Source organism: Coptis chinensis, chromosome 6 (genome assembly GCF_015680905.1).
Source record: "Coptis chinensis isolate HL-2020 chromosome 6, ASM1568090v1, whole genome shotgun sequence".
NCBI lineage: Eukaryota > Viridiplantae > Streptophyta > Magnoliopsida > Ranunculales > Ranunculaceae > Coptis > Coptis chinensis.
This window is the reverse complement of record NC_141461.1, coordinates 20,000,430-20,125,826: the sequence shown is the minus strand read 5'-3', so window position 1 is coordinate 20,125,826 and position 125,397 is coordinate 20,000,430. Positions and strand designations below refer to the sequence as shown.

At 36.5% G+C, this 125,397-nt stretch overlaps 4 protein-coding genes and 1 long non-coding RNA gene across 8 annotated transcripts; 2 read left to right on the top strand and 3 right to left on the bottom strand.

The window, feature by feature from the left end:
* Positions 1 to 29,012: 29,012 nt before the first annotated feature.
* On the top strand, positions 29,013 to 33,170 carry LOC147492006 (uncharacterized). Of its 2 annotated transcripts, XR_015198569.1 has the most exons (8): positions 29,013 to 29,235; positions 29,435 to 29,503; positions 29,604 to 29,657; positions 31,061 to 31,117; positions 31,222 to 31,404; positions 31,634 to 31,696; positions 32,801 to 32,876; positions 32,983 to 33,170. It is a non-coding gene; the product is annotated as an uncharacterized LOC147492006 (long non-coding RNA). The 2 variants fall into 2 exon arrangements; XR_015198568.1 differs by lacking the exons at positions 31,634 to 31,696; positions 32,801 to 32,876; positions 32,983 to 33,170 and adding an exon at positions 31,505 to 31,521 and having other exon boundaries at positions 31,222 to 31,390.
* Positions 33,171 to 43,906: 10,736 nt separating this feature from the next.
* On the bottom strand, positions 43,907 to 46,390 carry LOC147492005 (protein CTR9 homolog). Of its 3 annotated transcripts, none has more exons than XM_086565982.1 (5): positions 45,599 to 46,390; positions 45,327 to 45,528; positions 45,115 to 45,252; positions 44,132 to 44,290; positions 43,907 to 44,042 (listed from the first exon to the last, which is right to left on the bottom strand). In XM_086565982.1, the coding sequence occupies exons 3-5, from the start codon at positions 45,196 to 45,198 to the stop codon at positions 43,953 to 43,955; spliced, it is 333 nt and encodes a 110-aa protein (XP_086422108.1). In that variant the 5' UTR covers positions 45,199 to 45,252; positions 45,327 to 45,528; positions 45,599 to 46,390; the 3' UTR covers positions 43,907 to 43,952. The 3 variants fall into 3 exon arrangements, with proteins under 3 accessions (XP_086422108.1, XP_086422109.1, XP_086422107.1); XM_086565983.1 differs by having other exon boundaries at positions 45,337 to 45,528; XM_086565981.1 differs by having other exon boundaries at positions 45,380 to 45,528; positions 45,599 to 46,387.
* A 19,688-nt stretch (positions 46,391 to 66,078) lies between these two features.
* Positions 66,079 to 67,068, top strand: LOC147492004 (ATP-dependent DNA helicase Q-like 3). Its single transcript, XM_086564966.1, has 5 exons — positions 66,079 to 66,150; positions 66,233 to 66,310; positions 66,454 to 66,594; positions 66,686 to 66,720; positions 66,949 to 67,068. The coding sequence occupies exons 2-5, from the start codon at positions 66,245 to 66,247 to the stop codon at positions 67,034 to 67,036; spliced, it is 330 nt and encodes a 109-aa protein (XP_086421092.1). The 5' UTR covers positions 66,079 to 66,150; positions 66,233 to 66,244; the 3' UTR covers positions 67,037 to 67,068.
* Positions 67,069 to 86,976: 19,908 nt separating this feature from the next.
* On the bottom strand, positions 86,977 to 88,981 carry LOC147492003 (uncharacterized). The gene is made up of 7 exons (XM_086565678.1): positions 88,733 to 88,981; positions 88,560 to 88,616; positions 88,320 to 88,451; positions 88,115 to 88,223; positions 87,981 to 88,022; positions 87,826 to 87,882; positions 86,977 to 87,737 (listed from the first exon to the last, which is right to left on the bottom strand). The coding sequence occupies exons 1-7, from the start codon at positions 88,873 to 88,875 to the stop codon at positions 87,165 to 87,167; spliced, it is 1,113 nt and encodes a 370-aa protein (XP_086421804.1). The 5' UTR covers positions 88,876 to 88,981; the 3' UTR covers positions 86,977 to 87,164.
* Positions 88,982 to 100,097: 11,116 nt separating this feature from the next.
* LOC147492002 (protein RER1A-like) lies at positions 100,098 to 102,726 on the bottom strand. The gene is made up of 3 exons (XM_086565289.1): positions 102,074 to 102,726; positions 100,651 to 100,831; positions 100,098 to 100,568 (listed from the first exon to the last, which is right to left on the bottom strand). The coding sequence occupies exons 1-3, from the start codon at positions 102,463 to 102,465 to the stop codon at positions 100,521 to 100,523; spliced, it is 621 nt and encodes a 206-aa protein (XP_086421415.1). The 5' UTR covers positions 102,466 to 102,726; the 3' UTR covers positions 100,098 to 100,520.
* Positions 102,727 to 125,397: the final 22,671 nt, after the last annotated feature.

The window sequence follows — 125,397 nt, the reverse complement described above, 5'->3', positions numbered from 1 at the left end:
TTTGTAATAGGGAATTACTTTCTACAAATCACCTATTTTTTAGCAATTTTTTTATTTGACCAAATATATAAAAATTTGAACACTAAAAGTGTTTGATTCGTAATAGAAAATTACCTTTTACAAATCACCTATTTTTTAGCAATTTTTTTTTATTTGATCAAATATATAAGAATTGGAAATACACTCAAACTCTCCAAATATAAGAATTAGAAATACACTCAAACTCACTAAAGAGGTTCCATGTACTTGGGATTGTAGGCTATATTAGAAAAGACTATATTTCATATTAGAGTGCAACATAGAAGAGAAAAAACTCTCATATTATAGTGCCACATAGGAGAGAGAAAATTCTCCATTAGAGGTCTCTGTTGTAGTATATAGACTAGATTTTGGACCCCAAGCATACGCCTAGGATATATTAAATATTTTGTGTGCTGAAAAGGCTTTACAAAATATCTCAAACAAATTTTCGAATCAGAATATATTTTTATTGAAAATAAATCGAAATACGTTAATGAACAGCGATTATAGTGTATAAATACTTGGAAACTAAGGGATCAAATTGAGATTGCCTTTTCACTTTGTGGTTTAGAATATTCATCCATAATTTTCAAATAAAATTATCTTAAACTCGGTGTAGCTTGTATAAAAGTTTTCTTAGATTTATTGTGATTTAGCGGCAAATTTTCGAATCAAAATTAATTTTTATTGAAAATAAACCGAAATACGTTAATGAGCAGTAATTATGGTGCATAAGTATTTGGAAACTAAGGGATCAAATTGAGATAGTCTCTTCATTTTGTGGTTTAGGATATTAATCTGTAATTTTCAAATAGAATTATCTTAAACTCGATCTAGCTTGTATAATAGTTTTCTTAGATTTATGGTGATTTAGCGGCAAATTTTTGAATCAGAATATATTTTTATTGAAAATAAACCGAAATACGTTAATGAGCAGCGATTATGGTGCATAAGTACTTGGAAACTAAGGGATCAAATTGAGATATTTTCTTCACTTTGTGGTTTAAGATATTAATCCGTAATTTTCAAATGGAATTATCTTAAACTCGAACTAGATTGTATAATAGTTTAATTAGATTTATGGTGATTTAGCGATAAATCATCACCGCTCAGCTTACGTACTGATGTGTACAAATCACTAAAACAGATTGTTTGTTTCCATATCCTCAAATAATACACTACTCCCACTTGAAAAGATTTATCATATGAATGTGTCCTACAACTGGGTGTCGTTAAATTAAATTGTTTTAAAAAATATTAGCAACTATGCATAGCTATGAGATATGAAAATTATATTAATTACTCATTTAAATTTCTTGCACCACTCTCTATAAAAAGGAAGCATCAAACCTTAATAAAACTCATCGATTTCTTTTTATTGTTAGGTTTAACAATTGAAGTTTGATTGAAGTTTTTGATAAGAATGTCCAAAGTGGTGAAGATAATATTGAAGCTATTTGAATAGCAAGACATTCCCAATCACAATAAAAGAATTATGATAAACATTACTTAAAATGAAAAACTATATTTGTTGAGATATTTATTCTCCCTACATATAATAAAAACATATTTTAAAGTTATTAGTTCAATGCATTTGCATCAAGTTTCTGATTTTCCATTAATTATTCTTTGAGGTTAGTGTAATATAGTACGTTACATCCAGTTTCCAAATTCTCATTGATTATTCTTTGAGGTTAGTTCAATGCAGTTGCATCAAGTTTCCGATTTCCCGTTAATTATTATGTGAGGTTAGTTAGGTGCAATTGCATCCACTTTATGATTTCCGGTTAGTTATTCATTAAGGTTAATTCAGTACAGTTGCATCCAGTTTTCAATGTTTCGTTAATTAGTATTTGAGATTAGTTCATTTCATTTGCATCCAGGTTCCAATCTCCGTTAATTACTCTTTGAGGTTAGTTCAATACATCTGCATCCAGTTTCTAATATCCCGTTAATTGTTTTTCTAGGTTTGTTCAATAGTTTACAATTTCTATACAGTTTGCATACATGTAAGAGTCTGTTTTTACAAACTCACTTTCCTTTTGGGTTCATAATTACTCGTAATTTCTCATGTGAGAAGGCTAAAAAAGCAAACATTTATGCTTTGAGGTCAGTGCGATGCAGTTACATCCGACTTCCGATTTCCAGTTAACTATTTTTTGAGGTTATTTCTTTACATTTGCATCCAATTTTCTGATTTCCCATTAGTTAATCTCTGATTTTAGTTTAATGTAGTTGCATCCAGTTTTTGGTTTTCCATTAATTATTATTTAAGGTTAGTTCAATATATTTGCATCCAATTTCCGATTTTATGTTAATTGTTCTTTGAGATTAGTTCAATGCATTTGAATCAAGTTTCCGATTTTCTGTTAATTATTTTTTGAGGTTAGTTTAATGCAGTTACATCAAATTTATAATTTCTTGTTAATTATTCATTTAGGTTAGTTAAGTGTAGTTTCATCCATTTTTCAATGTTTCATTAATTAGTCTTTAAGATTTGTTCATTGCATTTTGATCCAATTTCCAATTTTCAATTAATAACTCTTTAAGGTTGTTCAATACATCCATTATTTATGCTTTGAGGTTAGTACGATGCAATTATATCCGAATTCTGATTTCCCATTAATTATTCTTTGAGATTATTTTAATGCATTTGCATTTAGTTTCCGATTTCCCACTAATTATTCTATGATGTTAGTTCAATGTAGTTGCATTCGGTTTTTGATTTTCTGTTAATTATTTTTTGAGTTTAGTTCAATGCATTTGCATCCAATTTTCAGTTTCCCATTAATTATTATATGAGGTTTGTATTTGCATACCGTTTCCGATTTCCTGTTAAATATTTTTCAAGGATTTGCATCCAATTTCTAATTTTCCATTAGTTATTATCTGACATTAGTTTACTACAATTGCACCTGGTTTCCGATTTCTAGTTAATTACTTTTTGAGTTTAGTTTATTGCATTTGCATAAAGTTTCCGATTTTCCGTTAATTACTCTTTGAGCTCATTTATGTATTTGAATCCAATTTTCGATTTCCTTTTAATTATCCAATGTGGTGTGTAATACCAACTTCTATTGATCAATCTGTAGTGTCCTTGCAAACATGACATAAAAAGTAAATTATGATTGATTTACTATGTGGGATCATCGAAGATTATCCAGTTCCCGATTTTTCATTAATTATTCTTTAAATTATGCATGACTCAATATGTGGAATCTTCAAAAATTATCTACGAACGTGTGTTGTTATATTAATTATTCTGAAAAATATTTATAAATATACATAACTATTATATATTAGTATAATATTGATCACTTAACCAAATTTCTTATAACGTGAAAACCACACTCTACATTAAAAAAAAAAAAAAAAAACTCACCTTTGATAAAACCCTTCAACTTTATTTTGTTGTTTAATAATAGAAGTTTGATTGAAGTTTTGTGAGATTGCTTAATAAGGTGACGTTCATATATATTGAAGCTACTTGAATAGCAAGGAGTTCCCAATCATACGGAAAGAGATAAGATAAACATCATTTTAAATGCAAAACTATACTTATTGAGACATTCCACAACATATAACTCAACTATGTTTTGAGGTTAGTTTAATGCATTTGCATCCAGTTTCTAATTTTCCGCAATTTATATTTTGAGGTTAGTTCAATGCAGTTGCATTCAATTTCCAATTCCCGTTATTTATTTTTTGAGATCAGTTCAATGCAGTTGCATCCAGTTTCTAATTTCTTATTAATTATTCTTTTTGATTAGTTCAATACATTTGCATCCAATTTCCAATTTCTTGTTAATTGTTCTTTGAGGTTAGTTCAATACATTTGCATCCAGTTTTTGATTTCCAGTTAATTATTCTGTGAGATTAGTTTAATGCATTTGCATCCAATTTCTGATTTCTCGTTTATTAGTTGATAAAGTTGCATTTGCATCTAGTTTCCGATTTCCCGTTAATTATTGTTTGAGGTTAGTTCAATGAATTTGCATCCAGTTTCCGATTTCCCGTTAATTACTTCTTGAGGTTAGTTCAATTCATTTGCATCCAGTTTATTTTTTGAGATTAGTTTAGTGCAATTGCATCCGGTTTCGATTTCCTCTTTATTATTTTTTAAGATTAGCTCCACGTATTTGCATTATGTTTCCAATTTATAATTAATTTGTCTGAGGTTAGTTCAATGCAGTTGCATCCAGTTTCTGATTTCCCGTTAATTTAATCTTTGAGGGTTAGCTCAATGCATTTGCATCCAGTTTCCGATTTTCCAACAATTTTTTTTTTTATGTTAGTTTGATGTATTTTCATCCAAGTTTTGATTTTGTTAATTATTCTTTGAGGTTAGTTTAATGTAGTTGTATCCATATTCCAATTTTCTATTAATTATTTTTTAAGATTAGTTTAATGCTTGCATTTGCATCCAGTTTTTTATTTTTCGTTAAATATTATTTGAGGTTAGTTCGATGCATTTGCATCCAGTTTTCGGTTCTCCATTAATTATTTTTTGACGTTAGTTTCATTCAGTATTATATATTTTTTAAAATATTTGTCATTATTGCTTTGTCGTTATTTTTTTTTTTTCATTTTCTATTATATATTTTGTGATGTTATTTTTTGTATAATTGTTTTTAACTATGTTTTGAGGCCGTGTTAAGGATATATTCAAAATAAGTCGGTGCTTTATCATAGACACTAAAATTGTATGATTTGTAATATGGAATTAGTTTCTACAAATTGCCTATTTTTTACCATTTTTTTTTTATTTGATCAAATATATAAGAATTGGAACATTAAAAGTGTTTGATTCGTAATAGGAAATTACCTTTTACAAATCACCTATTTTTTAGCAAATTTTTTTATTTGATCAAATATATAAGAATTGGAAATACACTCAAACTCTCAAAATATAAGAATTGGAAATACACTCAAAGTCTCCTATTATAAAAGACTCTGTTTCATATTAGGGTACCACATAAAAAAAAAAAAAAAAAAAAACTAACTCTCATATTAGAATGCCACATAAGAGAGAGAAAATCCTCCATTATATGTCTCTGCTTATACTAACAAGGTTTTAGACCCGGCCATATGGCCGGAATCATTTATAAAATTCACATCCCCTAAATTTTTGGTGAGGAATTCAATGACTGATAATTATTAGCATTAGTTTTGGAATTGATTTAGCAATGTTTTTTTATTGGAGTCGTATAAAATTTCCTTGTGAGATGTTGATTGACTTATTAGATTTGTGTTGTATTAGGAAACTTCTTAAGATTAAGAGTTCATATTGTATTAGGAAACTTATTATGATTAATTAAGAGTGTCCACGTGGCATACGTCTCGAGAATGCCCCAACTAGAATAGAAATTGTCCACATAAGATGTACTCTGCTTTAATATAGAGAGAGGTGATAGTAGAAATAGATAGTAGACTAGTCATTATATATTGCACAAATACATAACTACATATCGATATAGTGTCACACTGTCACCCAAGATAGGGGACTCATCACTCCTTTCCACACACATCATAGTCTGTTCCCGAGCGAGAGAGATTAGAAATTGAAAGATCACTAGACGGTTTGTTTAAATACAAACAAGAATGCATACATTGGTCACGTATAGCCAGACAAGAAGGGGCATGGTCACTATTACTTGTTTAAAACTAGTATTTGCCCATGCCGCGGGGGGAATCTGTAGCGCCTTTGGCCCTCCGACGATGCATCCACCCCTCATGACGGCACAAATACGCCAAGCTTTTCGAAGCCCCGCACCAAGACGCAACAGTCTGTGACAAAAACCCAGCCCAAGTCCACCAACTTAAAAAGCCCAAAAAGTGTAAAAAGGCCTAACATAAAAGGCCCATCCCAAATAGTTATAGTGTCCATTCACAAAGTGTAAAGGGCCCAATGTTAAAAGCCCAGCCCATGTAGCCTTTGTTGACCAAATGGTTATGGAGTGACTTAACAAAGTTGCACACACCCCATCATCTTTTAGATCCTCCATGTCATAAAATTAATCCAAAGGTTAGGGGGAGGTGTGGTTGGTCCGACACCACCCTATTTTGTTATATAGATATAGTCTTGCTCTTATATATTTATATTATATAAAAGCCATTGAACCTAATTTGATACTAGATCAATTAACAAAACAAAATTATATCATATTGAGTTGGGCCAGCACGTAGTAGGTTCTTGTCATTGGCTAGTTGTCCATGATACATAATTACAGATAGAGTCCTGTTGAGGCAGTTGAGCTATGGTGGCACAGAAACTAGATTATATTAGATTATGTGCAAAAGTTTCTCCATGTATGTCCCCAAAACCCCTCAATATTATATTGCTAATGCGCTGCTGAACTCAAAGATTTAGTGTCTACGCGGTTGGGCACATCCAAGCTGATTATGTTGAAAAGAAAGAGCAGATTACAATTAGTCTGACGTTGAGTTCAAACTGAATGACGACATTTAAAATATACTAGCCTGTTTGTACGTGTCTCCGCCACGTTAATAATTTCTGATTTTATTTTATTTTTCATTAATTTCTAGATAAACTATTATTTTACCCCTGCAAAAGACAAAATAAAAAAATAAAACAAAAAAATAGCATGAGCTGTAATATTTGTGTTTGGAAAGGGGCAAAATTGGAAAAAAAATTAATAGCATGATGAATTCACTTAAATCCCTCGTTTTCTTTAAAGAAGTTAGATATGTCCCACCAAAACCCCTCAATATTATATTGCTAATGCGCTTCTGAACTCAAAGATTTAGTGTCTACGCGGTTGGGCACATGGGATTACATACAATTAGTCGGCGTTGAACTGAATGGCGACATTTAAAAGATATTTGTGACTAGGGTTTGCTATATTTGCCAAATTTTCCAATCATTATCCATAAACTCAATAATATCAATTGGGTCAGCTCAATAAGCCCAACCGGCCTCATATGCAAAAAGAACAGTACCAGGTCAAATTTGGAGGCCCAACAGTGTTTATAAGCCCAATAGTTTGTGGGCTAGCCTAGTGTTTATAAGTCCAGGTGCCCTGGTTACTTTTGAGTGATTTTTGGATGGATTTCACGGGCACTGATTTGTTTTAACTAAATTGCACAAACCTATAAATCACTTAGATTCGCCATGTCACAATTTGGGAAACGCTACAGGAACCGTTAGATAGGACCTCACACCGACACTGTTTCAAATTAGGCCCAAAAGAACCCCAACCAACTGAATGTACAGTCTACAAAGCAACCATTGTTGACCAAATCAACAATGATCTAGTACTCTTTCAAATCAACATTTTAAACTGCACAATTTATAACTTGTCATGTCATAATTTATAACTTGTGAGAAGGATTTGTAGCCGCCTAATGGGGCCCTGTGGCCCCACACTAAACCTTTTTATTAGATAGATAAATAATCGTAATAGTCTCATTGTTATTGTCTAATTTTATTTTTCAAAAGGCTTTAATTTATGAAAGCGTAGCAGTTTAAATGCATCTGGCATTTCTTGGAGATAGATTAGTAAAAAAAATTACATCTATCAAGTATTGCCGATTGACCAACGAATTATTGCAAGAAAGCAACAATAGAACTTGTTGCTTTCTCAAACTAAAAGTAAAATTGCAGTTAAGAACTAAAACATTTTAAGTTTGTACAAATATCTGATTGGATGTGCAGAAACCAATGGTGAAAAGGGTAACAAATCCATTAAAATCAAATGAATCCTGTGTATTTTTGTGTATTTTATTTATTTATTATTGTAAATAATGGTGAAAAGGGTTGATCCCAGGCATGAGCAAGTTTACAAAGAGGAAAGATGTAAAAACTAAATTGTACTGAAGAATTCACTCCTTGAAGCTTGATATTGTATTCCTCATTAAGAGTGGAATTTGAACCAAGTAGCTCGGGCTCGGCTCACTCGAAAGTTAAATGAGTCAAGCTTTAGTCTATATTATAGGTCGTGTAACAAATGAGCTAGATGAAGCTCAGCTCGATAAGCTCAAATAGCATCTTCGCAATGTAAAATAACCGAATTCAGCTCGAGCTTGTTCATATAATATATGAGCCAAACTTGAGCTTATTTCAAAGCTTGCTTAATGAACAAGTCGAGCTTGAGCATATAGTGAAGCTTGGCTTAATTAGCTCGAATTCCATCGTCCTCAACAATTCAACAATCACAGAGGAACACTTACATGTATTTGGACAAGTCCTTGAAATCTATAAACGATGTCACAGATCTCAGCTAGTATTGATATTGCCCCCACTTAACCACCTTGAACTGGATCAAAGTGTGGGTTTTTTTTTCTTCAAAAAAAGCATGGATGCTAGTTTCCATAGATCCACACTTTTTATACTTAGTGGTTGCTTTATCTCTTGGTGATATGGGATCACTATTGATGTCGGTCCACACACCCCAACAGTAAGATATTTGAGGAAAACATAAACTCTTACACCATAGAGAGCTAAACGATTTGGTTTCATCCAATTCTTTTACATTCAAAGCCAGTGTCACAATGAATTGTGTTAATATATAAGTGATTGGGTGACGTTGGTGCTGTGTTGAAAGTGAGATATTGGAGGAAACCAAAATCTCTTCTACCACCAGATGTTAAAAGGGTTTGGTTTCATCCAATTCTCACATTCAAACACCAACTTTGCTAATTAAAACGCAATTAACGAACATTAACACCAACATAAGAAACCATGCAATGGATGCTTCTCATCCCTTTATAAAAATTCCCAGCTCAACAATACATGCTAATACTGTGATGTGCGCGCCCTGAGAATAACATGTTCTACTGACATGCAATCTGTGTGAAATCCCTAAAAGGACATGAGAGTAGCTTGATCGATCTCTGGGGACACCATGTGTACTGTCCTGATATGTAAATTGGACAGAAAACTTTGATCATGAGACTTCTATTTTACAAAACCAGCCCAAGTTATAATCCAACTGTAGTAATTATATTCTGTCCCGAATGGGAAAAGTACGTGTAATGATATATATTACAATTTACAAACATGGTAAACGGTAAACCATAGATGATGAGGACAACAAAAATAGACATTACAGTAAAGAACTAGAACTGGATGACTATAGATCATCGTAAATCGTATAGCTGATGCTAATCATTCGTCTTCCTTCACTATTTCATTCACAAGCATGCTCTGTCTCGGGTTTTACATTGAAAAGTGTGTTACCCTGTTCGAAAATGCTTCATGCTAATTTCAGAGAGGCGGTTGATGGTTCAAATGTGTACAATGCAGGTTATGTATAGTGCATTAGTGATGCAAAAGAAAGGTGTCTGATCACCATTTGCTTATCAAGAAATTATTTTCTCTGTCCTACCCATATTCTCTTTTACTTTTCCTTCCGGATAATAGTGCTTGTGAACTCCCTTTATATCACAATATCAGGATAATTAGGCAGGGTCATGAGAACTTTCGTTTTAGCTATTAGAAAACTTGAAGTTAGGGTTGTGTTTATACTTCTCAGTTTCTCGTAATGGATTATTATTATTATTATTATTATTATTATTATTATTATTATATATATATCGGATACTGGATTTTCCAATTCGTCCCGATTTTAGGCCAAATTTTTTAATCCAAATGGTACTGGAAAGTTAGACAACTATTTTTTTTTTGCTCTTCATTGAAAGGGCAAATTGGTAAATTTACTATTCTATCGGGTTTTGAAAACTGCCTCGCCAAACAAACACACAGTTTTAGGCCTATTTTCCAAATTAAAAAGGGAAAAAAGAGTTACGGTCTTCTCCATTTCCGCGATTCTCCCACATCTGCAAGAGCTTCTCCCCTATTGCACATTGATTCACCATGGAATAGGTCACATTACTTTTAAGTTTTTCGTTAACTCATATTCGTCATAATTCATTCTACAATTTCGCATATTTTTGATAAATTTTTTGTTTTACTTTTAATTTGGATTTCGAATTACTATTCCTCTTTCTGCCTCCCCCTTCAATTTATTATTGTTAATGTTAATGTTAACCTTTCTTCTTAACATAATCATATCATAGCCTCGCAAAGTAGCAATGTGACTCACTCAGCACGAATTCTCACCTTTTGCCACTGAAGGTAATGATCTAACCTCAAACTATAACATTAACATTCTTTCTATATTTTTTTTTTTCATTTTTGTTGCCCACTCTATATTAGCATGAGATTCTCCCTTAAATTTTTTCAGAGAATTTTGATGGTATAATTGCACTCTCTTCCTAATTTTTCGTTTCGTGGAATTACGACTGAGCGTATACTGCACTTTTATTGTTAGTGAAATTGTTGAATCTAGTAAGTCTGATGTCTAAGTTCGCACTTCAACAATCCAGTTAGTGAAATTGTTGAATCCAGTAAGTCTCATTGATCATTCCAAAGGTGTAAAGGTAGATACATACATTCATATAGAAAAGACAAACTCATGATGTGATGACTGTTTGAGGTTACAAGCAACAGACAATTCAAAGTCTATTTTACTGGAATCATCAGTGGCAATTAAACCTAATGTAAATATGCACACAAAAGGTAAGAAAATCAAATTCGAAGCACTATGTACCATCTAGGCTTACCCAATTTCCTAATGATCTGCTTATCATAAACTATTCGGTAGTTAGTGTATCAGCACAAATAAATGATACTTGAACATTTTGTATGTGAAGGCTTATGTGTTGAAGTACGAACTCTTCTTCTACTTTTTCAGACTTTTGACATGTAAGTTATCAAGTTTGGCCCATTTTTTTCATATATTTTTTACTTTTAGTTTCATTGATACATGTTGATTGCTAGTGAGTAGTGATATATATATAATTGCTAAGCCTTTTTCAACTATTATTGTGATTGGTAATATGTGCGAACCTATTGTATCATAATCTATAAATTAGTTCAATATTGTACATTAGTTCCAACTTACAGTGTGCCCTTTTCAAGTTTCTAATGTGGTGTGGAATCCTTATTGTACATGCATTCTCTGGATATTGAATTTCTTTTTACAAAAGGTGTTCAATGATTTGGGGTATTGATGCTTTACTCTCTTCCTAAATCATGTTGTCATTACCGGAGACAGTCATTTATCAACAGTTTTGGTACCAATCAATTTTGAATAGTGGTTACCGTTATATGAACATCTTTTTCCAAGGTTTGACACAATTATGGTGACCCTATTATTGCTTCATATACTTGACTGTTTCATAATAACTCTTTCTTTAATTGTTTATTTTTTTGGTTTTTTTTGTCTTCTCCATTTTCTTGGTCAAGTGGAGATTCTTTATTGTATCTCACTACTTTTCTTTGTCGTTTTTATGTTTTTATTATTACTTTGTGAGTGAAATGGCTTTGTCATACACAAGCTGCTTAGGCAATGAAAACGTCCCGCTCGGTACCTGAGGCATGTTCGTTGTTACCCGAATGATGAAAAAATGATGACACATTTAAACAAATCCGGAGACAAAGAATGGGCAGAAATTTGGCAGAATATTATCTTTTAGCGCGATGCTAAGAAAATGCATTTCATTATAGAGGACGCCAGACCAACACATCCTGCTGGATGGTAAATTTGAGCATGCCATTGTATATATATCGAACTGTAAATAGTTATGTTTTGTGTGCTACTGTTTTTCTTTGTTTATTTTTGTATAATATATTAGGTTATCCAAACTTTGTGTTCCAGCAATCCAGCCCTAATTTTTCTCACGGTTCTCAGGTAATTTCTTTCTTTATCTATTGATACTTCGAGGACTAAGCATCATTCAGTTTGGGGGTGCTTTAAACCTGTAGTAAAAATTAGGCAACTTGTAGGTTTTATATAGTTTTTATTTTCTTGTTAATAAATATACTTAGTGACAAAGTCTTGTTCCCTTTCCAATGATGAAAATTGTCTAGAAGTCTCACATTAGCATTCATTTTTAAGAAACTTAAGATTATACTTACGCAATAGTTTTTACATCTTTTCATGAGTATTCATGCACTGAGTATCATTGATTGTACATAGCAGTAAGTTTATAGAACCCACTATTAGTTACTTAAACGATCAATCCTGTGAGAATCTAACCAAAAAACCTCGATATGTGTGATATGTGAGTAATGACATAGATGAGTAGTTTTTCCAAATAAACAAAATCACGCGTCTACTTACTTGATCACCATCCGAACCCTAGGCGAGAATTTAGGCCTTCTTTGGATTGATATAGCTAAAAATTCTTACCTGTTACAAATTTTACAGCTAGTCACTCCACTAAACCTTTCATTAAACCTTTCATTAAACCTTTCACTTTCACCAAAAATTCCTTACCCATCTATTAACCCTAAATAGAATAACCTACCTAAGTTATGAGTATGAGAAATAGGATGAAATGTAGAAAGGTAAAGGGAAAGACTTGACCCAAATAAAAGTTAGTTACTTGCTTCCAGAAAGGAAAATAGAATTATGTTTCTTAAGCATCTTGTTTCAAAAAAAAAAAAAAAAAAAAGTACAAAGGCTTAAGAGCAAAGTAAGAAAGTCAGGTAAAAGCAGGAAAAGAATACAAGGATTTCTCTAGTTTAAATATCTTGAAGACCCTATTATCTCATACTTGTCATTTTTTATTATCCATTTCCATTTTCTTCTACACCATCACCTAAGCCCCACAATACCTAATAAAGACTTCTAGCTCAATTAGGAGTAGGATGGTGTAATATTAAGTAGTAGTTGTGATCAATCGACCTCGGCTCCGCTGTTGTCATTGAGATGTGAGGAAAAGTGTGCCACTGCACACTGGAGTTAGAAAAGCCTTAGTGAAAAAATTATGAACAAATTTGTGTTTCAACACATACCTGTGAGAACCCATTTAGGGAAGCTCTCCAAAGGATCCAGAAACGGCCCTGCTTGTACATTTCAATGTAAAGTTCACTGTATGTATGTTCATATGCAGATGTTTTAATTATTGTATGCATATTAACTTGAGTTTCAAAGGAACTAATCTTTTCTCCCCGCTAAGGAGATGTATAGATATCTGAGATTAATTTATGAAACAAGCTTTTGTTACTAAGTCGTTGTAGTATAAATGAAGTTTGTGAGTATCTTCTCTAGAAAACTCTCACGAGGCTATAACTCGTCCACTAGGGAATTCCTAGTGGTTTAAGGCCTTGTTGCATATGGTCAATGCAACCGCACTCTGCGAAACGAGAATTAGTTAGGACTACACACTTTTGGCCACTTATCTTTTTTAATGTCTCTTCTTTGCTTGAGGACAAGCAAAGTGTTGTTTGGGGGTAGTGTGATAAGCACCCAAAACTGTGATATTATGCCCCATAGAGACATAGCAATTTGGTTAATTATGTGTTTAATAATCCGAAAATAATCGCATTTTCGTGCTTTTGCAGGTTATAGCAACTAACGTAAAAATGATGATAAAGCCAGCATTTAAGCACGAAATAGGGAGTATACAGAAGCTTTCCAATTAAGCCCACGTGAAGCCCAACAAAATCAGGACTAAAGCCCAAAGACTCAAACAGTACAGAATCCAGTCAGAAACTGGATTACGTACACAGGCGTCAAACTTCCGGAGCTCATATCTCTTGAACCAGGACTCCGAATGCGACGAGTGAGCTACCCCGATAATCAGTGCGACAAAATTTACACATAGGCGAGAAGTTGTAAAAATGCCAAAAGACCGGACCGCCACTGGACATTACACATGGACCCACTAGGCGGGCCCATAAGATTTGATGAGTCATCATACAAGTCAAGACAAAGGTGCAAATTTGACACCTTCTATGAAGTTAATGAGTTGGTTGGGTTTAGGTGATGATTATTTAAAAAAATGAAAGGTGTCAAATGGGGGTAAGTTGTGGATAAGAGAAAAATAAATAAGAGGAGAGTGGTTCACGTGGGAGAGGAGAAAAAGACTCTCTTATGTAAAAGGGGGCTGATTTTGGGAGTTTGCTAGCTTTTACTTCCTTGACTTTTACTTTTCATTTACTTCCATGTCTTTACTTTTGGTTTTTAGTTTTTAGTGTTAAGAAAAAAAAACTTGTAAATGGTTAATGGAGGACTACACTTTCTAGTTCTTGAATAAAATTTCTTTGATCCTTAGGTAAAATAGTTGGTACATTTTGTATTCCTTTCTTATTGCTCTCTCTCTTTTAGATATCTTCTTATAACTTTTATTTTAATTCCAAGGATCATGAGCTAAAACCCTCCATTTGTGGAGGGTTAGTGATGCTTATGTGAGGAATCCTTTTGTATTGTTTTCCTAGATAGTTGTTTTGGAAAAACAACTAGCTAGACTTACATCCTATCCCAAAATGGTAGTTGGTGTAAAGTCTAGTTAGGAATCAAGGTGATGATCTTACAGATAAATCATTGTTTAGGTTCTACATGCTAAAAATATGATATTAGAGATGAGTCATATTTTTAGGGATCAAAATAATCTTGTTAGGATTTTTCTTTGCGTTCTAGGAAGATTAAGTTGCAACAATCTAGAGTTAACAATAGAGATCATCTTCACATAAGGAGAACTAACTCTCCACACCTTTCCTAGAAATCAATTTTCATTTTATTTTAGTTTGCATGTTAAGTAAACTTAAAAGCTAGAAGAAAAGTAAGTAGTTAGTATTAATTCAATCATAGTTTAAAAATTTACTCACTAGTTTCTTAAAAGAGCATGATCAAGTTGTAGGTTGTCCTAGTATTTAGGTTGGTTCGAATCCCTACTCGAACAAAACGCGCGAACACATGAGTTAGGAATTGAGTCTACACCAAACAAAAATGAGATTCGTATCTTAAGACCGTAGAAGTGTAGAGATCATCTCTCTACCACTAAAGGGGGCTCAACAAAAGGAGTAATTGGTCTTACAGGTGGTTGTCACATCGGGTGCTTCTCCTCTAATGCACATATAGTCTCCGCCGTATTAGAGGCAACTCCTGATGATGACAATATTTTTACCGCTACAGCAAAATGTCCATCAGCAACTTTCTGCAATCATCGACGCACATTCTAAGTGGGGATAGATCTCTGGGGTGGCTGGATTGAAGGAGGCTCTAATACAGACTCTAAAAGATAAAACATCCCACTGGGCTCATTCCATGTCGTCAAAGCATGGAGAATCTGTTTCTGCTGAAGGTTTTTTCTAGTACCAGAATGACGTTCTTGACGATTTTGTGGTTGAAAAACTTGCAGAGTACAATGTGGCAGAAGAAGAAGATGAACCCAAGGCATAACTAAACCAGGATTAGCTGTAATATCCCAGAGAGAATATTTCAGTGCACTAGAAAAAGCCAAACGACAAGCCTGGGATATACTTTTCACAATACGAAAAGGTATACGGAATGCACTATCAAGTAACATCTTATCAAGATGTGAAACAACACCAAGCAGATTAGGGGTACCATCGTCACCCCTGTGTGTCTTGAGTGTAATATCTGTAGTGTTAGGCTTAGGGGCAGCTGTGGTATGCCCACAATGACACATGCGGGATCTCTACTCTCCATCAAAGTAGGCGGTTCTATGGTATCATCTAGATGACGACACGGTATACCAAGTGTGTGGATGCAAAAACAAATGCCACAAATCCATTTGTCTAATGACTTTAAGGAGTTATCTAGTGACAAATACAGTTCACGATCATCCTTAATTTCATCTCGTACCCTTTCAATACTCAACTGGCAATCCAAGTGTTGTTTATTGAAATGTGTGAAAATATAAGGAACAGTAAATCCATTACTGTTCACCCCATTAGTGCATCCATGACGATCCCGAAAAGGACAATGAACATGCTTCTTAGGGGGTGGGGCACATAACCCCAATGAAGTAACTGAAAGGGTGAGACCTTTCTTCCCCTCATAGCCAAATCCCATCGGCAACTCAACAAATCCCCAAACATACAAATCAAAAACCCGTAGAACAAAACACAAAACCCAATACAAACAAATCTCAAAACCCGTAAAAAAAAAGTTTTGGCTAATTATTCATTTTTTTGGGGTTTGTTTTTCATTCAAAATATATCTCTATCCATATAGAGGTTTTGTCAAGAAGATAAAATTATTCGTTAACCCGGTATCATTTTCGTTACTCTAGACGTATAACTTTCATTATTTATATCTTCTGGTTTTGAAAACTCTAGAGAGATGTTTTAAGAAACTCGTACTCAAAAGTTGTTATTCTAGATGTTACTACTTTAAAACAAATCATAACAGTTAATCTTAGGTAATTTTCGTGTCGGCTCTGTGGCGAACCCAATATAGACAGACAGAGCTTCAACTATGTGAGTTGGGGGATTTACTGCGCAAGACATGGAATGTCCTGACCCGGGCGAATAGCTCGGTGATATAGGCGACCCTTAGTAAGCAAAGATGATCTCAAACCACCCCTAGATTGCATAGTTCTAGGGGTTGGTCTGTGTAAAATTCATTGCCCATTTTGAAAAATACTTAACTATTGATGTATCCAAAATCTATCATTAATAGCACAATGAAATTAAACATTTTTGAAAAATAAGTGTAAAATAAAAATAAAAATAATTGTATACTCGCTCCACAGGTTCACACTTACTCCAACGATGAGTAAAAAGTGTTTTACAAAGAATATGCGAGATATATTGTGGACTAAGGCTCCGGCACTTACAACCACACCCTCCAAGTGGAGAGGTCCGGTTACCTTATTGATGTATCCCCTTAAAGCAAAAGATGGAATGGAATGGGAAAGGAATACGTCATAAATAAGGATTCAATCCTCATAGATGGGATCTTGGGGAAGGATTTCTTCGACATCTGTAGACCATAACTCATGAAATGCTTGAGGCACTGACCATTGACTTTAAAGGTACTGTTGTCCTTATGTTTTTTAAAGTAATAGTCCCATAAGGGGTGACTTCTATTATATTAAAAGGACCAGTCCATTGAGTATTTAGTTTTCCTGGAAAAAGATGCAATCTAGAGTTATAAAGCAAAACTTTTTGACCAACTTCAAAATGGTTTCGTAATATATGCTTGTCATGAATCCTTTTCATGTTGGTTTTGTAATCTTTTGAAAGGTTATAAGCATCGTTTCGAATCTCTTCGAGCTTGTTTATTTGTAGTTTACGCTTTTCACCTGTCGCATCGAGATTATAATTAATGGTTTTTATTGCCTACAGGGCATGATGCTCTAGTTCAACTGGCAGACAACAAGGTTTTCCAAAGACAAGCCTATAAGGGGACATCCTTAAAGGTGTTTTAAAAGCGGTTTTGTATGCCCATAGTGCATCATTCAGATGGAGAGACCAGTCTTTCCTATTTTGATTAACTGTTTTCTCTAAGATACATTTAATCTCTTGATTAGAGACTTCAACTTGACCACTTGTTTGAGGATGGTATGGAGTTGCAACCTTGTGGGTCACTCCATATTTTTTCATGATATGCTCAAAAACTCTATTGCAAAAATGTGATCCACCATCACTGATGATGGCTTTTGGGACACCAAACCTTAAAAAAATGTTTTCTTTTATAAACCCGATGACTGTTTTGTTATCATTGTTATGATATGGTATGGCCTCAATCCATTTTGATACATAGTGTACGGCTACTAGGATGTAAATGAAACCATTAGAAGTTGGAAAAGGTCCCATGAAATCGATGCCCCAGATGTCAAAAATCTCCACTATGAGAATAGGATTTAAAGGCATCATGTTACGTGTAGAAATACGACCGAGATGTTGGCAACGAGCACATGCCTTGCAATAAAGGAATGCATCGTGGAAGAGTGTTGACCAGCATAATCCTCATTATAAAACCTTAGCAGTGGTTTTATTAGCACTAAAATGCCTTCCATAAGGCTACTCGTGGCAGAAGGAAAGAACGGCAGATTGTTCCTATTCTGGAATGCAACGTTAGATGATCTGATCTGGGCAGTAATTGAAAAGATATGGGCCATCCCAATGATAGTACTTTACTTTAGCCAGGAACTTCTTCCTCTGATTTCTTTTCCATAATGGCGAAGTCTCTTCCGTCCCCAGATAATTCACAATATTAGCATACCAGGGTGCAGAGAGGCTCGCGTAAAGGTGCACATCAGGAAAATAATCTAAAATGGGCTCGGAATCACCATCACTATCATCAGTTAACCTAGATAGGTGGACAACCACTACATTTTCAACTCTTTTTTTATCTTTTATCTCCAATGTGAATTCTTGTAGGAGGAGAATCCATCAGATCAACCTCTGCTTAGCATCCTTCTTCGCGAGAAGGTACCTAACTGCGTTGCATGATCAGTGTAGATTAAGGTTTTTGAACCTATTAAATATGGACAAAATTTGTCTAAAGCATAGACAATGGCTAAGAATTCCTTTTCAGTGGTCGTATAATTTCGTTGAGCCTCATTTAGAGTTTTACTTGCATAGTAAACAATTGTAGGTCCTTTATCATGTTTTTGACCTAGAACAGTGCCAACAGCGTAGTCGCTGTCATCACACATGTTGCTCAAACGGTTTCGACCAATCAGGAGGTTGAATTATAGGTGTAGTTATTAAAGTGGCTTTCAACTTTTCAAAAGCTTGCATGCATTCAAAGGGTGCATCTTTTATAAGCAGATTAGTTAAAAGTTTAGCAATTTTTGAGAAATCTTGGATGAATCTTCTATAAAATCCAACATGGCCTAGAAAGGCTCGTATGTCACGGATATTCCATGGAATAGGTAGAGTAAAAAATTTTGTCTATTTTAGCTTTATCTACTTCTATACCATTTTTAGACACAATGTGACCTAACACTATTCCCCTTTTTACCATGAAGTGACACTTTTCCCAATAAAGGACCAGATTCTTTTCCTGACAACACGCCAATACTTTGGATAGGTTGGATAAGCAATTGTCGAAAAATCTCCATAGAGGGAAAATTCATCCATAAACACTTCCATGAATCTCTCCACCATATCACTGAAAATGTGTAGCATGCAGCGTTGAAATGTGGCAGGTGCATTGTAGAGACCGAAAGGCATATGTGCATAGGCATATGTTCCAAAAGGGCAAGTGAAGGTAGTCTTTTCTTGATCTGATTCATCAATTAAAATATGAAAGTACCCTGAATACCCATCCAAGAAATAGTAATAAACATGCCCTGCTAAACGTTCAAGCATCTAATCTACAAATGGCAGGGGAAAATTATCTTTCCTAGTTACAGCATTCAGCTTCTGATAATCAATACAAATCCTCCACATGATGGGAACACGTGATGGTATTAACTTTCCTTCCTCATTGCGGACCATAGTAATCCTAGATTTCTATGGCACCACATGAATAGGGCTGACCCATTCACTATCAGATATGGGGTAAATGATTCCAACATCTAGCAATCTCAGGATCTCTGCCTTTACTACCCTCTTTCATAGCTGGATTTAACCGACGTTGTGGCTCTCTAGAGGTTTTGGCATTTTCTTCCAGGTGAATCCGGTGGGTGCAAATCTTTGGATCAATTCCCTTTATATCATCAAGAGACCAACCAATGGCAAAACGGTGTTTTTGAATCACTCTAATCAAGCGCTCCTCTTCCTCTTTTGACAACTGGGATGAAATGATAATGGGATGTGTACCATATGTATCAAGATAGATATATTTTAGGTCAGGAGGGAGAGGTTTAAGAGCAGGAGTAGGTGTTATGGGTAACAATGTCTCTACAGGATCCTGTTCTTCTATTGAAAACACCTGGGCTTGTGATGTCTCTTTCTGTTCAAGTAACTCATAATCTGAAGTGCATAAGGGGACTGATTCCAAAGCTATCGAGGTATCTTCTTTATACTGATCCATGTCGAACTCTGAATCTCTGAAGGATAAGAACTGATGCACCTCATTTTCTGAGAAAGTCCAGTCATAGTACTCTTGAACTACACTGTCTATCATACTAACTTCATCATCCAACTCTTCTTCCATCTGCTATTGCATCATCTTGAAAACATTGACTTCTCCTAAGAGGTTTTAGAAAGACATGGTCATAGATCCATTTTGGCAATTTATGAAGGCGTTGGCCATTGCCAAGAATGGGCGCCGTAGAATGATGGGTATGGCATCGTGAGCAATTTCGGTGTTGATGATGACGAAATCAATAGGGTAGTTAAAATCCTTAACCTTGACATTTTTTACCACTCTTTTTGGGTATTTGATGGATCAGTCGGCTAATTTCAATGTCATGGTGGTAGGTGTAAGCTCGTGGAAACTGAGTTTTTTAAAGAGGTAGTATGGAAGGAGGTTAACACTTGCTCCAAGATCGAGTAAGGCAGTGGCAGTGTACTTGTCTCCTATAGTGTAAGGGATGGTAGGACGACCAGGAACTTTATATTTGATGATTTCGTTGGTCTCTGTGAGGGATGGAAATTGTTCTGTAAGGAAGGCATCTTTTGGAATGTTAGTTTTTCTTTTGTTGGTGCACATATCCTTAAGAAATTTGGCATGCTTGGTTAAATGTTTGATGGCATCGAGAAATGACAGATTTATGGTTAGGCTTTTGAATGTTTATCTGATTTCATCAAAATTTTCATCCTCCTTGGGTGTCATTAGGCGAGCTGGAAAATGTGCCTTTGGTTTGTATTGTCTAACTGGTTTAGGTGGAGGAATTGATGGTTTAGGGATTGGAACATTGCTAGGGATATGTGGACGTATTTGGTTTGCAATTTCCGATTCTGGTACTGGAATGGTTACCTCTATAGGTGTAGGGTCTTCTGGTAAGACTATCTTGTTGCTAATAGTTTTGCCATATCGCAACGTTGTGACTGCCTTAATCTCTTGGGTTGGAAGGTTTTAAACTTTTTGGCCTGGAAATGAATTTTTCTGGTTTCGCTCTTGGGCTAACAAGTTCAGAGATTCTTACATGGATGTTAGGATTTGGGTTTGCTGTTGCATGATAGATAGCATTATTTTGGTGGGCTTATCTGTTTGGACACTAGTTGATGGTGTAACGGGGACTAGGTCTCTTTGGTTGTTGATAGGTTAGTTTTGATAGTTCTAGTTAAACTGGGATAGAACTAATGCTTTGTTCTGATTGTTATAGATACCTTGTCCTTGTCCTTGTCTGAAGGTATTTGTTGGTTTGTTGAAACCTGGTGGTGTTTGGTTTTGTGGAATGTTTGTCCATGCGAAGTTTGGATGTTGTCTCCATGATGCATTGGGTACATTGAAAGCACATACTTCTTCTGGCTGAAGTGACAATAGGTTTGTGATCAATTGATAGGTGGCATATATATGGTTTAAGTTTAGACAGAAATTGCATGGTAAGGTATTTACGTTCATGACAGGATGAGGGGTTTGGTCTTTTTGTTTGGTTGTGAGGGCATCTATCTTTCTTGTGAGGGTTTCTATTAGGGTTTTGATTTATGGATCTGATTTCACCTCAAAAATACCACTAGCCTTAGTTGTACTTGGTTGGGTTGTTTTGTAATTTTTTATGTCGCCCCAATGGGTACTCTTTTTAGCTTGGTTTTCAAGAAAGGTTAAAACTTCAGTTGCACCTCTATCCAAAAAATTACCATTACTCATGATGTTGAGGGTTACTTTGTGTTCTGGGAGAAGGCCTTTGAAGAAACATTGGACAAGAGTGGATTTTTCTAGTTTATAGTGAGGACATGAATGGAGTAGGTTAAAGAATCTATCCCATACTTCAGAAAATGTCTCACTCGGACTATGTCTGAAGAACTGTATCTTGCTTCTTATCTCTTCTGTTTTCTTTGGAGGAAAGTACTTCTTCATGAAAGAGAACACAACATTTTCCCATGTATCGAAAGAGTCGGCCTTCTGTGAGAGAAGCCAAGCGTGACTCTTGATCGTCAGTGACACCTGGATGATAAAAGGTATTACATACTTCATGTATCCGGCGTAGATGCTTGTACGGTAACTCATGTTCTAACCCGTGGAAGATGGGTAGAAGATTGAACACTTTCAGTGGAATCCTAAAATTGCTCGTAAGTGGTGTAAGTCATGTACAAAATGGAAGTCCATCTTGCAATGATGTGTAGAAGTTGGAGAGAGGCTCTTCAGCTTGCACTACTTCGTTAGCCATCTTAAGAGATGGAGGACTAGAAACAGGAGATTGTCTAGGTCGACGAACTCTCCTACGTGAGTAAGTTTTATTCTTGCTAATACTAAAAGTGCATGAACGCAGTATCATACACTTTTAGCAAGACCCCAAAACTATCCTAACATGCGCAAACAGTGCAATGCATGCTCAAGAAATCAAAATTCGTTTTTCCAAGGATGGAGTTTTGAAAACTTTGTTTTTGGTCTATATTTTACTAAGCCTTGTTCAAAGGAACAGTTGGGCGCGTAACTAGGATGGCTCTACTACACGTCTCAGAAGAGTAGGCAGTCACTTCACCAAGTGGTCTGCTACCAAGAATCTCACTCACGATGAATCTTGAGGAGGGGAGTAAGGAAGGTAGTTGGTCCACCGGAATCTGTTTTTACTCTAAATCTTCGTGGCTATATTTTTGTCCTTTTCTGGAGGAGCATGACTACTTGGGCTTTAGTTGATTGATTTTAATTACTTTTTTTGGTCTAGGGCTTTCAAGAATCAAGCAACGTCCAATTTACCTACATTGGGTAATGACTTTCCAATGGTTGTTATGGCTCGGGTTCAGCCTTATGCACGAATGTAAATTTGCAATGCCAAAAATAAATTTCAAATAATCACGTAAGCATGCTTGAACACAGAAGTATCCTCTTACTTGGGCTTCGAGGAGGTTTAGAATTTACCTCTCAAGCCGTGCTTACACAATACTTGAGGAGAAGACGACGTCGGTTGGCGCTTGATCTGAGAATCGGGCCCAACCTTTCGAACTTTACGCTGTTTTAAGTTACAATAAAGGCCCACTTAAAAAGCCCACAAGTTGGATTTTTGACAATTTATACAACTTTGCCTTCAAGGGCTAAAACTCAAAACTAAACTAAGATTACACTAATCTAATTAACTAGTTTTAGATTAATTACCTAAATTAACTAGAGTCAATTAGACTTAGAGTGTTGATTACTAAGTTGATTCAAAGTGTGTAAGCTATAATACATAACTTGCCTCACACACTTGAACTTCTCAAGGCAATTAAAACTCTAATCCCTTAGTAAGTATTAACTTAAACCAAGTTTAAATCCTGTTCATCATAAGAAATCAATCAAAAACCAAGTTTTCATTTTTTTTCGTTTTTCTTTTTATCATTAACTATTACAAACAAGTTCCACTGTTTTCTCCTACTTTATTACAAAATCTGGGCTCAGAGTACAACTGTGTGTCACAAATGAACTGGACCTAGAAAAAATCGCAAACACTTGTGTTGAGGTGACCCAGCGGTCGTGCTCGCTCCGCCGGCGCCGGTGGATGGCAGTCGTCTTTCACCTATTTGATCAGCTCCTCTCCACCTTTGTTTTCCCGCAACCTGATTTGCAAAAAGGTATCTCAGTACAGAGAAACAATAAAAATAAAATGACAAAAAAAATAAAAAAAAAAAATAGAAATGGAGAGGTGAGAATGATGCTCCCTTCTTAGATTCTCAACCAATCACTCTCACTCCTTCAATCCATGACGGCGGTGCCATTTGAAGATTTAATATTGTAGTGAGTATACTTCAAAAGAGTTTAGAAGTTGAGGATCATCCTAAATTGTTTAGAGTTTGAGTGAGGGAGATAGAAGAAGAAAGGCAAACTCTTGAATATTAGAAAAGTTCTAAGCTAACGAACTTGAAAGCTTTGATTGTTTTTTAAAATGACTTGAAAACATGAAATGAAGATTGATTAAAACATTGAAATGAAATAAGCAAACAAGAACAAGATGAAGATTGAAACAAAGAACAAGTAATAAATGAAATAACAAGAAATTAAAAACATAAATTGAAAAACAAGACAAGAAAATAAACAAACCAAATGGTTTGGATCCTAAGACAATGGATGAGTTCTCTCTCCTTTGCTTTTTTATTATATACCCCTACTTTTGCCATTTATAGATTTGCCCTCATCAATTCTAAATTATACACCTCACTCCTTTCACTTTTGCTTTTGTTTTTGCTTTATCGGTGCCTTTTTGACCAAGGTAGGTTTAGGAATAAGTCTTCATAATTTGAAATAAGGGCCTCCATTTTTGGTCTTCTGATTTGAGTCCTTTGATTGTTGACTTTGACCGTTGACTTTGACCAATTGACTTTGACTTTTTTAGCACTTTTCCACAGTAACTATTGATCTTCATAATAAGCGTGATTAAGGTTCATTTTGGTGCTAAGACACAGCTTTTATGATAAGTGGTCGAAATACTCCTTAATCGAAAAAAGCAATTAAAAGCTATGAGTTGTCTTTTTTTAAGCGTAAGAAGGATCAGAATGCAAAGAATATCACGGGTAATAAACGCACATTTGGGAGCTGATCAAGCCACTTGGTTCTCAGCACCCTTCTCCTCTTGCTCACACTGAAAGGTGTCATTGGTCCTCTCTAATTGCGGACTTCTTTCTGTCAACCTCTTTTCGAATTCTTTTCTCTTCTTAACCACTTCATCTAGATTTAATCCACAGGATATAATATCCATTCCAATCCTTAGCCGCATTCTAAATGGTTGCATGTCAATTTGGTTTACCCTCTCAGGAATACTTCTAAGAAGACTATCTATAAAGGCAAGGCAATACAACCCACAACGTACTGTTGGAATCTGGTTGTTGTGTGACACTAACAAATTCACGAGCCCATGATGTGTTCAAATTAACAGTGGAGCTTGGATCAACACACCTGAGCATATAAGGAATCATTCTCTCCAAATCAAGTTGTTCATCAAAAATTTGGTTTCCACTAAGAGAATCATAGGTGCGCACTTTCATCTCTTTAAGGTTAAAGACATCAACAATCCAGTGACTACCATGAACTTGAAGATGTATAATTACTCCATTACCCTTTATTGGGTGCGGTTGATTTCTAATCCTTCCTTCAAAGGGGTCCAAATACTCTTTAACAATCTCATCTGTATGGTACAAATAAACCATTACCCACTTTCTCATATGGGCTTGCAGCTCAAAAACTTGGTTCTTGTAGCTTTTTCTTGAGTATCCCATACTCTCTTATGATGAATTTCTACATCCACAAAGTGATGATGAAGCTTATCAAACTTAAAAAAGTATAATGAGTAAGCTTCAAAAGAAACTTAGTATTAAAGTATATATAGAGAACTCACAGCAAAGTAAACATCCTCAACAACTGTATATACTTCCTCTTCTGGAATGGCATGTTCCTTACAGTGCTGCTTATACCACCTTATCAATACCTTGACATATAAGCTGAGAACCTAGAAAAGAATCATATAGTAATTAGCAACAATTAACTTTCTATAGTAGTTTACTTTGCATATTAATACCAAGTTGTTGATAGTTGTAGAGCAAATTACTAATGGTAGATTCATTACCTCACCATCCACCCACTGTCTTCCATGTAATGAATGAAAATTATGCACTGAAATGACTTGATCGTACCCAAAAACTCTTATATCTGGAGAGCTCTGTTGATCCTTCTTCCTACTGAACTTTTTCCAGTAATAATTAACAACATTTACCTCACCTGTGATAGTTGTTTTCTTGTAAAAGGTTGATGACAGAGCAACCTTGATCAATGAGTCACATTCCTTTCCCATTTTCTCTTCCCATAAACTAGTACTTTCTTTTCCTAGTTTTTTTTTTCCCTCCTCCTCCTTCTATGGCCACTCTCTTCAGTTTTCTTATCCATTTCCATTTCAGTGTGAATGAGTACCACATCGGGGCCTCCAAATCAGCAAACATCATGTCGACTCCACACTCTTTGATCATCATATACAGATGCCACAACATCTTGGTGCTTGCACCTTCGATGGTGGCTTGCAATTCGGTTATGTCGGGGACTCTACACTTCCAACCAATAGTGAAGCAAAACTGATTTTTTTCCATTTCTCTATTCAGATCGCTTCCCCATCAATATCACTAGGAGGAAAGACTAAAACACTAGCCAAAGGAGAGTAAAATGGTACATGCAAAAATGGTATCATAGATTCAAAGATAAGGTACTATAGCAGTCTGTACCCCCACCAGATCCTCCTCCAGCTTCACAATATGTTCTTGGTATGTCCCTTTTGGTATGTCCTTACTAATCTGTTGCAAAGCACTTGCAGCAACTGACTCCAAATCATTTTGCCCTCTTTGTTGTTGTTCAACATCTTCAACTTCATCTGACTCAACCTGGATCAACTTTCTTCTTTATTTGTGTGTCTCTTCCTCCTTAAGCTTCATCTCCCGTTCCCTTGTTCTCTCACTGATTTGATATTTTTTTCTTTAAGTTTTGCCTCTCACTAGCCTTTATAGCCTCATCTTTTCTTGCCCTTGATGGCTGAACTCGGGTACCACAACCTTTGACCACTTTCCTTTTCTTTATTCCATACTGAGCAGGTATTGAAGTATCTCCCAGAACTTCAAGGCTTTGATCCTTGTCCAATGCTCTTTTTCTTTGATATGAGGAATTAGGAGAAACCTCAAAGGTAACTTTCTTAGAAGCAGATGAACTCCCTTTCTTAGGTTCTGAGTGAACATTCTGCTGGGAAGACCTTGTTAGGGTTTTCAGTATAGCATCATCAGCTACATTGCTTGCCTTCTTTGGCCTTCTAGTTCTAGTTCCTTTCATAACCTCAACCTCTAAACTTCTACTCCTTGTTCTAGGCCATTTCACAACCTCAACCTCTGAACTTTCCATACCACCTTTCAACCCACCATGAACAATCTCTTAAATTATTGTTTCCATGCCAGTCCTTATTTCACTCTGGAGTATATCCCCAACAACCCTAACCTCATTAGTAACCTGTTTTAGATTAATCAGAGCACATAACAAAGAATATAATTAAGATCCCACTTCACTATTTGTAAACCACAACAGAAAAACAATATATACATTGTTCGACATATATTGTTCAACAATATATTAATTATGGTACCGTGAACATATTAGTGCTTCATATAAGAAGAAATGCTGAGACATGCAATTCAACAACAACACATTATTAGTGTTTCATATAACAACCAGTTTCTAACATTTGCAATTCCAATTCAAGACTATATAATAGGGTACCTATATCATATTACAGCTTCTATAACATTATAAGATTATATGAGTACTTCAAATGTCAAAAACTTGTTACCCATATATTATTAGTACTTTTTATAAGTATTGCTGACATATTTGGGGAAACAACATGCAATATTGTTGAAAATAGTAAATTAAAGAAAACAAGTTACTTACTAGGCCTTTAATTAGTTTTGCCTGTCTTTGAAACAGTTCCTCATTATTGTATTTCCTTGAAACTGCTGCACCACTTTGCATGGGCTGTTGAGCCAAAGCATCTTTTATCACTTCTTCATTCATTTCTCTTTCAAACAGATCTAGACTTTCCAATACCACTGCCTTCCCCTTAAAAGGCTGAATATTTTTCTTATAAGTATGTAGATGTATGTTTCTTGAAGGCAAGTCTACCCAATCTAGTATTCTTGGGAACCTACCATCAATTTGTCTTCGAACCCCAAGAGATGGGATGTGAAGATATACCCAAATAACAAAACAAATTAAACAACCATAAACTACGAAAGAATCCTTTCCGACACTCACATGATTATATATGTCTTCCAAATACTCTTCCAACATTTCAAACAGAGGTGTGCCCCAAGGAAAGTTGTCAAATGCATTTAAATTCTTGGCAAGATCAATATACCTCCCATCAACTGTCCTAGTAGATCCTGGAAGCACAACTGCAACAGTACATACAACCTATTCAGCCTAAACACATCATTCTGACTTTCTTCACCAACACTTGATTTTGCCAAGTTTCTAGCTTCCAATATTTCTGTTTCAGAAACCGTGGTTCCTTTAAAAAACCTTGCATGAAATTGGGATGGGATCTTCACGTCTACCGTGACACACTAAGACCCATTATAAGAGCATCACTTTTTTTAAACACTAAATCCTTCTTACCGATTCGGTAGCAAAGTTTACCTACTTGGTGTCCATAATACAAAGACTAAGCGTAGTAGTGGTGTGCATTCTCTCATTAATGCTTAAGAACTTCCCGAAGCAAGACTTCTTAAAATCTTCCTGCTTTGCAGTAGTGAATGTCTTGAACAATTTATGCATTTTATCGAGTAACATACGAATAGTCAAATTATGTTTTCTCATTTTTGAAAGATTGGAAATGGTCGGAAAATAGGGCTTCAAGGGTTTCAATTTGGGCGATTTTTTTTGTCTGAAAAGGAACATCGAATAGTCCTTATAGCACACACATATTACTACCGACACGTGCCAATTAAAGGTTAAAAAACCATCATTTCTTCAACTGTTCGACAAATAATTAATGCTATCGTATCGTTCCTAACACGTGACAAAGATTTTTCCCGCCCAAACTAGATTCTTCATCTCACCAGTTTATCTACGTACAGACATATTCCGAGGTACTAACCATCAGAAACTTCTAATTCTAGTCAATTTTACAAAGGATGGGACTTCAAAACATTTTGGCTATTTGTATAAGAATTTTTTTTTAAATATTGAACAATGGACAAGCTGTAACTGAGTTGGGTGGGAACAATGGTGAAATATGGCACTGAGATGCTAGTTACTACTTCTCAACTTCACAACTTCAGTATGTGTTATTAAATGCTACACTTTTGCTTTACTTGATATTAAATAATCTTATCAAAGTTAACTTTTGTTTAACTTGTTATTGGGTAATACTATTTTGTAAGTTATAGGTGTATATTAAAGTCAACCTGATAGTCTTAATTGTGTTTTTGTTTGTGGCTTCAGGTGCTGATGTATCATACATTATAGGTTGCCAGTTATCTCAGTTTAGAATGTCACGTCCAGCCCAGCACCTATAAGAAATTGTGTTTTTTGCCACGGATGCACAGTATTTGGAGCCACGGATGCGAGCTGTCACATATTTTCCCACGGCTAATTATTTCTTTGTTGGTAAGTGGCGTGGTTCTTCAACTTTTACCTACGGCTGTTCACAATTTAGGCCGTGGCTGCTACCCACGGTTTTATCCGTTGGATTCTCGTGTGGAAGCCCTTTCCACGGCTTAAAGTTATTTTTCGCCCCTGTAAACCGTAGGCAAAGATCGATTGGAATATAGTTCCATGAATGATAAAGTTGAGAACATAGCAACACAAACACCACCAATGGCAGCCACCTACGGGCCACAGTACTGTTATCGTTGCTCTTCATCCTCCGACACTGGTACTTCACTATTTCTTCCTCCTCCTTTTCTTCTTCTTAGTTCTTCCTATGGTTTTGTTTGGGCTTGAAAACCTAGGGTTCTAGGGTTTCCTCTTTATGTTGTTTTCTTCTATTCTTCGTTTAGATTTAAGAGGGTAATGTTTAATTACAATAATTTCTTTAATTTTTACTTTTGGGTTCTGATTTGGGCGTTTTTCAGGTGCATAAAATATTGTTTGGGTTCCTTCATTTCAGATATGGCTTTCTTAAATGAGGGAGACGAATCAAGGTAACCCTAAGCTAGCTTCTTCTTTCTCCTCTATGTATCTGGTTTCTATGTCTAGTTAAATTCTATGTAAACCTTAACAAATTGGTTGTCTTTTGCAAAGGGTTTGGTTAATTGAGTTTTTGGTTCGCATCGCAGCAGCTAAACTGAATTAAAGGTTTGTTTGTTACTTTCCCTTTTAGTTGATTATTAATTGGCTTGTTTTGATTGGGTGTTGACTGTTGGGTGATTCAATATGGTAGGGAATTTGTTTGTTGAAATTCTTCTGAGAACAAATTATTCTTGTTCTTCATTTATTTGAGTTTGGTACAGTCTTTGCATTGGTTTATGTCCTGATTTTTCTTGGTGCTTGTATTTGTTCACTTGGCTTCCTTAGTTTTTCGACTCTGCGTTACAAAATTTTCAGTTGGATTTGGTGTGGTAATCTCGCAACTGATTTATCTAGTTAGAGTTAGATTTGTGTTTTAGTGATCTTGGCAGTAAAGTTAGTGCGTCATGGAGATTTCCCCTGTAGGATTAGTGAGGGACTGTGGGAAGAAGCAAATTTTGTTTTGATATTACCCATGGAACGGAGAAAGGTTGGTTAACAACAAGATGATATCAGCCTATGGATGTCGTGTGGGAAGGAATACAAATTTGCCAAAATGGGTATGTCAAAATAATTCGTTCTAGAATGTGTAATGACGTTTAAATTGAATTAAGGAAGAACCTTGAGGGGACCACTGGCCTTAACACTTGTGAGCTGGTTCCTCGTCTATTTCTCTGTTTTACCTTTCTTAGGAAAGGCCTTAGTGATTTCTCTGATTGAGTTTAGTTGTTTTCCATCGCTTGATGGTGAGGTTTAGTTGCTTGTGTATTGCTTGACGGCAATCCATAGTTCTAGGTCTCTTGTTATTTCCTTTGGCAATTCGTTCCCGACATTATTTAAACAGGCGTCAAGGTCTTTCGTGTTATTTCCCATGGCAATTCATTCCTGACATTCTTTAAATAGGTGTCAAGGTCGTTCGAAGTGAAATTGGAGATAAAGCCCCAATTTCTCATTGCTGATTATCTCATTAGTTGTCGATTTTTATTGTGGACATTTGTATTTTGTGTAAAATAGCACAATCACATTTTTAGTTTGTTCCAGGGATGCTTTCTTCCTCTCTCCATTTAGAGGTCACAATTTTCTGCAAATGGTGCTCTAATGTGTTGATTGGAAGAAAGTTGCAGGAGGCTTTGAAAAGGATAGCTTCTTTCTGTTTTCGTTGTCTAGCCTGTTGTTAGTTGGAGAAGACTTCTGTTTTGGAGACAGATGAGGTCTGAGATTTTTATGTTTTGGACCTTTTCCTGGTTCTCTATGTATTTGTATAAATAGTCGTGTTGACTGAAGCTGATTTAAAGAATCCTTAATAGAATCTTTCTGTTTCTTTCTAGGTTTGTTAGTGATGAAAGCTCTTTATGAAATAAAATGACCTTTTATTTTCGGTTTACGTAGTCTATCTTGGTTATATCAGATTATACTGTAATGTCTCCTTGTTGAACTCACAAACTATGTTCACGTTTTTTTTCCCCTGGCAGCTCTATAGAAATTATTGCCAAATTTGCTCAATTAACTCCACAGGAAAGGGCAAAAAGGTAATATTTAACTCATCTAAATATTATTAACTCCTTAGCATTATTATTATAATTATTAAATCTTCAATGCAATGAGTTGATTGTTCTGCATTTTGTTGAAACAGGAAGTTGGAAAGCCTCTAAGTCAATTGTTTTGGTCTGTTCTCTTTTATGGACCATCAGTGCTATATTTTTAAGCTACGTTTTTCTGTTTCTTTTGAGAGTATAGGCGCTAAAGAAAACATTTAAGAAGTTGGACCACGATGTAAATATTTAGGATTTCTTGGGTACAAGGTACATATTTCTTGGTCTTACATTTTCCTTTTTACTATAGACCTTATTTTGTAATTTCTATTTAGTTTTGTACCTGACTAAGAAATCTTATATTACCGTTTTGCTTTTTTGTAGTACTCAAACTGTTGAGGTACCTCACCGGCCCGAGCTTTGAATTTTTTTTTTTCCTCTTTATTTTTCAAACCGACAAGGTGTCAAGGTATCGGGATTTTGATGTAAGTTGGTTGAACTGCTTTTGGGCAGTGATCCGACGAATCAATCAAGGCCACTCGAAGCTCAATTGTCGAAATGCATAAAATCTTCGAGGTAAGACTTCAAATAAAAATATTTTCCAGCTCTTGTATATGATCTCGTGACCTTTGTATTTCTATTAATTCTCAGACGTAAGCATTTTAGCCCTTTGTATCTTCTATTGAAGGAGATATTCACACATCATGAACCTATATTCTATAGTCAAGACTTTTTCTTTTGAGAAACTTTTGTCTACACGCTACACTTTCTTTGGTCAACGTAAAATGTAATTGAGCTTAGAAAACATTCTCTAGCTAAGATAGTGTCTCTCTATTTACTCTGTTGATTTGGAGCAAAGAAAACACATTAGCTCTTTTTGTTGCATTTTGACTAAGCATTTTTTAGAGGCCTAAGGGTTAAGCATGAGTGGTTAATGTAATGAGCCTTTGCATGGCTAGAGTTATGAAAGTAAAAACTAAATTAGAAAATTTTGTACATCAGAAAAGTAAGGACTATATTCTGATAAAGCATAATAGATCAAATGAATAAACAATCTATTGATGATGTTGCTCAATTTAAAGTTTAAAGTAGTCATTACCTTTCAACACCAAGATGAACACATATAGTGCAAGTCCCATGCTTCAAGTCCCATGTTATGTAAAGATCCATGATTTTTACATGGATCTTTTTTGAGGTTCTTGATTGCGGAACAACTTGAATGAGAATTTTTGTTTAAGATGCAACCAATTTATGTTGCTTAGGTTGATCTGAGTTGCTGTAAATAGATTACTTATCTGAGACACCGGTTTCACCTAAGGATCTTTGGAGAATTATTTCTATGATTGGAAGAACTATAGTTACTAATGCATGTGCCATTGTCTTCTTATGTTACCCTAGTCTGCTATTTGTAGTAGACACATCTTTCGTGTTGCCTAGATATCCTTCATCCAAATTTTAAAAAAAAAAAAAATGGTATTCTTTGTTCTCTCTTGTCATAGTTTGGTCCTTTGGAAGTAAGTTTTTCGGGAGTTTCTTAATAATGTTTTAGAATCGAATAAGGATGTATACAAAGTATACTTACTTGGTTATGAATCTTATAATTGTTTACTTAGTTAAGTTGACTGGAGATGTGATTAAATCATTGATGTCCCATAATCTTCGACTTTTCTCCGGGTGAAGCCACATGTAGGCAATGAGGAGAATGCATGCAATCGCGGTGGCTACTAGTTTAGGCACTTAGTTGGAAAGTTTTGAGGTACTTTGGTAATGCTTGAAATTAGCATTATATTGACTCAATTCAGATTGAATGTTTCTTTTATTTTGCTTATGTCTTACAAATTTTACTTTTATGTTATTCTTAGGATACAAGATTCATGAAGTGTTAAGGCCTAAATAGTCGAAGGAGATGAGGATAAGTTTTACTCTCAAATCTAATTGATTTTGAAGAAATGTTTATTTCGTTTTGGTGCATCAAATTTCAGAATTCGCATACTCATTATGTGTGACTTTTTGGTTGTAATTTGTAGTAATAAAAATTAGTATTTGATCAGATGTACTTATCATACTTGTTTTCGGGATATTAGTTAATTCAATCCTTGGCTTTGCGAGCTTTTTTTTATAGATCTTTCGGGATAATTAATGAAGTGTAGGATGGTTATGGTGATTGGTGGTTATTTGTAGGTGTAAGACCTTTGCTAGGTGATTGGTGGTTATTTGTAGGTGTAAGACCTTTGCTAGGTGATTGGTGGTTATTTGTGGATAGCAGGTGAAAAGATCTAAGAATTGAAATATCAATTATTATTATTATTATTATTTAAATGACTGCCACGGTCTATAGTCTGTAGCAAAAACAGATCCCTGGTGATGAACCCGTAGAAACAACCCGACTTTTTTCTACGGACCAAAACCGTAGGAAAAAGTGACTTTTGTTACGGATTATCCAACGGTTTCTGCCATGGCCATACCGATGACAATAGTTGACACAAAGACTGTCGCTATTGGTAGGCTTTATCCACAGTCATGACTGTGGGTAGACCATTTTCGACGCACAAAATGCCCACAGTCCTGCAATGGTCTAAAACCGAGGGAAAAGACATTTTCCTTCGATTTTTGGATCGTGGGGTAAAACCTGTTTTCTTGTAGTTTTGTGAATGATAAATACTCTTTTCTTATTGAGTTTTCATACAGATTTCTCTCTCATTTATAAACAACACTGATATAATGGTACCCCTGATATAATCACAAACAAAACATGAACATTAAACATCACAAACAAAACATGAACATTATTAGCCATGTCTTCGACACTCAAGCATACTAAACCGGCCGCTTCACAAACAACAAAATACTATTACATCGATTCATTTCCAAACTTATACAGTGAAACGTACTTCCAAAATTCCATAAGGTGATCTGTGAAGTGGAAGTGGGATTTCCAAAAAAACCAAGTTGTTGACGGTATATGTAAGTGTAGCTGATGGTAGCATCCATACAGTCTTCATTGCTAAAACCTGACGGAACTGCGGCTGAAAAGGGAATATAAGCTCACCACAATAACTGCACAGTTGTCTTCTTCTGCTTTTGAATCATATTCAAGTAGTCAATTTTTTCATTGATCTACAAAGGGACTTGTTCATCAAGTACATCACACAAAAACTCAATTTCATGTGCTTGGACAAGCCTTCCACAAGACACATGAATCCTTCTAATGAAATATACACATCAAACACTTTCAATTTCACCTCACCTGTTACATACTTCTTCACTCTATGCAACAAGAACAAAATCAACATGGAAATAGTAAACACAACTATGGAACCTTTAAAAAATTATATACACTACTACGTAAAAACAAACCCAAAACTACCTAGAAACGAACCAAAGTTCAAAACATATCAATAAACAATGAAAACCGTAGAAAGAGAGGATAATCAAGAAGATGAACCTTAGAAAAATCCATTATCAAGATTTGTGTTCTTGTCCTCCATGAAAAACCTTACCAAAATCACGAAGAAGAGGATAATTAAGAAGATGAAGTAAAAAAACTGGAAACTTTGTCAGTTTGTAAAAACTTTTATAGTTTAGCACAAAAATCGAGGTCAACGTTGTTTTATGTCCTTACAACAAAAACTACGAAACAGTTGCTGATAGTAGAACAAGAAATTGCTACTCCCTCATTTCCACAATAGGTAATTCTACTGGTTTAAATGACTACCAGGTTTTCATTTTTGTTGGGTTGAATCTAACGGGCAACTATCTATGTGCTTGTCAACATCAGAAGTACAAGAGGAGAGAGAGAGTGTTACAGAGGAGAGAGTGTGGCATGAGGAAAGAGACTGTTGTAAGGAAGGGCAAAAGGGTCAAAAACTTGTTGAAAATGTCAAGATTAAAAGGGATGGCTGGTTCGAGCACAACGTGCTTTTATCATGGCCGAATCAAGCAATTACCCATCAAAATTTCAAACTTCTACATTTTTTTTTCTTCAAACACTTGATATGCAAATCCATGGATTCAAAAATAACAACAGCGGTAACAGAAATCTGTTCAACAAACAAAAACGGACTACTCCTCAGAGACTTATCGCCAAGACTAGAACCCAAAATTACTTCCTCTGGTCTTAATCTTTGCCCTGGTGTTAAACCATCTATTTGGAATGGTCTACTTAACATTCCTAATCTTCAATTTACTTCCAAAAGGTCAACTTTTAGTCCTCAGGATTTATAAATATTGAACAGTTATTCTATACCCGTACTACGCAGAGTATATATGTGGGATCAAAAGGAAAAGCAATGGATTGAGGTAATTGACTTGGGAGACTCAATATTCTCATTGATTAGGGAACATTCATATCTTTTTCAGCTTTAGATTTTCCTGGATGTTGGGAACTGCATTTTATATGAACAACGGTGAAAGTATACCGGTGTTCAACTTGGAGGATGTTACTTTTACAGAGCTACCGGTTTTTCAAGCTACCTACAGTTATTTTGGCCACCCAACACCCGCATTAAAATGACTTCAGAGAGCGTTGGAGATACTTGATACTTGATACTTGATACTTGGTAGTGTGCTGTAGTTGAAAACCTTTTTTTTTTCTTGGGTCTTTTTTCTTTGATGGCTGATGCTTAATTAGGATCCATTAAGGTCAGTATTATAAGAATTGAGAGCTAACTTATTTAGCTTAGTTTGATAAAAAAATTTGCTAGGTAAGTCGTAAGTGGAAATTGTATTAGAAATGTAAAGAAAAAACTGGACAAGATTAGGATAGCTCATAGCTAATCCATTCGACAAAACATTAACTAAATCTGACTTACGACGTTTTATATAGTTGTAAAAAGAAGCCAAAGCAATTCAATACATCGATAACCTTTCGGCAGCAACTAAACTAGCTGAATAAAATAGTGAGAGTGAACATCAACTAAATCTGACTAATCACAACACGACTAATTCTACCAATAAACACTAAAACATAAAAAAACATAAAAGAATTTGAACTTTGGGTTTATTTAAACATGCCATGACTAATTGGTGTCTGCCTCACTTCAATCTACCGAGAATCTCTGCAATTTGTTCACAAATTAGAAGAAGAGATGTGTCCACCCTCCACCTTCAAATACCAACGACTTAATTATAACTCTGATTAGGTCACAAAGTTGGGATGGAAGTTTATTTCATTAGGTTGAAGAATAATAGTTACGACCTAGGGCTTTTGAGAAGGGACTAAATTTGTTCGTTCTTCCAATTTTAAAAAATCGGTGCTTGCAATTAAAAAAATCGGTACTTACCTTAATTACCTTGTTGAGATGTGAAGGAGAAAGTGAGAAAAAAAGGTAAGTGGCAGTGGGGGGAGAAGCTAAGTTGGGGAAGTGGGGGAACTGTTTGTGTTGAATTATTTTGTTCTTCTTATTTTAGAGCCCTAATCCCCACGGTCAAAATGAGTGCAATAGCCGTGGTCAAGGTTAAAAATCGTACCCGACGGTTTCAGCCGTGGCTGCACCCACGGTCCCAGGAAACAGTTAAACTATGGTTAAAAATATTAAAGCTACTACTACGATCAAAATTCGTAGGAAAGTATGCAAAGGTTCATGACCGTGGGCAAAAGTCCATTTTCTTGTAGTGAGGACTCCCTTTCACCACTAACCCTATAATGACAACCACCCAACCTCATCACTCAAATCAACTTCACTCGATCTACCTACCCTAGCCTAACCACTCATACTTGAAGAAGTAATCGACATAATAGTTGAAACAATAAAAGGGATTAACCAGATAAAAACGCACCTGTTTACGAAAGTCTAGTTATCTTCTTACTTTATTTTCGTGTGAACTGATGAAGAGAAAACTTGCAAAACAGAAAAACTGCTTATGACCACACAAATTATGTTAGCATAAAACGTTTGGCATTCCCAAAAACCAACGTAATCATTTTATACACTACCTTCAGCCGTATTCACTCCACCATCCAGGCCTACAAATCTAAGCCAAAAGTTTCGCGCACAAAATCCGAAGTGTTTATTTCCTTTCAAAAAATTTACAGCTGGACACGTGTTCACATTCATTTACCTTTATTCTCTCTTTTCACATAGTTGTCATCCTAACAACGATCTAAGAAGGGGGTTGTGTTAGTACCCTCCGTTCTCAAACTGTCTCTACAACCCACGTGTCTAGAACCCAAGTCACAACTTCAGGTCGACACCACGACCTAGGTACCACCTAGGCACATTAGGTCGTGGATACGACCCCAGAGATAGGTCGCCCAACACCATCAGATTCATTAAATGCAGAAGGGATCAAACATCTTGTAACGGACAATTACTCCCAAAGCTCAGTCAACACAACATTAAATGGTATCATTACTGTATAGACCCCCACTTTGTGGCTTATTATGCCCACGAATCCAGTCCAATACTAGGCCTAGTCCAGCAGCTAAGCCCACGTGCTTAACCCTAGCCCATCTAATTACTGGTCTATTTATAAATATGTCTAGGTTTATTATTGTAGAAGATAAGGATAGAAGTTCAAAGAGATAACAATTCTTTTGACACAAACAAACACAGTCCTCGTAGGACTCTTTCTCTTCAGTCATATAAAAACTACTTTTTCTCAATGTGAACTACGTTAAAACTTGATTCCTAGAGAACAGATCTTGGGTATGTAGGCAACCATTATCTTGCTTTAGTTTCATCTCTCACAACCATCAATTCCCATCTATTTCTTAGTGCACATTTCATCATATTGCTCTCGTTATGTTGAAGCAGATTATTGCCGAAACATAATTGACGCCGTCTGTGGGTTTTCTAGAATCCATTATCACATGAAGTAATCAAGATGGTAAGCACAAGAAGCAAACCAAACAATCAACATATTCCTCCTGCCAATAGGAATTGCAACCCTCGAAATTCAAGCCGGCAAATGCAAGAACCGTTGAACAATCAAGTTGCTCCCAGCGGTAGGATCAATCCGGCCTCAACATCAAACTGTCGCACCATCGCCTCCACCACCACAAACGTCGGTACAAATGCCACCGTCACCACCCTCAACAGTCTTGCAACAAGAAAACCTACAAATAGGTAATCCTCCACGTGGTCTGCCGTCCGTCCATGTTGATCTTTCAGTTCACATGGATATGAACGTGGACATTACTCTCACACCAACTAACGGAACAGGTGATGGTAACAACCAATACACCCCTAATACGGTTGAGTGTGAGTTACGATGAGTCAAAAATTTGAATAGGAACTTGAGAAGGAAGTTGGCAAAGAGAGAAAGGACATTGGACGATGTTGCCAATTCAACTACATCAAAGCGACCCCGCAGAGATTCAGGCCATTCCAGTGTATGTGACCGTCTTGAAGATCCAGTTCATCGTCCTCAGCAATGTGCTACTTCTCAAGCACAATCAAACAGTGCACACTCTAATAGTAATGACCCTATTACCCGAACTTATGGAGAGAATCGGATTGGCAAGGATAATTACTACCCTAGACATGTCCGATCTCAAAAGGAAGATTTACCTCCAAGAATCAATTTCAGGAAAGATAGCCATCCGCGATATGTCTGACATGACTGGGAAGTCGGGCATTGCAGACACGAGCAACAAAACATGGAGGAGCGGTATAATTATACTGACCACCCTGCCAAGGGTGACTACCGGCCTATACACGCTAATTACAGGGATAGAGAAAGGCAATCACCGGTCGAAGTTACTCGTGCGTACCGCCAAAAATCTCTAACTCCAATAAGAGATAATGGAAGATATCATTCTCCACATAGGCACGACTGGGGGTTTAGGTGTCTAGCTGTTCGAACAAATACTTTAACTCTGACGGAACAACATTTGAAATAGTTGATTGCAAAAGAACTAAACGAGAGAGAGTCAAGGGATGTTAGAATGAAAAACTTGATGGTCAAGGAAGGGTAATTGATAAGTTATGAAAAAATGTCATTCCACATCACAGAAAAAACTATATGGAAAATCCCCATCCTAGATGGGACTGACTTAACAGGGAAGGCAAACCTCATAGAAACTATAAAGAAGGTCGTCATCCCAGACCGGACCGACCTGACAGGGAAGGCCGACCTCGCAGATTTGAGGAAAATCGTCATCCCAGACAGGGAAAGATGGCGTCATGGAAGAAAGTATAAGGAAGACCAATATCCCAAATGGACGGACCTAGTAGGGAAGACCGACCTCGCAGATTTGAAGAAAATCGCCATCCCAGACAGGTCCGACCAGATAGGGAAAGAAGGCATCACAGAAGAAAGTATAAGGAAGACCGATATCCCAAACGAGACCAACCTGACAGGGAAGGCCGACCTCGTTAACCTGAGGAAAATTGTCATCCTAGATAGGTCTGATCTAATAAGGAAGGAAGGTGTCACAAAAGCAACTAGAGGGGAGACCACAATCCCAGACAAGCTACAGGCCTGGATAGGCTAGTTACACGCAAAGAAAAAGACAATCTCCAGTCGGACCGGGGGCAAAATCTCTAACTATTGTAAGAGATAATGGCAGGTGTCATCCTCCACATAGGCTTGACCGGGGGCGCCTATCTGTTTAAATCTTTTGGATGAAATGGATTTCACTCCGCTTAACACAAAGTCCTTTTGATGTAACTTCCAGAAATAATGGTCACGAGCATGAAGAGTTTTGTCGTTTCTTAAGGGGAATTGGGTAAAGGAGTTACTTGGAATTTTGTAGGCTTATAGTACAACGTCGAAATATTCAACTGTGTTATCACATTTCAACCTTGAATATGGCGCTGAATCAGTTTCATCCACGGAGCTGATTTCCAATTCATCTCAATGGTTACTGTTGAAACAGACTCAAATGACATTTTTGCCGTTACGAATTGAAGTTCTTTTATACTTTTACATTTTATCCATCAATAAAGACATTCAATTTCTATTATCATATGTTTGGTTGTCCTTTATTACATTACTCTATTCTTCTGTACTCCTCCTTTCAACAATGTCATTCATTAGCATTAATTCCAAAAAGGTCATCCATATTATGCCTTCTTTGGTCCAAGTATGTCACATTCATGCCTGCTTGAAGAAAATCCGAGTCAATAAGATGGTTATTCTTGCTTAGTACGATTATTGGAATACTCTCAAATTTTAATATCCGTGTGAATTCCACTACTAAGGCAACGGCGTTGTGTTTTAGTTTGGTTCTACTGCAAAAATGATAACCTTGCACTTGCGGAAAATTCCAGACATTGCCTCACGTTTGGTACATGTGTTGTTACACCTGAATAACTAAGGTTATTAAGGACCACCGTGGCCCATTTGCCTTAGTTTTTTCAATAACAACAATGGGGGCGAGACTTACACTTTCTTACAATGATTTTATATTGGGGGCATCTGCATTCCCCCATTATATCGCCATCATATTTTTCTATCAATATTACCTATCAACATGCAGCGAACAATACAAGATAAAAAACAAGAAGTGATGTTGCATTTCCATTAAAGGTTGGTATTATTTTCCTACTTTTATTACACAATCAACGTTCTATTACTTTCCCTCTGGAAAAGACACACCTTTCGGAGCAACTTTTAACAATATCCATATACATTAGATATAACTTATCATAGTCTTCCTTTCTCTGTTCATTTTCTTCCAGGACATTTGTGTTTTGCATAATTGCTTGCATCTTTTCCATCTTTTTATTTCCTATCTCTAGAGTAGCTTGTGCTAACAACTTTTTGTTTTCCACAATCTCTTTCTTAGCAGCAATTAATTCCTTTCTAATCCCCCAACATTTTTGCTGTCATCTTTTCATTTGCTTCTTCCTGAGTTTTCACTCAAGCTTTCCAATCTTCTAATTCTTCAGCCCTTACAGCGGCGCTCCGCTTTTATTCTTCCATCTCATTTAATTATTCTATTAAGTTCTGCCTCCTTTCGTTAGTAACTTCTGCCAATAACTTCCACCTCCTTTCGTTAATAACTTATGCCAATAATTTCTGCCTCATTTCGTTAATAACTTCTGCCAATAACTTCCGCCTCCTGTCATCAATAATTTTCGCCCATAATTTTCGCTAAGAAATTCCGCCAATAATTTCTGCCTTCTGTCGACAATAATTGTTGCCAATAATTTCTGCCTCCAGTCGCCAATAATTTTCACCTAGAACTTCCGCTAATAATTTCCGTCTCCTGTCGCCCATAATTTCCGCCAATAGTTTCCGTCTCCAATTAGCTTTTCTACTTCTAGAAATATCTTACAACCTAACTTAACTTTTGGGTACTAGTACTATTACTCCCAATATAATTCCAAAACATTCTTTCCAACTACATTATATTTATTTCTCTTTACCTTTGATTTTAGGCCCGGCCATATTTCTTTCTCTAAATGGATCAAAATTGCTCACTAAGCCGACCCTACCATTCCTTTACATGTTTGGTCTTTTACTTCTTCTAACTAAACAAATTGTCAACACATGCAATTATAACTTGTCTTTCATAAGCCAGTCCTACAACATTCTTTTCTAATTTGAAAACCAAGATTTTATTTGGCCGGCCCTACCATTTCTTATTTATCTCTTTAACTTTCCTCTAGCTGTTATATTACTACTCATTCCAAAAAGATCTTACACTTTGAATCACCTATTCATTGGCCGGTCCTACCAATTCTTACAAATTGTCTTATCTTTTTTCAAGGGAATCTTCTTACTTCTCTTAAGTCTTAACCGTAAGACCCGCCCAAGTCACACTACTTCCTACTATTCTAAAGAATATAAGCCGGTTCCACTAATTACTATTTCAAACTTCTTATTTAGTAAGTTGGCCCTACTGATTTCACAGTCAACCTTTCCTTTCTTTTTGAATATAAAAGTGTATATGACAAACCAACTTCCACTTTAATACTTTTAGCCGGTCCTACTCTACTCATATATTCAACTTTGGCAATATTAAATGTCGCTCTTACAACCTCTTCCAAAGTCCACAACAATTCTCTCTTTAAACTAATTATTTCATGTAATAATTTTAGCTAATTATTTCCACCAATAATTTTTTGCCAATTATCTCTGCCTCCTTTCACCAATAATTTTTCTTAATTATTTTCATGAAATAATTTTTATTAATTATTTTAGTTAATTATTTTCACCAATTATTTATCGCCTCCTTTTCGAATGAATAACTTCGCCAATAATTTTATTTAATTATTTCCAATAATTTCCGCCAATAATTTTTAAGCTAATTATTATTTCACCAATAACTTCGTGATAATTTTATTTAATTATTTACGCCAATAACTTGCCAATATTTTTTGCTAATTATTTCTACCAATAATTTCCGCCAATAATTTTCGCTAATTATATCCGTCTCCTGCCACCAATAATTTTCGCCAATAACTTCCGCCAATAATTTTTCGCTAATTATTTTCTCAAATAATTTTCGCCAATTATTTCCGTCTCTTTTCGCCAATAACTTATGCCATACTTTTCACCAATAACTTCCGCCAATAATTTTCGCTAATTATTATTTTCGCTAATAATTTTCGTTAATTATTTTCACCAATAATTTTCGCTAATTATTTGTGCTTAAGGCTTGATCATGTGTTTTGAAAATGAAAAACTTGGATTTTATAGACATTTAATTTGTGGTGCTCATAAAATGAAGATCTCATCATTAGTTCGTTGCCTAGTTCATAATAAGTTTGTTGATGTACATGGAATGTGTAAAGCTTGCCTTTTTTCATCTGTCATGGAAAAGAAGTCCAATGCTGAAACTTATAGGTTGTTGGTGGGTAAATTGGGAATTGATCATGAAGGTTTTGTAGATAAGAAATTGCTACTTAAGCATCATATGCTTTCTTCATTGAGTGAAAGTTTGTATACTATATAGCTGTAGTATACTTTAATATTTAAATCATATCATATTCTTAGTGTTTTTGATATACTGATTCTTTCTAGTTATTAAAATATCTTTACATTTGAAGAATTTTTTGTTTGAAGGTCTTCTTGTCAAATTTTAGTAAAGTTTTTTCCCATGTTTTATATGTATTTTATTTATTTATTGTTTTATAGTTTCTCTTGAAATTTACTGAATGGGTGTCATTAAATGAAATATTTTTTTTTGTTAAAAGACTTGCAAGTATTTGTAGTTAAGCTATAAACATGACACATTAGCCATTAATCAGTAGATTATGTACTTTTCCTTTGATAAAAATTTCATTTATTCATGAAATCATGAACAATTTACAGTCTATACATGACTTACATGAACTCCAAAAATCTTGAGTCAATATCTAATTACTCAACATAAGTTTCATTAAGAAGTTAGTGCACGAAGCTTAGGCATAACAACCTATTTGCAACGGCAAAAAACCATTGCTAATAATTTTTGCAACGCTTTTTAAGCGTTGCAAATATGGCATGGGTAAAGTGTTGAAAATATTTGCAACGCTTAAAAAGCGTTGCAACCAGAAATTTTCAACGGTTATTAACCGTTGCAGAGTGACAATTACTAACGCTTAAAAAGCGTTGCAAACCAAATTTTCCAACGGTTATTAACCGTTGCAAAGTGACAATTACTAACGGTTAAAAAATGATACATAATTTGATTTGTAACGATTATTGATGGATGCTTTAATATTTATTTTTGTTTTGCAACGGTTTATACCCGTTACTAATGTGTTGATATGGTAAAAAAAATTATTTTAATTTTTTTCCTTCCCTAAACCTGCACCTCCTTTTTTCATATAGAACCAAATAAAATTACCAATGCTTTTTCATACCATTTTACAAGTAAAATAAACACAAACAAACCCCTGAAAATATATATTATATTCATTGAACCATATATATAATTTCAAAAGTGTTTTGAAGGTTACAAATTCAAATTTATTAAGGGTTGCAAATTTCTATACGATTTTCCAAACAATCTTGAACGGGCGGCAGCAAAGTAGTTCCAGTTTCCCTGCAAAGTTAAAATATGATCATAAATCAGTAAAAATTGTTCAACTGTTTAATAATAACTAAGTAATACTTGCCATAAACTGTACCCACCAGAGAAAGAGCATAATAAGAATCTTTCCCATCAGTTGCCTTTCTAGCAGCACGGAATGTCTCTTTTGCCTTGAGCCAATCATCATTCTTCAGCTCCGAAGCACCAAGCATTGACAGAGCATCTGGACACTTCTCATTCACCTTAATTGCCTCGCCAATCTATCACCAATTAAAAGAAGAAGAACATGAACACATGGGATAATTCAGAGCTTCTCTTTTTCATCTTTTTAAATCGTAAAAGAAAAAATCATTTGTAAACACTAGAAATACCCAATGACATAATCACATCAATATAGTAACATTTATTTATATTTCATATATATAAATAAGACAAATTAGGATGGGATATCCTACAAACACATACTTGGAATCTGTGAGGAGGAAGTCTACAAACACATGCAAATAATAATGAGAAAGCATGATGATCCATAACAAATACAAACTTTCAATGAAAGGAAAAGATATATTTTTTACGTCAATAAGATACAACAAGTCAAATTTGCAGATGTTATATCCGATTATGATACCGGGATCAACTTCATGGACAAAGTCCTGCATTGGTCTTAGATTAAGTAAAGGCATGTGAAAATAAAATGGCAAACTCAAAAGATAAGATGATTGCTTCTTGGAACTTGAACTTAGTTATCACTATAACTTTGTGATCCTCATTACTAGATTGTTCAAAATTAAATGATATGATTACACAGCTACGAAATAAGTAACATCAATCAAAGAGACCAATGGTTTGTGACCATGCTGAGACTAAAGAACTCTAGCCGAGAAAAAGAATTTCTTAAGCTCTGGGCATCTAACTCAAAACCAATTACCAATCAATTGAGCAGCCCTGGGATTTTTTTATATCATAATGCAAGGCTTTGAATGCCGCAAATGATTATTTTAGTGACAGAATCCACAATTTGTCCCTTGAGTATAAAAGAAAATTTCAAAATATAGAAAAGATTAATTAAGTGGTAGAAGAATACCCTCCAAGCAAGTAAAACTTCTCTTTCGTTCTCAAATGGCATAACATCAGCACCTACAATTGGAGAGTATGACTTCAGAGTCATAATGTTGCGAACAAAAGGCTGGCTCTCTCCTTGTAAAGTGACAAGATTGGCCACCTACACAGAAAATAGAATTAAGTAAATTGTAAAATTTAATTGAAAATTACCAAGAAAATTTATTAAGAGGGTACATATGTTAACTTCTTATTCCAACGTCTGCAGAAAAACAAAATGAAACTTCAACCTGAATAACAGGATCATGGGTTGGCTCCGCAAAGTGCCCTTTGCGGCCAGCGCACTCTTATGTCAAAACTCAATATCCGAAAAGGAGCTATTTTGGAGAATTCTCCTTCTGGAGCATGACTGATCAATTCAAAATACCTGAGAAAAAGGCTAAAGAAAAGGGTCTAGTAAAAAAGGTCATGCCTTAATATATGAATTCTCTAAAGGGAAGATGACCAACCTCTGGTGCATAAGGATACAGGCAATCAAACTCCAGTTGACAATATGACATTGTCCTAACAGCCTTCTTGTACTTCCCAACAGGTACTTCAATCCAATTTCCGCCAACAATATCGCAATCAATCATGAAGCGTAGAGCGAAAAGAACATTGCTTTCGTATGTTACAAAGCTTTTTGTACCAAGACCATCAATTTGTATGCCTCGTTCAAGGATGCCTGTGAGGAGCAATGATGTAAAAGACCAAAATAACATGTTATTAATTGGTGGAGCAAGAAGGAGAGAAAGGATCATCTCCAATCTAGTTGTAAGGTCTTGTCCCCTTATTAGTAGCCGAAGTGTAGGCCGGGTAATTTTAGGTAAAGCTTATAAGATTTAGTAATAGGATCAGTTTGCTTATAAAACTTATCGAATCGCGTAGTTTCTTCAGTAAGAGGCACTCTTTCTTTTACCCCTGAAAGACTCCTAAACAGGCTTTTAGGCAACTTTTCATACCAATTCTGAATAAAGATAGGCGCTTGCTTATCTTTACTTTGCTTAGATCTTGAGCTCACCCGAGGCTACCTTCTATTTCTATTATATACAATAATAGAAATCTAGTGAGACGGGAGTTTTCTGGTTCCATTCGCGAGCTTGTCTAGATTTTCTTACCGAAGTATCGCTAGCCGATTGACTACCGCTCCCCTCAAGAGCTGACTTCTGCCTGATCGATGTCCGATAGTGCTCATAGTAAGAATTGCCCGTATAACCAACCTGGGATGTTTATCCATGAGGTGTACTAAAGATTCCGAAGTCGGATAAGACTTAGCCTCTAGTGCGGTGTTTACTGAACAGGCATAAACTCTAGTTTAGATTACTACCGATTCTGAAGTTGGAGAAGCATATCCTGTTCTTAGATTCGCTTGGCTCACTTCTGGTTGTTTATCGAGATCAATAGCATGTCATAGCCAATAGCCTATCCACTTCGTTACCCTTCTTTCTTAACAACAGGCTACGGGTTGCCAGTTCAGAAATAAGGGATCAGAACCCGTCAATAGGCGAGAATGGAACTCACGTTCCGAAACTATATAGGCGATCTATATAGTGAAAAACAGAGTTTAAGCAGAGAATAGGTCTTACTAATAGTCTCGTTTCATGCCAGCTAGTCTCTTCCCCGGGATAGGCATATCCAGTGATTTGATTCGCTCAGTTAGAAAGTAGGCTTATTATTCTAGTCCCTCGTTACTATTTTTATCTCAACTCGGATACGGGATATCAATCTATATAGGCTTAATCGCACTTTTAACCAATCTTGGGTTTACCTAGCAGGGTAGTCTAGAAAGGGTCCGAAACAGGCGTTACGCCTACTAAAATAGTAAATCCTGAAGAAATATAGTCAACTTATCATTCGCATCTCTTGTGCAGGCTGACTTCTGGTTGTTTACCGAGAAAAGAAAGAAGACCAGTCCAGTAGAGTTTACGGCTTATGCGTTGTTTGCCTCAGTTTGCTTATGAGACTTAACTTGTTCCGAAGTAAGCAGTAAGCGAAACTTCATAGAGTATATAACTGAACTCACATTCCGAAACTCGGTTACGCAATAGTGAAAAAAAAAAGAGTTTAAGCAGAGGATAGGTCTTGGCCCGAGAACTAGACTCAAATCGGGTTTAGCTACAACGCCTACTAGCTAAGCTAACTAAAAGAGCAGTTACCGAAAGCCGGATTTGACTTTGGCTGGCTACCGGGGATCTCGTAACTATTTCATATAGGATACGCAATTTCTACAGTAATAAACAGATGTTTAAGCAGAGGATAGTTCACCCATTAAGTCTCCGAAACTCTAGTTTCATGCGCTTTTGTCTTCTAATACAAGAAAATCGGAATAAGACTTTCTTCCGTATATCGAGAACTGCATCAACTGAAGAAACTGGCCGAAAGCATAGCTGACAGGTCTTTGGCCGATCGAAACTAGAGTTAGAGATCTTTGGAACTGCTAGCTGGCCCGGGTCTTCCTTGTTTTCACTAGCTCCGATGAAGAGTTCAGAAGGCCGTAAGCGAAGTTGAGTCTCGAACTGAACTCACGTCCAGAAACTCAATAGGCGCAGGCGAGAACTCATTCTATATAGTCATAAAGTCTAGTTTAAGCAAGCCTTTGTTGGGTTGTTGGAACCGTCGAGCTTTGCTCGGTTGTCCGTATACCACACTCGACCTTTGCACGATGAAGAGCGACCCGGCCGTCCATGGCCTTCCTTTCGTGCTGGGCAAATTAATGTTCCGAAGAAGAAGGCGCTTCGGCCTCACCTGCGCCTTTTCGCCATGATCTAATGAAGAGGGCCGGCGCACCACCAATGCCGCCAAGCTCCGCTCAGTGCGGCCCAAGCCCATTTTACTTCCCCTTTGTCTATGTACACCTATATAAAGGAAATAGATTAGGGTTTTGAAGTACAACTTTGAGAGATTCATTTCTAGGGTATTGTGGGAGCTCTATGAGCTAGGGTTTGAGTGAGGCCTCTTCTTATTGATTCTTGATCTCTTGTAAACTCTCCAATCTTTGTTATAAAGGAAACTCGGCTCTTGTGTGTGGATGTAGGTAACATTTACCGAACCACCTAAATCTTTGTGTCTCTTTGCATTGTTACTTCCATTATTATTGTTGCTATGAATTGTGATGATATTGTAGTGGTTTTGCTTTGTTGAGGTTGTTGTGATAACTACCAAAGTCTTGGGTGGGTGATTTCCTTGGTGTGAGCTCCAAGTTGAAATCATTTGGGATAGAAAGTAACTAGATTGAGGTGTGACTTTCTAGTGAAATCTCCCAACAAGTGGTATCAGAGCACGGTTTTGAATAATTGGAACAAGGTGTGTGAGGAAAGACTCCACCTTTAGCACAGAGAGAGCTAGGTGTTAGAAGAAATTCCTCTGAGAGAGTCTCCACCGTTGTGTTGGTTCAAGTGGAAGTCATGACGACCGAAAAGGAAAGCTACAAGATAGAGAAGTTTGACGGAACAAACTTCGGCTATTGGAAGATGCAAATTGAGGACATACTCTATCAAAAGGATTTGTATGAACCTTTGATGGGAGAGAAGCGGCCGAAGTTGCGAAAGCAAAGTGAATGGGATTTGCTAGATAGAAAGGCCTTGGCCACAATCCGATTGAGTCTCTCGAAGTCAGTGGCCTTCAATATTAAAAATGAGAAGACGGCGGCGTCTCTCATGAAGGCACTAACGTGCATGTATGAGCAACCTTCGGCCGCGAACAAAGTCTATTTGATTACCAAGCTCTTCTCCATGAGAATGTCGGAGAATGATTCCTTCAAGGACCACTTAAATGAATTCAACCAAACGAAAGACCAATTGGAGTCGGTTGAGATTACATTTAGTGATGAAGTGAGAGCGTTGGCGATAATAGGACAAATGCCCCCAAGTTGGAAGGCTACGGTTGCGCTATCGATTGGCTCGTGAGGAATGAATAAGTTGAAATTTGACGATGTGGTTAGTATGATACTAGCGGAGGAAATTCGAAGGAGTTCGGATGGAGCCTCGACATCGGGTTCGGCTTTGAGTACCGAGAGCGAAGGGATGCACATGCAAGCGGTGGTAGGTAGACCGAAAGAAGGGGAGAATGAACTCTCATGCCCCTAGTGATGAGCCTAGAGATGATAGTATCATTATATGTTACAATTGTGGTTTGCCCGGCCACTATAGTAACCGATGCCAAACACCAAAGGAATGACAACTACAAGAAGAATCAAGAAGCTAATGTAGTTGAAGTGGAAGATGATGCTTTGATATGTTCGATGGAGAACAATAAGGAGTCTTGGGTTTTAGATTCAAAGATCATTCCATGTGACCTCAAATCGAGAGTTCTTTGTGAACTACACCAAAGGTGACCTTGGAAAGGTCTTTCTTGGTGATGACCAATCTTGTGCCATTGTTGGCAAAGGTGATGTCCGTGTTATGTTGAAAGATAGGACATGGTTATTAAGGGATGTTCGACACGTTCCGGATTTGAGGAAGAATTTGATTTCAGTGGGTCAATTGGCTAGTGAAGGATTTGTTACAATCTTCACGAAGGATACTTGGAAAATCTCTAAGGGTTCTCTAATAGTCGCTAAAGGCGACAAGGATGGTACTCTCTACATGACCGCACACGGGTGTGGGTCGAATGCCGTGGCAAATGGCAAAGAGGATCTAAATGTTTGGCACCGCAGACTTGGTCACATGAGTGAGAAAGGAATGCAAGTCCTTCACTCCACTGGTAAACTCCCGTTAGAGTCGACGGACTTTGACTTCTGTGAGAATTGCATGTTTGAAAAGCAGAGAAGGGTGAGTTTTCAGGAGATGGGTCGAACTCTGAAAGCTAGGAAGCTTGAGTTGATTCATACAGATGTCTGGGGGCCAGCTAATGTCTCTTCACTTGGCGGAAAGTTATATTTTGTGACTTTCATTGATGACCATACTAGGAAGGTGTGGGTCTATTTCTTGAGACACAAGTCCGAGGTATTGGAAGTGTTCAAGACGTGGAAGGCAATGGTTGAGAATGAGACATGCTTCAAGGTGAAGAAGCTGAGATCTGATAATTATGGAGAGTATGTTGATTCAGGTTTTGAGAAGTATTGTGCTAACAGTGGCATCAAGATGGAAAAGACTTTCGCGAGGGACACCTCGGGGAGAATGGGGTCGCAGCCGGATGATTAGAACATCGACATATAGGGCTAGGTGTATCGTGACACTAGCAAACTTGCCCCGAAAGCAATGCGGGCAGAAAGTGTTAGCACGTGACCTTACCCGATCAACCGAGGACCATCGGTACCTTTGGATTTCAGAAATTCGAGGAGGAAGTGTGGAGTGGGAAGGATGTGAACCTTTCCCATTTGAGAGTGTTTGGGTGTGAGTCCTATGTGCACACTAGTGACCAAGCTAGGAGTAAGCTTGATGTCAAGTGTACCTTCATTGGATATGGCGATGATGATCTTGGTTATCGTTTTGGGATGACCAAAACCGAAAATTATTCGAAGTAGAAATGCCTTGTTCAAATTGAGATGGTTTTGTACAAGGACAGAAAAGAAGCACGACCGTGGAGCCGTTCTACGATAGTGACACCGAAAGTATGTTGAGTTGGAAGGCTCTTATATGAGTCGTGGTGTTGTGGAAGTTCCACGGTCCGGATGATGATAGTAGTGACTCGGGTGAAGAGACTATGCCACCAAGTCCATCTCCACCTCGTGCACTAAGGAGGTTATCCAGGCAAACTGTACCGAGCATGAAGTATCCTCCCTCCACCTATTTATTTACTGATGATGGTGAACCTCATTGCTATGATGCGGCATTGGAGGTTGGTGATGCTAGCAAGTGAGAGCTTGTTATGCATGATGAGACGGAGTCCCTCGTTTTTAGTGTCACTTGGGAGTTGGCCAAAGTACCCAAGGACAAGACTCTACAGAGCAAATGGGTGTATCGAGTCAAGAAGGAACATGATGGTTCCAAGAAATATTTGGCAATGATATTCTCCCCAAATACTTTTCAGTCAGTGTTTAGTATTGTTGTAGCGGAAGGTTTAAATCTTAAGCAGTTAAATGTGAAAACTGCTCACCTCCATTGTGACCATGTTGAGGAGATTTACACGCGACAACTGTTGGGTTTCCTACGGAAGGATAGAGAGAATATGGTGTGCAAGCTGAGCAAGAGCTTGCATGGTTCCCGACAAACCCCTAGGCGGTGGTACATGGTTTGCACGCACCCGGATATATCCCATGCAGTGGGAGTTGCTTGGAGGTTTATGGCTAACCTTGGCAAACATCATTGGGAAGCGGTGAAATGGATATTGTATTATTCATGGAGTATCACGGAGACATGTCTATGTCATGGTAGGGGTGTTGTGGAGACGAAGTTGAAGTGTTCAACTTCGGTGGGTCTTCTTGCTTGAAGACCATGATGGATGAGCCGAGTGTTTCTTTAGTATATTGGTTTTGGATTGAGTTGTTACAATTGAGATGTGATGTGCATGAAGAATCTCGAAGGTTCCAAGTGGGAGATTGTTGGGTTGTTGGAACCGTCGAGCTTTGCTCCGGTTGTCCGTATACCACACTCGACCTTTGCACCTGATGAAGAGGACCGCCACCGCTCGTCCATCGCTATATTTCGTGCAACAGCGTTGTGTCTGAAGAAGAAGCGGCGCCAGCGCTGGCCACCTAGCGCCACTTTCGCACTCGCCATGATCTAATGAAGAGGCGCTCACACCAAAGCAGCGCCGCCAAGCTCCGAAGCACAGTGCCCAAGCCCATTTTACTTCCCCTTTGTCTATGTACACCTATATAAAGGAAATAGATTAGGGTTTTGAAGTACAACTTTGAGAGATTCATTTCTAGGGTATTGTGGGGAGCTCTATTGAGCTAGGGTTTGAGTGAGGCCTCTTCTTATTGATTCTTGATCTCTTGTAAACTCTCCAATCTTTGTTATAAAGGAAACTTCGGCTCTTGTGTGTGGATGTAGGTAACATTTACCAACCACCTAAATCTTTGTGTATCTTTGCATTGTTACTTCCATTATTATTGTTGCTATGAATTGTGATGATATTGTAGTGGTTTTGCTTTGTTGAGGTTGTTGTGATAACTACCAAAGTCTTGGGTGGGTGATTTCCTTGGTGTGAGCTCAAGTTGAAATCATTTGGGATAGAAAGTAACTAGATTGAGGTGTGACTTTCTAGTGAAATCTCCAACAGCCTTGGGGTGTTGACCCATCCAGGACTCAAGTTCGCGTTTCCCTACTTAAAATGAAAATACTGATTCAAGTCGGATTAGAATAGGGCTTTGCTTAGATCCGGATTAGCTAAGTCTTCATTTCGCCCAAACTTCTTACTATTAGGATATCAATCTATATGGATGGGCTTAATCGGACTTTTAAACAAAGCCCTAGACTCTTTCTTTCCTAGAAAGAGTTCATGCCGTTTAACGCGCTTTTTTCTTAGAATACAATAAAACCGCTTAACTCAAAAAAGATTCTGAAAGTTTGGATTTGGCTTTGGTTGGCTACGGTTATCGAGAATCCTAAACAGAATTCTTATTGGATCGTAAACTATATAGTAAAAATGGATGTTTTACCAACCCCTGTGGTCTGAACCGATAAATAACCAAAACCCGATAATATAAAAACACCGGACATCATCCAAGTCGAGCCGCCCCCCAACCAAAGGCAAAGTTCGAAAGCGCTGGCGCTTCGGCACTCAAGTTTGACTTGAACGTGACTCGCGCCCTACCAAGGCCATTTTAGAGCGTGACCCACGCCTAAGTGCCTGTTCCTCGAGCAAGGTCGGAGCGCACCCCATGCCCTACCCAGGCTAAAAGTGAGCGCACCCCGCGCCCTCTTCTGGAGTAGCCCGATTTTCACAGGTCAGTCCAAATTTTCATTTCTTCAAGTTATTCAATGTTTCTAACATCATACAAACACTAAGATCGTGTATACAAGACGTTATTCAAACGCGTAGCAAGAAGGCATTCAAGTACTCCTTCTTCCACTCCTCGCCTCTTCTGTCAGAGGAGTTTTAATTCTAGTATAATAAGGCTTGTTTATCGTAAACGTCAATGTACATGCCTATCTAGAAATTTATAGTTAGAGTTTTGTTTGCATATTAATTGTCCTATAATATATTTGTAAAACCAATATGGCATATCAATATGTAGACCAACAATCATATGATTATTATACAAACCCTTCACCATGTTCATGCTGTGGTAGTCCTTACTATTGGGCTTCTCAGTGCCCATCATACCAAGGGTTTGGGCCTACTATAGGATATAATAATAATTATGAACTGCAATTTTCAAACATTCATAGTAATCCATACAATCAAGAGTTTTCTAGTCATCCAAACTATACATGGAGTCAACCTAACCCAGCACAGTATGAAATCAACCAGAGTTACTCAAACGCCAATAACGATGACTATCAAACACTGTACCAACCAGAACCACACCACCAAGCTTCCCCTCCGCTAACAACATTTGATAAAATAATGGCCCAAAATAAAATAATACTTCAGAACCTAGAACGGACAAGATTGATGCTAACCTCACCTACGCCAGACCTTTCCACCATGCCAGAAATCACCCACCCATCTAGCTCGCCACCCTTCCCAGACCAAATTTCCCAACAAATAGCCAACAATGGAAAAACGTTTAGAGAACAAAATGCAAAAACCCAAACTATGCTTCAAAATCTAGCCAAAATGATTTCCATGATCCCCTCACCTAACACAGAACTTTCAACCTTGCTAGAGATTGATACACAAGATGAACCATTACCTTCCCATGACCCTCCCATTAACCATTATATTAACTCCACACACAACCAGCTGGATGAGGAAATTTTTGAAGACGACTCTGTAGGACTTGTTTCGGATGACCATGATGCCATTGAGGAAACTTATATTGTTTTAGAGGACGAGAGTGAGGAAATAGAAATCAACAATTCTAATCTAAGGCATGAACAAGGTAATGTGCAGGAATTAAAGAAAGTAACATCTTTAGAGCAATATGAATCTAAATTTAGTTTGACAGCTGAGGAAATAACAATAGAAAACATAGATGAAATTCTTACAGTAAAGCCACGAACCACAACTTTATAGATTCAGCTAAGCTAGATGAAGAATTCTATGATTTCTTAAGAGCATGTGAGGATCCACCAACTGATGAACCATCAACTGACCACCATCCACCTGAGTTACCACCTCCTATAATCCAACCATTTAGTATAACTAAGCCATCCATTCACCCACCATTTAAGAAGAACCTCGAATTTGCACTTGAGCCTATTGCCTCAGAGACCCTCTATAATTTTTTCAACCCTCATGGTGAAGAGTGTTTGCCTAGTACACAATCCCATGAGTACACCATTCCTGTAGTTGAGAGCCAAGCTTTGACTGAGTGTAGTGAGAAACTTAGGTTGTCTTATTTTCCCTCATTTAAGCCTCATGAAAGACATCAAGATCCATACTTCATTCCTTTCTCACTTAAAATATCACTAATTCATCTTTTGGGTCATTCTAACTCTTTAAAATAGCTACAACATGATGGTTTGCATATGTTCTTTGATGGGTTGCATAAGTTTTCTTTCATTCTTCTACATAATTGCTTCCAATTATACAACTTCATTCTGTTTGGAGGTGCATTTAGTATCATGTTTTTATGGCTAGACACACTACACCATAATAGGATATTTGCAACACGCACCTTTTTTGATTTGCAACGCTTATTTACCGTTAGTAAATTGCCAACGCTAAATAAGCGTTGGCAATGTTGTAAAGCGTTGCTTTATTTGAGTGAATTTCCGGAATTAATTGCTAACGCTTAAAAAGCGTTGGAGAAGTGTTACAAACTTAAAATTTCAAAAAAAATGAAAATATAAAACATAACTTTTTTTTTTTTCTCTCTCTCTCTCTCTCTCACCGCCCCATTATTTTCGCACTCCTCAAAACCTAATTTTCAGATTCAGATTCAATCAAAGAAAGAAGAAGAAGAAGAAGAAGAAAACAAGGTAATAATCTTTCATTTTCTTTCTAGTTTTTTTCATTCCTTTCTTGATTTAACCACCGTTTCATTTTCTCTCACCGCCATTACGTTTTTTTTTTTTACTATTAATAGAAACTCTCATGAAATCATCTCTTCGAGTTCCAGTACTAGTTTGTGATGATGAGTTGTTTTTGGGTTGGGTTTTTCTTTCTACTTTTAGTAAAAAGAAAAATGTACCGTGTTTGCTTGTTTTTGGGTTGGGTTCTCTTTGATTTGCTTGTTTGTTACTTTTCCATGTTTTCAAATGTAAAAGATGGTAGCTCTGAAATGAACGACTGTTTCACCCACTTGCAAAACTTGATTTACTGCTTCCATTTCAATAATTCAGATATTGAAATGTATGTTTTTAATAATATGTTCTGTTCTGTCTTCTTCCATTTCAATTTTTTTTTAAAAAACACACATTCAAGGCATGCTTCCGTTCAACAGACAATAAAATTACGAAAACGACCCATCACCTAAACTCAGTGGTCTTCATTGCCTCTTCCGCAAATCCAGTATGTTGAGGAAACAAATCCATTGCAGGAGATTTGCCTAAAGAATAAAAAAAAAAATCCATCAGATAAAACTTTCTTGAATTCATATACTCAAAAAAAAATCAAGAAAACGTAACTTGTATCGCACCTAAATCACAAGGGGAATCGCTTCCAAAACTGAGAGATCACCAAAACTACCCTTCTCTTTCAAATATCGACTCAAAAGGTTACAAGTCCTGTGAGAAATTAGATTTGTCATATACTTTCACTTGTAACATGGCTGTTATATGTTTGATTTTGTGACCTTTTTCTGTAAATTGATGGCTGTCTCGTGAGCTCGCTTTGTATGAACTTGAGTTGTTACCCATTACCATCATTCATATATATATCTTGTTGGCTGTTTATCAATAATCATTTGGGAATGTTCGTTTTGTTCGCTTTTGAAATTTGTCTAGTACATTGAGAATGTGGAATGTGGTTTGCATAGTGTCCTCTCACCATAATATTTTCTACCAAAAAGGTCATCGATGATTGTGCAAAAGTCGCTTAGATATTGAGCGACTCTTGTTGGTAAAAGCAAAGTAAACAATGCAGATAATAGCAAACCCCTAAGTAAGGCGTGATCATCTATAAGGGGGGGGGGGGGCATAAATGGTGTGCTAGTGGTTGTTTTAGTTAGTTTAGTTAGTGTCTTAGAAATGGATGTTTAGCTAGTGGTTGTTTTAGTTAGTGTCCACAGCCCATATTTTGTCTCAAGTTGCAAACTTTACTTGGTATCTAATTCCTCTTCTTTGATCCGGTGATTCCTCTTCTTTGATAATTAATTGTTCCTAGTGGATCTCGAGATTTAATTTATGTGTGCAATGAGAGGGTTGTATATGAGCTTATATGAGCTTTGTTCTTGATTTTTGGTTTGCAAGTCGGTTAAGGTATTATCCACAGGTTGCACTTTCAGGTTTTTTGAATATTGTGTCATATCAGTTCAACCATTTATAGAGGTCACTTGTGAGATTGTAAGAAATCCTCCCAGCTAAATATGTCCGGCTAAGCACAAGATGAGTGTATGATTAGAATTCCTAGTTGTGGAATCACATTGACTCTTTGGGACCCAGCTTGTCCTTCAAGATTGCCATTTGAATCTTCCGTTTTTATACCGTGGTAATGCGATAGATTTTAATTCCACTCCCTTATCGTTGGTATTAGCAGATCCCAGTCTCTCACTGTCTTCATATTCTCTCAAACTTCTCTTCAAACTGGGATGCACGATCTAGAGTCTGGCAAATGAATTATTTCAAAACTTGTCCACTTTCAAGAACTGTGGTTTTAGCCTTTGGGGGTTTCTGCTCAAGTCCCTTTTCTCTCTGCACATTTTCCTGTCTTTATTATCTTGATTTTGGTGTCACAGAAAAGTCAAAGCCTTTGTAAGAGCAGAGAAAATATAGCTTTTTTTTTCATGTCATATTACATCATTACAATTAGATTAGACCAAGGTTTTCTGTAGTGCATAACAGTTATAAAGCCTATAAGTTTAAAGCCTTTTATGTTCAGTTTAAAGCCTATAAGTTGGTTAAGTGAATCCTTTATGATGACAGGTACTTTGATTACCTTTTCTACATTGATTTTGAAGCATCTATGGCAGAGCCACGTGCACAAAATGCTCTGGGACATCTGCAGGTATGTGCTTAACCATTTTACTAAAATTTGTTATTAGCATGTGTTCGCCCACATTTGTTATTAGCATGACTAGTGACTCCTTAAACTTAAATATATAAATAATGGTCATTATAATTCAATCACCTATCGATGAACATATTAACCGTAAGATCATAAAGTTGGTTTGGGATTTGTCACTAACTATGAGCAACCATTCACTTAACATGATGCTATTTGCTTTATCCGGGCTTGGCATCACTGCTCAAAGCGTATTACTCATTCATTCATGTATAATAGAGAGCTGAAAATATTTATAAATATGCTCGGATAGTCGGGTAATAGCGTAATATGTAACTAGTACAATAAGAATGTGTAACAAATTGACAAAACTTCGGTCAGATGTTTTGTGGAATTGCTCCCTCATACAAAGGTCCCGCCCAATTTGGTTGGAAAGAAACAACAACTAGAAAGTAAAAGCACTTCTCATATCTTGACCAAATTATCGCAAGCATGAAAAACCTTTGGGGTGCTTTTTTGCTAGATTCTAGAAGTGTGTAGCTTGGGTTTGATAACTTCACATATAGTTGGTTGAGCATAGTATTAGAGTTTTTCTTGTATTATTACGTAAGGTTTCTAAGTCTTGTACACTCTTCAACTCTTAATAAACTTTTTGGTACCGGAAATATGGGGAAAATACATATTCGCACTACTACTGGACTACAATCATATAATGTATAAATCTTATTTATTAGGTCATTAACTTATTACATTGACTAAAGAAACCAAACTACGTTTACATGATAATATCAGATATTAGTGTTGAGTAAATGCTAACTGGTGATCCATACCACAATCGTCAATGATATTTAGTAAGTAGCAAATGTTATATTTGGCTATATATCTACCTTAATTATATGTTAGTGTCTAAGACGAGACATTAAATAGGCGTATTTCTATGTAACCAACTATTTTTCCTATATATAAACAAAGTGAGAGAAGGCCAAAACTAATTAAGCCATACACTCTTTTCTCCTCAAACTTTTCTCTTCATTAGCTGTAATCACAATTTACAATTATCTATCTTATGACCGTGATCGAAAGCATGTTGTGAATTTGTGATCATGAAAGTTAATCCCCCCAACGTTTGAAATCAGAACTCTTTCCTGAAAGTTCTGGAATTCTTTTGCAAGTAAATTTGTGAATTTGTGAATTCTTTTGCAACGTTTGACACAATCCATTTCTTGCAGTTTGAGGTAATAATTTTTCAGTTTCTTTCTAGTTTGTTACATGCTGGAGAAAAAGTATTAATAAGATTTGTATGGATTGAAAAACTATTATAATGTGAGGTTCTCATACTTACCGTTTGGTTCACGGAGACTGATTTGCTATACTCCTAGACGCTCTTTTGCACTTAAGCAGTTTTTGTTTAGTGTATATCAAAAGCGCTACATCTGTCTAGGATATATCTTATTCAATTCATTTGAGAAGTAAGATTTTCACATAAATCCTGAGTTGTTGGTTTCCTACACGTTGACTTAATATGCATTGTTACATTCTGTCGTTGCAGATTTGATAAGGAGCTTAATGAGATGTTGCTATTAAAGTTATTGATTTAGAAGAAGCGTGAGTTTAAAGCTTCGAAATTTCTCTCTTTCCTTTATCCTTTCTAGCTTCATCGTTTCTTATTGAAGTCTCTCTATTAGCAAGAACTACTTGATTCATACATATATGCAAGCTTAGTTTTTAGTATGTAGTTGTGGTTTTGATATGATAATTTCTCTCGTGGTGCTCGAATATGTAGATTAGGTTTGATTTGTTGGCATTTATTCTAGTATGTTATTTAGAATACTAGCAGGAAATCTGTATATGCCTTTGACTTGCTAGGCTTTCTCTCGATGATGTCTCTCTCTTAACAGGTTTTCGCTCACTTTTCTAGAATCGCCAAGAAGAAAGGATTTGATCAGGTCAGTGTTGGCATTATATTGCTTTATTTGAATTACAATGTGGTCTGCTCACTTAAATGAATATTATACTGATATTTCACTCTATATAAGACTCGAGCAAGTATCACACTTGAACCACAGTGATAAGGTTACGGATCTCGGCACACACAGATCTTGGTGCACACACGAATCTCGGATCTAAATCAACAGTGACTTGTAACGGTTCTTTGGGATAATAAAAATATTGTGTATGATCAGAGGTGTCAATTGTTTGTCTCAATCAATCTCAATGCAAATTTTTTTTTGTGGACTAGCTAAGATAGAAACGATTTTAGACAAAATTAGAAAAGGTTGAGGTGTTGGTTTATCGAGTCCACGTAATAACGTATGCAAAGACCTCTTCACGAATTGTGTAGTAACAAAAGCAGTCCACATAATAACAACTCTATATAAGAACCGAGCAAGTATCACAATTTGACGTTGGTGAGTATTGATAGATTTGTTGTTTGAAGTTTTCTTATGTTCGGTGGTGAAACAATGATGAAGTATATGTCGATCGAGGGTTCGACGCGGTGCTGCCTAAGGTGGTAGTATAGCCCAATGTTACGGCAGATTAAATCAATTTTTCTTTGTTAATATTCTTTGTTAATTCTATTTATAGCTATTCCTTTAATATCATAGACTTAGCTAGAATTCGAGAATACTAGTCTTTGCTTGCTACCTAGGCGCTACTGACCGAATTTAGAGCTTACTTTTGATGTAGTTGAAGTCGAAGTTTAGGATTCAACGACTTACACAAAAGCCTTAGTACTCTGCGGTCTATATTCAAGGTTTGATTGTGTATTATGTTGTATCAAATCGATAGATTACACAATGTGCTTGTTCAACCCCACATGTCTAATTTTGCGAGAATGTCTCGCCAATTCAGAAAGAGTGGATGAATGAATTGGACGGACTTGGAGATGTGTACAAACAAGGGGTGGCTGATTTCATTCAATTTGCGATTTGTGAACAACCGCTGCTCGACCCGTGTCCTTGTCCTTGTAGAGAATGTCGAAATGGAAAAAGCTTTGTGTTTGATACAATCTCTAGACATTTGATTAGGTACGGGATGGATAAGAATTATCGTGTATGGGTTTTACATGGTGAGAACCCATGTACGGATCCGTGGTGGAGCCGATTGATTGAAGAAGAAAACACCGAAATTTGAAGGGCTTGGGATGGGGAATTTTGTTGATGCTTCTTATGGAGTGCATGAAGTAGTTGCATGTGATTTGAATGAGGATGAAGAAAATCATATGGGGATTTTGAACCACCACCGTTCTTGAACCCGATTTGGGGAAGAGGTACAACGAATACAAGAAAATGGCAGAACAAAAGCTATACCCTTCATGTGAGGCTCCCCGTTACAACACTTTCGCAATTGTTGACCTTCATAACTTGAAGAAGAAATATGGTTGGTCGGGAACTAGTGTTATGCACTTTTGTCCCTTTTGAGGATATGGTTCCTGAAGGAATCACTTTGCCATCAAAGTACCCCAGAATGAAAGCAATCTTTGAAAGATCTAGGAATGAAAGCCACAAGTATCCATGCATGTGAGAACAATTGTATGTTATCTTTGGAAAGATGATGCTAAGTTAACGGAATGTCGCCGTAAAAGCACCCGGATACAAAGTGAAAGAAGGAAAGATGGGTAAGAAAGAAACAAAAGAGCCGAATAAAGTTTTGAGACATTTTCCCTTGATTCCAAGGCTCAAGAGGTTGTACACTATCCCATGGATAGCTTAACGAAATGACATGGCACGACCGAAGCTACACCTTCTTGGGATCATATCGACATCCCATCGACTCAATCCAGTGGAAAACATGTAAAAGAGTTGGCCTGATTTTGCTTTCGGGAAGGGCGTAATGTTTGGCTTGGAATTGCAACCGATGGTTTCAATCCCCCGTGGAATACAATCCACTAGCTACTGATTGTTGGCCTGTTTACTTGGTACCTTATAATCTCCCCCCTTCTTTATGTATGAAGCCAGAGTTCCAAATGATGTGTTTGCTGATACCTGGGCGGAAGGCACCGGGTCAAGATATCGACGTTTTTCTTCAGCCATTGTATGAGGAGTTGGAACAGTTGTGGAAGGAAGGGGTCTTTGGCTTATGACATGCATAAAAACAGTATTTTACCTTGAGAGCTATGCTAGTGTGGGGTATTCATGATTTTCCTGCTCTTGGAAACTTAGCGGGTTGCATAACACATGGTTACAAAGCATGTCCGATTTGTTCAGATAACACTCAATCGATATATCTTGAGCATGCAAAGAAGATTGTTTACACAAACTATCGCCCTTTCTTCCGTTGGGTCACCCGTTTTTCGGGAGGCAAATACTTGGGACTTAAGACTGAAGAGTTGAACATTGCTCCACAAAGGTTAAGTGGAGAAAAAGTTATGCAGCAGGTGAGTCATATCAAGTATAAGCCGGGTAAAATCCCAACAGGTAGCAAAAGAAGCACATCTGATGTGAATTTGGATGATAGTGTAGATGATGAAGATGTTCAAGTTACAGAGGCTTGGTATAAAAGGTCTATTTTTTGGGATATGCCCTATTGGCCCACTCATAAATCCCGACATGTTGTTGATGTGATGCATACTGAGAAAAATGTTGCGGAACATCTACTAAATTACATCCTAGACAAGAAAGACAAGTCAAAGGATACAAGTAGGTGCGCGAGAAGATATGAGGAAGATGCGAATTCATAGTGGTCAGTGGATGCAATCAGACCCAGTCACAGGGAAACCAATAAAACCGAAGGCTCCATTTGTCTTAACTAAAGACGAAGTTAAACTACGCAAAATTTTGAAGGACTTGAAGCTTCCTTCCGGTTTCTCATCAAAATCGAGCAACATTGTCGCTTTAAATCCACGGGTTTGCTCAGAATGAAATCACATGACTATCATGTCATTATGTGTTATTTGCTACCTGTATTGCTTCAACATGCTTTTCCTAAACATCGTGATCTGCGAAGAGCTATTCATCGGATAAGCTTATTCTTCAACTTGTTGTGCTCTAAAGTCTTAGTCGGCAACATATCCAAGAGGCCAAGTACATGGTTGCGCGAAGCATTGTGCATGCTTGAAAAAAATATTTTCCACCATCGTTTTTGATATCAGCATCCACCTCATGGTGCATTTGGCTGATGAAAGCTTACTTTTGTGGCGTGCATCAAAGGTGGATGTTTCCATTTGAGCGGTATGTAAATTACTTTTACCTTAATATCTTCTCTAGCTTTTTCTATAATTGGATTTTAAAAATTGAAAGTGTATACTTAAATTTCTTGTTCTAATAGGGCGATGAAAGAGTGTAAAAATATTCCCAGCAATAAACGATATGTTGAAGGGTCCATTGCAGAGTCGTATATTATTTCTGAGTCAGTTAGGTATGCTATGGAGTATATGCCCAATTCGCGGGACGGAAATCATAAATCGAAGCGTGTAGCCTTTCTGGATGAAGATGGCGAGTATAGTGATGAAGGGCCTTTGCTCGATGGTAAGACTGTGACTCTAAGTGTTAAACAATGGATTCAAATCGTAGATGGGTCTGTTTTGACTAGGCGTCGAAAAGCTTGATGATTACTACAGGTGTGTTTTTTGACACATTTGGTTTCTAAACCTACTCTAGTACTCTACATGAAAATACTCATGCGTAATTGCATGAACGATTTGTAGTGAATACCTCCTTACAATCTCGTGGTAGAGGAAAAAGGGTTGCAAAGTCGGGTCTTGAGATACAAACAGATTTCATTGTCCGGTTATATAACAAGGTATTGTTTAATTCATCCATTAGTTAAATAGGAAATCTAAAGTTAGTAATATTAGCTTTCTAACTATCGTCTTTTTACAGTTATTGGCTGCAAACGACACCAAGAATGACTTATGGCGATTAGTTGAAGGACCATTACACCAAGCTAAAACGTATAGAAAGTATCGCATCAATGGTTTTGTCTTTTCTACTAGGTCGCATGACGAAACAGTTGTCACACAAGATAGTGGTGTTTGCATGGAGGCAATCACTTCGTTTACGTCAAGTAGGAAAGACAAAAATCCAGTAGATGCATCGACAAAGTGGTATGGGGTTATTGAACAAATATTAGAGCTGGACTATACAGACTTTCAACAAGTAGTCTTTTATTGCAATTGGGTGAAGGTGGAAGACAAGACCAATGGCTGCAAGCTCTGTCCAGACTCTAATTTGGTGTTGGTTAATCTTAATAAGATGAAAAGTGTTGATCAGTATTTTGATGAGCCGGTCATTCTCGCTTCCGAAGCTAGTCAAGTGTTTTATTCGAAGGACTTGAAAAATCCTAATTGGTCGGTAGTCATCCATTCACCGAGGCGATTGACGTGTGGAGTTGACTCACTAGATGTGCCAACTGTTTTCCAATCTACCCTTGAGGACCAACCTAATTTGAAGCCTTTGATGAAGTGCTTAACCTGATTGTAATTGTTGTAGTTTCCAAACTATGATAATGTAATGAAATACTTTTGTTTGGATTGAATCGTGTATATGCTTTTATTTATTCTTCTTTCTCACCTTTCATGATTATATTTTTCAGTACCAGACTACTAATAGACTATTTTGCAATATATGTTAGGATTTCATTTGAAATGGTATCAGTCAACCACAGCCCTAGTGCATCTCAACCTTCCAGTTACGCCTCTCACATGCATCACGACCTTCTACTCAGGTTTCCATCCATCTCAGCCTTCAGGCGACGTGCAAGAATCAGAAAATGTTAGGAAGTTACCTATATTGATTGATATTGATGGTGTTGTCGTTGGTGATAATGCCTCCAGATGGAATACTCGTGCTGGTAGTCTCATTCGAGCTCGTATCCCAGTTAGTTACACTGATTGGAGGCTTGTACATTCTGAATTCAAGGATAAGGTTTGGAATGCCTTAATGGTAAGGTTTACCTCTGATTTTTTTTTTTAATGCATTCTAGACATTTTGAGTTCTAGCTTCATTCACATTACTATATAACTTGTGTTTTACAGCGTGAATTTGAAGTTACAAATGTCGACCAAGCACTAGCTCGTTCACATGCAGAAAAAAACTTTTCTACTAAGTTTAGATATGGAAAATGGGTCTTGAGAAAAGATATATTGAATAAGTTTGAGACCTTGGAAGAACAAATCGCCGCATGCCCAGCTGGCATTGATCCAAATCATTGGGAACAGTTTGTAATATATGAGAACACTTCTGAGGTGATGGCAAGAAATGCGAAGAATGGTGAGAATATAAAATTGAATGATTCTCGACATACACTTAAGGGATAATGATGCCAACACGTTGCATAAAATGGTAGGTGTCTTTCCATAAATTTTAAATTTTTATCACGATATGCTAACAATTGTTTACCAATGTACATGTAGAATAAACAAAATCGACAAGATACACGGACGGGTAGATTGGAAAGCGGGACATGAACGTCGTAATGGAACTGTTTTGGAGAGCCGAGCCCGTTATGTGAGTTTGCATTTCACTTGAGTTCCAACTATAATTTTGTTAAGTCTTTGACATAGTATTTCTCTTTGTAAATGATGCACCTAACTAGTGTGCAGGCTATTAGTTAGTTACTTTGTTATTATAGACAATTTTTTCTTTGGTGATTTACCTTAAGTTTGTACTAACTTGTTAGTTTTGAACTAATTTCCATGGAAAACACTATAGGAATTGGTGGAGGCTGCTCAAAAGAAAAGAAAAAGTGCAACTTCAAGTGGAGAGGGCGGTGCAACTCATCTTGATTTTGATAATGACGAATTGACCGAAGTCTTAGGAGCGGACAAAAGAGTAGGACTCGTGGAATCAGCTCTAACCTCTCTAAGAAGCAATTAAAGCGCACAAGTATTAAGGAAGGTGATGTTAGCACAAGCAAGGTCTTCATCAAATTCTGAATTTAAGGGTGAAATGAGTGAGATGAAGTCCTCCATAGCTAGAGTTGAGGGGGTGTGTTGATGGTGAGTTTGCCTTAAATAAAAACTTATTGTTTTCATCATATATATAATTCTTAGTTTTGTCATTCATTTTGTCAGGATATGCTTAAGCTTGTAACCAACAATGGAATGTCGAATAGTCAACCGCCACATGGGGATACAACACCCGAAACCGATGTTGGCTCCAACTCAGTTCGCCGTCCGTCTCAACAGAATTTAATGAATATGTTTGAATCTATGAACCCTCCTGTGAACCCTCCTGCGAACCCTCCTGTGAACCCTCCTGTGAACCCGCCTGTGAACCCTCCTGCTGAAATGTTGAGTCCACCTCTTAAGGTTACCCTATTAGGTAGAGATGGTGTTCCGGTTGCTAGGGGATATGTTATGACAACCACCCCTAATATTTGCCATGGCGAGAACCGGCCCTTAGAGGGGAGAAAAAGATCTACATCGAGGAAGTCTTGGTTCCCAATGCTCCTATTTATGATGGACCTCAATTTGGCTGCTCGGACCTTAGTGATTTTGTTGAAGGGGGGCCTTTGATTTGGCTTGAATCAAGGTTGCAGTATGAGTAATCTATTGTGTGGGATATGCAAACTTCATCTATTTTGGTTTTTTGAGTATGTTTTTTGTAAGTAATGGTAAGAGCCTTTTGCAAGATGTAAGAATGACATAACGAATTTGTGCACTATAGCTTGTTATGATGGTATGATGGTTTATAAGAATGTTTATTGTCTGAATGTTATATTATGAAAGTTTTTATGTTTATGCAAGGTTGAAGAGATAACCCGAATTTTTAACTCCGGATATTACAAAGTAATGAAAGTCTTTAAAGACCGGGTCCCAAGCCCGGATAAAGGAGGAGGGAGAATGGTGGAACTTTGGAATCGTCCTTGGATTCTTGTAAATCTGTTTTTGGTGATAATGTTGCTGTTTTTAGCAACTCTGCTGGTAAGTTGGCATTGCCTAGTCTGTATAAATATCTTGTTTCATACTTGTGGACTAATGTTTATGTTTGATTTTTTTATGCTAGGATTAAGCCAATATGATGCTAATGGTTCCAAAGCTCGAACGCTTGAGCAATCAATTGGAATTCATGTCATTAGACACGGTAAGTCACTTTGTTGCACTGAATGATTTACTATTGAATAGCATTTCTAGTTCTTGCATTTGGATTGCTTTTGTGATTAACTCACCAATGTTGTCAACTATTGAACTTTATCCCTAACAGTTGGCATTTGTTTTTATTATTAGATTCATGAAGATATTTCCTCTGGTAAACCATCTTTAAGGCTACTCTATGTTACACCAGAGTTGATCGCGACACCTGGGTTTATGTCAAAATTAACAAAGCTTTATACCAGAGGCTTGTTGAATCTGATTGCGATAGATGAGGTATGAACATGAATATTATGCAAGTGTCTTTTACATTAGTTTCCTTATATATGTTTAAATATTCGCTACGCCTTTTGGTTGTATTTTTCAGGCACATTGCATTTCAAGTTGGGGCCACGACTTTAGGTTTGTAATCATGATTCTATCTTTTTGAAAAATTGTAAGCCATGTCTCATTGTAAGCGTGTTTGTGTTTTTTAATGCCTTAACCGAGAGCAAACTCCTCAAGGCTGTTAGAAAATAATAGCTCCGCGTCTCAGTCTTTAAAAACACTGAGATCTGCAATGAGGCTTTTACTTCAATTTTTTAAAATTTCTGCCTAACCATTGCTATCTATTTTATCAATGTCATGCAGGCCCAGTTATCGGAATCTATCCTCCCTAAGGAACCGCCTTCCAGATGTGCCAATATTGGCTTTAACAGCCACGGCTGTTCCCAAGTGAGTTTCCTGATGTGTCCTTTTCCTGGAATGTGTCGTATAGTACGGCTGTTATTGTCCTTATTATTGTATTTTCAAATCCAAATCTTTCCTTATGAAGTAAGTCAAATTGAAGGACACCACTTGCTATCATGCGTTTACCTGAGAAATGCTTACACTGGTCAACAGAATATAAAATTTTATGTGTTGCAGTTGTCTATACTTTGGGAAATTGCACTCGGCTTTTTTTTCTTTACCTAATTTGGAGACAAATTTGTGAACTATCGCATAGTGCATCTTGCTCTATGTAACGAGTTTTTGGGATCATGCATATTCGGTGGTGTTGTGGGTGAGTATAAGGTTGAAAGGATTGCAATCTGCCAAAAGAGTACTATTGTGAAACAAGACAAACTCTGGATTTGAATTTGTTCCAGAATTATCGATGATTTTTTTTTTATGTTGATGAAAATCCTTTTGTACCATCCTATGAAAAAGGCTCTTTCCCGCCAGTAAGCAGACTTACTCAGTAGAACTATGATGTCTCCAATGGTATTCGTGTCCCACTGTATAGATTTCTAGATATACATTTGGATGTTATGATTTTAGGAAGTTGGTATCTGTTCTATTTTATTGCATTTTATTTTGGGTTTCCTGGAATCGATATATTATTTAGCATTCTTTGTTGAAATGTATGAATGCCCCGATTGTTGTTCTCGCATGCAGGGTTCGAAGGATGTGATGGAGTCATTATGCTTGGCTCTCTTCCGAATTGAGGAAGGATGATTGGCTCTCTTCCGTATACAAGTTGTTGTAGCAACAGTGGCCTTTGGGTATTTTTTAACTTTACACTCTTGGCTCATCTACAATATTTTAACTTGGCCTTTTATGCCTACAATAGGCTTACAGCATATTTAAATTAAGTGAACTATGAATAGAATTCCTTGGTGGTTAATACCATTGCGTCAGGCGAATGGGCTATTACTGTCCATAAGATCATACCTATCTATACATATCTGTGAGGAAAGTACATGATCAGAAACTGTTGGGAAAATAAATACTTATTTTGTAATTCCATATGCATGCATTATAATAGCCTTATCAAGCACATATGGGTCTAGGCCGCAGTGGAAATGATACCACTCAGAGCATTATATGGTGCAAAAACACTTCTTCCATACATAGATCTTTTATGTCGAACAATTGAAGCAAAATTTGGGATTTTAAAGTAAATCTAGAAGGCATTCTGTTAATTAGATTTGCTGATTTTAAATGCTCTCTCTCTCTCGCTTTTTGATTATCATTCTTCCAGAACTCATGGGGACAAGCTTTGGATAAAAGTAGTTGTGGCTAATATGCTTTTGATTGCACTTTCATGTGCTAAATGCTAATACATCCTTGAGTTTGTATGATCATTTTTAACCAATAATTGACTTAAGTTTGTGGTATCGATTTCTTTGCATTTGGATTCTATTTGGAGCTCTTCCATTTGCATACATGGATGTTGGGGAATAATTGTTTTTCTTCGGGATGGTATGCTACCAAGTACACTAGTTGTCGAATTTGCACTAAGACCATAGGTTTCTGATTTCCCCAATGTATTCGAGGTGATGGTTTCTTAAACAAATTGTAGGGCATAGATAGAAAGGATGTCCGAACTGTTTGCCATTTCAATATACCAAAGTCAATGGAAGCGTTCTATCAAGAGTCAGGAAGAACGGGGCGTGATCGGTTGCCATCAAGAAGCTTGTTATATTATGGCATTGATGATCGCGAGAAGAATGGTACATTTCTTATCTTTAAATCCTCATCCAACAAGCATTGATGTTCTCATCATCATGTATTTGATCATTTATGCACGGGGAGGAATTGTTCTTAGCATATCTTTATATATCTTGCATCTTCCTACAAATTTTATGGCTCTATTGGAGGTTTTAATTATTTAGGGACTTGTGGCGGGGAATTTATTCTCGATAACCCCTGCGAACAAAAGATTACACCCTTCGGACTCTAAAGGTGGCTCGTCAAAGAAGTCTTTGGAAGATTTCAATCAGGTTCACTTCTTAAATGTTAATATATATGCTATAAAAGGATTTCATAAATGATTGTCACACTATTGGAGCCCTGGTTACATTCTATCGCAGATGGTGGAATATTGTGAAGGTTCTTTTGCCGTCGGAGAAAGATTCTTGAAAGTTTTGGTGAGCGGTGTTGAAAAAAATAAATTTATTTGTAATTTTGCTTGTATATACATTGCTTAAATCTTTCACCATATTGAAACAAGTTGGTTTATATGCGTTTTTCAAGTAGGTTCCTACATCATTATGTCAAAATCCTGCGATGTCTGCGGCATCCAAAGTTAGTTGCTAAGTATCACGGAGGAACTTACTTGTGCATCTAATTTACACAAGGCAAACTCAAGATCTCGTGATCTTTGTCGTGTGGTAATCTATAGTTTCGGTCCCGATATGTTGGAAGATGAGTCATTGAGTCCTATGATCTGAAGACAGAAAAACAACATTCGTTTTACCGGGGAATTATGTTGACATTCATATATTATTGTGTAATGATTGACATTTCGAAAGTAATTTATTAATTGGAATTTTGAGCAATTATTGATCTATATGCAGTTTTGTGTAGTTACGTTTGACATCTATATTGTGATTTGTGGAATTATGTTTCAGCAGCTCGAGTGCATAGTGCTGAAGATCAATTTACTGAGTTTTGGAATCGTGAAGATGAAGCAAGTCTTTCTGAGGAAGATATATCTGCTTCTGATGGTACTTCATCAGATCCTGCTAGAGATTTTATATAAATGTTCACCGTGGAATACATATTATGTTTATTTAGTTCTGCTTTAGATTTCTATGTTAGTAGCATTATTAGGCCATAAAGCTTCTCTTATCATTTCAAGTTAGCTGCTTAACTTTCAAAAAACCTGTCCAATATATGCCTGTATCAACTTTCATCATTTGCTAGTAGGAACATCTCTACGTTACGCACAAGCTAAATACTTGGCTAAGAAAATAAGGAAAAAATATATATAAAAAACTGTAATATATCGTAATTATCTGGTAGAATAAGAAACAAAAATTTGCAATTGGAATGCCTTAGATGTATATCTATTAAATCCCAAATTTGTACATGATACCAGTTATTCATTTCTTTTCTGGGCTTTGATATGTTGATTAATTGTTTGGCGCTGCTCTTATAGACTGATGAAATGGTGTTATATGGTAATTAACGTAATTAAGTGATCAATGTTTATCCTTCATAGTTTTAGGGAAAGCTATAAGGTGCTTAATGCTTTGGCGAGGGTTGTTGTATCACATTTAAGCATCTTGTTTATTGAAGTAGTATTACTCTTTGTGAAATCTTCACATTTCCAACTTTTTTGCTTGTCTGTGATCTAATTAATTTATACTAACATTTCTCCTTTAGTATAGCAATATTATTTTTGTCCAGGAATAGGAATGCCAAGTAATGAAAAGCAGCTTATTTCACTAATGAAGTTAATGTTATAAAAAATTAGATTGCCTATAAGTTGTGTTTTATGTATTGGCGATGAGGTGAGGGTCGTCAGAATTTGGCTAGGTCAAAATCTTCTTCCAGATCAGGATTGGACGAGAAAATCAAGTTGTTGGAGCAGCTAGAAGAGAGTTATTATCGAAAGAACCCCTTTCCGCATGGGTTCTTTTACATTCTTTCTTTGTACAGTTTTTGTTATAGTAGAGAGTCATTTTGGATGCAGGACCCGATGGAAGCGATAAGCACTCGCTCGGATTTGTAGTTGAGGTTGTTAGCGATTGATAATTAAGGACCATCTTGCAAATGGAGGTGGTTATTAAAAGCAAAGTGTATTTCACCAATGTAGTTAAGTTTTAAAAGCTTTGGATTTGCAAGATTGATAAAATTGTAAAACCATTTTACTTGGTAAATAGTTTCTCTTGGTCATCGGTGATTCTAATTGCCCAAGAAGGTACAAGATATTAAATAGAATATCTTTTAGTGGCAAACAAATGGTGTCTAAGATAGGCATTGCCATGCTTAGCAGTAGCACTATGCGATTAGTATGCCGATTATAAACACCTTGACTTTTTGACAATCAGAACTTAGTTTCCTGCAATACTACGTGAGGGGTTATTTCTGGATGTACAAGTCTAGATTATCTCCACAACCTAACATAGCCCTTTTCTGTAGCACAACTCTGACTTTGAGAAGAGGGATATGCCACAAACTCATAGGAGTGCAAATGTTTTGGACCCTTGGAACCTTTAGTTGTTTGGCTCCCTTTGATATTCCAAATCAGTGTGCAATTTCTATCCGGGAAATGGTGGAATCCCATCAATCATTGACCATATGTAGTGATTTTTTGTTTTTTTGTTATGCGACTACTAATCCCGTTGGAACTTAGCGTAAAAAGCCTCGACAAGAAGGTGCACTGAGCCATTGAGAGAAACATGCAAACAAAGGTTACTAAACGCTCTAAAGTTTAACCAAAAGAAATGCCTCGACGACTTTAAAGTAAGCACATGTTTTCTTTTTTAATTTCTAATATATCTTGATTTTATTATTCTAAAGACTTTCTTCTAAGCTTGCATGTAAGGACCACCTTTTTTTTATTGATTTGTCAAGGAAACCATTATCTCAAAATGTCATCCTAAATATTAAATATTGTAATCCTAAATATTTTGTAGTAGTGCTTTTTAGAGAGGGAAGGAAAGTGCAATTGGAAGGAGAAACACATGAATATATAACATCGTAGATCTTTGATCGGGGATCAAACCATAATACAAATGCTCCCTGTTTTGATTAATTCCTTTTCGGCCCTATTTGCAAAAGCATTGGTAATTTTCTTTGTTTCTATATGAAACCGGGGAGGTTCAAATTTAGGGCAAGAAAAAAAATAAAAATAATTTTTTTTACAATATCAACACATTAGTAACGGTTTTAAACCGTTGCAAAGCAAAAAAATTAAAGCATCTAATTGTCACTCTGCAACGGTTAATAACCGTTGGAAAATTTGGTTTGCAACTCTTGCTTTGCAACGCTTTTTAACCGTTAGTAATTGCCACTCTGCAACGGTTAATAACCATTGGAAAATTTGGTTTGCAATGCTTGCTTTGCAACGCTTGCTTTGCAACGCTTTTTAACCGTTAGTAATTGTCACTCTGCAACGGTAAATAACCGTTGGAAAATTTGGTTTGCAACGCTTGCTTTGCAACGCTTTTTAACCGTTAGTAATTGTCACTCTGCAACGGTAAATAACCGTTGGAAAATTTGGTTTGCAACGGCAAAAAACCGTTGCAAATATTTCCAACACTTTACCGACGCCCTATTTGCAACGCTTAAAAAGCGTTGCGAAAATTATTCGCAACGGTTTTTTACCGTTGCAAATAGCCTGTTATGGTGTAGTGACACCCAACTCTTTCGGCTATTAGTTTATAGTTGACCACGCATCATCCATTTTGTGTCACCCCAATTCTTGCTTGTTTGGGGGTGTGCACAGTCTAGGGGAATCTGACTTAAAACGACCTCACATTAAGTCTAGGGGAATTTGACTTTAAAAGACCCATATAATTTCTTGTAAAATACCACCTTCATGGAGTATAGGCCACAAAGTTTTACAAACTTCAAAAGAGTTTCAAATTTTGTTTGAGGGTGGCGTATTTTGGTATTTCATTTCAAATCTTTTTGTCACCCTTTGCCTGTCATGTTTACTCAAGTAGAATTTGTGTTAGTTAGTACGTAACAGTTAATTGTGTTTCATGTTATCATATCTTCTTTACAATATTTATGTTACAGGTACTACCAATTTTTGCCACGTTTATATGGTAAATTTTTTCCTTATCTCTTTATACTTTGAGGACAAAACGTTCGATTGTTTGGGGGTGGGATAGAAACATTCGCAAAAATTAGACACTTTTAGGATGTAAATTATGCACTTTTCTTTATAATGGTATTGTTTATATATTGTTTATACTAAACACTTAGTGATAATGGTATTGTTCCCTTCTCCTTGATGATATTAGTCTAGAAATCTCACATAGTACTTGAATTAGGATTTAATTTTTGAAACATAGATTAATACGTAGGTAATAGTCATTGCATCATTTCACGAACATCTTGCATGAGCATCTTTGATTGTACTTTGCAGTATTTTTCTGAGACCTAAGTTAGAGTACTTAATACATATCCTGTGAGCATCTAGCCTAAAAGCCTCATAAGAGTGAAATATCTGAGTGATGACACAAGGGAGAAGTAAATTCGAAAGTAGAGAAATCACACATCCACTTGCTTGAACACCACACCATATCCTAAGTTTAATTTAGGCCCCTCTTTGGATCGATATAGCCAGAAATTCACACCTATATGAAATTTATTATCCGCTAGTCACCCCACTGAGCCTTTCATTAGCCTTTTCACAAACCACAAATCTTTTACTCAATAAAATAAAATAAAAAATAAAATCAGCCTACCTATCTAGATAAGTCTAAGAAATAGGATGAGTGAAGAAAATAAAAGAGAAAAACCTGTGTAAACAAAAATTAGTTAGTTGCTTCAAAAAAAAAAATCCATCCAAAGAAAAGAAAATAAAAATAAAAATATAATAAAAACTCCAAAAATAGAATAAATGGAGTCAAAAAGCCAAAATAAAAAGACTAAGGATGGAAACAAAGTGTAGAAGCAAATGAACAAGATTTTCTCTAGTTACATAATATGAAGACCCTATTTTCTCAGACTTGTCATTTTGAATATCCATTTTCTTCATTCTTTAACCAATACCTACACCTCGTATCACCTAATAAAGACTTCTAACTTAATTAGGAATAGGTTGGTGTGATAGTAAGTGGTAGATGTGTTTGATTGACCTCGGCTTCCTTGGATTGTCATTGAGATTGTGAGGAAACGTGTGCCCACTGCACACTAGAGTTAGCAAACTTGAGTAGAAAAATCAGAGTGTTATGTGTTTTGACACATTCCTTGTGAGAACCTACTTAGGTACGCTACCCAAAAGTTTCAGAAACGGACCTGCCATTGCATTTCATATCATAGTTCATTGTATAGTGGTTTATCTTAAGATGATTTGATTATTATACATGTATTAGTTTAAGTTTTAGAATGATCATTCTTGCTTAAATACTAGTGAGATGTATAGATCATTGAGACATAAATAAGGAAACAATAGTTTTATTTCTTACTCATTGTAGTATAGATGAAGTTTGTGAGTACCTTCACTGGAAAACTCTCACGAGGCTATAACTCGTCCACTTGGGAATTCCTAGTGGTTTAAGGCCTTGTTGCATATGGTCAATGCAATCGCACTCGGCGAAACGAGATTAATTAGAACTCCATTTTTGGTCACTTATTCTAATTTCTCATATTTGCTTAAGGACATGCAAAATGATATTTGGGGTGGTTTGATAAGAGCCCAAAACTGTAGTTTTATAACAATATCGCTTTTGACCAATTATGTAATTAATAAGTAAAAGTTAGTACTGCTATCGTGTTCTTATGTATTTCAGGCATTGGAGTCGAATATGCAGATAAATGTGCCCCTTTTATGAGATAAAGGAGCAAGGGTCGGTTGCTAAGAAGTTCTGTGATTAAAGGCCAAGATTCAAGGAGAAAAGGCCTTTTTAAAGCCCGGTCAAAGCTGAAAAGTCAAAGTCAACGCAGGCAAAAACAGCGCATAAAAGTCAGTAGAACATCCGAAGGCCGTATTTTTGGACTCAGACCTCGGAATTGGGCCTACCTTATGTTAAAATGACCGGATCGGAAAGAGCTTTCCAATGGTCCAAGCCTTGACCCAATTAGAGGAGCAAAAGTGAGAGAAAAGTCCGTGGAAGTCAAATCCAGCTGAAAAAGCCTATGTGGACTGAAGAAATTGGGTTTTGGGCTCGATTTTTCGGCCCAAAACATGGCTCCTCAGCCCATGCACGAAAAAGTGGATCTGGTCTCCTTCATTTGTATGGAGAAGACTTAACTCTTAAGGATAGTTAGATCTAGATTAGAAAATGAGGTTAGACTCCATTAATTAGTTAGAATAGCTTGTTTTAGATCTAGTTTTTACCTTCAATTAATTAGTGTTAGAACAAAGTAGATTATTATTTAGAATCACTATTAGTTTTATAATAAAGTATTAGTTTTCATTTCAATTTAGTTATTGATTAAATTCTTATTTAGTTTCAGTTGTTTTAAATTCCTAAATTAGGTTATCTTCATTTTGATTCTTAGACTATTGTTAAAATTATATTTATAAAGTTTAAATTAGTTATTAAATTATGACTTGTTATTACTTTTCTTGTATTGGGAATGATAGTATAATTATATTAGGCTAAAACCTCCATTAGAGGAAGTTAAGGAAGCCATGTGAGGATGATTGCTTGTTAGAATAGTTGTTATTTAGAATAGAAATTTCACATCTCATTACTCTCACCATTATTCCTTGTGTTTGTGTAATTGAATTCGTTTAAGTCTAGAGAGTTAAGAGTGGAACGATCTCGTACTCTATATATTGAATGAATATATATGTGAGAGTAGAAAATAAAATAATTGATACCGTAAGAACTAAGTTAGAGTAATCTAGTTGAGTTTTTACGTTTATCAAGAATCAAAGGAGGGTGCCTATTTCTGGAGTAAGAACGGTTGGAGGAGGCTCTGGTAGTCGTCTTGTATCCAGATGACCTGAGGGGGGTGAAAGTGATAGGGGGGTCGTGGAGGTGGGAGTGTTGGGGGAGGTGGTGATGCTCCCGCTTCCTTTCATAGGCCTTAGCTGAAGAGGCGGGCTGAGGTCGGTGAGCCTAAAGGGGCTAAGAGGACCCGAACTGAGTATGAGGAATGACCTGTTGTAGTAGAAGGTCGTTCTTCATTAGGTCGTGCTCCTTTGAAAAGGATGAACTTGAAAGAGTTGGCGGTTGATGTGGGGGTGGCTGATGCTAGGGGCAAGAAGAAGGCTAGTGATACTGAGCTAACTGCCCAAAAATGTAAAGGGTCTGGGAGTCCTCTCCGAGGTGATAAGGCTGGTTAAGGGTGGAATTTGAGCCGAGGGCTCGGAGCTCGGCTCGAGCTCACTCGTTTAGCTATATAAGCTGAGCTCAACCTCAAATTAAAGATTGTATAACAAATGAGCTTGATGAAGCTCGGCTCGTTTAGCTCAACTAGCATATTTATAGTGTAAAATAACCGAGCGGCTTGGGCTCGGCTTGGGCTTGGCTTATTTAAGCTCGGCTCGAGCTCGCTCCTTTAACTATATGAGTCGAACTCGAGCTCAATTTAAAGCTTGTGTAATTAGCGAGCCGAGCTTGAGCATGGTAAAGCTCGGCTTGTTTAACTCAAATTCCACCCTTGGCTGGTGAGTCTAACGTTCTGGATAGAACGGTCACCTACTATGACCCCGTGATTGGGTTGACTCGGCTAGTGAAGAATAGGGACTGCAGTTTCAAGTCTTCACTGGTTGCAAATGGACTACTGAAGAGTATTGCCCTAGATGGAGATATGCATCAGCTGGAGACTAGGAAGGATCTAGAGACGAACCTAAAAGACATGGATCGCTCGATCTGTTTTGTAAGTGTTCTTCTGATATGAGTTTTTGTTTTGTCTTTTGCGTTATTGCTTTTTGACTTATTTTGTTATTTTGTCAGGTTTTGGCGATGTATAGGAAGCTGAGAGAGATGGCAACTATCTCCGACCTGTACAAGAAAGAGCTGGATATTGCCAAGGAGTCTTATGACAAGTTGCTAGATGTGCAAGAGGTTGAACGGGCTGAAGTGGTGGGGCTGAGGGCTCAAGTCAGGGATTTGGCTGGGAGGTGGCCTTATTGCAACCATCTCTTGATGCTTCAAGGGTGGAGGTAGCACATTGGGTTGTTGAGAGCAAACAATCACAGGCCGTTGTTGAGCGAGCTCAAAATGAATATAACGACCTAGTTGATCTGGTAGAGAGTGGTGATGTCTACGTTCTGGTGGATGATTATATGGAGCTAGCTAGAACGTAAGTACAAAACCCTCAAAAGGTCTATTGAAAATGGGGTTGCAACAGTAACTATATATAGAAAGTACTATTGTAGATGCTAGTAGACGATCTGATCTACCAACCGACCTGGGTGCTGCTCCAGCTGCTCAGCCCACTGAAGATGCTACAAATGAAGTGATGAATGCAAGTGGTGATTCGGCTAGTGACTATGTTGGTGAAGAGGGCTACCAATTGGACCCCTTGAATGTGGAGAATCTACCTCGTGTCAACTAATTTTGTTCTTCTTGTAATTTGATTGATGATGCATGGATGAAGTTTTTGAACTATTTTTGTTACTGATACTGATAACTTTATTTTGATGGGGATGCTGAGGTCATTTTCCCATAATAACTTGGGGGCCGGCCTCTAGTATATAACCGAAATTGTATTAAGTAAAAATATTTAAATTACTTACTTGTTTTGAAATGAGATTGTCTGTGAATTTTGTATGAATGTGATTGCTTCTCTTGCTTTTTATTTTGTTATTTGACCACCTATGCTGCATAGTAGTAGGCTCGACAACTTGTCATACTTTGATAGATCGTCTGATGATTGTAAGTTGTAGGTGCTTGTGTGCGACCTAATAAATGCGCGTAGTTGAATTGGCACCTAGGTTTCTTCGTGTCCTTAGGTGTGTGTATTAATTGAGTGGTTCCTTTTGGGGGAACTTCTTATTGATTTTTTACTGATAATTAGCCTTTGAGTGGTAATTATAGTTGAGTCAAACTTAACCCTTTCAAAGGCCTTAAGTTAACTTGTAGTCCTTTTAGTGGTACCTTGGATTGTATTTGACTGATAATTAGCCTTTGCGTGGCAATTACAGTGAATCGTTCTTAACCCTGGCGTTGGTGTTAAGTTGATTTGCGGTCCTTTTAAGGGACTGTAGATTGAATTTGATTATTAATTAACCATTGCGTTGTAATTATAGTTGAGCCGTGCTTAACCCTGGCGTTGGTGCTAGGTTGATTTGCGGTCCTTTTAGGGATCCTTGGATTGAATTTGATTGATAATTAACCATTGCATGGTAATTATAGTTAAGTCATGCTTAATCCTGGCGTTGGTGCTAGGTCGGTTACTTTGATATCTCAGATTAGGTAGCGAGTGCAAGATGTGTGGTACTCATGTAATGCAAGAATAACATTTATACGTGAAATTCTGATGAATTTTTTATTCATATTGATTGATACATCTAGAGACAAATTATTAGTAAAAATGCTTGAGTAGAGCTATATTCCAAGGTCGGGGAAGCACATCACCGAGCTGAGTTTTGATCCAGTAAGCTCCATTTCCAACGACTTTGTGAACTATGTATAGGCCTTTCCAATTTAGGTCAAGCTTGGCTGGTGCTAAGGTCTTTTTGAGGACTAGGTTGCCATTTGGAAAGATCTTGGGACGACCTTCTTCTTATAAGATCATTGGATGGTTTGGTGATACCGAGCTAGGGATATTGCAGTAGTTTCCTTTCGCTCCTCTAGGAGGTCTACTTCTTTGGATAAGATGTTGTCATTTTCTCCTGATTCGACGATGTCAGAACCTGTTGTTATGATTGTAAGTTATAATGGTATGACTACTTCTGTTCCGAAGCAAAGTGTTAAAGGAGACTCGTTGGTACTGGCTCGAGCTGTTGTTCTGTATGCCCATAAGATGTTTTCGAGTTGTTCTGGCCATTGGCTTTTCTTGCTCTCCTACTTCTTTTGGAGATTCTCTTTGATGGATTTGTTTGTGGCCTTTGCTTAGCCATTGTTTTGTGCATATCTAGGTGTCGAAAATGCTTGAGTGATGCACCATTTTTGTAGGAATGCCTTGACTTGTGTGCCAGCAAATTGGGTTCCGTTGTCCATGATGAGGGTGTGGGGTAGACCAAATCTTGTGTTGATATTGGTCCATATGAAGTTGATGCGTGAATTTCCTTGACTTGAACAAGTGGGATTGCCTCAACCCATTTGGTGAAGTAATATGTGGCTGCAATGACGTATTTGAGTCTTGTTTTCTTTTGTGGGATAAATGGTCCCATGATGTCTATTCCCTACATATGAAAAGGCCACGGGCTAGCTATGTTAATCAACTCCCGTGTTGGACTACTTAGGTGGTTGTGGCCAAATGTTTGACATTGGTGGCATTTGAGAACATACTTCTTTGCCTTGATGTGCATGGCTGGCCAATAATATCCTTGGGGATTGCTTTATGAGCCATAGATCTTGCTACATTCGCCTTTGTGAATTTTGTCGAAGATAAGTTGGTCTTTGTGTGGAGTTATGCACCTTAGGTGGGGTCCTCTTACAGATTTACGGAACAATCGTCCGTTAATCATGATGTATCTAGGAGCTCGAAATTGTGTAGCACGAATATTTCTTGCCTCTGATGGGAGCTTGCCATGTAAGATAAATTTCAAAAATGGGCCTATCCAAGATTGAGTGATCTCTTCTTCAGATGAGGGCTGGAAGTCCATGAAGCTATTGACACTTTCATGTTAGTAGGCGGGCCTCTTTAGGATATCAATGTAAACTGTGCTAGGACATGCCTTTTGGGTCTTTGAGGCTAAGAAAGCCAGGCTGTCTGCATGTCTGTTATCCTCTCAGGAAATGTGTTCCAAGGAGAATGTTGTGAATAAGCTGATGATATCATTGATGACCTGAGCGTACTTAGCTAAGTTTGCTCCGTTTGTCACATACTCTTTGGTGATCTATTTGACGATTAGTTGTGAGTCGCTGTAAGCTTTGAGCTTTCGAACTTGTAGTTGTTGTGTCATGCGGAGGCCTGTGATTAACGTTTTATATTTCACTTCGTTGTTGGATGTTCCGAAATCGATCTTGATTGACTTTTGTAGCTGGGTACCTTCTGGTGAAGTTAACACAGCCCCCATTCCACTACCGCTGTTGTTGCAAGCTCCATCTACATAAAGGTGTCATGTGTCTGGGATGGTTGGTTGATGGAGTGAAGTTATGAGCTCGGGTTCCCAGTTGATATCTTCAACAAGGAAGTCAGCAAGGAAGTCGGCAACGACCTGACCTTTGCGAGACGTTCTAGGAAAAAATTCGATGTGATGTTCTTTGAGTTCTTTAGCCCATTTGGCCATGCGGGCTATTTTGTTGTTTGAACTCAAGACCTGCTTGATGGGTACATCTGTTATGACCTTAATGCTATGAACCTGGAAGTATGGTCGAAACTTGTGACCAGAGTATAATAAAGATAACATTGTTTTCTCAATTGAAGAGTAATGCTTTTATGAATCTGCCAATGTTTTGCTTGTGAAATAGACTAGTTTTCGATTCCCTCACTTTCGTGAAAGAGGACCGAGCTGATGGCAAAATCGGTAGTCGCAAGGTAAAGCCCCAGTGTCTCTCCTTCATTTGGTTTAGACAGGATGGGCGGAGTTGATAGGTAAGCCTTCAGGTCGTTGAATGCTTTGTGGCATTCGTCTGTCCATTTAAATGTTGTACCCTTCTTTAGTATTTGCAAGAACGGTTTGCATTTGTCAGATGCATGTGAGATGAATCTGTTGAGGGTTGAAACCATGACAAATAGCTTATGAATTTGTTGTTTGGAAGTTGGTTATGACATTTCAAGGAGAGCTCGTATTTGTTTTGGGTTTGCTTCAATACGTCTTTGTGAGACGAGGTACCCTAAGAGTTTCCCTGAGGCTACCCCTAATACACATTTTGATGGATTGAGCTTCATTTTGTTTTGGTGCAATCTTTCAAAGGTTTCTTGCAGGTGAGAAATGTGATCGCCCGCCTTTGCGCTTTTGACTACCTTGTTATCTATGTAGACTTCCATAGTGTCGCCCAGTAAGTCTTTGAACATTTTTGTGACAAGTCTCTGGTAGGTCGCACCGACGTTCTTCAAGCCGAATGGTAGGACGTTGTAGCAGAATGTTTCTTGTTTAGTTATGAGGGATGTTTTTTCCTGGTATTATTCTGCAAGTGGTATCTAGTTGTATCCGTTATATGGATCCATAAATGATAGCAGTTCATGACCGCAAGTTTCATCTACCAGTATGTCAATCCTGGGTAGGGGAAGCTATCTTTTGGGCAATGCTTGTTGACGTTGGTGAAGTCTATGCAGAGTTGTATCTAACCATTTTTCTTAGGAACGGCTACAATGTTAGCTAACCAAGTCGGGTACTCGACTTCTCTGATGAATCCAACTTTTTTGAGCTTTTCTATCTCTTCATTTATGGCTTTTGGAAATTTAAGTGCAAGTTTCCTAAGTCGTTGTTTGATAAGTTTTATAGTTGGATCTACATATAATTTGTGGCAAGCAACCTAAGGGTCGATTCCTGGCATATCGATATACGACCAAGAAAAAACATCTTTATTGAGACATAGAAAATTGACAAGTAGCTCCTTGAGCTTGGGGTCTAAATTAGCCCCTATATAAACAAATTTTGGGTTATCATTTGTGCCCAAATTGACTTTCTCTCCATGTTCGACTTGTGCTTGTTTTTCCTTGAGCTTTTCTATTGCTGATGCTGGAGTGGTGGAAGCTTGAGGATCTTGCAGCTTTGGGATGTCTTTTGTCTGGACGACCTGAGTTTTGGTCTTGGTTGTTGTGCTGACTTGATTGCATCGATGAGCTTCTAGTTGGTTGCTACTGAGCTCCATGATGCCTCAGGGTCCTGGAAATCGTAGGACTTGGTGTAAGGTTGATAGAACTACTTGGATCTTGTGAATCCACCTGCGTCTTAAGATGGCAGTGTATGATGACTTGACATCAATCACACTGAAGTGTGTTGAGGTCTTAACCATGCCCTCTTTTTCTCCAATGGAGACTGGTAGCATGACGTCTCCAATGACATCTGTGTGGTCTCCATTGAACCCGTAGAGTGGCACATTTTACTCTATCATCACCGAGTCTGGCATGTGCATATCCTTGTAAGTTTGGTAGAAAAAGATGTCGTAGGAGCTGCCTGGATCTATTAGGACCCGCTTAACTATCCATCCGTTGATCTTGACGTGCACTACCAGAGCATCATTATGGGGTAAGCACACCTTGTCAAGATCTTCCTCGGTGAATGCTATTGCGGTTGTAGTTTGAGAGTTGGTAGGAGTTTTTACTTCAGCTTTGTGGGATAGGTGGTAGATTTCTTGCAGTGCTCCTACACACTTGTGCTTTTCACGACTGGAGGTCTTGTTGTTGGAGGTGTTTGTAATCATGTGGATTATCTTTTCCTCGTTGTGATTGGAGGAGTGTTGTCTCCTGTTGTGCCTCAACCGACTTGGAGATTTAGATCGTCGGGCTGTTATGTTTCTGCTCCTTCTGCGAGTAGGTCGTTCATGACTACGGCTCCTGCTTCTATTGCGGTTGGCATTCAGTTTATGCATGAGGTCGCTTTCTGGCAAGAACTCTTTCAGTTTTCCCTCTTCGACTAAGTCTTGGAGGTAGTGCTTGAGGCTCCAACATTCATCACTGTCATGGTAGTGGAGTTTGTGGAAGTGGCAGTATGGATGTCTTGGTATTGCTATCACCTTGTTGATGTTTGGTTTGAAGTAAGGTGTTGTATATATCTTCTTCAGGATATAGCTTGGTGTCCTGGAGAAGTTGGAGAATTCTCTTTTGGTGTACGATGGTTTGTGGGAGTTGTTGCCCTTGTTGTTGCCTGAGGACTGATTCCTTTCTTTGGGTCCCCGTTTGTCGCTTACTGCGAAGACTTCTTTGCCTTTGCCCTGGGCCATCCATTCTTCATATTTTATGTACTTGTCGACTCTGTGGTACAGGTCGTCTAGGCATTCTGGCTTGTTGCGCATGAAAGACCCTGCTAGTTCGGAGTCATCTAGGAGGGGGTTGGTGAATGCAGAGGTTGCAAAGCTGTCCTTGAGGCCTGGCTCCATTGATAGGAGTTCCTTCTTGAAACGTCCTAGGAAAGCACAAATAGTCTCACCGTGTGCTTGCTTCAGCTGGAACAGTGAGTCTAAGTCGGCTTGTTTCTTCCTGTTGTGGACGAACTCTGCTGCGAATGTTTTGGCCAGCTTGTCGAAGTTGTGGATTGAATCAAGAGTGAGCGTGTAGAACCAGTCTAATGCTCCATTCTTCAAGATGGCAGGAAAGAGTTTGCACTTTAGGTAGTCATAGTCTGGAGCGCTGTATATCGCCAGGATTTGGCTGAAGCGAGCTATGTGCTGGCCTGGATATGAGCTACCGTCGTAAACGGGAACTTTGGTTGGATAAAATCTGTGGGAGGTTGTTGTCCCTGACTTCAGTGGTGAATGGTGACGTCTTGTATGACTAGAGCATCTTATGAACGATCTGGGCTGCGCTGGCTTTTTCGCCTGATTTCTCCAGTTGTTTGGTGAGGTCATCGAGGCGCTGATTAGTGGTTGTAGTGAGGGTTGTGACCGCATTGTTGTCGATGGCGTCTGGAGTCACGTTGTTGGTGTTGGAAGTGGTTTGCTGGTGCATAGCTTGGTTCTCTTGCTGGAGCGTGGTAAATGATTCGTGGAAAAACTTGACTTGATCTACTAGAGCTTGTAGTTGTGCTTCCATGGTGGTTTTCTAACCAGTTTCGTGGGCTTGAGAAAATAGTGTGGGTGTTTTTCTCAAGAAAGCATCCCAGCAGACGGCGCCAATGTAGAGGTGTAGATTTTGTACCTACGACCTGATGTTGAGTTTGATAGGGAATGATTGCACTCTTTCTTGGGATAAGAGTTGCCTACGTATCAAGTTTCTTGGATAAACTTGAATCAAGTCTTACGTAGTTCATCTCTCTCTACTTATAGATGTTTGAGCTGACTTTCCTTATTTGCTCCAGGCCATTGTCAAGTGTAGATTCATATTTTGTGCTATCTTGATGATTCGTCATTACTTCTGATGCGTTACAAAGTAAATGTTTCCTTGATTGGTGCGTTGACTGAGCTTAAGGATCGCGGTAGATCATTTGCTTCTATATATTGCTGTGTTTGATATTTGGAACGACCTGAGTTTGGGCCGTTGTTACGTCCTGGTGGCGTGGTACGACTTGGTGATGTACGAGCTGTGAAGATACAACCTGGTGTGTGGACACATGTAATGTAGTGATATATTTGAGAACGGAGGGTACTTACACACACTATGATATAATATTTTTATATCTCACATGTAGTACACTTATATGAATCCAACAATATGCCTCAATTACATATAAATGCTCGACAAGATAATTACATAACCAACAACACAAAGGTTAACTTCATCAACATAATACCTATTTTTTTGGTAAATTAGTTTGTGGCATATGCACTAATAATTATATATTGACTAAATTACAGATGGTTTAATACCTTTTCGAATATATTTATTCGCAATATGGAATTGTAGAAAAAATTGAATTGAACGACGAACACATCTAGTGTATTGAAGTGTTTTTTTTTCTTATTTATATTTTTCTTTAAAAAAAACCTAATATGAGTTTTGTCAGACCTCGACCTGTATTAATCTAAACCATATTATATAATCCATTCAAACAGATGTAATATATTACTATTCTAATTTACATAAGTTTGTTCCTTTAATTTTCTCCACCCCTATTTTCTTTAATAGCACGCATGTTTACTAGTTATTTTAAATTTGATAATGGTCTTCAGTGAAATAAGAAACAATTGAGACAGAGTAGTTTAACGGTTTAACCCCAAACTCTGTTATCATCAGTTATCTTTTTTGCTGGAATGTTATCATTGGTTATCACCCACGCTCATTGGGATTTCACAAGAAGAATGCTAAATAGAGAAGCACCAAACTTCAAGTGGTTCTTAATTGTCTTACAAACACATGTAAGGCGATAAAATTAAATAGCACTTAATACTCACAACAATGAACAGAACAATACCTATTCTGATTAATAATTTAAATAAATAAAAGTTGGTTTCTCAAAATCCTCCTTGGCCTTTATATATATATATATATAGGCAGTTTAAAATACGTACAAAAGAAAAAAGTTTGGACTCTTGCTTTGTGACGTTCACAAAGCCCAAAACCTACCGAAAGAAAATAACAACATTTGTAAGGCTGAGTCCAATAGCTCTCTATCCCTTTAAAAGTAGTGTTAAAGTCAATAAAGTAGAACTAAAGTCAACAAAATGAAATTTAAAAAAGTCGATATATTTTTCTCTCTATCATTATTTTTACATGTATATATATAAAGATTTTCTTCTTTCTATCTCTATTTTACTTTCTTTATATATAGAGTAAAATAGAGTTTTAGAATAAAATCTTCAGATATATAAAGAGGAAATTAATGATAGAGAGTAAAATCTGTTGACTTTCGCTCTACTTTTAAAGGGATAGAAAAATATAGGCTCCGCCCATCTCTGACGTTAAAAAAAAAAAAAAAATGGGAGGGGGGTTAGCTCCAAAGAGTTCTCCAGACAAAATAGAAATTGCATATAAGTATATAACTAAAGCACTATTCGGAGAAAGTACACATACATAGCAAATGAACAAATTAAATCTGTGGTGTATAATTATCACTTAATCAAGGTATAGAGACAATATCTCAACAATCTGTGTAATTGCCACATCTCATCATCCGATCAACAGCAAACAAAGCTGCAGATCGATCGATCCAAATCAACGTGCTCTTGATCCCACATAAGTATACACCGAAAAAATAGTAGATGAGCTAACCTCCCTTAAAAAAACCTAATCCTTGGTCAGATTCAACCCCTCAAAGCAAGCACACACATGACACATGCAGCCCCCACAACTAAGAATGAGACTTCATATGGAACCAATGCTTAAGGTACTAATCACTTATCATCTTCACATTAACACCTGAAAAATCTCAATCTGAATAGGAACTATCATACTTCTTGTGAAACACCTATATGCTCGACAAAGAATGCAACTTTAAGAAGGACCATTTGATGTGTGTACCTTTCTTTCCTTTGGTCGAATGGACCACTTTGAGAGTGTCGGGCTGCACTCCATTGCTTGGAGACATGTCACAAGTTCTTCAAAGCTGGAAGAGGACCTACTAGAAGAAGAGGAGAAAGAAAGTTAACCAATTTCCACCACATATGTTTGGCCATATATGTATACAACATATATATTATCCTCTTGAACAATGCGTCCAAATGTTAAGACCATAGTACTCTTGTCACTCTTAACTGGTTGGTGATACAGAGTTCGAAAGTGTGCACAACATACAGCCATACTACAGGCCGGTCATTCCAAGTATAACAAAAAATTTACTTTTTTGTGCAATTATTCACCACGACGGCCTCCTAGTTGAGCTCCGACCATATCATGCAGGTTTATAACATTTATGTAACTTATGGTTGAACCGGATGCTGGTCGGCGGCTGACCCCAATAGTTAAACTACAACTACGTGTTCAAAATGTATGTCTGTGTAACGTATATGTACTATGATTGATAGCATAGAAACAGATATTAGTTTTGGCGTGTGAAATGTTTGGTGAATTCTGACCAATCTTACATAAGAATTTGTCCTACAAAGTGTAAACACGATGAAAGCATATATATGAGACTTTCACTAGGATTGGCTGAAATTACTCCCACCAGAGCAGCTTTAACTTCAAAATCCACTTGGTAAGAACTAGACAAGCATTTAGCGGAATGCGACCTAGACACCTAGTCTTTGTATTCCATGACAGAAACCACTTCTTGCTTGCGCATCAAAATTGATATACTCGAACACAGAGGAAGCGGAAATGGGGCTCCATGCTAGTTTAACGTGCTGTTACATTGTATCATTTGAGGTTCCACAGGCGACCGCATTCCATATTTCTGTCTCCCTAATGAAAGATATCCCTATGATTTACAATCCAACCTCAGATTCTTGTGGATTTGGACATTTGGTAGACGAAATCTTTGATTTATTACGCCTTTTTCGCATTCGCAACAAAAAAAACCTTAGTGTTTCAGCTTTGTAGGGTCACCAAATTCACCATAGATAGGCGAAACTGCGAAAGCTAGTAGCTATATTACGAACACATTTATTTAAATTCATATCAACCAAAGAAAACAACACATTAATTTTATATAGTCTAATTATTTAAACTTTAATCTGACTTTATGAAGAAGTGGTGGGAAGCCCACATACACAAATCCCTCTTTAACATAACAAGTGGCCCTCGTCCCGCCTAATTAATCACTGAACAGCAAACTTTCCCTAGAACCTCCTACCTCGCCTAAACAGCACTAATTTTCAATTTTCCATGCTAGAATTAAGGTTTTCGGTTTTCAGTTTTTCATCTTTAAAACTTTCCCCAAGGCAGGACTCCAGCTTTATATGAGATATTTGATCAATCCCACCATCATCAACTTTTGATCTTCTACTGCTACTGTCATTGTTGATATCAAGAGTTGTATCTGGAGCTTCAGTGGAGTTGTCTGAAGGGATCACAGATGGTAGTTTAGATAACAATGCTCCAAGACTGCAAGACATGGTGGGTAATAGAGGTGGAATAGACCAAAATGGAAATGCTCCTCCTCCTCCTGCGGCATTGTTGCTGAAGGTTTGTGGATTATTCCAGCCTAAATTCATGGATTTGCTTGGTGTTTCATCGAGTCTTTCTCCATAACATCTCTTCCCTCCCATTATATTTCTCTTTTCATCAACAAAGAAAGACGTTTCATTGATCATCTGGATGTTTGGTTTCATGGTGTGTGGATATTGAGTAGTTAAAAGCGATCTTTGCACTGAGAATACACCAGGTATACTATGTAGATAGCTGAACTTCCTCTGTATGTTGATAACCAGATTGAGATCCTCTACAATCTGAAATACCCTTTCTCTATTAATAAAGTTTTTGGAAAAAAAGAGACAAAGCCCAAACAAACAGAGAAAGAGAAATGGAGGAAAAAACCTTTTCAAGAGAACCCAGTTGAATTAGACCTTCTCTTACAGAAATAATTGCAATAGTCTGAAAAACATAATAGAATGAAGTATCTTAAAGACTACAAAAGAAATGTGGTCAATTGGTTATTGTTCTATATGAAGTTTTGAGTTTTATTTACTTACTTGAATGCCTGAATTGAACTGAACATCCCATGCTTTAGGTTGCTGTTCATAAGTACTCAAGTGATCAAAATGGCATTTCTCTTAGCTAAAACAGAAGTGACACTGTCGTTGAAAATGGATGTGTATATACTTACTGGGTCAATTGATCCATTCCATGAAGAAAATTGACTAGGGTCATTCTCAGAAGAGTGTTCTTTGGAAACCCACTTATGGCTGTTCTCCGCTGCAACTTTCCCAACCAATCTGAAAACACCCAAGACACTATTCACAAATAAATCTCACAATCTATTATACTTTCATAGCAAAGAAAAGTCTAAATTGGAAAAACAAAAAATTTACCCTTCCCCAAAGTTATAGACTTCATGTGACATTTTAAAGAAAACCTCAGCACCAAATTTTCCCTTTATATATCCACTTCCAGCTCTTTCACATTCACAAAAATCACAAAACCCATCTTCCCAAACTAAAATCCTGATACAAAAATCAGCCAAAGAACTCAAAATGAGAAAAAGGGTATGTCTTACTTCTACATTTAAACTATTGTAAGCAAAAAAAAAAAAAAAAAAACTACATTATTACCAGTTCCTTTTGTTGGTTTTAGAACGATCAAGAACACTTCCACCATTATTATCCCATCTGCAAAAATAAAATGTAACAATGTGACTCAAAAACTTATATCTATACATGAAAATGAAACACCCTTTTTTATGATGTGTTGAATGAAATGAAAAGTATATTTGGTTTTTGCTTACTTGGGTGGAGGGTAATTCCTAGGTAAAATTCTCCAAAAAACTGCATACACCCATTTGGGAGAAATTGAAGGATCAGAACATGAACAGAGGCTTCTTAGTGTGTGTTGTAAGAGACAACTTAGCATTGGAAGACCACCTTCCATTGTGTGTGTGAGAGAGAAAGAGAAGGGGGGACTACAAGAGTGCTATTGTAGTTGTTCTTGTAATAGAAGATACTATGCAAGTCAAAGATACTCTCCGTACTTAGTTAATTCTGAATGTTCTTTGTTTTGCTGACTTTAAGTGCTTAACTACTTCCGTACTCCGTAATACAACTATACGAGGCACGGCCAGACATATATAGAGTAATAGGCATGAATAAAATAGACACTTAAAGAGTTGAGAGTTTTTTGTTTTTTCTAATTCTTTGACATTAATTAGTGTTAATTTACCAACTAAATCTCGGATTTGCTGATTGAGTAACGGAGGATAATAAGAAATTGTTGATGGATTGAGTACACTAACAACCTGTGTACAGCTTTTTTGGGCCTAGTGGTAGTGTGGTACTGTGGTACACACTGCGCGCATGCAAATATTACGCTATGATCGTTTAGGTTTCTATATGACTATTGTATCGGTAAGTTGTGTTTGTTTTTTTCTCTTGCACATGCAAAATATTAACAGAAAACTATTTAAGAGAACAACCATTTTACATATTGGAAAAAATGGCTTGCATATATATAAATAAATACCAAATCTAAAACCAATTCACAATTTCACTTACAAAATAAATTAAATCTTAATTTTTTGTAAATATGATTTACTGACCATAAATATCATCTCTACAAAATTTCAGCTCGGTTGATATCCTCTAACCTAGATAAAAATTATTGTCCACTTTTGAAAAAATATCTAATGGTCTAGAAATATCGAGTTTTTGCCATCATCGTTTGCCAATATTAAAAATTGTCAAACAAGTTGGATTTTTATAGAGGTGATCTTTATGGTTAGTAGATTATATCTACAAAAAATTAGGATTTAATTCATTTTGTAGGTTTTGAAAACTTGCTCAACAATCATAACTATACATAGAAAATTTTCTAACAAATCATAATTATACATATAAAATTTTTCTAATAAATCGTTATTCCTATTTTCGTCGCTAACCCGTTTTAATTTCTTGATAAATTGTTTTAATCAAGTCTTAAAACCATTTTAATTTCTCAACAAATTGTTTTAAAAGCCCGTTTTATAATTGGGAGAGGGATCCCGTTTTAATTCAGAAATGTAGTTCCCGTTTTTAATATGAGAATGATTATCGTTTTAATAAGAAATGTTAGATTTTTCTTTTTCAATAGGGGAAGAATTCCTATTATAATAGGAAAAGAATTTCTGTTTTAATTAGAAGTGCTAGAATTTCTCTTTTGCAATAGGAGAGAAATTCTCGTTTTAATTATAATAGAAGTTGTTGACGTTGAATTTTAAGAGAGCTAGAAAAATACCCCTTGTGGGAACTTTAATATTAATACTATAAAGTAGACCCGTGCATACACACCGACTCTTTTTAAAACGTACTCAATAATCATAATTATACATATAAAAATTTTCTAACAAATCGTGATTCCTGTTTTCGTCGCTAACCCATTTTAATTTCCTAACAAATTATTTTAATCAAGTCTTTAAAACCTGTTTCAATTTCTCAACAAATTGTTTTAATTAAGTTTTAAAAACCCGATTTTTAATTGGATGAGGGATCTCGTTTTAATTTAGATCGAAGTGTGATTCCCATTTTTAACAGGAGAAGGATTCTAGTTTTAATTAGAATTGCTAAATTTTTCTTTTTTCAATAGGAGAGGAATTCCTATTATAATAGGAGAATGATTCCAGTTTTAATAGGAGTTGATGAGCGTGAAATTTTAAAAGAGCTAGAAAAATACCTCTTGTATGAGCTTTAATAGTAATATATAAAATAGAAAGTAGATATGTGCATACACACCAGCTCTTTCAAAAATTTGCTCAACAATCATAACTATACATATAGAAATTTTCTAACAAATCGTTATTCTTGTTTTCATCACTAACCCGTTTTTATTTCCTGACAAATTGTTTTGATGAAGTCCTAAAAACCTATTTCAAATTGTTTTAAAAACCCATTTTTTAATTGGGGTAGGGATCTCGTTCATGCATACGCACCGGCTCTTTTAAAAACTTGCTCAACAATCATAACTAACGAATCGTGATTCCTGTTTTTATTGCCTAACCCATTTTAATTTCCTAGCAAATTGTTTTAATCAAGTTTTAAAAACCCATTTTAATCTTTCAACAAATTTTTTTAATTAAGTTTTGAAAACCCATTTTTTAATTGAGGGAGGGATTTCGTTTTAATTTAGAAGTGTGACTCCCATTTTTAATAGGATAAGGATACCCATTTTAATTAGAAGTGTTAGATTTTTTTATTTTTTTTTATTTTTTTTTCAATAGGGGAGAAATTCTCATTATAATAGGAGAATGGTTTCCGTTTTAATTAGAAGTGCTAGAATTTCTCTTTTCAATAGTAGAAGAATGCCCGTTTTAATAAGAGTTGATGATGTGAAATTTTAATTGAGAGAGGGATCTCATTTTCATTTAGAACTGTGATTCCTGTTTTTAATATGAAAAAGATTTTCGTTTTAATTAGAAGTGCTTGATTTTTCTTTTCCAATAGAGGAGGAAATTCCCATTATAATTGGAGAATGATTCCTGCTTTAATTATAAGTGCTAGAATTTCTCTTTTCAATAGGAGAAGAATGTTCGTTTTAATATGAGTTGATGATGTTGAATTTTAATTGGGAGAGATATCTAGCTCATTTTAATTTAGAAGTGTGATTCCCGTTTTTAATAAGAGAATTATTCTCATTTTAATTATAAGTGCTAGATTTTTCTTTTTCAATAGGGGGATGAAATTCCCATTATAATAAGAGAATGATTTCCGTTTTAATTAGAAGTGTTAGAATTTTTCTTTTCAATAGGAGAAGAATGTCTATTTTAATAGGAGTTGATGATGTGGAATTTTAAGAGAGTTAAAAAAATACCCATTGTGGGAGCTTTAATATTAATATATAGACTAGAAGTAGACCAGTGCATACGTACCGACTCTTTTAAAAACTTGCTCAACAATCATAAATATACGTATAGAAATTTTCTAACAAATCGTGATTTCTGCTTTCGTCGCTAACCCGTTTTAATTTTCCCGAATTGTTTTAATTAAGTTTTAAAAAACTATTTTTTAATTAGGAGAGAGACCCCGTTTTAATTTAGAAGTGTGATTCCCGTTTTTAATAGAAGAAGGATTCTCGTTTTAATTATAAGTGTTAGATTTTTCTTTTTCAATATGGGAGGAATTCCCATAATAAAAGGATTCCCAGGATTTCAATTTTAATTAGAAGTGCTAGAATTTCTCTTTTCAATATGAGAGGAATTATCGTTTTAGTAGAAGTTGATGACGTGTAATTCTAAGAGAGCTAAAAAAATACCCTTTGTGGGAGCTTTAAGATTAATACATAGATTGATATTGATATATATTTGCAAAAAAATATATATAATTGGCATAGAAAGTGAGTAAAATATCTCAGCAGATTCTTGCAAGACAGACAAGAGAGATACATTGAGTGTGAATGGAGGTGTTTAAGATGAGGTTTTCTGGGTTGAAACTTGAAAGGCATTAGTAGGGCTGAGAATGAGAGTTATGAGACACGTTATTTGACACCTTGGGATTGTGGGAGCCAAGCCTTGTAGCAAAGGGCATCTCTTACACTTACTTTCCCTCATTTAAGGACACCAATGGTCCCCCTCCCAATGTCCGTTCTCTTCCCCAATTATGTACCCCCTCTGGCATCTTCCTTTCACCTTCCATTCTAGTCTCGTATAATACCCTCAGACTGGTGCATTTTATAAAACCTGTCACCAATTTTAGATGGTTCAGATTGCTCCACCATTTTCCAAAGGCGAACAATGGTACGGTCCCCTATTTGTGCTCAGAAGTCACCTTTAATGAGAAATCGTATGATAATGGGCCATCATTCAAGTTGTGTGATATCCAAAAGCACTCTGAAGTTGGCAAGTTGCAAACAAATCTTACTGCATATGGTGAATATATGTTACCCTTATAGGCTTATATGATCTCCGTAACTCAAAGGAGACAGCATATATCATCGTTAAGATTCCTTACAATATTGTCTTCTGGATATTTATAAGTCTTTTGGAGGATTTGGCATATATGGTGACATGGTGCTGCTCACCCTGTACAGACGTACAGTAGAGTACGCCTTCCCAGTTCCTACCATGTTTCAGTTCACTGGAGATTTCATTTACATTAATCTATACGAGCGATGTGTCTCTTCCTCATCCCACCCCAATATTCACCATTGCCAGAAGTCTAGAACTGGCTTCACTGGCACTATAATTATTTATAAACGGCTACAGTATGAGGATACATTATTCTCGATATCTAGGCAATTTTCGAAACTCCAAATTCATAAAATCTTTGTCTGAATCTGTCAGAGTCGATTCTTTCATATGAACGATTAAACCTGCTATAACACACAAGCTAAACAAGTAAAACATATAGGATTTTTTTAATATCCCCTAATAGATGAGTTTATCTGTGTTTTTTTTTTGTACTCAGAAAGAGATCCTAATTTCTCTATCTAATTGGGAGAAATACTAATTGACTCATCTAGTAGGGGATAATACTAGTTAACCCAAACATATATTGTTCATCCCATTCGATCTTCCTATTCTTTACTGTCTTTGATAAGCGCATAAAGAAAATTAGCACGTTCTAGCTTCTATATGCACTTCGCGTCTTTGAACCCCTTTTCCCAATGTAAAATCATTGTCCAAGTTTGTTAATTGAACAATAGACAACATGATTTTGTAATAACAAAGTCGAAAGATGGACATACAGACCTTCAGTCTGTTCAAATATTACACAGTAGGACTCTTCTATCTAATATATATATATATATATATATATATATATATATATATATATATATATTGCCTGAAAAAGGGAAAAGAATGACACATTGATACCTATATTTTTTCTGGAACCACCGCCTCATGAGTCATTATATTTTAACCTATGTTATATTTTGATTTTGACTAATTTCAAAATCATTAATATTTCAACCCTACGTTTTTTTTTTTTTAAAAAAAAAAAACTGAAATATCCAGCAAAATTCTAACATTCCGAATTGTGAACATTGCATTATAGACCTTTACTAGATTTTGGACCCGGACATACGCCCGGGATCTATTAAATATTTTGTGTGCTGAAAATGCTTTACAAAATATCTCACACAAATTTTCGAAACAGAATATATTTTTATTGAAAATAAACTGAAATATGTTAATAACCAACGATTATGGTGCATAAGTATTTGAAAATTAATTAAGGAATCAAATTGAGATAGCCTCTTCACTTTGTGGTTTAGGATATTAATCTGTAATTTTCAAATAGAATTATCTTAAACTCGATCTAGCTTATATAATAGTTTTTTATTATATTTATGGTGATTTAGCGGCAAATTTTGAATCGAGAATATATTTTTATTAAAAATAACCCGAAATCGTTAATGGTGGTGATTATGGTGTATAAGTACTTGGAAACTAATTGATCAAATTGAGATAGCCCATTCACTTTGTGGTTTAGGATATTAATCCATAATTTTCAAATAGAATTATATTAAACTCGATCTAGCTTATATAATAGTTTTCTTAGATTTATGGTGATTTAGCGGCAAATTTTTGAATCGGAATATATTTTTATTGAAAATAAACCGAAATCGTTAATGAAGCGTGATTATGGTGCATAAGTACTTGGAAACTAAGGTATCAAATTGAGATAGCCTATTCACTTTGTGGTTTAGAATATTAATCTGTAATTTTCAAATAGAATTATTTTAAACTCGATCTAGCTTGTATAATAGTTTTATTAGATTTATGGTGATTTAGCGGTAAATCATCACCGTTCGGCTTACGTACTAATGTGTACAAATCACTAAAACAGATTGATTGTTTCCATATCCTCAAAGAATACACTACTCCCACTTGAAAAGATTTATCATATGCACGTGTCCTACGAACGGGTGTCGTTATATTAAATTATTCTAAAAAATATTAGCAACTATGCATAGTTATGAGATATGAAAATTATATTAATTACTCATTTAAATTTCTTGCACCACTCTCTATAAAAAGGAAGCACCAAACCTTGATAAAACTATTTTTTTTTTTTTTTTATTGTTAGGTTTAATAATAGAAGTTTGATTGAAGTTTTGTGAGAATGCCTAATGTGGCGAAGATAATATTGAAGCTACTTGAATAGCAAGGTATTCCCAATCACAATAAAAAGAATTATAATAAACACTACTTAAAATGCAAAACTATATTTGTCGAGACATTTATTCCCCATACATAAAATACAAATATGTTTTCGAGTTATTAGTTCAATGCATTTGCATCAAGTTTCTGATTTTCTATTAATTATTCTTTGATGTTAGTTTAATGTAGTACGTTACATCCCATTTCTAATTTCTCATTAATTATTCTTTGAGGTTAGTACAATGCAGTTTCATCAAGTTTCCGATTTCCCGTTAATTATTATTTGAGGTTAGTTCAGTGCAATTACATCCACTTTATGATTTCCCGTTAGTTATTCATTAAGGTTAATTGACGCGTCTGAGTTGCATCCAGTTTTCGATGTTTCGTTAATTAGTCTTTGAGATTAGTTCATTACATTTGCATCCAGGTTCCAATCTCCCGTTAATTACTCTTTGAGGTTAGTTCAATATATTTACATCCATTTTTTGATTTTCCGTTAATTGTTTTTCTAGGTTAGTTCGATAGTTTACAATTTCTATACAGTTTGCATACATGTAAGAGTCTGTTTGTATAAACTCACTTTCGTTTTGGGTTCCTAATTACTTGTAATTACTCATATGAGAAGGCTAAAAAAGTGGATATTTATGCTTTGAAGTCAGTGCGATGCAGTTACATCCGACTTCCGATTTCTAGTTAACCATTTTTTGATGTTATTTCAATGCATTTGCATCCAATTTTTTATTTTCCGTTAGTTAATCTCTAATTTTAGTTTAATGCAATTGCATCCAATTTTTGGTTTTCCGTTAATTATTCTTTGAGGTTAGTTCAATGTAGTTGCATATAATTTTCGATTTTATGTTAATTGTTCTTTGAGGTTAGTTCAATGCATTTGCATCAAGTTTATGATTTCCTGTTAATTATTTTTTGAGGTTAGTTCAATGCAGTTACATCAAATTTATAATTTTCCGTTAATTATTCATTTAGGTTAGTTCAGTGTAGTTTCATCCATTTTTTAATGTTTCATTAATTAGTCTTTGAGATTAGTTCATTGCATTTGTATCCGGTTTCGATTTCCGTTAATAACTCTTTAAGGTTAGTTTAATACATCATGCATCTAGTTTTCGATTATTTATGCTTTGAGGTTAGTTCGATATAATTATATTTGGTTTTACGATTTTCCGTTAACTATTCTTTGAGGTTATTTCAATGCATTTTGCAATTAGTTTTCGATTTCCCACCAATTATTCTATGAGGTTAGTTCAATGCGGTTTGCATTCGATTTTTATTTTTTATGTTAATTATTTTTTTGAGTTAAGTTCAATGCATTTGTATCCGGTTTTCAGTTTTCCATTAATTATTATTTGAAGTTTGTTTGATGTATTTGCATACCGTTTTGATTTTCCGTTAAATATTTTTCAAGGATTTGCATTCAATTTCTAATTTTCCGTTAGTTACTCTCATGCGTTAGTTTAATGCAATTTGCATAAATTTTATGATTTCCGTTAATTACTCCTTGAGCTCGGTTATGTATTTGAAAATCCAGGTTTCGATTTCCTTATAATTATCCAATGTGGTGTGTAATACCAACTTCTCTTCGATCCATTTGTAGTGTCCTTGCAAACATGATGAGAAAAAAGTAAATTATGCTTAATTTACTATGTGGGATCATCGAAAATTATCCGGTTTCGATTTCGTTAATTATTATTTAAATTATGCATAACTCACTATGTGGAATCTTCAAAGATTATCTACTGAGCGGGTGTTGTTATATTAATTATTCTAAAAATATTTGCAAATATGCATAACTATTATATATTAATATTATATTGATCACTCAACCAAATTTCTTATAACATGAAAACCTCACTTTTCATTAAAAAAAAAAACTCACCTTTGATAAAATCCTTAACTTCATTTTTTTGTTTAATAATAGAAGTTTGATTGAAGTTTTGTGAGATTGCCTAATAAGGCGAAGTTCATATATATTGAAGCTACTTGATAGATAAGATAAACATCATTTTAAATGCAAAACTATACTTATCGAGACATTCCCACAACATATAACTCAACTATGTTTTGAGGTTAGTTTAATGCATTTGCATCTAGTTTCTGATTTTTCGTTATTTATATTTTAAGGTTAGTTCAATGCAGTTGCATCAAATTTTCAATTCCGTTATTTATTTTTTGAGATCGAGTTCAAATGCGGTTGCATCCAGGTTTCGATTTATCGTTAATTATTCTTTTCGGTTATTTCAATACATTTTGCATCAAATTCCCATTTTTTAATTAATTGTTCTTTGAGGTAAGTTCAATGAATTTGCATCTAGTTTCGATTTTCCGTTAATTATTATGTTAGATTAGTTTAATACATTTGCATCTAGTTTCTGATTTCTCGTATTTATTATTTGATAAAGTTGCATTTGTATCTAGTTTTCGATTTTCCGTTAATTATTGTTTGAGGTTAGTTCAATGAGTTTGCATCCAGTTTCCGATTTTCCGTTAATTATTTCTTGAGGTTTTGCATCCAATATATTTTTTGAGATTAGTTTCAACGATTGCATCCAGGTTTCGATTTCCCATTAATTAGTTTTTAAGATTAGTTCCACGCATTTGTATTATGTTCCCAATTTATAATTAATTTTTCTTTGAGGTTAGTTCAATGCAGTTGCATCCAGTTTCCTATTTCCCGTTAATTTAATCTTTGAGGGTGAGCTCAATGCATTTGCATCCAGGTTCGATTTTTTTTCGACAATAATTTTTGATGTATTTGTATCTAAGTTTTGATTTTCCATTAATTATTCTTTGAGGTTAGTTTAATACGGTTGTATCCGTATTCGATTTTCTATTAATTACTTTTTAAGATTAGTTTAATGCTTGCATTTTCATTCGATTTCGATTTCCGTTAAATATTATTTGAGGTTAGTTCGATGCATTTGCATCCAGGTTTTCCGATTCCCATTAATTGTTTTTGTCGTTAGTTTCATTCAATATTATATATATATTTTAAAATATTTGTCATTATTGCTTTCTTTGTAAATTTTTTTTTTTATTTTCTATTATATATTTTGTATAATTGTTTTTAACTATGTTTTGAGGCCATGTTAAGGATATATTCGAAATAAGTTGGTGTTTTATTATAGATACTAAAATTGTATGATTTGTAATAGAAAATTAGTTTATACAAATTACCTATTTTTTAGCAATTTTTTTTTATTTGATCAAATATAAATTAGTTTCTACAAATCACCTAATTTTTAGCAATTTTTTTTATTTGATCAAATATATAAGAATTGGAACACTAAAAGAGTTTGATTAAGTAGTAATAGAAAATTACCTTCTACAAATTACCTACCTTTTTTTTTAGTAATTTTTTTTATTTGATCAAATATATAAGAATTGGAAATACACCCAAACTCTCCAATATAGGAATTAAAAATACATTCAAACTCTCCAAAGATGTTCCATGTAATTAGTGGGATTGTAGAAATATTAAAAAATACTTATCTTTCATATTAGAGTGTCACATATGATAGAAAAAAGGCTAACTCTCATATTAGAGTGCCACATAGGAGAGAGAAAATCCTCCTTTTAAAGGTCTCTGCTTTAATATATAGATAGTAGAAGTAGATTCCACATACATTACACAGCTGTCAGCTGAGTGGCATGTTTATTTGGAAGAGGCAGAGAGGGTGGGGGTGGATTTTTGACATATCACTAACCAACAGCGGCTGGAAGTACGCAGTTAAAGCAGGTTGTCCCTAATGCAACCCAACTATGTCTGCCCTAAGACAAACAGGCTATATAATGTTGAAACTCGGACTGTGGTCCCCAAAAATATATTTTCTATTTGAATTCAGCAAAACAAGGAACGCAACAAATTAAAATAAACGACTCGTATCTTGTTGTTTTCTTTTTTCCTTTATGTTTTAGGTAATAATTCGACCACTAATTTTCTGCAGTAATTAGTAGTTTACAACATAGTAAAAATATTGCAATATTTGTCAACATCTATCGAGATTTCAGAAAAAGATATATACAATACTATGTAGTTTAATAGGCAATTAATAGGCATATAGGCACTATAAGCTACTTGACCGATACGATTAGTAGAAAAAATCCCAATCTAAGTGGGATCAATTAATAGCCCGATTTATGCCAATTAATAGAGCGATTTAACACAAATAAATATTAAAAAGGCGATTAATAGGTCTAAGATTTTATTGTTTTATGTTTTTCTCAAAACATGGTTTGTATATATAAAGTTATAAAACAAAAGACCTATGATATATAAAACCCAATTAAACCAACTTTTCCATGATATAATTTTAGCAGAGTCATTGATGCTTTTGTGTTTTTCATATTTTATATGTTTTTTATTTAATTTATGTTGACCAATAGACTATGTAATGAGACTATGATTGTATTTTGGTAATTGTTGGATATGTTTCTCATTTTCATTTCACTAATATACATTTAGCTAATAGTTATTTGTGGCATGTGTTATAGATTACTTATAGGAATGAAAAATCTTATTCAAAATTATCACCCGATTAGTTTCTGATTAATTCCCGATATATTCCGATTATTAGGCCTAATCGATATGCACTCCTTAACCGATTAGTTACCGCTTAATGCTTAAACTGCACAGATACAATATCACTATATATTTAGAGATATATACCACTACAAATATCAATAATATTTCAACGATATTTGTGATATTTAGAGATATTTTGTGATATTTGTGATATTTTGTATATATAACAATTTTATTCAATATTTACCATTATATTTCAAATAAATATAAATAATGTATCATAATATATCAAAAAATATCTACAATATTATATTTTATAATATTTATCAATATTTTAGACATATCCACAATATTTACATGTTAAACAATTTCAAATATCTCTAAAAAAGAGAATATATCCACAATACATATCGACAAATTGAGTATCAATAAATACCCATATCCTGATATTTTGTACTATGATTTACAATGGAAAAAGACAGGTGATTAGAGAAAACAGAAATCAAGCCTGACATGATTTCCTAGTTAACATTCTCTATTGTAAATGGTGTTTGTCAATAAAACAAAGCATTCGGAACCTTGCACTAACTGGGAGATGTAGCATCTTTGTTCTACATGATGTGGCAAACGGAGAAAAGAAAAGAAATAACATGACATTAGAGAACCAAACATATCTCCACAGGCCCATCTCCCATTGTAGGTTCTCGGGAGCTTGCCCAAAAATATAAACTATAGTAAAAGAAAAGTACACGTTCAATGCAAAGATACCGGTCTCCAGGCTATTTTCACCCAGTAAAGCCCTCAAAAGGTTACTGCAGTCAAATGACAACAAATTGACTATTGTATGCTTAAGGAGGAGAGCAGATATGCTCAGCACTCGACGTCCAGCCTCCCCTAAGTCTCAAATCTTTATGAAGAAACATCATCACTTGAAGCAGATCTCTTTCCGGAGTAACGCTGCACAGATTTAATACAATAAACTCTCAAAATACAAAGAAAGGATAGAAAATTTTAAACTCCAGCTCTGTGAGAAGCAAACCTGTTTGCCTAGGGAAAAGGGTACATATTTGTATTTAATCATATGAAGTATCTGCTTCTTCATTGTGAGGAAGAAAAGCACCATCCAGTAGAAGAGAAGTATCGGCCAAAAAACAGGTACATCAAACACACTGAAGAATGTCATAACAAAGGCAATGCAGAATGCTTTTGTCATTGAATACCTGCCAGAGAAAATAAGACAATAAGATCAATCTATTTTGATGTAGTAGGGACTAATCTTAGTATAAACGTAATGGGAAGCTTTATTACCAATGTGGCTAGGGAAGGTAAACGAGTCGAGCTCTTCTCAGGTATTAATCCTAAATGAAATTGTCTAAAACATGATTTATCCTATGATGCACGGATAAGGGTACAAGTACCGATAAGGTGACACCGGTACAGAATAGAATACGATACGTCATTTTTGAAATATTAGGATACGGGTACGGCGTATGGGTACGGCTAATTAATATGAATATTTTAAAAGATGTGTATTCTAGAAAATTATGTTAGTAGTTCTTTGAGTAAAGCTTGTCAGGAACATGTGAAAAACTATTATAACACATGTCAAAGTCAATACAGCTTGAAGCCTCCAGAACAATTTACATTTCAATAGAGTAGAACTATTGGATCAGGTCTATTTCAAGGATTCCAGTACCCTAGAAACATCCAGTACCCATATCGGTATCGTACCCAACCGATACGGGTGCAATGGCATTTTAGGAGTATCCGTGCATCATAGGATTTATCCCGACTTTTAATTTATTAGGTAAAGCTTCAAGGCCATCCAATGCTTCACTAAGCACGAGATGTTTCTGAAGACATTCGCAAAAACACCAAATCTACAAAAATCTTCCAGGCTATCTCATTCCAAGGTGCTAACCACTACTTATCACAAGGCCCTCCTCCATTATATCGAAGAGCAATGCTAATTTTGTTATTTTGCAAACCAAAATCTCTATGATCATCCTAACTCCAAGATGTACTGAATCACTATCTTCCACATATCCCCATCCGGACCTCAAGGATCTTCCACTTTATCTCATTCCAAGGTGCACCACCTATCACAAGGCCCTTCAATGCAAGAGATAGTTCATAGATTTTGTAAACCAAAATCTATGCGAGCTGTACTGAATCACTATCTCTCACATATGACAAGGCTCTCTTAATTAGTCTATCCTTAATGGCTTTGTGATCCTCTGGATCCCATCGTAAATAATTCTTACACTAAGACAAATTCAAAATGGCATAGATTGTTTCAACAAACCATTTGAGAAATTTTCAAGTTCTGTATCTTATCAATCAACTGCAAGTTCACAAGAAAGCTCATAAAATACTTATAAGACTTGCATGGCTCTAATAAGAATGCCACTTACATGGTTAAATCTATTACATTGGGTGGTAAAATTAAGGCGAAAACGTACCAGAATTTAAACTCGGGGAGTCTGCGAACGAAAGGGCGAAACTCATCGGTACTTCTAGTAGGAAGAAGAGGACCAGCATCTTCATCATTATTATCAGGACCAACAATTCCAGCAGCTTGAGTCAATTCAGGGTCAACTTGAGGAGAGAGAAAAGCAATTAAAAGATTAAGAATATAAATACCAAGACCATATGAGACTATATAATATCCTTCTAAGAAATAAACACGAACAATGTATATAAAAGCTACTATTCCAAAACCGATCCATCGGTTTAATACATGTGGTGTTGATTTGTCAAGGAGGTGTTGGTATTTTCTTGATAGGTTAAGGGTGTAATCGGTTACGAAAGATGGGTAGGAGAGATCGGGTGTTTGCTCGGTTGTAGATTCCATCTTTTTTTTTTTTCTCTCTACCCTTTTTTCTCTCCTCTCTCTCTCTCTCTGCTAATGTGTGTTGATTTCTCTTTGGGGGAGAATTTGTGGCGCGTGATTAGCACGTGATATATGAGTTTCGTCGTATTTTTTTTTGAATAAATTTGAAATTTTGGAATAGTGATTTTCTGTGGGGATGATTTCAAATTTTCAATAATCGTGGATGATTATCCATAAATCAAATTAGAAATGCGAATTGTGAATTTTTGTATCAAAAATCATATGCCATTCTATGATTGAGAAGATGCTTTAAGCATATCCTATAATTCCTATTCACAACAACTTCATTTGTTTACTCAACGCATTTTATTCCACACCACAACTAATTATTTTTTGTGACCTTGCAAGTCTAGAATTTCTCATTTAAATACACCATGACAAATTTTGGGTGAAAAATATACAACACAAAATGCTTATATAGAAGATTGACCGACATTCGGAAGCAAGTGATTAATATAAGCTAACATATGGAGGATTATCATCCTGATGCACAAATTACTGTGGATCTCTTTTAGCAAGAGACAAGCTTTGCGGTTTTGAAAGCTACAAATGTTTCTCGATCTTTATTGTGCAACAAATTAAAAAAGTAATTTAAAACTCCATACTCTAATTGTCATTTCTCTAGAAAAAGTTTAAAGATAAACTGTTTTGTGATACACCATTACTAGAATTAGGGAGTGGCTCTCAAGGACAAATTGGACGAAAAAGTCACTCTTAATACCATTTTTTTTTTTAAATCACTCATAAGGATCGACTAGATGAAAAGTCAAGTATAATCTTGACGCGAAATAAAAAACGGCTTGGATAGATATAAGGCTGTTAATGGGTTTCGATAATCCAATAACCGATCCGAACCAAACCTGTAAGGGGGATAGGGGATTTCCCGTCATTGGATAAATGACACGTGTATGAGAAATAACCTAAGACTATAGATTTCCAAAATGAGACGAGGACCACCGGATCAGTTATGTGAATAAGTGATCTCGTGCTTAGCACGAGTGTTTAGTGGGCATGTGTTAGACAAGTGACTGATCGCATCTAAACATAATAGTTCTCCAAGTCATTAGGAACTGATATGGACAATTCCTGAACAGAAGGAAACTGAAGAGGGCGATCTTTGATGATAAGGAAGGAATCATGATGACATATATTTAAGAGTTACATTTTAGATATAATCTTCCCATATACGATGGGACATTATGATCAGCAAGGAAACCTACCTCTCATAAGATATGGTATAGATTCAGACTTCCATAAGGAGAGAAATCCTTAGGAAGGTAGAGTCCAAAGATGGAAGGAAACTCACAAGCGGTGAGGACAGCCCAAACCCTAGGACTCTCAAAGCTATTCCTATATAAATCATAAGGATTCGCTCTTAGGAACTACGCAAGATAGGGTTTGATTCTCTTAAATAAATAAGGAGATACGTAGGCAGCCGCCGCCAGGCGTTCAACCATAAACTCACAATCATCTCATCACTTCTCTACTCAGTAAAAACTTCTAGATCATAAGGCACGGAAGAAGATCAAGGGATACTTAGAAATTCCCTTACATCTTGTGGCACCGTCTGTGGGGACCGAACGCAGGTAAACATTCGTTCCAAACGATTGATTTAGTTTAATAACTCTTACCATTGTGATGGCAGGAGCAAAGAAAATAAAGGGTGGCGCAACCACGTGCAGCATCGCTGTGAGAGAAAAATAGCACAAGATACCTGAAGTGGGGGAGAATGCAGATCACCATGATGCGAATAACCCCCTCCAAAGACCTATGACCAGCACCGACAGACCAGCTGCTCCCAGTGTAGGCCCCAGGAATAACGCTCAAGAGGAGCGTCAAGATGGTGATAATGTTGTCCTCACCAACCCAGAGCCTGTTCAAGCCAGCCAGGCAGTACAGGCTCTAGAACAGAAAGAAGCAATCTTGAAAGAGAAGTACAGTTGCTGAGGCATTTGTATCAATTCGACACAGGGAATGAGCCACTCATCGATCTTGATGATGACGACCTTCCAGAAGGTGGTTATGCAAGGAACCCAAGGCATAGGGGTCCATTCGGTGCAAGACATCTGAGTCAAAATACAGTAACCCAGATGAGGACTCAGATACAACATCTGAACCAGAGTCCACTTGACTCAGATACAGCATCTGAACCAGAGTCCACTAACCAAGATCGTGATGTCGACCCTCGACATCGAAAAAGAGCTCAGATTAAGAAGCATTCTACTAAAGAAACTGCATGGGAGTCTGAGAAGAATGACCTGATCCGTCAAATGCATTAGATGACATGCAAGGGGAGAAAAATGCCAGACTTCCTTGTTCAATCTGCCATAATGGGGGCAGGCAAATCTCCTTTCACATCTCGAATAATGAGAAAGCCTTACCCCGCAGTTACCGGCAACTGAAGTTTAGTGTCTTCAATGGAAAGTCAAATCCAGTGGATCACGTATTTAGATATCGAGCAACTATGGGACAATATGAAAGGTATGACCATGTCATGTGCCAAGAGTTCAAAGCTTCCCTGTCTCGATCTACGCTCCAGTGGTACCACAGGTTGCCTGAGCGGCAGATCAAGTCCTCAGAAGAAATGTTTAGGACCTTCATAGACAGGTACTCATACAACAAGCACCAACCAAAGCGGATCGACGCATTGTTCAACATCAAGAAAAAGGACGGAGAAGCATTGAGGTCCTACATGTAACGATTCATGGAAATTTCAATCCAGATAGAGTCTTGCGATGAACAAACTACCATAATAGCTTTCAAACAAGGGTTGGATGAAAAAAAATGCCTTATTCGGATCCCTCTCCAGGAAACCACCCGTGATTTAGAGGAACTCCTAGACAGGGTTGAGACTCATGCGGGGTGGGAGGAGGATGTCCTGAACAGACGTCAGGAAGCAAAAAAAAGGCTAATCTGACAGCTCCTGTAGCCCCTCGAGAAGGGAACTCTTCCCCTAAAAAACTAAAGAGAGATCGTCATCGTGGCCGCCGAAGGACTGAATCCCCATCAAAGAGACAAATGCCCAGAGGACAGTACCAGAATGTAGCTAGTAGTGTAGATGGAAAACCACAGAAGAAGCCACGTGTGGAAGGAGCTGAAGAAGCTCTTCCCTCGATGGACAGAAACTTCGCCCCTTTGAACAAAATGCCAGATGAGGTTCTGGACTCGATCAAGAATCAGAGTTACCTCAAATGGCCAGCTCCGCTTAAGCTAGGCTCCCTGGGTACCATAGACCAAAGGACCTACTGCAAGTTCAATAAGAGTAAGGGTCACAACACCAGAGCCTGCAGGACCTTGAAAAATGAACTACATGATCTGATTGAAAGGGGATATTTGAAGCAGTTTGTAGCACACGAATAGGCTAACATAGTACAGCCTGAGGAGATCAGCACGTCAGTTTAGGATCCCCCAGGTATTGGACCGCTTAATGGCTACTTCCAAATAAATATGATTTCCGGAAAGGCAAGCAAACGAAGTAGGCAGGTCACTGAAAAGAGTGTGCGATATCAAATGTGCATCGCCAAGCAAATGAGGATCATGAACAGCGAACTGACTATGGGTACACAGGTCAATGCGGTACCCCATAAAGATCCGATTATCCTTTTCACTGAGGCTGACTGTTGTAGCATCTAGAGCCCACATGAAGATGCACTTGTTCTAAAACTTCCTTTTGGAGATTATGATTTGCATCACATATTAGTTTATCTAAGAAGCTCAACGGATGTGTTATACTACGACGCCTTCAAAAAGCTATAGATTCCTGATTTTGAGATGGTCGGCACCAACTCCAACCTATATGGATTCAGCAGGGACAAAGCCCTAACAGTTGGGAAAATCCAACTACCTGTAGCTACTGGTCCGGTAACTCTCATCATAAATTTTGTTGTGGTAAAAGCTAACACACCCTACCACATGATCTTGGGTAGAACCTGGCTGCACAGATGATAACCCGTAAAACTCAATTAGATAACTCTAACTTTATTCTTATGGTATCAATTATTTATTTCCTACTCTCACATATAGATTTATGCAATATATAGAGTACGGAATCATTCCACTCCTAAACTACCAAGACATAAAGAAATCAATTAATCAACACAAGGGAACAATGGTGAGAACAATATTTATAGAGATGAATTTACACTATGAAACTAATTATATGAATTTATTTATAATAATTTAACTAAGCAATTGAATATGAATTGAATAAAATATAGAGAAGAATATGGAGAAGAGATTAGGGGGATTTGATTTCACTTAAATAAATTTCTAATATGCTAGTGTAGATTATTGCAATCATAACCAATTAAGATTAATTGTGATCCCTAATTATCCATGACAATCTCTGCCAACTAATAATTAGCATGTGAGGAAGTTCAACCCATTTTCATGTCAAATCAACTAACCTACTAGAGTGAACTCTTAAATGCAATAATTCTAACTAACACATCAAGTCTTCATCCAAGCTTCATCTAACCCCTCTAATGGATGTTTAGCTAGAATTCATTAGACTATCATTAACATATGAATAATAAGAAAATATAATGAAGAACAATAACTTGACTTTTATTAATCTAATGAAGAATTATCAATGATTCAATAACTAAATTTAAAACAAGATAATAAAACTAATTGATAGAGTCTAAGCTAATTTATTTTCTAATCTAGGTCTAGCTAATATAAATAATATTTATTCTTGTTCTAACAACTAATAAAATTGACAACTAACTAGATTAATCCATAAAAACTAATTTAATAAATTAAAACTAATTATATATTACAAAACTCAATTTTTATGAACTAGAACTAGATTTTGATCTAGATGGCTTAAGAGCTAAGCTTTTGTCTCTTGATATAGAAGAGTTAGATCCCCAAATTTGTGCATGGGTTGAGGAGCCATGTTTTGGGCCGAAAAATCGAGCCCAAAACCCAATTTGTTGAATCCAAGACTCCCTATTCTGGTCGTGTTACTGTAGTATGAGTTTTCATTAACTTATACTACTCTGATCGAGTCAAGGTCTAGATTATTGGAAAGAGCTTTCTGAGCCGGTCATTTTGATATAAAATGGGCCCAAATCTAAGGTCTGAGCCCAAAGATATAGCCTTTTGAAATTCTGTTGACTTTCACTTAACAGCTTGACTTGGGCTTTTTAAGGGCTTTTTCTCCATGAAACTTGGGCTTTCTTCATGGAACTTTCATAGCAATCACTTTAGCTCCTTTTAGCGCCTAATTAGTAACAAATTTACATTTATCCAACTCCGAAGCATGAAATACTCAAAAGCACATAATTAGTGATAAACTTATATTATTAATCACATAATTGGTCTAACAGCTATATTGTTAAGGGGTTAAAACTACAGTTTTGGGCTCTTATCAAACCACCCCCAAACAGCATTTTGCTTGTCCTCAAGCAAATATGAGAAATTAGAATAAGTGACTACAAATGGAGTTCTAACTAGTCTCGTTTCGCCGAGTGCGATTGCATTGACCATATGCAGCAAGGCCTTAAACCACTAGGAATTCCCTAGTGGACGAATTATAGCCTCGTGAGAGTTTTCCAGTGAAGGTACTCACAAACTTCATCTATACTACAACGATTAAGAAATAAAACTATTGTTTCCTTATTTATGTCTCAATTATCTATACATCTCATCCACTAGCAATGAATACAGAATAATCAAGTCGAAACCTAAGCTAATATATGCATAATAATCAATCATCTACGAATAAACATATATACAATGAGTAATACTATGAACTGCACTAACATGTCCGTTTCCGAAACTTTGGAATAACGTCCTTAAGGAGGTCCTCACATAAAAGTCAAGACAAAAATACTCTGATTTTTCAGCTCAAGTTTCGCTACTCTAGTGTGCAATGGACACACTTTACCTTACAAACTCAATGACACACAAGGAAGCCGAAGTCGATCAAACACATCTGCCACTTACTATCACACTAACATATTCCTAATTGAGCTAGAGGTCTTTATTAGGTGTTATGTGGGAATTAGGAGATGATTTAAAATGAAGGAAATGGATATTTAAAAAGAACAAGTCTGAGATAATAGGGTCTTCATATTACGTAACTAGAGAAACCTTTGTTCTTTTGCTTCTACACTTTGTTTCCATCCTTAGCCCTTTTATTTTGGCTTTTTGACTCATTTTATTTTTTTTGGAGTTCTAACTCTTTATTTTATTTTCTATTATTTTATTTTTTATTTGGATGGAAACTTTCTTTTCTTATTCTTTTCTGAAGCAACTAACTAATTTTTGTTTACACCGGTTTTTCTCTTCTCTTTTCTTCACTCATCATATTCTCAGACTCATTCTATAATGGGTAGGTTGATTTTTTATTTTGTTTTGATTTTGTAAAAGGGTAAAAGAATTGTGGTTTATGAAAGGCTAAAAAAGGCTCAGAGGGGCGACTAGCGGAAAATAATTTCATAAGGTTTGAATTTCTGGCTATATCGATCCAAAAAGGGCCTAATTCTTGCTCAGGATATAGTAAAGTGATCAAGCAAGTGGACGTGTGATTTCTCTATCCGAATTTTACTTCTCCCTTGTGTCATTTCTCAACTGTTTCACTCATATAAGGCTTTAGGCTATATTCTCACAGGATTTGTAGAATAAGTACTCTAGCCTAGATTTCAAAAATTTACTGCCAAACAATCATAGATACTCATGCAATATATTTATAGAAAGATGCAAAGATTATTATCTACATATTAACCTAAGTTTCTAAAAACTATTCTAATGCAAACGCTATGTGAGACTTCTAAATTATTAAGAGCATAGAAAAAGAGAACAATATCAATATTCCTAAGTGTATAGCATAAACTTTTTATTTATATTTTTAAAATTTTAAATTTTTTGAATTTTTACTAGAAAACAAGTGCATATTGTACATATCTATATCCTAATAGATGCCTTAATTACACGTGTTTCTATGCCACCCCCAAATAAGAAACATGTTTTGTCTTCAAAGTATTGAAATAAAAAAGGGTAGAAAAATACCATGGAAACGTGTGAAATTTTGGAACATCTGCAAAACAAGGTTAAAACATACTAATATAGAAAAAGAAAAACAGACGCAACTCTATATGAGTTCCACCCGTTATGGGGTTAACAAGAATTAAATTGTTTGGGACATAAGCAGACACTAACTAAAACTAAAAACTTACTTTATCTCCAACGTTTAAGCGTTGTCAACCTCTTCTATAAAGAAATAAGGTTCCTTCTCATCCTGTCATACCATGATGATTTGCCAGGCTTCACGCCATTTATCATCTACAATCGCTAACCTGCTTAGCGCCACTTGGTTGGATGGGGTGTATGGCGCAACCAAATGAGGTTGTAGCCTCCAACCAGGCCAAGTCATTGCACGGAAAGAACGAATAATACAGTTGGTGGGTTGCACAATGTCGACCCCCACCCAATCCGTGAAATGGGCACAAAAAACAGAGAAGAAATATAGCATAATACGACAAACTAAAACAGGCATAAGAAGGTACTTATCCTTCATGCTATGGGCTCGTGCTAAACTACACATTAAGGTCTAGGGAATATCATAGAGCATACGTCCCAGAGCTAAAGCAAGGAAAATATCACAAGTTTCATCATTCGCAGAAGAATAATGCCATTCCCCTATAATGTTTAGCATTATCCAAAACATAATAGTGCCCACGTTCATGGACAGGCTACCAAGGGCTACGTTATAGTCCCCTTGGTCCTCTATCCTAAAGATTCTTGCCCCATAATCCTCATGCAAATCCTCATAGTTATAGAGGTACATATTATCTACCAAATAGGCCCATGAGTCTTGTATTTCAGCGAGCATAGCAAGTCCGAGAGCAAAGGCTAACAAGAACCTGGTAATTTCCATCGTTTCATCCTCAATGGTGATGGAGAACAATCCAGTCTATCAAAGAACTTATAATTATCATAAAAATAAGATGTAAGTGTAGGCGAATAAAGTTCATCAGGTCTTATCATTAGCGGTTCCCAACCTGCTTGTATGATTACCTCGCGAAACCACGCACCATAGGTGTCACTTTGGAACAAGTCTTCAAAAGACTGCTCAGGTATGAGTGTAGGAGAGTTCATTTCAATAAATGCACTCTAGAATTGCTGCAAACTACCCTTGAAAACCTGACAAAAAATTAGAATTTTTCGTGGCTACTGAAGGTCGGTGGTGGGTCAAATTCAAATTTAGCCTTGGCGGGGCCGCGCTTTAGGTGTAAATCGAAGTTCTGATGTTTTTAGGCGGGGGCGCACTCAGAATTGGTCTTGCTAGGGCACGTGTCGCGCTCCGTGTGTTATGAGCAGGACGAAGGGAAAAATAAAAGGAAAAATTTGAAGGTTTAAGGTGAGAGATGAAAGTGAGATGTGTGGGTTTTGTGTGGAGGATGAAGGAAGTTTATATAGGGTTTTAGTTTCTAAAATGAATCAACAAGTTGCCAAAAATCTTTAAGGCAATTGCCAGAAACAAAATATTTCCAAAACCTAAAACGGAAACAACCCATATGCATTATTCCAAAACAAACCTAATATCTTTTAGATTGAATTTAGAATAATAACAACTTTCTAACTCTTTGAAATTTCATCCTACCACAATATCTAATCGTAGTCATGCCAATATTGACAACATTCCCAACAATCATCGCAAAATTACTGCTAAAATTGTGGATCATATAAAAACAATGCTAAAAGAAATAATACCACCCCTAAACAATTTGGAAAGGTGGGATTAACGCAAAAATCATCGCATGCTTAGACAAGAACCAAATTAAATTCAAATAGAAATTCAAATAACAATTAACTACCGAATTTAACAACTTAACATCCAAACTACTAAAAACAATAAAAACGACATCAACACAACAAACAACAAGAAATCTAGCTACGAGATAAGGAAGGGATAAGAATAGGAATTTGAGTGATCAATAATGGAAAAACCAAACACCCGACCCCCAAACAAATTTTTGAAAATAGGTTTTTGAAAATTTGTTTTAAAATGTGGGTCTTTTAAAGTCAGATTCCGTAGACTTAATGTGGGGTCATTTTACGTCAGATTCCCTTAGATTGTGCACACCCCCAAACAAGCAAGAAACTGGGGTGGCACAAAATGGATGATGCGTGGTCAACTATAAACTAATAGTTGAAAGAGTTGGGGGTCTAACCATAAAAACATGTTACTAAATACACCCCCAAACAGAATGAAGTTGTATAATTGGAAGCAATCATGTAGAAGAATAAAAAAAAACTTATACAACCCATCAAAGAACATATGCAAACCATCATGTTGTAGCTGTGTTAAAGTGTTAGAATAACCCAAAAGATGAATCAGTGATACTTTAGGTGAGAAAGGAATGAAGTATGGATCCTGATGTTTTCATGAGGCTCAGATGTGGAAAAATAAGACAAACTAGGTTTCTCACTACACTCGGTCAAAGCTTGGCTCTCAACTACAGGAATGGTGTACTCATAGGATTGTGTGCTAGGCAAACACTCTTCATCGTGAGGGTTGAAAAACTTATAGAGGGTCACTGAGGCAATTGGCTCAAGGGCAAAATTAAGGTTCCTTTGAAATGGTGGGTGAATGGATGGCTTAGTTGTGGTAGATGGTTGGATTATAGGAGGTGGTAACTTAGGTGGATGGTGGTTGGTTGGTGGTTCATCAGGTTGTGGACCCTCACACGCTCTTAAGAAATCATAGAAATCTTCATCTAGCTTAGCTGAATCCATAAAGTTGTGGTTCGTGGCTTTATCTTTAAGAAATTCATCTATTTCTTCCATTGTTATTTCCTCAGCTGCCAAACTAAATTTTGATTCACATTGCGCTAAAGAAGTTACTTACTATTTTTCTTGCACATTAACTTGTCCATGCCTTAGATTAGAATTGTTAATCTCTATGTCCTCACCTTCTTCCTCTAAAATACTATAAGTATCCTCAATGGCATCATTCGAATGTGTCGAGGAATCATCTAGCCGAGTGTGGTTAGCAAACACAAAGGCCTGGACGACATGCTCAACAGGAGGGTCCATATTAAGAGAATGCCAATAGTTATCAAATTCTTCCTTCGTCACACATTTATAAATATCTTCTAAAGTGTCATCATTATATTCATCGTCAGATGGATCAGTGGGAGGTTCCTCGGAGGCATCACTCAAATTTGAGTGGTCATCCAAAACTAGTCCTAAAAAGTAGTCTGCAAGAATTTCCTCATCCAAGTGGCGAGTGAAGTCAACATAATGGTTAATGGGAGGGTCATGGGTAGGTAATGGTTCATGAAATTCAAGGTAGGTTTTAACTAGGTCGAATGGTGTGGTTATGGGAATAGGTTGTTCTACTTGTGGGTTGATCTCTGGCAAGGTTGAAAGTTCTTTGTTAGGTGAGAGGATCATGGAAATCAGCTGGACTGTGTTCTAAAACATAGTTAGGTTTTGAAGCATAGTTTGGGAAATTCGGTCTGGGAAGGGTGGTGAACTAGATAAGTGGGTAATTTCTGGTATGGTGGAAATGTCTTGTTGGTATGGTGTTTGATAGTCATAGTTATTGGCGTTTGAGTGACTCTGGTTGATCTAGTATTGTAATGTGATAGGTTGAGGTTGAATAAATATGGGACATGAATGGGCGGTGTGGTCTGGATCTGAACAAATTGTGCATGGAAAAGTGTTTGGTTCGTTGTACACACTCATCACAGAACTAGAAGTAGACAACACTGGTTGACTCCATGTATAGTTTGGATGACTAGAAAACTCTTGATTGTATGGATTACTATGAATGTTTGAAAATTGCGGTTCATAATTATTATTATATCATATAGTAGGCCCAAACTCTTGGTATGATGGGCACTGAGAAGCTCAATGGTAAGGACTACCACAACATGAACATGGTAAAGGGTTTGCATAATAATCATATGATTGTTGGTTTACATATTGATATGCCATATTGGTTTTACAAATATATTATAGGACAATTAATATGCAAACAAAACTCTAACTATAAATTTCTAGATAGGCATGTACGTTGATGTTTACGATAAACAAGCCTGATTATACTAGAATTGAAACTCCTCTGACAGAAGAGGCGAGGAGTGGAAGAAGGAGTACCTGAATGCCTCCTTGCTACGCGTATGAATAGCGTCTTGTATACGCAATCTCAGTGTATTAAAGAAGTTAGAAACACCGAATAACTTGAAGAAATGGAAGTCTGAACTGACTTGTGAAAATCGGGCTGCTCCAGAAGAGGGCGCGGGGTGAGCTCAGAATTTGCCTATGAAGGGCGCAGGTCGCACTCGTGCCTGAGGCAATTTTCAGTGAGTTGAGCGTAGGGGCGCTCAGAATTTGCCTGTGAAGGGTGCAGGTCGCGCTCGTTCCTAAGGCGATTTCCAGTGAGTTGAGCGCGGGGGACACTCATAATTTGCCTGACACGGGTGCAAGTCGCGCTCTTGCCTTTGGCAACGTCGAGTAAGTTTAACATGCTCCAAAATATTTGAAATTTTTACAGTAGTTTGCTAAGACGTCTATCAAGTACCCTATAAAATTTCAGATCAATTGAAGCTATGAAAGTCCCACTGCCCTTCAAAGTTTGTGGAACAGTTTTCAGACACAAATTATTGGCTGATTGGCTGGTGTTCCAGAAATTAAGTGTTTGCCAAACGGCAGAAACACACTGAAAACAATCCACTAGTTAAGTGGTCAAAACAAATCCATAACTCATCAAATTTTTAATGAAAACGCTTGACTTATGATAGATCCTCCTGTAAAAAATTTAAATTTTTTAGAACTGCCTAAGTAACCTTACTCGATAGTTTTTCCCGACACTTACGGTGTGGAAGCTGAATTACAGCAGTGTAAAGATGGTAATAGTTCACTAGGTAAACCAACTAGGAAAAATCTGAAAATATTCCAGTAAATCACCAACACATTAAATATTATGCCTGAACATTTTCAGAATTTTCAAAAATTTATAAATATCTTTACCGCAGTATTCGTCACTGTGATCCCGCAATCGTAAGGGAGCGCGGGTGCGCTTTGTGCAAGGCAAAATGGAGGGCATGCACCCCTGTGATTAAAACAGTGAACAATAACAAAAATATGAGAAAAAAGAAAGATAAATAAAAAGGGTGGGTGGGTTGAGAATGGGGATTGCCCCTTGGATTTAAGCAATTGAATTCTTGTCCTGAAAGAGTTTAAGATGGCAGTGGCGCCATTTGATAACCCATAAAAACTCAATTAGATAACTCGAACTTTATTCTTATGGTATCAATTATTTATTTCCTACTCTCACATATAGATTTATGCAATATATATAGTACGGAATCGTTCCACTCCTAAACTACCAAGACATAAAGAAATCAATTAATCAACACAACGGAACAATGGTGAGAGCAATATTTATAGAGATGAATTTACACTATGAAACTAATTATATGAATTTACTTATAATAATTTAACTAAGCAATTGAATATAAATTGAATAAAATATAGAGAAGAATATGGAGAAAAGATTAGGGGGATTTGATTTCACTTAAATAAATTCCTAATATGCTAGTGTAGATTATTACAATCATAACCAATTAAGATTAATTGTGATCCCTAATTATTCATGACAATCTCTGCCAACTAATAATTAGCATGTGAGGAAGTTCAACCCATTCTCATGGCGAATCAACTAACCTACTAGAATAAACTCTTAAATGCAATAATTCTAACTAACACATCAAGTCTTCATCCAAGCTTCATCAAAGCCCCTCTAATGGAGGTTTAGCTAGAATTCATTAGACTATCATTAACATATGAATAATAAGAAAACATAATGAAGAACAATAACTTGACTTTTATTAATCTAATGAAGAATTATCAATGATTCAATAACTAAATTAAAAACAAGGTAATAAAACTAATTAATGGAGTCTAAGCTAATTTATTTTCTAATCTAGGTCTAACTAATATAAATAATATTCATTCTTGTTCTAACAACTAATAAAATTGACAACTAACTAGATTAATCTATAAAAACTAATTCTATATTACAAAACTCAATTTTTATGAACTAGAACTAGGTTTTGATCTAGATGGCTTAAGAGCTAAGCTTTTGTTTCTTGATATAGAAGGGTTAGATCCCCAAATTTGTGCATGGGATGAGGAGCCATATTTTGGGCCGAAAAATCGAGCCCAAAACCCAATTCGTTGAATCCAAGACTTTCTATTCTGGTCGTGTTACTGTAGCACAAGTTTTCATTAACTTATACTACTCTGATCGAGTCAAGGTCTAGATTATTGGAAAGAGCTTTCTAAGCCGGTCATTTTGATATAAAATGGGCCCAAATCCAAGGTCTGAGCCCAAAGATATAGCATTTTGAAATTCTGTTGACTTTCACTTAACAGCTTGACTTGGGCTTTTTAAAGGGCTTTTTAAACTTGGGCTTTCTTCATAGAACTTTCATAGCAATCACTTTAGCTCCTTTTAACGCCTAATTAGTAACAAATTTAAATTTATTCAACTCCGAAACCTGTAATACTCAAAAGCACATAATTAGTGATAAACCTATATTATTAATCACATAATTGGTCTAACAGCTATATTGTTAAGGGGTTAAAACTACAGTTTTGGGCTCTTATCAACAGACTCCGAGCTGTTCCCAGCACCTATCACCAATGGCTGAATTTTTTGTATAATGGGACAATTGAGACAATCAGAGGAGATCAGGTGCCTGCCAAAGCATGATACGCTCTAGCGACAAAGCAGTCCCCACTCCCTTTTGACCAATGGAGGTGGGGCAACTCACCAAATCGCAATTACAGTTGGATCCACCTCTCCTGGACCTGGTCCCAAGAGAGAGGAAGGATCCCCCCTCACTGGAGCCATTAGAGGAAGTGGAAATTGGGGAGGCAGCTTGCCAAAAACCACTTTCATCGGTACCTTGTTGAGTCTGGAAGAGTGGCAGGCTCTAATACATTTCCGTCGAGAACACAAAGACATGTTTGTTTGATCATTCGAAGAAATGCCAGGAATTGACCCCCATGTGGCATGCCACCAGCTCAATATCCGTTATGATGCAGTAGTGGTCAAGCAGAAACCAAGAAAGATAGATGCTGACAATTCCAAAGCGGTAAAAGCCGAAGTTGAAAAACTAAGGGCAGCTAATTTTGTCTGTGAAATCAATTTCCCCACCTGGATTTCTAACATTATCCCAGTATGTATATGTATCGACTTCATGGAAACCACGCATGTCCAAAAGACAGCTACCCTTTTCCGCGGATTGACAAATTGGTAGATGCAACGGCTGGACATGAACTGTTATCTTTCACAGATGGGTCATCTGGCTATAACTAGATCCCATTGCATGAGAAAGACCACAAGCATGCAAGTTTCACAATCGAGGATGGCCTATACTGTTATCAGGTCATGCCGTTCGAACTGAAAAATGCGCGGGCAACGTACTAGCGTTTGGTGCACAAAATGTTTGAAAGATTGATAGGTGACATTGTGGAAGTGCATGTAGATGATCTCTTGATCAAGAGCCTGAAATGGGGAGATCATCTTTCCCACTTGAAGCGTGCATTTGACGTTCTCTTAGAGTATCGCATGAAACTCAACCCTGCGAAATGTGCTTTCGCTGTCTCATTAGGGAAGTTTTTAGGGTATCTGGTTACTAAGCAAGGAATCGAGGCAAACCCATATTAGATCCGGGCGCTCATAGAAATGTCTTCACCTAAAAATATGAAAGAGGTTCAAAGAGTTACAAGCAGGCTAAGCAGCTCTGAACAGGTTCATCTCCATGAGTTTAGATTAGTGCAAACCTCTGTTTCAGTTACTGCGAAAGAATACCTCATTTTCATGGACAGAAGAATGCCAAAAAGCATTCGATTAGCTCAAAACATACCTGGGGGCACAACCAATCCCTTCCAAACCAGTTGAGGGAGAAGTATTGGGTCTTTATCTCTGTTCATCTGACTATGGTATCAGTTCTGTATTAATACGTGTGGATGAAAAAAGGTTGAAAAACCTGTATATTTCTTGAGCCGAACGCTTCTACCAGCAGAAACAAGATATCCTAAACTCGAAAGAGTCGCTTTAGCCCTTGTTTTTGCATTAAAGAAATTACGACTGTACTTCCAGTCCCACACTATCTGAATAATCACAGAATACCAGTTACGATCAGTTCTGGAAAGATCGAACAGGTTAGGGAGGTTAGCTAAATGGTCCGTGCAATTGTCAGAGTATGACATTATCTACATCCCACGAATCTCATAGAAGGGTCAGGCACTAGCAGAATTCTTAGGAGATTTACCAATGACCTACACTGGGTACAACTTAACCACCCTTAGTTCAGATGATGGCATCCTGCTTGAATCTCCAAATACCCGTCCAGACCTATGGGAGTTGAGCTCCGGATGGCGATTGTTTGTGGATAGATCTTTAAATAACAGAGGTGTGGGAGTATGAGTTGTGTTAGTTGCTCCTGACAACATGCGACTGGAGAAATCCATCCGATTAGGTTAGAACGTCTCTAACAATGAGGCAGAGTATAAGGTGACACTTGCTGGCCTCATAATGGCTCTCGACTTGGGCCTAACACACCTCACAGTTTTTAGTGACTCACAGCTGGTTGTGTTCCAAGTTGATGGAGGATATGAGGCCAGGGATGAACGAATGGCCAAATACCTAGAAATGGTGAGGGGTCTTTAGGGCAATTTTGAGAACATTCAGTTTTATCAGCTGCCTCGATCCAAAAATCAGCACGCATATGATTTGGTGTATGTTGTATGTTGGGCAACAATGAGTCTCGTTCCATCCCTATAGAGTTCCAAAAGAAATCCAGCATCCAGGCACTCATAGTAGTTTGTTTTATTCCAGCCACCACTCCAAGAATCCATACAAGTCCTACCTCAAAGATGGATATAAAAATGTAGCAAGGCGTCTGCTTGCAAAGATGCAGAGATTCACCCTCATTGAAGATGATCTGTACAAGAAGTCCTTTTTGGGACCTCATCTCAGATGTCTCTTCCCAGACCTAGCTGAACAGGTTATACGAGAGGTTCATGAAAGAATTTGTGGCAACCACACTGGGGGTAGAACACTAGCTCTCAAGATCCTAAGGCAAGGATACTTTTGGCCTTATATGCAAAAGGATGCACAGGTTTTCACCCACAAATGTGAAAAGTGTCAACGATATGCTCCACTTATCCATGCTCTAGCAATGGAACTACACCCATTGGCCATCCCATGGCCATTTGCATAGTGGGGAACTGACATTGTAGGACCTCTACCACCTGCTCCCGGCACTGTCAGATTCTTACTAGTCGTAACGAATTACTTCACCAAGTTGATAGAAGCAGTTCCCCTGGTCTTCATTCGAGAACAGGATGTCAGAAAGTTCATTTGGAACAACATTGTATGCAGGTTTGGTATACCGAAAGTTATCATCTCAGATAATAGGCAACAGTTCGCTGGAGGATTGGTCGGTGAACTCTGTGAGGAGTTTCACATTACCCATATGTTTTCAACTCCAAGGTATCCGCAAGGCAATGGCCAGGCTGAAGCCTCTAATAGGGTTATTTTGGATAACATGAAGCATAAATTAGATGACACAAAAGGTTTATGGGTCGAGGAGCTACCTAAGGTCTTATGGGCATACCAAACTACACCCAGACGATCAACTGGTGAGTCCAGATTCGATCTTTCAAATTTGGAGATCTGGTTCTGTGCGAGATCCTAGAGCCCAATGGCAAGCTTGTACCCGGCCAACTGGAAAAGACCATACATCATCGACAAGGTTGGTTGAACTAGTTTTTACTACCTACGCACTGTCGAAGGTGACGTTCTTGTCAAACCATGGAACGCACAATACCTTCGCAAGTACTATCAATAAAATTGTTATTTCTTACTTTGTTATGCATTGTTTATTATCTCCAGTCATCAATAAAGTTCTTCACCTTGCAATCGAATTTATTCCTTGCACATTCTTTATTTGTTATCCACAATGGACTAAGCCTTTAGGGAATTATTTTCTCACTATCTGTTCAAAAATGTTGTATACCAATTTGCTTTAGAACCAGTGATAATGAGTATGGGGAAGTTGAACTATATGTCCGTTCCTCTCTCATCCCCATGCAACTGGAACTGTACATCAGTTCTTTTAAACTGCAATTATCCTTGATGGGTTAACCCTTTAGGGAATCAGACCACACTAACTATTCAGTAAACTGTACGCCAATTTAACTTGGAACAATGGATAGTGTTCTTGAGAGCCTGAACTATATGCCAGTTCCTGGAGCTTTCAAAACATCAAACATAGGGGTTGTTGGGAAGATCTGGGTTGGATCCAGATCCTAGCACACAATCATTGGCCTGGAACATTGGCATGATGGTGCTGAGGAAGACTCCCCCACTGCTGTTATGGCGATACCCTATTTATTTTTTTAAATAAATAGGACATGTCGTTATTAAACACAGTGTCATGCTCATGGCACCAAGTTACTTTCGCAAAGACAAATGTCTCTATTGTGATCGAACTCTTAATTACAGTTAACTTGAATGACTCCCATGATATCCTGATCAGATTCTGGTTATGCCTTATTTTAATCTGTTTAGCCTACTAGGGTCACCTATTGTTGTTCCAAATGAACTTTGGGGGCATCAAGGTAGAGTATGCATAGTAGTACATGTCATATAACATAAAATGCTTTAAATGTATGTATAAACTAGAAGAGCTATAGAGTTCAATAAGTAAGTAGTATGCATTCATAAACTAGAAGAGCTGCAGAGCTCAGTAAGTAAATAGTATGTGAGCTACATAACTCAATATTACAGACCCATAGAATAATTGTTTAAAAATAATTGTTTTCCAAATCATGAACTGAATAGCTAAGTCTTTACTTAGCCTGTTGGGCAGGGGTAGAATCAGACTTTGGTTCACCATCAGTGCTTACTGCTGCACCATCGTCAATAACTCCCGGTTTACTCTCAAAAACAGACTATGTGGTTAGATTAGCTGGAACGGTTGAAGGCTAAATAGAACACTGACCTGAAGTTGGCACTAGCAAAAAAAAAAGCTGAACGAGAGGCATGTCATCATCAGTGTCTTCTGCAGAAGATGAGGAGGCATTAGGTATAAGTTCATTTTGAATAGCAGAGATACTGGTGTCCAGATCAGGAAATAGGATGAAAGGGTTGGTTACACGCTCCTGATCATCTAACTAGGAAACATACCCAGTAGCCTCAATAGCCTCCTCAAACTTAACTTGTATGGCTGCATTGAATGACTTTTCAGAAATATCAAGCACTCTCAGAGCAAAGCAAATGGCATTATCAGCTAACCTCTTTTTCACCTCCTTCACCACTTGGGAATATAACTCAGAGGTCTCCACCAAAAGGCCGCCATCCTTCTTATTAGAGCGAAGACATTTTTCTTTTAGTGCCCTCTCATAGCCTGACATGACCTCATTTGCATGGGCAATGGCTTGGCCAAGGGTTCTCATCTCGATGTTCCTACGGTGAAGTTCCCCGGCTTGGACCTGGTCATGCTTTGCTTGTAGGGTGGTGAAGCGGGAGCGCAATTCCAAGAATTTCACTTTCCAAGTGGCAGCATCAGCAACTCATTTTTAGCTTTTTCTAGAGAGCCCCGGAGGTTGGAGATCGTATCTCTCTTGTTCTTGAAACTAGTATCAGATTTCCTCTCTCTGGCCAAAAGCTGGTAAACTTGGATCTGTAGCTCCTCAGCTTTTTTCTCAGTAGCCTCTTTCATCCAGATCAGCTCACCAGTAGCCATGTCATCAATGGCTGTACCAGCTAAGGCCACAAATATGGGCTCTTTCATGGCTAAAAAGTTATTCACTAACTGGAAAAGAATACAGAGTGTGTAAGTGACATAATGAGAGAAATAGAACATTGAACAGAGAGGGAAAGTCTTACCTTGGTAAGGTGAACAGTAGATCGGTGAAAGGACAGGTTTAGGCTCCCAGCCATGTTGGATTCAGCCTTGTCAACAGGAATTCGCACAACTTCCAGAACTCCAAACGCGATATCAACATAGTGTTTGTTGGTAACAGGTAGTTTATCAGTTCGTCCCCAACGCCTCATCTCCATGATCATCTCCCTTTCAGGGGAATCTGGAGATTGTGGTGAAAAGGGAATGTCATCACTCACGCACCCTCCTCCTATCACTGAATCGAGGAGGAGGGAGAGCGACAGTTATAGCAATCGTTTCAGCAATGCCCTTCCCCTTACGATTATCAGGGAGGGAAGGGTCAACAGTCAGAGGGACATTGTCACCAGTTTGTTCAGAACCTATAGGAGGATCTAGAACTGATAGGGATGCAACTACTTTCTCAAAAGACTTACCAGGATAGGGAATACTATTAGGAACCTTGAAAAGTGTTTCTTCATTCACAGCAAGAGGAAGAAATTTCATTTTCTTGCCCGATGGGGCAACATCAAAAGCAGGAGCAGGATCAGTTCTCTTCATTCTTATAGGATTGGATGCACATACTTCCCTTTTAAAATTACTAACCACCAGCATTTCATGAGGCAGTTCAGGGCCTCTCCCGCCAGTGATCACACAATCATCACTGACAGTAGGCTCCTAAATTGAGCCCAATGTCGCAGCATCACTAGAGGCAGCCACAGAACTCTTCTCCTTACGATTTCCTCTTTTTTAGTAATCAAAGAGGATTCATCCTAAACTGGGGGAGGAAGAAGTCCAACATCCTGATCCATAGGAGGAGGAAGAGTTGTGCGCCCATAATTCAAAGTGTTTATCCCAAAGAGGGAAAAGCCGGGGGCAAGTTGTAGCAATTCTTCAGTAGACATGTTGAAATATTCAAAAAGATGGGTGGGATCAGGAACTATCACCCGAGGCATTCTCTGTTCCTTGGAGATCTTCTTGATGAAGTCCACCGTAGCAGCATCAGTTGCAGATAGTTGATTCCAAGGGAAAGAGTCATCTAAGGAAAAAATAGCAAAGAAACTCAGTCAAAAGACTCTTATAGTGATTGCAAAATTCGTAAGGAAGGAGACTTACTGGTTGGAGCATGAGTGTGTTTTCTAGGAACATGAATTCCCACAGGCTCACCGTCAGCATCAGAAGGACGAACGTCCCTTGCATCACCCAACACACGGAGGTGGTGATCAACCCAACCTTCGTTACTCTGCTTCCCTTAGAAAAAGATAATCGGAGAGTTCTTGTCTCTGATCATGAGATAGTAGTACGATTGGTCTCGAATACGCCGGACCTCATAAAAATACCAAAACACCCAACGATTCAGAACGAATCCATGCCTCTTGGCCAATATGATAGAGTGCATGACAGTTCTGTAGAACAAAGGTGCTGCTTGACCAAGAGCAAAATTGAAGTGAATCAGACACTCTCTTAACAGGGGGTGAAGGGGAAGAGTGAGTCCGGCCCTGAGTTGACCAATGGTGATGAGCGCCACTTCTTTATAGGCCAACTCATCTGACAACCTCCCCCACTCCAGGCCGATATCATCAGGGATGTGAAATTTCTCTCGAATTAGTTCCAGGGAGGAAAGATCTCCGAACTTAACAAGTGACCAATTGGGATTCATGATTGGAAAAGAGAAAAAAGTTTCAAGTTTTGGTTAAACCCTAAATGGGAGATCAAAAGGTTCAGTATACATGGAAAGAGTAGTGGAAGAGATAATGAGGGTTCTCTCACCAGACCCTTTATATACAGATAAGATGGACGGTTACGATTAGCCCAATCGGGATGGAACTTCCATCATTACCTTTTGGGAAATGACATGTCTATTCAAGCCGTCTTTTCAGAGCCTTAATTAGTTGAGTACGTAAGTAGTTCCAACAACTGTTTAGGAAAAAGATTCTCGCGCCAAAAGTAGTGTCGCTTCAAGCGCCCACATGCTAGATGGCACGAGAGGGAACATCTGTAAGGGGGATTTCCATTCATTAGATAGATGACACGTGTATGGGAAATAACCTAAGACTATAGATCTCCAGAATGAGACGAGGACCACCAGATCAGTTATGTGAATAAATGATCTCGTGCTTAGCATGAGTGTTTAGTGGACATGTGCCAGGCACGGACTGACCGACTCTAAACATAATAGTTATCCAAGTCGTTAGGAATTGATATTGACAGTTCCTAAACATAAGGAAACTAAAGAGGGTGATCTTTGATGATAAGGAAGGAATCGTGATGGCATATCTTTAAGAGTTACCTTTTAGATATAATCTTCCCATATACGATGAGACATTATAATCAGCAAGGAAACCTACCTCTCATAAGATATGGTTTAGATTCAGACTTCTATAAGGAGAGAATTCATAATAGGAAGGTATAGTCCAAAGATGGATGGGAACTCACAAACGGTGAGGACAGCCCTAATCCTAGGACTCTTAAAGCTCTTCTTTTATAAACCATAGGGATTCGCTCTTAGGAACTATGCAAGATATGGTTTGATTCTCCTAAATAAACAAGAAGATACGTAGGCAGCTGCCAGGCGGTTCAACCCTGAACTCACAATCATCTCATCACTTCTCTACTCAGTAAAAGCTTCTAGATCACAAGGCACGGAGGAAGATCAGGGGATACTCGAAAATTCCCCTACAAAATCGATAAAGAACGGTTTGGGCTTTGGTAATTTGGTTCGCCCTCCACCGACTCGAAACCGAACAGAATCGATAAAATATTGGTTTGGTTTTGGGTTTGCCTTCCACTAAACCGATATGAACCCGAACCGATAAAATGACAGTTTAGTCATATTTATGATTAATTTTATGTATGTTTATTAATTATGTGGCTAAAATTAAGCGATTTAATTTTGGATTTAATTGATTTTATAGTTTTCGGTTTGAGTCGATTCGGTTTCAGTTTGTAATATATTTTAGGCTTAAATACAGAAATATTCAATGTACTTAGGTCCTATTAACACTTGTATCAACATAGAATTTTTTTTCACAAACGTATCAATGTACTATGTCCAATTTCACAAAAATAGCAATCCGTTAGGATCCGTCAGTCAAGTGATGATGTATCATTGTTTTTTCAATTTCGTTTTATTTGTATTTTCCACTTGACATGCCATATCAACATTTTCTACCAACTCAGCATTTCCACCTCAGCGGGGTTTTTTTTTTTCATTTCATATTACTTCTTTTATTTTTTTTATTATATATATTTTTTTTTTTTATTTTATATTTTTTTTTTATATTATATATATATTTTATTTATAGTTAAGTGACTTAAAAATAAATTAATAATTTTTTGAATTAATAAATATATAAAAAAGAATAAATTAATAATTATATAATAATAAAATAATTATATAAAAAAATAAAAAAATAAAGAAATATATAAATAATATATTATTTTATTTATTATATATATTTGAAAATTAAAAAAAAAAAAACTATAAATAATAATAATATAAAATATTATAATATAAAATATATATATATGTATATAAAATAAAAAAAATATATTTTTTTATATTTTTTTATTTCTTTATTTTTTATATTATAATCTTTATTTTTATAATTTATAGTTTATTTTTATAATTTTCAAATATATATAATAAATAAAATAATATATTATTTATATATTTCTTTATTTTTTTATATAATTATTTTATTATTATATAATTATTAATTTATTCTTTTTTATATATTTATTAATTCAAAAAAAATTTATTAATTTATTTTTAAGTCACTTAACTATAAATAAAAAAGAAATATAATATAAAAAAAAAGAAATAAAAAAAATTAAAATTTAAAATATATGTAATAAAAAAAATGAAAGAAGTCATATGAAGAAAAAAAAAAAAAAAAAAAAAAAAAAAAAAAAAACCCTGCTGAGGTGGAAATGCTGAGTTGGTAGAAAATGCTGATGTGGCATGCCAAGTGGA

Coding starts and splice junctions, on each gene's coding strand:
- LOC147492005 (XM_086565982.1), bottom strand. CDS start 45,198: ATGACTCTGAAGTCATACTCTCCAATTGTAGGTGCTGATGTTATGCCA. Junction 44,291..45,114: donor AAGTTTTACTTGCTTGGAGG/GTATTCTTCTAC, acceptor AATTGGTGATAG/ATTGGCGAGGCAATTAAGGT. Junction 44,043..44,131: donor CTTATTATGCTCTTTCTCTG/GTGGGTACAGTT, acceptor TTAACTTTGCAG/GGAAACTGGAACTACTTTGC.
- LOC147492004 (XM_086564966.1), top strand. CDS start 66,245: ATGATGCTAATGGTTCCAAAGCTCGAACGCTTGAGCAATCAATTGGAA. Junction 66,595..66,685: donor ATCTGATTGCGATAGATGAG/GTATGAACATGA, acceptor TGTATTTTTCAG/GCACATTGCATTTCAAGTTG. Junction 66,721..66,948: donor AGTTGGGGCCACGACTTTAG/GTTTGTAATCAT, acceptor AATGTCATGCAG/GCCCAGTTATCGGAATCTAT.
- LOC147492003 (XM_086565678.1), bottom strand. CDS start 88,875: ATGGAAGGTGGTCTTCCAATGCTAAGTTGTCTCTTACAACACACACTA. Junction 88,452..88,559: donor AAAACCAACAAAAGGAACTG/GTAATAATGTAG, acceptor TTTTTGTATCAG/GATTTTAGTTTGGGAAGATG. Junction 88,023..88,114: donor GGAATGGATCAATTGACCCA/GTAAGTATATAC, acceptor ACTTATGAACAG/CAACCTAAAGCATGGGATGT.
- LOC147492002 (XM_086565289.1), bottom strand. CDS start 102,465: ATGGAATCTACAACCGAGCAAACACCCGATCTCTCCTACCCATCTTTC. Junction 100,832..102,073: donor CTCCCCGAGTTTAAATTCTG/GTACGTTTTCGC, acceptor TTTCTCTGGCAG/GTATTCAATGACAAAAGCAT. Junction 100,569..100,650: donor CCTTTTCCCTAGGCAAACAG/GTTTGCTTCTCA, acceptor AAATCTGTGCAG/CGTTACTCCGGAAAGAGATC.